At 31.3% G+C, this 136,674-nt stretch overlaps 7 protein-coding genes across 8 annotated transcripts; 1 reads left to right on the top strand and 6 right to left on the bottom strand.

Moving 5' to 3' along the window:
- Positions 1-7,661: 7,661 nt before the first annotated feature.
- olf186-M (Ki-ras-induced actin-interacting protein-IP3R-interacting domain olf186-M) lies at positions 7,662-46,073 on the bottom strand. Of its 2 annotated transcripts, XM_065510514.1 has the most exons (3): positions 45,957-46,073; positions 35,617-35,812; positions 7,662-8,709 (listed from the first exon to the last, which is right to left on the bottom strand). In XM_065510514.1, the coding sequence occupies exon 3, from the start codon at positions 8,672-8,674 to the stop codon at positions 7,688-7,690; it is 987 nt and encodes a 328-aa protein (XP_065366586.1). In that variant the 5' UTR covers positions 8,675-8,709; positions 35,617-35,812; positions 45,957-46,073; the 3' UTR covers positions 7,662-7,687. The 2 variants fall into 2 exon arrangements, with proteins under 2 accessions (XP_065366586.1, XP_065366585.1); XM_065510513.1 differs by lacking the exons at positions 35,617-35,812; positions 45,957-46,073 and adding an exon at positions 19,658-20,054.
- An 18,383-nt stretch (positions 46,074-64,456) lies between these two features.
- Positions 64,457-66,805, bottom strand: LOC135960568 (membrane-bound alkaline phosphatase-like). Its single transcript, XM_065511887.1, has 3 exons — positions 66,368-66,805; positions 64,763-65,774; positions 64,457-64,698 (listed from the first exon to the last, which is right to left on the bottom strand). The coding sequence occupies exons 1-3, from the start codon at positions 66,767-66,769 to the stop codon at positions 64,514-64,516; spliced, it is 1,599 nt and encodes a 532-aa protein (XP_065367959.1). The 5' UTR covers positions 66,770-66,805; the 3' UTR covers positions 64,457-64,513.
- Positions 66,806-71,364: 4,559 nt separating this feature from the next.
- Positions 71,365-73,210, bottom strand: LOC135962250 (membrane-bound alkaline phosphatase-like). Its single transcript, XM_065514072.1, has 3 exons — positions 72,748-73,210; positions 71,657-72,668; positions 71,365-71,582 (listed from the first exon to the last, which is right to left on the bottom strand). Exons 1-3 carry the CDS (start codon positions 73,138-73,140, stop codon positions 71,398-71,400), a joined length of 1,590 nt encoding a protein of 529 aa, XP_065370144.1. The 5' UTR covers positions 73,141-73,210; the 3' UTR covers positions 71,365-71,397.
- An 18,471-nt stretch (positions 73,211-91,681) lies between these two features.
- On the bottom strand, positions 91,682-93,457 carry LOC135961013 (membrane-bound alkaline phosphatase-like). Its single transcript, XM_065512457.1, has 2 exons — positions 93,041-93,457; positions 91,682-92,954 (listed from the first exon to the last, which is right to left on the bottom strand). The coding sequence occupies exons 1-2, from the start codon at positions 93,440-93,442 to the stop codon at positions 91,746-91,748; spliced, it is 1,611 nt and encodes a 536-aa protein (XP_065368529.1). The 5' UTR covers positions 93,443-93,457; the 3' UTR covers positions 91,682-91,745.
- An 8,015-nt stretch (positions 93,458-101,472) lies between these two features.
- Positions 101,473-103,494, top strand: LOC135961831 (membrane-bound alkaline phosphatase-like). The gene is made up of 3 exons (XM_065513451.1): positions 101,473-101,941; positions 102,147-103,164; positions 103,230-103,494. The coding sequence occupies exons 1-3, from the start codon at positions 101,546-101,548 to the stop codon at positions 103,415-103,417; spliced, it is 1,602 nt and encodes a 533-aa protein (XP_065369523.1). The 5' UTR covers positions 101,473-101,545; the 3' UTR covers positions 103,418-103,494.
- A 3,550-nt stretch (positions 103,495-107,044) lies between these two features.
- LOC135960714 (alkaline phosphatase-like) lies at positions 107,045-108,740 on the bottom strand. Its single transcript, XM_065512074.1, has 3 exons — positions 108,367-108,740; positions 107,295-108,309; positions 107,045-107,228 (listed from the first exon to the last, which is right to left on the bottom strand). Exons 1-3 carry the CDS (start codon positions 108,736-108,738, stop codon positions 107,068-107,070), a joined length of 1,548 nt encoding a protein of 515 aa, XP_065368146.1. The 5' UTR covers positions 108,739-108,740; the 3' UTR covers positions 107,045-107,067.
- A 3,504-nt stretch (positions 108,741-112,244) lies between these two features.
- On the bottom strand, positions 112,245-114,065 carry LOC135960382 (membrane-bound alkaline phosphatase-like). Its single transcript, XM_065511660.1, has 3 exons — positions 113,692-114,065; positions 112,580-113,594; positions 112,245-112,506 (listed from the first exon to the last, which is right to left on the bottom strand). Exons 1-3 carry the CDS (start codon positions 114,061-114,063, stop codon positions 112,325-112,327), a joined length of 1,569 nt encoding a protein of 522 aa, XP_065367732.1. The 5' UTR covers positions 114,064-114,065; the 3' UTR covers positions 112,245-112,324.
- Between the last annotated feature and the right edge of the window lie 22,609 nt (positions 114,066-136,674).

Below are 136,674 nucleotides of genomic sequence, written 5' to 3' on the forward strand. Positions count from 1 at the left end.
CACCAGCAGGCTATTTTGCAAGCGCTACAGTAGAAAGAAGTTCCACATGAATTGATTTGTCTAATTTGTGCCTTATACTGGGATTCAACATGTATGGTATTACATAAACGCAATCTGGGAAGACCCTTTAAAGTTCTCAGCATATTTATCCTGTTGTATGGCTGTGAATCCTGGAACACCACATCTAGCGACTTGCAATCGTTGCTGTTATTCATTAATCGTTCGTTACGAAAACTGCTCAAGATATTTTGGCCGAATGTTATCTTAAAGAGCTGGTGAAACACCAATACGTATCCACATCAAAATGCCAATTGAATGCAACCGCCAAGACAGTAGAAAAAGAGGCAGACCCTCTAACACCTGAGGGAGACAAGTCGAGACTGAAACCAACTAGGTTTAGGATAGGATAGATCACAATGGAAAACTTTGTTGTGGCCCTTTTCTTCCACCTTGGAACCATATGAATCATTATACATTAACGGCCAGCTATTTAGGAACAAATATTTGATTTTTTTATCGACTGAATTTTAAGTGCGTGAATTTTAGTATTAATCGCCCCTATCGGCAATAACATGTGAAATTTATATTCCCATGAAATATCCATTTCCCTCGAAGGGAAATTGCTATCGTCATATTCCCATGAACTTTCATTCACAATAGTTTAGATTTTGTTCGTAACAGCGTTTCTTGTTTACAAAATTCCATCTATAAATTTCACAACATGGCGAATTTTTTCAAGTGAACAAAGATGATGAACGAAAAATGGGAAAAGGGAACATATTTCATGTGAAATATTGATCGCGATAGGGGTGAATATTTTTAGTTGCTCAAAAATCGGAACAACATATGGAGCCGCAGGAGCCGCAGAACAAAAGGTACTTTTTCTATTTTTTTTTACAAATTGATTTTTTGGTGTTTTTATAATATTTGGATTGAAATTTTGTAGAAAAAATCAATTTCCCAAAATTTTTAAATTTTCAAAAAGTTTTTGTTTTGTTCTGCGGCTCCTCATATATAGAAAAAGATATGTATGAGGAAATATATGTATATGTAAATACATCCGCTGTTAATAATATGATATGACCGAAAGAAATGGAACTAAAAATACGAAATTTGGTCTGAATATTTTTTTATTAATAAACATACATATAATTATATAAAAAAAAATGTTTGTCAAAATTCTGTTATACATACTCAGAATTTTCAATAGAAAACTCTGTCATACATAAAATTTTCTATAGAAAATACTGTTATACGCAGAATTTCCTATAGAAAATACAGTTAAAAACGGAATTTTCAATGGAAATCTCTGTTATACATAGAATTTCCTATAGAAAATACTGTAATACACAACATTTTCTATAGAAAATATAGTTATATATAGAATTTCCTATAGAAAATACTGATATACACAAAATTATAGATTAGACTAGTCGATAGTGTGCTGGACTATTAATCTGAGGGTTGCGGGTTCAATTCCCGCCAGAGACTCTGGGTGTATCCGCAGACAAACAAAACGCTACGCAGTTTGTGTTTGTATTTACAAAAAAATATTTTGGGGCAAATATGCAACTCATTCCATAGAATGGAAATAGAATCACATGAAGTAATGTAAACAAGTGATATGTATATATTCATATGATTCTAATTCTCAAAATTTAAAATCATTTTATATTTATCATATAAAAATATACCAGTAAAGATGTAGACAATATTATACAGATGATGTTTAAAATGAATCATGTTTCTTTTGTTATCAATTGCAATTGTGATTCTAAAAGCTGAGGACTCATCCATAAATACATTTATTAAACAAAATTATATGGTCTGTGGTTTTAATTCAAACAAACAAATAGGTTTTTTTTTAGAAATTCTCTATCTCTATTTAAAATGAAAGATTCGTGTGTCTATTTAGATAGATTACTTAACAGTGTTGTTTAGATTACATTAATAATGTTATTGTAAAATATAAAATTTTACCCATATCTTTAACAATAACAGATTTTTTTGTCACATACTTTGTTTGTGCATTCAAAACAATTAAAATCAATTAAAAATAATCAATTTGCGACATTTATGTAGCAGGCAATTGTGATAAAGTCTTTAAGATTTGCGTGCATGAATATATACTCGTATAATCAGCCCTATTGGGGAAAATGAGCGAACGCATTGCTTGAGACGATAAAAAATATTTTTACCACAGAGCGGAAACTAGAAAAAAATCCAAATATATCACACATACGACTGTTGTTTTTGTTTTCACATAGTCTTTTTTTACCAATCCATTCTCACCACTTAGGTTTTTGACAACTGAGTTAAGTCTTTGACAGGAGAGTTGCAATTACACCACCCAAAATTTGATAAAATTGTGAAAGTGAGAACAGGAATAGCCCTTAATGTATTAAAAATTAACAGATTTGTTTCATGTAATTGCGATGTTTTAATTTAGTTTGTAGTCAATTAATTTAACTTACTAACGATATTCAGAATATGTAAGTGTTTAAAACTATAACTATATCAAATATTTTAAAAATGAACCCAAGAAGCTCCCAATAATGTAATTACTTTTTATACCCATCATCAAATAGATGGGGGGTATATTGATTTTGTCCTAAATCTTAGTACCAACTTTTATGAGGATCGGTTCATAATTGATCCTAACCCCCATATAACCCCTATATCAGACAAATATTTCATTGTCTCATATTGATGGTGGGTATTAGGGTATTCATTCGACTAATGATCGTTCGATTAATCGAATAATTTCTTACGAATAATTATTCGAACAATTTACAATATGGCCATTTTCGAATAACGAATAATTCGAACAATTTTATGTAGAATAATCGAATAAAACGAATAAATGTTCATATATATTAAAATTTTTCATAAATTCAAATTTAAATAAGTAATAATGACTCACAAAAATTATATTGTTTCTGAAATTCGACAAATAACTAAAGACAAAGGGATTTTCGATCATTGTAGATGATATATAAAAATTATCTATAAATATATAAAAATTACTGCAAGAAGTTACAGTTAAAAAAAGGTACGGAATAAAATAGTTGTTATTTAGCTGGCGAAATATTAGAAGAATCGCAATTAATAATCAAAATTTTAACTTAGATTAAAGTGGAGTTGAATGTGATGGAGAATGTGATTTTGAAACGGTCGTCGAAAGTGGTATGACATTTATGATGATTACGTTGAACTAGATGAAGGCCATGATCATAAAATATATTGTTACGAAATTGTACTTGAATTCAAATATAACGATTTTAAGGGCTGATTTAAAAGTAGAATAATGCTTTCAAATAACAGTGCTGTAATAGCAAACTGTAACATATCTGTGGGCATTATTAAATAAAAGCTTTCAGTTGACCATTGATCGTAAGTTGGCAACGCTGTATTCGAATTCGAATATTCAGTTAAAGAACATTGTAGAAATAGATCTTTCTAGATGGTTATGCAGTGTTATAAATAGTGGCAGAGGTTGCAGTCGTGAGTGAGTTTTATCAGAGACGCTTTTCGAATAAACATCAACTGAGTGCCTTAAAGTGTGTTGTGTTTTTCAAGTAAATTGTGTCTGTATTTCTGAGAATTTATAAACGTGTATAAAAAACATTGAGTGGCTATTTAATTCTGTGGTTGTTGTACATTTTGAATAACTAAAGAGTTGTTACAATTTTTAAACTACTAAACGGCTTTTATTTGCAATCAAAAGTATCCGGTTTATTTAAATGAAATAAACTAACGTTTTGAAAAGGTTAAAACGTAACAATATGTATATAAGTGATGTTATTAACCGCGTACGTAAGTGTTGGAAAATATTTAATTAATGTAATGATAAACACAAAATATTACAAACTTATGTTCTGTTGCAAGAAAAACATAGAGCTCGTCTTATATATGATGTTAAACATCGATGGACATCTTTGTCTAACATGGTAATAAACCTTTTTCGTATTTATAAGTACGTCAATCATGGACTGTCTGACTTCAAATTAGCCACGTTCACTGACAATGATATCAAAATTTGGACAATTTGTTATAAATTTATAAATTTAGAAATAGTGAATAATTAATTTACTAAAGAATTAGTTACTCAATTTAAAACCCGAATTAATGAACGACATAAAAAAGTTCTTAATACGTTTATATTGTATTTGAATTCAGGATCATGTCCAACTAGCTCAAATTTTTTAAAGCATAGCTCAAAAAAGGAAACTAAAGGGTTTGCTAGTCAATTGTTTCATTTAAAAATTTCAAGTTTTTTAACTATATTATGGTCACTGTAATTATTTATATGATTGCGATAACCATAATATGTTTATGATGAATGCTTCTATCATAATATATTGTTCTCATAATCTGAGCACAACACAATATGGTGAAATATTACATCACAAACATATACGTAATTACACAAGCATATGTATGATTTCTACAACCATGTGATTGGTAATTAAAACATATTATGGTTACCGCATTCATATAATAATATAGTTAAAAAACTTGTTGAAATTTTGAAATGGTTATGGTAAAGATGTACAACATGTATGATCGGTCCATAATTAGTCATAGCTCCCATATAGACCCGCTTCCGAAAATCACTTTAAGGTGCATAAATCTCTTAAAAATGTTGGTATACACACAAAATTCAACATAATTAACTTCCATATAGACATAAATCACACGACCTAATTTCATGGTGATCGGTCCATAACTGATCATAGCTTCCATAAAACGCTCGGGCTTGACCGACCATACTTTCTTACTTGTTTTAAAATTTCAATGACCTACTTGAGCTTTTTACCCAAAACCAAACATTTAATTACTTTTTAAAGCCACCATAAAAAAATATGGGGGAATATTGATAAATATTTGTACCAACTAGTGTGAGGATCGGTCTATAATTGACCCTAACCCCCTGTATCAGACAAATATTTTATTGTCCTATATTGCTGGTGGTTATACAAGATTCAAAACAGCCTATTTGGTAAGAATTATGAGTGATTTCCGATTATGATCACTTTCTTCTTGGTCCCATATTTACATAATTTTTGATTAAAAAAAACCTTTTGAATTTCTTCAATTAAACCCACATTTACAAAGTAATCATATTTTTGAATTCCTAATAAAAATTAGGCGTCATTTTTTTATAATGACGCGATATAAATTTTCAATGCAGTAAACATTTATTTTTATCTAAATGGGAGCGGAAAAGTTTCCATTAAGTAGATCGACCGACAAACAAATAAATGTTCAACTAAAAATACGTTTTATTAAATATAGTTAATTGAAATATTTTTGTTTTTTGTACACGTTCCTTAACCTATGTAATAGTTACATCCAATAGTAGCACATACCGACATATTACAATAATATCTTTATATATTTATTACAATATATGATCAATTTTCTTTGTAACCTTGCATATCGATTTCAAGACTTTGATTTAAATTTCTTTACATTCAATTATTCAATCAGCAACGATACACGGCTACACTTTGATACAGTGGTACTCGTATATCTTATATTTTTATTTACATAGTGCCTTGAAAAGTAAAAAATTAAAAATTGAAATAAAATAAACAAATAAATGAATGAGTGAGTGGAAAAAAGGTTTGGCTAATATTTTTATAACTTGTTTTTTATCTAGATTTTATATGGCAGACATCAATTGCGTGGCATAGTCTAGTGATAAAAGAAACAATTAAATTAAGTACATAAATCAAAACCAAAACGTATTACTGGCAATATAACATGGGACTAAATAATTGCAAAAAAAAATAGACAATTGTGCTAAATTTTCTAAAAAATTATTGGTGTATGATTTAAAAATACGGAATTTTTTAAAATTTTTAGGTTTTATTTTGAAACATTTACATATATAAAATATATTTATTCAAAGTATAGGCCATTATCACCTATGACCTTTTCCCATATTTCTGGCAACATATGGATTCCGAGTCAGAAGAACTGCTCAACTTTTGAGACCAAGAACGAATCAATCCAATTTTGGATACTCTGTTCTGAAGTGAAGTGTATCCCAGAGAGAGAGTTCTGCATCGATCGAAACAAATAGCATTTTTCATCGCAAGTAACGATTCGGCATTAAATATTCAACAGAAATATTCTGATCAGATTAACTCCCGAACAATCTACAAAACAATTGACTAGCAAACCCTTTAGTTTCCGTATAGGAGCTATACTTTAAAAAATTTGAGCTAGTTGGACATGATCCTGAATTCAAATATACAATATAAACGTATTAAGAACTTTTTTATGTCATTCATTAATTCGGGTTTTAAATTGAGTAACTAATTCTTTAGTAAATTAATTATTCACTATTTCAAAATTATTTATAACAAATTGTATTACACATCAAGCTCTATCAACGTTGCCGAATCTTTGCTTAATAAAGTGGTCTTGGGGAATTACACAATAAAGGGAATCTGTCCAAAGTTTGATCGCAAAAAGTTTATTACCATGTTAGACAAAGATGTTCAACGATATTCAAAATCATGTATAAGCTTTTCTTGCAACAAAACGTTAGTTTCCAATATTTGTGTTTATCATTCGATTCAATATCACTTTCGACGACCGTTTCAAAATCACATTCAACTCCACTTTAATCTAAGTTACAATTTTGATTATTTATTTCGATTCTTCTAATATTTCTCCAGCTAAATAACAAATATTTTATTCCGTACCTTTTATTTTCATTGGTTCAAGTCCTACGTTAAAAATTTTGAAAGATTTGTTTTTAGAATTGTAACTTCTTTCAGTAATATTTATATATTTATAGAAGGAGCTATCGGAACACTCATTTACAGTGATCGAAAGTCCCTTTGTCTTTAGTTATTTGTCGAATTTCAGAAACAATACAATTGGTCAATTCACAAGGTCTCTTATCAGTCATATTGTCATAATGTCTTAATATATCTCGACACGGCAGCTCGGCTTAACCGACACTTAGGCATTCGGCGAAGGTCACTACTGGTTGGTTACGATAACACAATAAACATAGCATACAGAGTACTATTATTTTAGGACATTTTTTACTTGAAAAACAATAAAAACCATTGTGAAATATTAGGACATTATGACAATATGACATGATAAGAGACCTTGTGAATTGACCAAATATATATGAACATTTATTCGTTTTATTCGATTATTCTACATCCAATTGTTCGAATTATTCGTTATTCGAAAATGGCCATTTTTAAATTGTTCGAATAATTATTCGTAAGAAATTATTCGATTAATCGAACGATCATTAGTCGAATGAATACCCTAATATATATTCAACTGAAATTAATATCACCATAAAATATGTATTTTTTAAGTATTTTATGTTTTATTTATTAAATATAATCATCGACTCATTTTTCACATAAAATTAAGTAACAATTTGACTTAATAACAAATAAACTGGCAAATAATAAAATTAAAAAAATAAGTACATACATATATTAAACATTTTTGTTTTTTTTTGGGAAAGGGAGTTAACAATTTTTGACTACAATATTATAAATTTATATTAATTAAGTAAAGATCACACAAGAATATCTTGTAAATAATAAAAGTAAAAATAAAAATAAAATAATATTAAAATGGCATTCGTATTGACTGTAAAACTTAAAGGACTAAACTAAAACAGCTTAACTATGAATGGTCATCGTAATTTCAGTTCCATAGAGGTTATTGACTTTTTGCGCTCATTAACCTCAAAACGTTCCATTATTTTGGCCACTATATGGGAAGGTGGAATATCTGGATTGCCGGTGAGGCCACGATAGCCCAAAACACTATGATCGGCCAAATTATTGGCCAGCTGCAGACGTTTTATAAAGGCTTCAGTGTCTATGCCACGCACTTGAGAGGGTTTAAGAAAACGCTTTGGTATGCGTGAGAGTATGTCTTCTGAGCCCACTGGACCAAAACCAAGATTTATTAGTATGGCCTCTGGATCAGGTTTGCGAGCCTCTAGTAAGCTATCCACACTGGAATAACGGCTGGAATCGGAATGTACTGAATTATCACGATTTAAAATACACTTTTGTCTCTGTAGTAGACCACTGCAATGCGGCAATTCTGGTATCGAATCAAACGAACCATCGGACTTTAAGCGACGTTCATGACTGCTCGCCGAACCAGTGGTACATGTTGAATTTAATGAAGATGTCAAGGATGAAGAGGAGAAAGTCTTTTCGATGGGTGAAAGTTGACTCATCAGTTTCAATGAACTCTCACTTTGTTGTTTATTGCGAAAACGTACTTGTTTCTTTTTCTGACTGGTTAAATTGGAGACGACCGGTAATGTTAAATTGGATTCTCTTTCATTGGGACCATAACCCTCATCGATTTCATCATCATCATCCTCCTCTTCGAGATCGGCGGCATATTCTGTCTCATCACCACTATACACCGTTGACTTTTGTCTTTGTAATCGTTTCTTACGTTGACCTGTACTTGAGGTGGTTTGTGGTAAATTTTGAATAGTCTTTAGGGTTACTGTGCTGGATCTTTGAGTTTCTGTGTTCTCAGCCACGTGTTTGTAGGTTTTTGTTTTACTTTGATGTTCGACTATTTTTAAGACATTTTCACAGCTAGAATTTAATGAATTCTCTTTAAAATTGGAACGCTGGGATGTACGTTCCATTTTGTTGGTATGTTTGTTTTCACTTAGGTTGAACTCTAAAAGAATAGGAATTAAAGAATATTGGAATAATGAGTTGGGAGTTTAATTGTTTAAATAGTTGAAACAATTATGCAAACACCTTTGAGTTATGGTTTTGTTTTTGTAGATTTTATTTTTTTAATAATTAATTTTTATTTATTTGATTTTGCTTCTTTAACGAGTAGCAACAGACTGAATTAATTTGTTTAATATAGTAGAATATTGGATTATATCTAAACTAATAGATGATTTGATGGACCCTTTGTTACATTTTGGACTCATGATCGCACCAATACTAGCAAAGCAATTACACACTTATATGGTTAGTATTTTGTATTGTTTGAGTGACAATTTGTATCTCTATACTAATGGATTTATAGATAGAGTCTATTACATTTTGATAAACCCTTTGCTACACCTTGAACTCATGATCACACCAATATTCAGAAACCAATTACAGACATTAGTATTTAGTACTTAGTATTTTTTTAGTGGAGATTTGACTTTGAACACAACTGAGAGATCACGCTTAAAGTGATGGTATCAGAGTTTTTCTATAGTACTATTAACACTAGAATTGAAATGAAATGATACATTTAAATATAATAAACAATTTGGTAGGAAGACCTCGTAAAACTACTACAAGGCAAGAAATTCGTAGAAACGACTTCTCGGGAGGTTATTAATTATCTAAAAAGAGAAATTATTTTTCGAACTGTTAGTCGCAGGGCAAATGAGGCTGGTACTGGTTGCAGTCACCTTGCGAAATAACCTCTTATTTCTAAAACACTCGTACTTCTCATATACAATTTGCCAAAGAACATTTAAACTGGTCTAGACAGAAATGGAATACTGTTTTCTTTTCGGATGAATCCAAATACAATTTAAGGGACAGTGATGAGAGAATATTTTTAAGACGGCCAAATTTAAAGAGACTGGACTTCAAGTACGCAAACCTATGAGAAATTCCTCGAATGAAGCATAATAAGATGTAGTTGTTAATAACGAATGATAAAATAGTTCAAATAGCCAATTGTGGCTATAAAAATTGGTTATCATGGTTTGGTAGCGACATGACAAATGATTTATAATCAAATTACTTTTCATTGATCACAATTGCAACGCTCCCAACATAGAATAAACGCATAGAACGGAAGGAGAGAGAAATATCAATGGAAAATTTACTCTCTTTTCACACATACGGCTGATACAATAACAAAATACATGCAATACATTCACATGAATTAGGTTTTTGACAACAGACATAAGTTTTTGGATCTCAGTTACCTATCTAGTTGTCATCTATGGCTCCCAAGTTTGTACTAAATAAATGTCAAAGGATGAAAGCTGAATTCTTGACATGTCATCATTTGAGAGCCAATTTACTTAAAAACCTCAAATTTGTTAATATTTTTAGCTTTTATTTTGCCATTGTTAACTATGACCCTTTACCTATCTTTCTGGCAACATATGGATTCCGATTCCGAAAATAGCTGCTCATCTTTTGAGGCCAAGAACGAATCAAGACAATATCGGATACTCTGTTCCAGGGATGGGATAAAGCGCATTCCATATAGAGCGTTCTGCATCGATCGAAACGAAAAGTAGTCGGACGGGACACGGTCTAGAGTCTAAAGCGTGTGAGGTAAAACTTCCCAATCACTTCTTTCTAAATTGTTTTAACATGGATCCATTTCGCAAGTAATGATTCGAAGCAAAAAAAGAGAGCTATATTCGGATGTGCCGAATCTTATATACCCTTCACCAAATTATACTTTAAAATACAAATTTTAAATATTTTAAAATAATTTTTTTTATTTTTTCCAATTTTTTTTTTATTAATTTTTTTAAAAATTTGTTTAAAATTTATTAGTAAAAAAAAATATTTGGAAAAATTTTTTTTTAATTTTTTTCCCATTTTTTTTTTAAATTTTTTAAAATTTTATTAGTGAAAAAAAATGTTTGACAATTTTTTTGGTGAAAAAAAAATACGGGTTAAAAAAGATTTTTCCCGATTTTGACTCATTGTAGGTGCATCTTACTATATATAGCCTTATATACATTGTGCAATGGACTTTGAAACATCTATCATTAGATATCCATATTGTCTATATTAATGACTTAGTAATTCAGATATAAATAAAAATCAAGGTTGTCCCGGTTTTTCTCTTACATCTCAGACATTGGTGGCCGATTTTCTCTATTTTAATTACCAATCGAGCCGGCAGAATAGATTGATGTATCAATCATGTTTGTAGGTTATTTGAGGGCTACGGAAAGTTATCTCTAACGATCCAGAATATATATACTTTATGGGGTCGCAATTGAAAAATGTAGAAATTACAAACGGAATGACAAATGTCTATGTAATCTTACCACCCATGGTGAAGGGTATAATGATTTTCTTTTATAGCGTTCAGCCATCATTTCAGATATGCAAAATCGTCGTTCGAGATCTCTCGGTTTCAAATCGTATGGTACCCAATTTCCCTGCTGAATTCAGCTGCTTGCAAATGTTTTGAAATTGCAGCTTGAGTAGCTCCCAATGATTTTACAAGCTCTTGTTGAGTTTGACAACAGATAAGTTATTTATTAAAATGAAATATCAATTATTGAAAACAAAAACGTTCAAATCCCGTATTTTTTAGTCATACACCCAATACTATTCATCAATCTCTAGTGCAACGTTCCCTAGTTTGTACTAAATATGTAAAATGTCAAAGGATGACAGCTCAATTCATGACATTTCATGGTTTCACAGCCAATTTGTTTATCTTTTATCTCATCCCAGGTCTGATGATTGTTGTTCGTCTTACAATTAATTTTATTGTTTATTTATAATTATTTTAAATCTTATGAAAACAATTTCTTGTTAACTGATCACAAAAAAATCATGCCGCTAACGCCATCATTGTAATTAGGTGTATTTATAAATAAACAAATCTCACATTCTCTCATAAACATTTCCATTAAATCACAAATATGATCTTGAACTCAAATGCTAAAGCTGTTGTTGCTGCGGTTATTGTATGCTAATCGAACTCTATTGACTTCTAACTAATTATCGAATGTGGCTTAAATTGTTTTTACAATTTTTTGCAATATCTAAGTGTTTCTTAGAAAAATCGCGCCAAACAACATTATTATTTGTACACTTCCTTCTTCTAACAATAGAATCAGGTAAAAATTGTTTACAAGTAGAGTTGTTTTTCTCCTCTCATTAATCAGTTCCCAGTATTTATTTGAAAAAAATAAAAAGAATTATAAGAAATAAAAATAATAAAAAACATTAAAATGTTTTTTTTTTTTAAAAAAAAAACCTTTTTATTATTATTGAATAATCAAAACAAAAACAATACAAATAATTAGTTTGTTTTCGAAAATATTTAGGTTTGTTGCTGAAAACCCAGACAGACGACGACTTTAACTTATTGCGTATTCATGTTTTAGACTGAGAGAATTGGAAGAAAAATTACTAAAACCGCAGCGTCAATTTTTTTAGGCATTTATTATACCCTTCAGCATCAAGGGTATATATAAGTTTGTCATTCCGTTTGTAATTTCTACAATTTTCATTTGCGGCCCCACAAAGTATATACATTCTGGATCGTTATAAATAGCGAAGTCGATATAGCCATGTTCATCTGTATGTTGAAATCATCTTTCCATAGCCCCCAAATAACTTAACGGTTGCTATTTAAAATAAACGAAGTCGGGCCACAAATGGCTGAGATATAAGGAAAAATCCGGTATAACCTCGATTTTTGATCTATATCTGGATAACTAAGTCATTTATATAGACAATATGGATGTCCAATGATAGATATTTCAAAGTCCATTGCAACGATGTATATAAGCTATAGAAAGTTGGACATACAATGGGTAAAAATCGGGAAAAATATTTTCTGATCCGAATTTTTTTTTTACCAAAAACTATTTTTGTCATAAATTTTTTTCAATAAAATAAAAAAAAAATTTTGAAAAAATTGGTAAAAACTTTTTTAAAATAAATTAAAAAACAATTTCGAGAGAAAAATATTTTTTAAAATTTTGAAAAAAAAATATTCAAAAAATTTATTTTGAAGTACAATTTGGTGAAGGGTATATAAGATTCGGCACAGCCGAATATAGCTCTCTTAGTTGTTTTTATATTGTTTTTACTTAGACCACATTTTTCTCATATAAATATTTATTTATTTTATTTTGTTTTAAATTTTATTAAACACTGATAATTTGTAATTATGGTTTAGAAGCTATTTTTGTTTTTCTATATTTTGCATTCTTTGTGTTTTTGCAATTTTTTAAAAACGTGCTTAAAATTTATTGCGTCTTTAATCAGGTGGTCAGAAGAAATAGTTTGTTATTGTTTTGAAACTAGAGTTTCTAGAGTTGATTTGTATTTTGTATTATTGACTTTTACATTTGAGAGATTAAGATAATCTTAGAGAATCCAGAGTTTAGTGACTGATTTTTCTGGAAATTTAATAATGTGTTTATGCGAACATTATTTTTGTAAATTTAATTATTTAAGTACGACATGTTTAAAGTCCAATTTTGAGTTTTATTTCATTTTGTACATCAATTGCTGATAACTAAACAGATTTTGTTCTAGAGTTTCGCAGCACAAAATTTTATGTTTATTAATCATAACAATTCCAAATTGTCTAGAGCAGTGATCGGCATTCATAGTCATGATCGGTTATTTAAATGTAAACAACACCAATGCCAAGGAAGTTCATAGAAATAATCGAATAAGAAATTGTTTCGATTGCAACAGAAAAGGAAAGTACTTGTTACTATCCATGTTCTCTGTATATGCCGACCACTGGTCTAGAGTTGTAAAATTCAATACATTTTTGTGGCTACTCATTACTACATCGTACTTTTCAAAGCTGTATTTAAGCCCGTAATTTTAAAAAATCAATCTCTATTATGTAAAATATTTAGTACCCAGCAGTTTTACAACTGGTCAATGAATCCCTAATAGACAGTAATTTCACTAATGTATGATCTGACTCAACCCATCCAGATACCAGCTAAAAAAAGAGACAGTATTTTCTTAATCACCCCTACCGGCAATAACATGTGAAATTTATATTCTCATGAAATATCCATTTCCCTCAAAGGGAAAATTGCTATCGTGATATTTCCATGAACTATTCATTCACAATAGTTGATTTTGTTCGTAACAGCTGCTTATTGTTTACAAAAATTTCACAACAAGGGGAATTTTTTCACGTGAACAAAGTTGATGAATGAGAAATGAGAAAAGGGAACATATTTCATGTGAACTATTGATTCGCGATAGGGGTGAATAATTGACTCATTCTCAGGGAAAAATAAAAGTATAAAGTGACTTCACCCTTGATTACTTGGAGACACCAAAGTGACAATTGACTTCACGCTAGATTACCTGGGATGTATAAAGTAAACAATTAAGGTAATTTAAATGTCTCCAAGTAATCTAGGTTGAATTTACTTTATTATTTTTCTCTTAGAATGAATCATTTACTAAGAAAATATTGTCCCTTTTAGCTGGTATCTGATTGGGTTGAGTACTAGGAGGAGGTATATTTTAGACTGACTATTTGGGGTCAATTAGATTCCGCCTAGGACACATAGTTGTTAAAATAACTAGCTAATCAAGTCACCAGTAAGTGATTCGCTTAGAAAATATATAAATTTTTTCACGTAATCACAGTACAAGTTCAAGTACATTCATTTGACCTTAGAAACGTTCGGGCAAACAATTTATTCAGTTAATTTTACTGTGATTTAGAGTCATTATTATGTGCATGACTTTACAACAATTTTTTTTTGTTAGTATTTTGCAAAATCATGGGGGATTTTTGTTTTGTTTGTTTTCAAATTTCGTCATAACTATTGGAATTTTATTTAAAGAACAATATTTATTATTTGTTTATTTGCTTTAAAAAAAAACTAAGTTTTTTTTTAAGTTTGTTACTCTATGCTTAAATCCGCTTTAAAAAAGAACTTATTTTTATTGGAAACTTTCTGTTTGAACACCTTTTTCTATAAGTTTGTAGAGGTGGTTGCTGTTACTGTTGCTATGTTTATTATTTCGTGTGTAAACAATACCATTTACGTCAATTTCATTATTGTTATTATTTTATTTTAATTATCTAACGTTCATTTTCACAGTTGTTTGTTGTGTTTCTTTAATTTTAATTATAGACAATTTTAACATGTCAGTGTATAAAAATACAACATCTTTTTGCAACTAAGTACTTTCTTCGAATTTGAAATAATTATTATGTTTTTATTATTTATTTAAATTTTGCCTTAATTAGTGTCACGTGGCGGTGGTTTTTTTTAAATTAGCATTTTTTGTGAACTATGACAAATGAATTTAAAAGAAATTTGCATGTTAAAAGTGTGCTATCAGCATTATAGAGAAAATCTTTTTTGATTGGAAACAAGTTAATAGTAAATAAATATGAGTATTGAAAAATCAAAATCGGTTTTTTTTTATATGAAAATCCGATGGTTTTCGAAAATTTTTTAGGCCAGTTTTTTGTTTCCGTAAACCGGTTTTCAAAATATTAAAGAGAGAGAAAAAGTACTAATTTACCTTTTTCCTCTTGAACATGTACAAGTTTGAAATATGAAAATTCTATATTTTGGCGAATTTTTTGTGACACTTATATGTTTCAAACGATTCTGTAATAATTTTCTCAAGAAAAACATATGTTTTATAAAAGTACCAAATTTACATTTAAAGTACCGGATTTACACCTTCGCAATCGAGTTCTACAATAAATAACAACCTATTAGTTAATTGTTGTATGACTGGAGGAACCAATGTTTAAAATTGTATCAAAATTAACCTAATAATTTCAAATAAAATGTATTTTTCTGTTTTACCCCTTTTTGGTACTTTTTTGTCCACATTGAGATACGAATTTTATTCAAATAAATTTTACTATTAAACTGGGAGTTCATAATAATTTTCTCAAGAAAAACCTATGTAAGTTTAATAAAAGTACCAAACTGTTTCTACGGCTTTGGCCCAATATACACCTTCGCAATCGAATTCTACAATAATATTAGGTAATATCAAAATTTACCTAATAATTTCAAATAAAATGTATTTTCATGTTTTTACCCTTTTTTGGCACTTTTTTGTCCACATTGAGAAGATACGAATTTTATTCAAATAAATTTTACTATTAAACTGGGAGTTCATAATAAGAAATTCATATGTCACTATCAATTTATAGAAAAACATATTTTATGAAAAAAGTACCAACACTAAAAATCAATTTTATCCCCTTAAAGTCCAGAATTTCCAAAAAGCACCAAATTAATATTTGGTATTTTTTGAAATGCAAAAAAATATTTAACTACACTGTCCAACAAATTGAGACTTTTTGATTGGAAAGAATAACGACCCTATAATTCTGGTCGGAATTTTGTTTACAGTGGGTCAAAGTTTATCTTTATTTACAACTTTGGTATCTTTGGTGACCCCCACTGAAATTTTACGGCAAAAATTTTCGTCGAATATTTTAATCCTTAAATGTCCTTTTTGAAAGGACTTTTTTTCATTTTCTCGAAAAAAGGGTCAAATTGACCCCTAAGGAGAGGAGCTAGAGGGTTAAGATCTTCCACAAAAATTATCCTCATAAAATTCCATAATATAACTCTGACCATAAGAATTCTCTCAGATATTAACTTACAACATTTTTTTCAGTTAGTATACTGCTCCCTTCGATCAAAAAATGAAAACTTTGACCCACTGTAAAAAAAAATTCAGACCAGCTGGACTATAAGTTTATTCTACAAAAATGCTCTACTCAACATGCCCTTTCAGAATTATAGGGTCGCTATTCTGTTCCAAAAATGCTGTTGGACAGTGCTATTAAAATTAATTTCTATGTTTATTTAAAAAAGAAACATATGATTCCAAAAAAGTTCCAAAATAAAACTGTTCGAATTTTAGAAAAGTACCAAACTCCGGTCCACTTATATTTTATGTAGATCAAGATACACATCAATTTTTATCTATATTAGTTTAAAAGATATAAGGTTACCGAATTTATCCCCTAAACCTTTGAATTTCTCATAGTCCCTTCTTATGGGATCTACATAGGGAACGTATAGTCCAAATTTCATGGCTCTAACTTTTGGCGTTTGGTCAGGGCAATGTTGAACCAATCAGTCACTCAGTAACGTTACTCTTTTATATATAGGTATGTATGTATATTAATTTTGCTCCATTTTGAAAAAAAATATAAAAAACGGTTTTGATTTTGCAAAAAAAAATTCAAACATTTTTTATTATATCTTTCACATGAGTGCCAAGTTTGTCATTCCGCTTGGAATTTCTACATCTTTCATTTGTGTCCCCACAAAGTATATGTATTCTGGATCGTTATAGATAGCGTCGTCGATATAAGTAACCATGTCCGTCAGTATGTTTAGATCACCTTTCCGAAGCCAACAAATAATTTAAAAACATGATTCATACATCAATATACCGAAACAACCTCGATTTTTGGGCTATTTTTGATCTATATGTCGATTACTAAGTCATTATTAATATAGACAATATGAATATCTAATGATAGATACATATTTGGAAGTCCATGGCAACGATGTATGTATATAAGGCTATAGTAAGTTGGACCTACAATGGGTCAAAATCGGGTGAAATATCTTTTAATCCAAATTTTTTTTTCACCAAAAAAAAAAATTTTTCATAAATTTTATCACTAATAAATGAAAAAATGGAAATAAAATTAAAAAAAAGTTTTTTCCAAAAATTTTTTTATTTTTTAAATTTAGAAAAATTTTCCATTTTTTTTTTTAAATTTATTAGTGAAAAAATTTTTTTGGGGTGAAATAAAAATTTGGTTTAATAAATATTTCTACTGATTTTTTATTTTATTTTAAAGTATAATTTGGTGAAGGGTATATAAGATTCGGCCCAGCCGAATATAGCTCTCTTACTCGTTTTTTTCGAAAGATTGAAGAAATAGCTATCTAAAGTAGTTGGGAAAAATTTTGCTAAGAACAATAGGTAATAAGTTACATGGATGACTCCCTTTAACTGAGAGAGTTCTTGACCGATCTTGTTGAACAATTTTGTCAATACGACTAATTTCATCCCGATCGAAAGACATCGGTTTCAATAGTTGTGTCACTTGAGATGAAATTTTGTTTAACGTTTTCTGTTTTGTTTAAATTTTTCTCTGCATACGTTAAGTCTTACATTAGAGAAGCTAATTAGAAAATTTAATAAACAAAATAATTAAATCCATGTAACTTCATCACCGAAAGTGGCAATAAACACCGGCATTGTCAGTTTTATAACATCAAAACCCTGGATTTAGTATTGTAAAAACCAGATTCGCTTGGCTGGTCATTAGACTGTACCTCAAATATAAAGTTTTGTTGCAAGGGTGGTGTAGTTTTTTTTGCTTATAAGGTGGTACGCTATAGTAATCATTGCAACATTTTATACCTAATAAGATATTGTGAATTTCCCTAAAAACATAAAGATCAACTTTAAATAAGCCAACCTAGTTTTCATTGCAATCTTAGAAGTTCTATTAAAATTTATTATATCCCAATAAGCATTTTTACTATAATTCAAGTTGAAAGCAAGTATTATTCAAGTCTTGAATTATAGTCAAGCAAATGAATTACAATTGTATTACACTTTATTTCAATAGCATTATCCAGGAAAAAGGAAACAAGTATTAAACATAAATACATTTAAATCCAAGTCGAATTCCAACATAATGTTCAAGTGCTTGAATTTTTGGAACTTTGGTGCTTATTGGGATGTTTTGTATTTCTATTAGTTTGAAAAACATCCAGTTTTAAACAATGGCGATAGAGTGATTATGGTCACATTAAATAGGTATGATTTGATTTTGTTATATGTATTTAGGTCTTAAGTTGTTATTATCTTTAATAAAATTCCGATCTTCACTTTAAAATTTAGTACTATTATTTTGCCCAATACTAAACAATCACTGTAAAATACGTAGGTTTCAAATTACCCATTTTCTTTTAACTAAATATTTTCACAATTTCCTACAGCATTTTTAACAACTAAATAAATTTTGAAAAAAATATATTATAATAATTAGGTACTGACTTTAAGCGAATTTTTTTGTCATTTGATCATAGTGTATTTAACACAATTTGTGTTTTTTTTTATACATTTTTTTATAATGAACAAATAAAATTGTAACACAATCATGACAATTTAAATCTAAACAAAGGCTAGTAAAATTAATTGAGAAAAAAATGCGAGATTTTTAATACCAGAACTGAAATAAAACACTGCACTAATTACGTAAAAATAACAACAGCAACAACAACAACAATATTTAACGAGAGAAGCAACAACACCGCCAACAGTAACTGTAAAAGGGAATAATTGAAAAGTAAAATTACAACTCTGTTTCGATTTTTTGCTAAAAAAAAAAACTAAACAAAACAAATCAGAAAACCAAAGCGATTAAATAATTAAACTTTTTTTTTACATTCAAAACATAAAATAATTTTACAATTTCCAATTATATTTTTTTATTTATTTTTGTTTGTTTTTTTTTTATAACAAATACAATTTGTGTTGTTGTTGGTAATAATAATTTCACCGTTGCTTGACATTGACTTCCATATTTGTATTTAACAACAACAGCAACAAAAACATGTTTTAAACACGTTGTTGGGGTTTTTTTTCATACGATTACAACAAAAATTTGTATTTTAGCAAAAAAAAATTCCATTTCTCTTTGTTTTTTTTTGTATAATTGTTTAAATGAAACTTATTTATTAAAGATATGTATTTTATTTTGTCTACTCGTTTGATGTTTGCATAATTTATTTCTGGTTTATTAATTTAATTTAATCATATTTGATTTAGATGTTTGTTTTTCTTCTTTCTAATTTAAAAATTAGTTTATTTTTATATTAATTAATATTAACCTTTATTTTTGTTGTTTGTAATTTGTTTTTTAGTTTTCTTAAAGTTATTTAATTTTCCTTTTAAATAAATTGTTAAAAATCATCTAATTTTATTAACACTTATTTTCTGTAGGTATTTCCCGTTTCTTTTTTTTATATTTTTCTGAATTGTTGTTCTCACATTTAATAACAAATTTCAACTGAGCCAGTTTTTAAAAGTCTTGCAATTTTTTAGCTTTTTTTCATTCTGTCGGCTGTTTTGTTGTTGCTGCTATTTTGTTTTAAATCCAATTTTAAAAGCTTAGCTCACCGTTTTTCCCCATTTGTTTACTTTTTATGTTTATTCGTATCTGTGCTGAATCGCTAGTGTTAGTAAAACACACAGTTGTATTTTATGGGCACTTTATCATTTGTTTTGATTTTTTATACGTTCGCTCTCTCTCTCTCTCGCTTTGTGATTCTCTTTCATTTATGGCTTTAAGTGTTGCCATTGCAATAATGAACAGTTATTAAATTTGGGATTTATAAACCAATTTCACAATTTTTTAAATTATAGTGAGTTACGAATTAAATTTGAGATTTATAAACCAATTTCAGAAAACTTTAAAAATCGCACTGTACGAATTGTTATAGATGGGTTCTCATCAAACGAGTTCAAGATAAATTCAAGGGTACCGCAAAGCTCCGATTTTTCTTCTAATCTATTCCTTATTTTTCTAAACGACCTTCCCAATCTATTCTTTAGCAGATGATAGCAACATTTTTCATTCATATTCATTCAGTTCTAGACCAAGACTGTTGGAGATAATGAGGCAAAACATTATTGATTCCCTTAATCGGGACTTTGTGACAATCTCTGAATAGGGGCATGCGAATGGGTCGCTTTCAACGCTAGCAAGACTCAGTGTTGTATGTTGACACTAAAACGAACTACAGACCATGTCGCTTCATCTGTATTTATGGGGTGGTGTAAATATTGTGGAATCAGACGCTTTTGATGTTCTGGACATAAGAACATAATGTAATGTCCGCTTGTCTAAACAAATTTTTTCAGGTGTCGAAAAAATATTCAAGTGTCTTGGTCTTCTGAAACGGTGCAGGAAATGCAATACTTTTCTCCTTTCGGATGATGGAAGAAAATTTTTAAGATGGCCGAAGGGTAAGAGACTGCACAGAAGTACACAAATATGACAGTCAATATTATGATCCTAGTTTGGAGATTCCAGTACGACAATGAGCCCATACACTCCTCTAAGGTTGTAACCGAGTGCTTACAGGTAAGTGTTTTGAAGTGTCCTGTCCAATCGCCAGACCTCAATCCCATAGAAAACCCATAGGAAATTGTAGATCGTAAAATACGAGCGTATTTTTTTAAATTTGGTGTTTGTTAGCTATGAACTTTTCCCATCCTTCTGACTCTTTTGAGGCCAAGATCGAATCAAGCCAATTTTGGATACTCTGTTCCAAAGTGAAGCGTATCCCAGAGAGAGCGTTCTGCATCGATCGGAAAAAAATAGTAGTCGGACGGGGCACGGTCTGGACTATAAAGCGGGTGAAGCAAAACTTCACAACCACTTCATTCTTAAAACTTTTTAACCGGTATTGCAACATGTGGGCGATCGTTGTCATGATTCAATATTACGGTTTCATGTCTGGCCGCATTCTGTGCATTTTTCGGTCAATGATCGCTTCAAACGAATCAGTTCAATACAGATCCCGTGTTATGGTCTGGTCAGATTTCCGCAGCTCATAATAGATAGGAGCCTTTTGGTCCAACAAATACGGAGAATTACCTTAGCTCCATGGATATTTGGCTTTGGTTTCGATTCGGCTAGTTGGCCGGATTTCATATACGATCTCTTACGCTTCGGGTTATCGTAATGAATCCATTTTTCATCGCAAGTAATGATTGATGTAAAACTTATTGTCTTTTGCAACGTTCAAGCTGCATTTCAGACATACAAAATCGTCTTTCAAGGTCTCTCGGCTTCAATTCGTATGGTACCCAATTTCCCTACTTTTGCATGAATCCTGCTGCTTGCAAACTTTTTGAAATTGCTGATTGAGTAGCTCCCAACGATTTTGCAAGCTCTTGTTGAGTTTGACAACAATTTTCATGGGCTAATGGCTCCAATGCTTGGTCTTCAAACTTTTTTGGCTGGCCTGGGCGAGCGTTGTCTTCCGTTTTTCAAATCACCACTTCTGAACCGCACAAACCACCTCTCGCGTGATGAAACCGATGAAACACATTCACCATAAGCATCTGCAGCATTTCAAACACACAAAATCGTCATTCAAAGTCTCTCGGCTTCAATTTGTATAGTACCCAATTTCCCTGCTGCTTTGGCTGATTGAGTAGCTCCCAATGATTTTGCTAGCTCTTGTTGAGTTTGACAACAATCTTCGTGGAACAATGCCTCCAATTCTTGGTCTTCAAACTTTTTGGCTGGTCTGGGCGATCGTTGTCTTCCGTTTTTTAAATCACATCTTCTGAACGGCACAAACCATCTATCGCGTCGTGAAACCGATGCTTTGATTGCTTCCCGAAATTTTCGAAGCAAAAAAAAAAAAATGTTGTTTACACGATAATGTTCAATAACTAAGTGAGAATAAATGACAGCTATGTATGTACCCTTCAAAATGACATATAAGTTATTAAAAACAATAATCGCGTTCAAAAGATACACCATCTATTGTAAATCCCGCATTTTTAAGTTATACGCCCAATATAATAGAAATACAAGCGATCTGAATTAAGTTTCAAAGATTCTCCAAAATCTCGTTGCCTGTAGGCAACACTGACTACATTACTCAAGTATCTTTTCTCTCTCTCTCTTAAAGTTTGCAAATCGTTTAATTTACATTTGTTTATATTCCATGTTATTGAAGTGTATCTTATTTAACGGTTTATTAGCTTCATATCTAGAATTGTGGTAATTTACACATTTACAAACATACCTATAAATATTTAGCAGTAACAGATTTATTTCTGTTTATAACTGTCGCACTTTATAAATATGTAGATCAGTAGTGAACATTTAGCGTGTTTTTTGTTTCTTAATGTAAGCTATCGGAAATGAATACATGTATTAATTTCAATATTAGCAATGTTAATTTTGAAATATACAAAGTGTAAGTATGTTAATTGACTTGACAAGAAATGGGAGTTACAGTTTTGAAACCTACAAAGTGTATGAATGTTAATAAACTAGACAAAGTAAGGGAATTGCGTTAAAGAAAAAATAAAGTTTTGGCATTTAATTTTTGGTTTTTATTAAATCTTAAAATACTAGGTACCTATGTAGTGTATTACATATGGTTAGGAATAAACCCATTTTTACTACTACAAAAAGCATTTAAACCATAAATGACCATATATAGTGTGTTTGTTGCACAGTTTTTATAAAATTGACTCATTACTTCTACATTTGCCCTTCACTTTTATTATTATTTTCTTTTTTTGCCTAACAGGGAAAACATGTAAAAATTTCATATCTCTTGATCTATGACCAAAAATAACAATGTACGAATACATTGTCGTTCCTATGTACTTTAAACAGCTGTCATTTATGAGCATAATAAAAAGTTATTTCAACTCGAAATGCAAATTAATTAATATTTTTCTTTTTTTCTACACATTTTTCATTTGACTGATCGCGATGGAACACAAAAGAAAGCTAAAAGCTTAAATGCACACAAATTCTCACTTACTCATACATACAATTAAACTTCAAAAGTTTGTTGCCTTTTAATTGAGTGTTGCCCCTGCCTCTCATTAACAACAAAAGTAAACAAGTAATCAGTGTTGCCATTTCAGCGCTTTTGAAGAAACTATATTTATACGTAAATTTCAGTTAGTACTTTTCTTTATGGAAAAAAAAACTCTCAAGATCGTTGGTCTCATGCACAGTGGTTTAAAAACTTTTTTTTTGGAAATAATTCGGTATCTGTAAACTCAATATTTGAAAAAATGTAAAAATTTTTCAAAGGGGGCAAGGTGTATGGAACTTCTGAGGAGTAAATAAAGAGTTTTTATATAAGTATTTAATATTGTTGGAATCATTAGGGCTTGAAGATTGATATTTTAGTAAAATTAGATAATTTTATGAATTTTTCGGACGCCAGTACCTTAAAAACTAAACAAATTGTAATATGGTTATTTTCCACGAAGAAAAATATGAAATTTGAATTAATGTAAAGTTTTAACGGTTAAAGATATCATAACAAAATTTATAAATAATGTAGATCCAAGTGTCCTTAAATCAATGGTATTTTAACGTTTGACATTTTTTAATTTTAAATACCGAAAATCCTAAAACGGGGAAAATATGATTCAAAAAAGTGAATTTTTTTAGAAAAGTACCTACTTGTGATAGTAAAAAAACTTTGGAGGTATTTAAGAAATATATGGGGTTATACAAATATGGAGCTTTTTCGAGGATCGGTGCTTTGCCTTTTTAGAATTTTTTACTCAAACCTAAAACTTTTTTTAAAAATTGGCGAAGTTTGGATAGGCCTGGTGGGGGATAGGTCCCCTTAAGGGAGCCAAATTTTACTTAACACTTTGTTCATAGTCCCGAAAAAAATACGGCCCCTTTTACATGTTCGAACTTTGGATACGTGTAACTTTTTATAGGGACCAGATAACTATTAGCAAGTTGTATTTATTATATATAGAATTTTATCACAAATATAACTGATATTTTAAAAATAAATTTGGACCCTCCGTATCTGCCATATCTAAAAAACCAAAAAAAGATCGAGCACAATTAAAAAAAAAAATCAATAAACCTAAATATCTCTTCAACTAATAGAGATAACCTACACCTGTAAGCGTATTTTTTGTAGATCTTCTCGAGGACTATTTATATTTTAAGATCAGTTTCAGCTCATTCAGTTAATAAATGGATTTCTGGCGATTTTTTTAAAAAATTTGAGACCCGAGGTGACCAACTTTGAGGGGCCACGCACTGGCCCCCATTAGCGCTAGAAAGCTGAACGAACGTAGATCAACTCGAAAACACTTCAGCTCCAACCATTTGAAATCGAGTTTTTTAGTGATTCCAATACATGATTTGTCAAAATAAATGAATTTAATAGAAATAATAATCTGTAGTTTTGAGCTTTTATTAGCGCCATTCATGGAAATATATAAAAAGTGCTGCTACATTTGTTTACATTCATTGAAATTCATGGAAATATTCTCTCTTATTGACAAATAAAATTATTCTCTTAACATTACCAAGAAAGCTCTACACAAATCACCAACATTTAAAATCGTATTATAGTTACTGATAAGCAAATTGGCATAATTGTTTATTTTAACAATAACACTGAAATTAACGATATGGTAAAACGAGCGATTTTCAATAAGTGCTAAAAACATAAAAACTCTGAAATCAAAAATACAAAAATAACTAACATTATTGAATAAAATAAATTAAGATTGTTCACTGCATCTGGATAATTTGGGTCTCCCACCATATGCAGGGCAATGTCAGGACATCGCCGCTATATGGGCTGTATTCACCTGTTCTATCGATACTATAACACAGTGCAACACGAAAAAATATAACCATATACGGACTCCATTAACGGCCATTTTCACAATGTACGATTATTTCATTTTAACCGGAAAATTAACTAACTGTCGGTTTGTTTAACGGGGTCCATTTAACCAACGGTTACCGATTTACGTTTCACCATCATTTGATTACTTAACCAAAGCATTCAGTAGAAAGTATGGCAATAATGCATACATTTGTTTACGAAAAATAGTGTAATGAAAGATTGAAATATAAAAAAATTGTCTAAAAGACGGCATAAAAAATAATAATTTGTGTTTTCTTAGTGGTATAATAAAAAACGTATAAAACTCAAAAATATTAAGGTACCTAACTGTAAAATTTACAGAACAAAAATAAAAACAATTACTGAAATCCAGCAAGGAAAATTGCACATTTGTTGTTTGGTTTGTAAGTGCAATATCCGGGTGGTATATGGATCACCCCGTGCAAAATTTACTTTTCTTCGCTTTACACTTTTAAAAATTATAAATATTACAAAAATATAAATGTTTTTCCATGTTCTTTTATTATATTTCTTACAATTAAGATGCTAACCGGCGAAATTTGTTCGGTTATATTTAACAGCAACTTTGTTGTTAAATAGTGTCAATTAAGAATTAATCGTACATTGTGAAATTCAAATTAGCCTAACTTGCGGTTAAAGTTCACGTTAACTTTTAATCGTACATTGTGAGAATGGCCGTAAGTGATAAAAGACCAAATAAAAGACCCGTTTTGCCCAAAGTCATTTTTGTATGGGCCCAAAGATTTCATTTTTGTAAAAAGGTGATAATTTTCTCTTGCAAACCAATTGGAACTTTTGTCATCTGAGGCAAAGTTGTAACTGTTGTCATAAAGAACAAAAATTGTGAACATATAAAATCAAAAAAACTTCATCTTCATGATCAAAATCGAAAAAAACTTTAAAAAATTTTATTTTTTTCACCTTTTTTCCCTGTTCAGGTTCATTGGTAGCAAGCACACCGTTCGAAAAACTCAAGGATATAAATACTATTAAAATGTACCTAAGATCTCAATAAACAACATATGAACTTCCTAGAAATGATTCTTAACTCCGTTTATGTAGCGCTTAGGTAGCCACAAAACCAAAAAAATGTCGGGAAATTTTTTTAATTTAATTTGTTTTTTCTTTACTTCAACATTGAGTTACTAGCTATCTATTACAAAAATAATAAAAACAAGTAAGAGAGCTAATTCGGCTGTGCCGAACCTTATATACCCTTCACCAAATTAAACTTCAAAATAAAAATTTTAATATTTTTAGGTAAACAAAATTAATTTATTTTTCGAAGTTTTTTTTTTTAATTTTTTCGAATTGTTATTTCAAATTTTTTTAAAATTTAAAAATTTTTTTTTTTTTTTAATTTTTTTTTTGGTGAAAAAAAAAATTCGGGTTAAAAAAATATTTTTTCCGATTTTGACCCATTGTAGGTCCAACTCACTTTGGTCTTATATACGTCGTTGCAAAGGTTTTTGAAATATCTATTAGATATCCATATTGTCTATATTAATGACTTAGTATTCCAGATATAGGTCAAAAATCGAGGTTGTCCTGGTTTATTCTCATATCTCAGCCATTTGTGACTGATTTTGAATAGCAAACTTCTCGAAAGCATGTCTGACAGAATTATTGAAGATTTGTATCTCGAAAATTTCTGGGGTCTTTAAAAAATTGATTTCAACAAGGACAGACAGACGGACATGGTTTAATCGACTCTATAAGGATCCAGAATATACATACATATATACTTTATAGGGTCGGAAAATTATATTGTGGAAATTGCAAACGGAATGACAAACTTATACATATATACCTTCCTCAGGAAGGTGAAGGGTATAAAAACAAGTAAGAAAGTATGCTCGGTCAAGCCTGACCATTTAATACCATACACTAAGTAAATGACCAAAAATATTTTTCTTTTAAAATTTCAATAATTTATTCCGAAAGGAAGAGGATCTTATATGACTAATTATGAACTCCATATTTTTGAAGCTACATCTGACTGTCATTTAATCAGTTTGTTTTGCCAAATCACCATGGACGGATATAGCGTTCAACAACAAGTGCAAATGATTAAATGGTTTTATCAAAGTAGGTCTTCTGTTCGGGCAACGTTCGGCGTTCTTCGCTCATATTACGAGATGAGGCTCATTTCAGGATGAATGGGTAACTATTTTTTGTCGAATTTGGGACGATACCAATTCACATAAGATAAAAGAGCATCCCGAAAAAGCCATTGTTTGGTGGAGATTTTGGGTTGGCGGCGTCATCGGTCAGAAGTGGTGATTTTGACACGTAATACAAAGATCCCCCAGGCCAGCCAAAAAAGCTTGATGATCAAGAATTGGAGGCATTACTAAATCAAGATTGTAGTCAAACTCAACAAGAGCTTGCAATCATTGGGAGCTACTAAAGCAGCAACATGAAAACTTTTGCAAGCCGAGGATTCATCAAAAAGCATCGAAAATATGTATCATACGAATTGAAGCCGAGAGATCTTGAAAGACGAAAGACCGAATCATTACTTGCGATGTAAAATGGATCCATTACAATAAGTTAGGCCAACCAGCCGAATCGACACCACAGCCAAATATACATGGCGCTAAGATAATTTTCTGTATACGGTGGGAGAAAAAGGGTCCTATCTATTATGAGCTTCTGAAATCTGACCAGAATATCACAGGGAACCCAACTGATTCTAACCCCGTTCGACAACTATTTCTGTCGATCGTGCAGAACGTTCTCTCTGGGATATGCTTCACTTTGGAACAGAGTATTTGAAATTAGCTTGATACGTTATTAGCCTTAAAAGATGAGCAGTTATTTTGCTGCGACAATGGCCATTATTTTGAATAAATTTATATTGTACAAATGCTAAAAATTTAGAAATTCATTAAACCCGGCATTTACTGTAGTTTTAAAACTGTAAAAAATTAATAATTACTATGATTTTTCATAATTTATAACTTTTAATATTTATTTTTTATTTATCATACAGCAATTACAGTTTAATGATCCAAAGGGGAAGTATACCTTACAAAATAAAACCGTTTTAGCCAGCCAAAATTTTAAATTTTCTAAAAAATTTAAAAGTATAAAAGTTTAGAACTCAAGATATTAAAATCACTTCCATAAATATATAAACAACAGCTAACATTATATTAGTTAACTGGGTAAACCTTCCCCTTTTGTTTATTTTTTTTGGCGGGGAATTTCCCCAAGTGCCTGTTGTAATATTTGTAGTCGTACACCAGTCATTGCAACTCAAACATTTTATGTAAATGATGATAAAGTTAGTTGTTTTTTTTTTTTTGTTTGTAAATATTTAAATTTACTTAAAGATCATACCTATACAGCCTCTTGAACATTGTTGTTTAGATACTTTCTGTTTTTTTGTTTTAAATAAACAACAAAAAAATACAAGCAAAAACCTTGAAGTCATAAGCCCTTAAATAACTCTTTTGGTATGTACAAGTATTATTTTCAGATTATTGTTCAAAAGAATGACTAGAGAGACAAGTCAACAAGTTGAATTTGTAATTGTTTGTTAAATAAATCATGATTATTTTAAAATCTGAAGTTATGATAAAAAACAAAGTTAACAATAAATACTAAAATAATGAAATCATTAGTATAATTAAGAACAATTTTAAAACGGAAACTTAATATGTTTCCAATATAAAACAAGTAACAAAGTTGGTCAAGTCCGACCCTACACCGAGAAGAGTATTATAAACAGTTTTCTTTTAAAATTTATATGGGAACTATGACTAATTATGGACCGATTGCGATTAAATTAGGTCTGAAACTTACCGATCGTCACAACAATTGATAGTGCGAGTTCGGCTTATATATTGGATTGGATATCTGTATAACTAGATATTTATGAGAGCTTAACGATTTCAGATAGGACAGTTGTGTGGGGGCTAGGAGAAATAATGGACCGATTGTAATCACATTCAATAGGCATCGTCTTTAATCGACTAAGAAAGTGATCCTAACTTGATCGATATACTTTAAGGTGGGTATTGGAACAATATTTTAGCACATTAAAATCATGTAGGGTATAAAAATTTATGTATTTCATATATTCAATCAATTAATATAAAATACTTTTATTTTTTTACTGTGGAATAATCCATGTTCCGTGCTACAATTATTTTTTGTTTAAATCTGACAAATAAACTCAACAGCTATAACAGAAAATTAATAATATCTGTTTACTTTTCCTATGTATGTTTGAGTATTTATTACGAATGTATAGTCTGTCATACATTTAATTTGTTGATTCATAAAGATGTCAGCTTAAATAAATATGTTTTCAAATAATTTGATTTATTATAACGACAATAGTACGTGTAATTTAATAAATGCTCGAATAACCCAACACGCAAAATGTTAAGATTTTAGCTATGTTCAAATACTTAATTTATAAATTAAATTAAATTATGAGCAACTTTTCAATCATTTTTCAAATATAAACAAATTACAAAAATTGAAATATTAGGTCTGTTCATTTACTTTCCCAGTAAATACTAGCAACGAGAGAATAAAATCAAAATTTACAAAATTACTCACTTAAATTCTCAAAAATAGTAAAAAATAAATGAACGCTTTTCCAGTAACAATTGTTTTATACACACAATTTTCTTATTTTATTCCTTTTAAAATGTATAAATACTCACATTTTCTTCAATTTTATTGAAAATTATTTTTTTTTTTAATTGTAAATTAATAAACAATAACACGAAACATATGAAATATAAGCTGCTAACTATTACGAGCAGTGTTGCCAGACAAAGTTTACCTTATGTCCCCAATCTGAAAGTCGATGTCCCCAAAAAATCCCCATTTCAAAATTGAAATCCCCAATTTTGTCACCATAAAAAAAATTAAATTATATTGTTAATACTAAATTTTACTATGTTGAGTTAAACAAACTAAAGTTGCAATCTGGCATAATAACATACGACAAGCATTTTTACATCTATTTACCTCATTGTCAGTTTTCAAAATGTTGATTCATCGATTTTGGAACAAATTGTTTGGAAGATGTCATTTTACTTTGAAACCTGCCAAAGAATTCTTGATGTTTATCCGATTTTTGTATGAATTAGTTTTTATAACTCCTTGAGAAATCAAGAGCTTTATAATATTCGATTTTTTATTCCAGAAAAAAGTATCGCGCACATCCCCATTAACAAGTAACAAGATGTCGAACACGACCAAATCATAATCACAAATCAACCGTGTGTGGCCAGCTTAAGTTACAGGTCGACGATAAGTTGAAGAACATCATTGAAAACTTTTTTTTTTGAATAAATTCTGAATTTGAGGATGTTTTTGAAATTTTTTGACATTTTTTCACTTTCGCACAGTGTAATTAACATTTAAATACGAAGTCAAAAATTGGCTCCTAGAGAATGATTCAGCTTTCTGTGTTTAGCAAGAATTTAAAACTATTTAATATCTGTGAACTTTTGATGAAATCCTTTTTTAATTTTTTTATTATCAAAGTAGTGTCCTGAAAACGAAAAATCTTTGTGTTTTTTATGTTTTTCATCAAATTCTGAAGAAATGAAAGAAATAAAATATGATTATTTAAACAAAATATAAAACCAAATAGATTAGAAATTGAAATGTTTTTCAATAAATAGCTCTTCTGCTTTATTACTAGGCCAAGTACTCTACATTGTGAATACCGCTAATGTCTAAAAATGTAAAATCCCCAAAAATGGATGTAAATCCCCAAATTTTGTTAAAATCCCCAAATCCCTCCCCACGAAATTCTGTCCCCAAAAAAATCTTGAAATCCCCAAATTGGGGACAAATCCCCACATCTGGCTACACTGATTACGAGTTCAAAATAGAACTTGTAATAGTTTGCAACGAGAGAACACTCTCTAAAATTTATTCGCTCTTGATTTTTTCTCTACTTGCTAGTTTTTTGAGTTAATGAACGCTTTTCCAGTAACAATTGTTACTAACTAGTAACAACTTTTAGTTATTGAACATAGCTATTATATAAGCAATAAATTAATGAGTTTTCAATAAAAATTTTAATAATTTGTTCTGTGTTCCTAGAAATTTCTTTAAACATGCGGGATTTTTTTAAAATATTTAGCTTTGATTTTGAAACATTTGTATAATATATAATTATTTAAAGTATTAGCCATTGTTAGCTATGACCTTTTCCTTTCTGGCAACATATCGATTCCGAGCAAAAAGAACTGCTCATCTTTTGAGGCCAAGAATACTCTGTTCTGAAGGGATACACCCAGAGAGAACGTTCTGCATCGACCGAAACAAATAGCAGTCGGACGGAGCAAGGGTTGGATTATAAGACGGGTGAGGAAAAACTTGCCAACCTCTTTAAAATGTATTGCAACATGTGGCCTAGCGTTGTCATGATAGAATATTATGGTTTCATATTTGGCCATATATTCTGGGCGTTTTTTGGCCAATGCTCGGTTCAAACGATTCATTTGCGTTCGGTACAGATTCCCTGTGATGGTCTGGGCAGATTTCAGCCCATAATAAATAGAACCCTTTTGGTTCCACCAAATACAGAGCATTACCACAGCGCCATGGATATTTGTCTTTGGAGTAAATTCAGATGCTTGGTCGGGCTTCACATAAGATCTCTTACGCTACGGGTTATCATAATGGATCCATTTTTCATCGCAAGTAATGATTCGGTGCAAAAATTATTTTCATTTATAGCGTTCAAGTAGCATTTCAGACATACAAAATCGTCTTTCAAGGTCTCTCAGTTTCAATTCATATAGTACTCAATTTCCCTGCTTTTGGATGAATTCTTCTGCTTGCAAACGTTTAGAAATTACTGATTGACTAGCTCCCAATGATTTTGCAAGCTCTTGTTTAGTTTGACAAAAATATTCATGGACTAATGCCTTCAATTCTTTGTCTTCCGTGTCAAAATCACCACTTCTGAATCACACAAACCATCTCTCGCATGTTGAAATGGATGAATCACATTCACCATAAGCTTTGGTGAGAAATCGATGTGATTCAGAGGCACTTTTTTCAAATTAAAGAAGTGAAGCAAAACTTCCCACATATGACGCTTTGTTGGCACAAAATTCAACATTTTCGGAGCAAAAAAATAATTTGTTGTCTACACAAAATCAATAACAAAGTGAGAATAAATGAACACAGAAAGAATTTAATTTCTGATTCAATCAAGAAATTTGCTCAATCAGACAAAATATTGTTTGAATTAGGACCTATCACAAAATTTGTAAATTCAAACAAGAAATTTTCAAAAATTTAATTGAAAAAAAATCAATATTTTTTCAATTAAAAAAAGTATCATATTTAATAAAAAAGTTGTTTGAATTTACAACACAATTTCAAACAAAAATTTGTTTAAAACAGTAAAATTTTTGTCTGGTCCAAAAAATAATTTTTAAGCTAAATTGGTATAGAACCAATAAAATTTTTAAAAAATAATAATATCAGAAAAAAAAAATAATAAAAATAGGAAAATAGAGAAAAAAAAATACAAATAAGAAAATTAAGAAAGAAAAAGCTAAAACAGTATTTAATGTTTTTAGATGTTTATCATACATCATACAATTTTTGTAAAGTCTTTGACAAAAACAAAACTACTTATTTAAAAAATATTCTTAACCAAGTGAGAATTATATCAAATCATGTTAAAAACACGCATGCAAACGAAATTACCAAATGTGAGTAAGATGCACATGATAACAACAAACACACCTATTTACTTGCTTGTGTTGTTGTCTTATCCCAAGTGTTGTATTAATATAAAAATCAAACAAAAACATTAATAGAATCTATAAAAATATTTATAGAAAATAAAATTAGTTTCAGACAGGCGATTGTTAGAAAATATTTTAGCAATAATTCTTTCTGTGAAAGTATATGTACCCTTCAAAATTCAATATAATTTGTTAAAACCAAAGACTGCTTTCAGTTGAAAATCCCGAATTTTTAAGTCATACACTGAATATGAAGACTTTGCTTTTGATGTCATCACAACTACACGGCTGCCCAACCACCGTTGTTGCTGTAGCCAACTAAAGCTAAAACGTCAAACTTCAATGTCAGCTGATTACGATGTTGCTGTCGTTTTCATTATAATTTAGTAGTTGACAACTGGGCGACGATTGCTGCTAACGGCATTTATAGTCGTGTATGTTTGATGTCTGCTGTAGTCTATTTCGTGTAGCCGTGCTGTTGTGATTAAGACTATTATGTTGACGCCATCACAGCTACACGACCACCGTTGCCGCTGTATCCAACTTAAGCTAAAACTTTAAAATTCAAAGTCAGCTAACTACAGGCGACGAATGCTACCAACGACATTTATAGTCATGTAGTCCTGTAGCCTGGTGTAGTCTATCTGATTAAAGTGTAAGTTATAATTCCTCTGCGCAGATAAAGTAGATTCGTTGCGATGACCAACGAATGATTGAATTCTAGCAACAGAAAGCCAGTTGACAAAGAAGAATAACTCACTTAGCTAATAAGTGGTCTAAATACGAATTGAAATTTTAAGTTTTTAAAAGAACTTTTGAGGTACCTAACGTTATAAGAATATCCTACAGACCTTGTTTTGTGAAAGTTTTATAAAAGGAATTTTGTACGGACATATTTTTGTTTTATAAACATTTTATAAATTTAAAAGTTGAATATGAATATGGGGGTACATATTTAGTCAAAATATTGTACTATCAATCTGAATTTATAAACATTTCCAGGTTTAAACAATTCTAGTTTTGACCGTAAGATAGACATTTCATGAAACTACTAGAAGATAAATAGTAACAGTAGCTTGCAGAGAGTCAGTGTATTGTAGGTGCTGTTAGACTTTACATCAACTGTATTCTTGTACATTATAACGTGTGTTTTTAAAGTGTGTATATTAAAAGAGGGTGACAATTTAAATTGTTGTATAAATTTTAAGAAATAAAGAGTCGTTACAATTTTAAAATACTAAACTGCCTTTATTTGCAATTAAAATAATACGGTTTATTTAAAGGAAATAAACCACCATTTTTAAAAGGTAAAAAAACGTAACAATATTTAGTAAAAGAATAATGGCAATAATAGCTGTTTTAAAATTATCTATATTGTTTACTGGGTGGTGGATATTCAATTTTTTACAACTAGGAATTAAACATTTTTGTGTTTTTCAAACCTATTACTATTACGTGAACTTTTTTTTAATTTATTACAATCAAATTTGATAATTATAAACACATTACAAACATGATGATGGTACTTGGAATTGTAGCGGAAAAAATGTTGCGTGTAATATATAGATCAGGTGTAACATGCAATTAGAAATTGTAAATATGTAGATTTAAATGGAAGAACATTTGTGTATTACACTGCAAACTAAACAAACTAATATTAATGCAGTTATAATTTTAAAATAATAATATAAATATGAACTCTAACTTTAGTTAAATAGTAGCCTAAATATTACAATATTAAAATTCTAATTTGCTACAGTTCCTTAACAAGCGGGCTATTCTCTACCCAAAATCACTCTAGACAATAAATGGCTGTTCCTTAAATAGTTTTCTAAATGTAAAAACGGCGATAGTCACAGATCACTTGTATTCAATTCAAAATCTTAAAATGCCTGTAGTCTAAATGGAAAAAGAGCGGTAATCTGTGATCACTCCATCCGAAATCGATTTTTTTTTTAAATTACCAGAAAATTCTTGTATGTACTTCGTTTAATAGTGGTTTACATAAAAAGATCGTTATTCTGTGATCACTTGTATTCTCTACCCAAAATCGTATTGCAGTATGACCTTGCTTTAATAGTTATCTAAATGGAAAAACATAATCTGTAATCACTAGCAGATGAATTTGTCAGTATTATAACGAATATCCTTGATCTTTATTGTCTAGAGTCTAGACTATATAAATTGGTATAATTTATAAATATTAAAACAAGAGGAAGTAGAAATATTTTTTTTATTTACTTTAAATATGTGAACATCAGCATGACTCATTAACTCTTGGGTTATTGGTACAAATGAAGTAACAAAATAAAAAATAGTAGGTAAATCTTAAAAAATTAATAATTACGTTTTGGATTTTTCTCTATATATGCAAAAATATTGTATACATACCTCTTCTTCAATCTTATCCAACACTATTTATTAATGAATAAGTAAAATATTGTCTACATAAATGTAGAACTATTAATTTATATAGTTTACGAGTAAATTTTTTTTTATTTACCCAAGTAACTTGTTTAAACTTGTTTTTTGGGTACAAGTAAATATGCAGAGTTATCTAGCTGGCTGTGTGTCGATGTGCCGTTTGTAAGCCAAGTTAATAAACGCTGTGAAATGTATAAATTTTACAACTAACTCACTCACCTGGTTATTGAGGACTGTAACTTGTCAGGAATGTGGGCGTAAATATTTTTACGATAGAATATTTTTCTTAAAAAAAATTTCTTTTTATTAAATACAAATGTTTTTGCGGCTTGTGTAGCTTTGTTTGCAACTTATTTCATAGCTGTTTGGAGAAATCTTAAAACTCACGTTTATTTATGACGAACACTATAATTTGCTGTAAATAGTAAAAAAAGAATAAATCAATTAAATGATTATGTAGTCGTTATATAACAGCAATTATAATTAACTTAAATATTATTTAAATAAACAAATACTTTGCTAATGAACAGGATGAGAAGCAGTTGTAAAAATTTAAAGTTTTATAATAAGACAAAGAAATTTTTAAATAATATGAATTATTAGGTAATAAACTTTGAATTAATATTTTTAATATTAATGCATTTTTCGTTTGAAGTTAATTTTATTAAGTATCGGTTTTTAAGTTCCTTGATGAGATCAAAAAACGAATAAAAGAAAATCAGGATAAAATGTTTTTTTTTTTTTATTTTCAAACAATTCAGAACATTGATCATAGATCTGCAGTGCTCGTGTAATCATTTAATCTGCCGTCTTAGGGATATCAATTGTCTGCTGTAGAGCTACGATTTGAACCCGTTAGATCTTTTTGTGATGTGTCTTTGAATATCTATGTTATGTTAATAATCCATAAACGATTCAGAGCCATTAGGAATTTTTCGCCCCAATTATTCGTAAGAGAGAGTTAGAGATCGTCAACTTCCTAGTAAATCGTGAATCTATATTAATTTATTTAAAACTAAATAGTGGTTCTTTTTTACATCCAATTTCCCAGCCAATCATGGTCCTTTTATAGCTCTAATTTCCTAGTCATTCGTTGTCCTCTTATATCTTCAAATCAGTCAATCGTTGTTCTTTTTTATTTCCAATTTCCTAGTCAATCGTGGTTCTTTTATACATCCAATTTCCTTGTCAATCTCAATTATTTTATACATCCAATTTCCTTGTCAATTGTGGTTCTTTAATACATCCAATTTCCTAGTCAATCGTGGTTCTCTCATATTTCCAATTTCCAAGTCAATCGTGGTTATTTTATACATCCAATTTCCTAGTCAATCATAGTTAATTTCCAAGTCAATCGTGGTTATTTTATACATCAAATTTCACAGCCAATCGTTGTGCTCTTATACATTCAACTCCCTAGTCAATCGTGGTTCTTTTTTCCATCCAATATCCTAGTCAATTATGGTTCCAAGTCATTCGTGGTTCTTTAATACACCCAATTTCCTAGTCAAACGTGGTTCCTAGTCAATCATGGTTCCTAGTCAATCGTGGTTCCTAGTCAATCATGGTTCCTAGTCAATCGTGGTTCCTAGTCAATCATGGTTCCTAGTCAATCATGGTTCCTAGTCAATCGTGGTTCCTAGTCAATCATGGTTCCTAGGCAGTCGTGGATCCTAGGCAGTCGTGGTTCCTAGTCAACCATGGTTCTTAGTCAATCCTGGTTCCTAGTCAATCATGGTTCCTAGTCAATCGTTGTTCCTAGTCAACCATGGTTCTTAATCAATCGTGGTTCCTAGTCAGTCATGGTTCCTAGTCAATCGTGGTTCCTAGTCAACCATGGTTCCTAGTCAACCATGGTTCCTAGTCAATCGTGGTTCGTAGTCAATTGTGGTTCCTAGTCATTCGCTGTTCTTTAATACACCCTAGTCAATCGTGGTTCCTAGTCAATAGTGGTTCCTAGTCAACCATGGTTCTTAGTCAATCGTGGTTCCTAGTCAATCATGGTTCCTAGTCAATCATGGTTCCTAGTCAATCGTGGTTCCTAGTCAATCATGGTTCCTAGGCAGTCGTGGATCCTAGGCAGTCGTGGTTCCTAGTCAACCATGGTTCTTAGTCAATCCTGGTTCCTAGTCAATCATGGTTCCTAGTCAATCGTTGTTCCTAGTCAACCATGGTTCTTAATCAATCGTGGTTCCTAGTCAGTCATGGTTCCTAGTCAATCGTGGTTCCTAGTCAACCATGGTTCCTAGTCAACCATGGTTCCTAGTTAATCGTGGATCCTAGTCAATCATGGTTCCTAGTCATTCGCTGTTCTTTAATACACCCTAGTCAATCGTGGTTCCTAGTCAATAGTGGTTCCTAGTCAACCATGGTTCTTAGTCAATCGTGGTTCCTAGTCAATCATGGTTCCTAGTCAATCGTGGTTCCTAGTCAACCATGGTTCCTAGTCAATCGTGGTTCCTAGTCAATCATGGATACTAGTTAATCGTGGTTCCTAGTCAATCATGGTTCCTAGTCATTCGCAGTTCTTTAATACACCCTAGTCAATCGTGGTTCCTAGTCAATAGAAGTTCCTAGTCAACCATGGTTCTTAGTCAATCGTGGTTCCTAGTCAATCATGGTTTCTAGTCAATCGTGGTTCCTAGTCAATCATGGTTCCTAGTTAATCGTGGTTCCTAGTCAATCATGGTTCCTAGTTAATCGTGGTTCCTAGTCAATCATGGTTTTTAGTCATTCGCTGTTTTTTAATACACCCTAGTCAATCGTGGTTCCTAGTCAATAGTGGTTCCTAGTCAACCATGGTTCTTAGTCAATCGTGGTTCCTAGTCAACCATGGATTCTAGTCAATCGTGGTTCCTAGTCAATCATGGTTCCTAGTCATTCGCTGTTCTTTAATACACCCTAGTCAATCGTGGTTCCTAGTCAATCGTGGTTCCTAGTCAATCATGGTTTCTAGTCAATCGTGGTTCCTAGTCAATCATGGTTCCTAGTTAATCGTGGTTCCTATTCAATCATGGTTCCTAGTCATTCGCTGTTCTTTAATACACCCTAGTCAATCGTGGTTCCTAGTCAATAGTGGTTCCTAGTCAACCATGGTTCTTAGTCAATCGTGGTTCCTAGTCAATCATGGTTCCTAGTCAATCGTGGTTCCTAGTCAACCATGGTTCCTAGTCAATCGTAGTTCCTAGTCAATCATGGTTCCTAGTCAACCGTGGTTCCTAGTCAACCATGGTTTCTAGTCAATCGTGGTTCCTAGTCAATCATGGTTAATAGTCAATCGTGGTTCCTAGTCAATCATGGTTCCTAGTCAATCGTGGTTCCTAGTCAATAATGGTTCCTAGTCAATCGTGGTTCCTAGTCAACTATGGTTCCTAGTCAATCGTGGTTCCTAGTCAATCATGGTTCCTAGTCAATCGAAGTTCCTAGTCAATCATGGTTCCTAGTCAACCAGGGTTCCTAGTCAATCGTGGTTTCTAGTCAATCATGGTTCCTCGTCAATCGTGGTTCCTAGTCAACCATGGTTCCTAGTCAATCGTGGTTCCTAGTCAATCATGGTTCCTAGTCAATCGTGGTTCTTTTATACATTCAATTTCCTAATCAATCGTGGTCTTTTTATACATCCAATTTTCTAAGAAATTGTGGTTCTCTAATAGATCCAATTTCCTTGTTAATTGCGGTTCTTTTAAACATCCAATTTCCTAGTCAATCGTGGTTATTTCCTAATTAATGTCAACGTCAATTGATGTTCTTTTTCTAATTTTCTAGTCAATCATTATTCTTCCTTAAACAATTTCAAAGTAAATCGTGATTCTTACAAAGTCATTAATTTTCTTTTCAGTCGTGCTTCTTTATACCTCCTTTAGTTCTTCATTTTTAATTAATATTAAATTCAATCATATTTAGATTTCCCGCTAAAACGGTCATACCTAATATGCTAAAAATATTGACCAACTAGTATGCCCAGTCATTAATCGTGATTGGAGATAATCCATCCGTAGAGTATAGTAATCCAACCAATACTTCTGATGATTCATTTATGACTCTGGCCATTGAAAAAAAAATTGCTCTGTTTTGTTTCATCACTTAACTCCGTTAACAGAAAAAAAAACAGGTACACATGAAATTTAATCTTGCATTTTTCACAATTTAATGTAACAAATGTATGGTAATTGTCAGATATTGTTACATTTTGTTATTGTTGTTTAATTTTCTTTTAGCAGTTCACAAAGCGAACTAAATGTTTATTGTTACAAATAAACAACTGTTATGTATAAACATATGAAAATTAGGATGGAACCATTTACTTGAAGCCTAGAAAAGTTATAGATTTCTTATATATATTACAATATAAGAAATCTATAACTTTTCCCTTTTATAGAGCTGGATCGAAGAACAATTAGGTCCTTTTTCATTAACATTGTTCAGATTGGTTATTTTAAATCTGTTTATACAAAACTAATTAAACTTTAATTTCAGTTGGCAATAGCAACAGTTTTTCTGACCCCTTATAAAAGGGGCCATTCTAATGTAAATAAGTGAATAAAACAGAATAAATTTATATGTGCAAAAGGGAAAAAAAGCATTTAATGAAACAAAAGGTGAGTTAAAACAGACAACAATTCTATACACTCACGCACGCATGCATAGTTGTCCAGCAAACATTGAGATTTGCTGTCAAGTTCCAAATTATTTTACATAAATCAAATGTCAAACGTTTGAGAATGATTTGATATAATTTCGCAAAAACAGTACTCTGTTCTTATTGTGGAAAATATATGAAATACATCTGGCAAACTTTTTTTTTCACACGAAATAACATAAGCAGCACTTCTTTCGCACGAAATTAAAATCAACAGCTGATCATTTGAAAAAACCATAATTTTTTCGCAAATATGAACAGAGTACTATTCTTTAGGGGGTAAAAATGGGAGAATTCGTTAGCCTTCTATCTTCTAAACTAATACAGCTACAAAAATCATTTATTTACTTAAAAAATTTGCAGACAAGGGTCTGGTAATTTTTGGAAATTTTGAAATTTTAAAGGACAAAAGGGTAAAAATTATGATTTATTACATTTTTGGCACCCCATGTATCTTTTAAACCAATAAAAATATATGTAAATTAATTTTAAATCTTGTCAAACATACTTAATATAAATTTGGTACTTTTTTGATATTTAGCGTAAAAACGGGAAAAACTATTTTATAAAAAATTATTGACTTAAGTTTCATAAAACTTTAAGCATTTGTTCCTATAGTCATACAAAAATTACCTAATATGATTTTGTATGGAACTCGAGTGAGAAGGTGTAGATTGGGCAAATCCGGGTACAGTTTGGTACTTTTTTAAAACATATTTTTTTTGTGGACATAAACACAAATGAGTCGTTTGAGACTAGGGTTTTTAATTTCCTGGACTTTTTTGATTCCCGGGAATCGGGAATTTTTTTTCTACATTCCCGGGTACCCGGCTATTCCCGAAATATATTATGATACTGTAAATTAGGAATATTATAGCCAAATTTCATATAAAAAATTAGTGTAATAATTATTAAATATCAAAGCTTCGAATTAATTAATCAAATTTGAGCTTAATTCACTAAAATCTTAATCCGTAATTAAAAAATGTCAGCCTTTCATTCCATAAATCCATTCCTAATATTTAATTTTTTAGATTCATTCCAAAGCCTTTGTTTAAACTGAATTTTAATGTTAATTAATAACGGAACTTATTCAAACTCTGAATGATTAAATTTTTGTTAAATCGAATCACTTACAAAATTTTTGAAGATATTTTGTTATGGAATTGAAGAAAAAATTTAAAGAAAATATAATGATTCAATAAGAAATAAATTCTATAAATAATGAATTCTCTTTTTAAATTTTACGAAAAACCAAAGTAAATAATAATAATAAGCGGTCTATTATTGCCAAGATATAAGCAAAAAACTGTAAACAACTTTTCAATGTTTTTTGGTGAAAAAAACAGAGTTCTAACTTGTTTTCTATGTATTTTCGTCAGTTTTTAATTCCCGGGATTCCCGACTAAAAATCCCGGGAATCGGGTAGTGAAAAATTGGCAAAATTCCCGGGAAATTAGTACCGGGAATTCCCGGGATAAAAACCCCATTTGAGGCATATCTTTGTTACAAAAAAATTGCCAAAATGGAGTACTTTGTAATTAAAAATTTGATGGGAAAAGGAAAATTGGTACTTTGCTTTACGGTGATTTAGGAAATATTTATGGTATTAACTTTAAATTCAACCTCCGCTAATCTTAATTGACTTCACAATTATTGAGTGTATGACTTAAAAATGCGTTTTTAATAATTAATAATTTTTTATAGAAAAAATTTCTCTGAATTAGACAACTTTTTTATAGAAAAAATTGCTCTGTTTGAGACAACCTTTTTATAGAAAAAGTTGCTCTGTTTGAGACAACCTTTTTATAGAAAAAGTTGCTCTGTTTGAGACAACCTTTTTATAGAAAAAGTTGCTCTGTTTGAGACAACCTTTTTATAGAAAAAGTTGCTCTGTTTGAGACAACCTTTTTATAGAAAAAGTTGCTCTGTTTGAGACAACCTTTTTATAGAAAAAGTTGCTCTGTATCAGACAAGTTTTTTATAGAAAAAATTGCTCTGAATTAGACAACTTTTTTTATAGAAAAAATTGCTCTGAATCAGACAACTTTTTATAGAAGAAGTTGCTCTGATTCTGACAACTTTTTTTGGATGAAACAAATACATTCAAGAATTTTTAATTTATGATGAATTCTGTTAGACCCCTTTCTTACACAATGGGATGTCTTAAGGTTCGTAGTGGTATGAAAACATATGTAATTATAGCGTTACCGATGTCTACATAGAGAAAACAGATTCGTAGTAGCAACCGAATTTGTAGCCAATCGAACGATTCTGCCTTAGTGACCGAATTTAACAGTTGCAGTAACAAAAGTTTAATTGCTGCAACCGAAATTCTTCTTTATCAACTAATTTTCTGTTGCTAGAACCGAAATATTCTATTTGTGCAACCGAATCATTCAATTGGTCCCCATCCATACAATGAAACATTTGCTGCAAAACTTCAAATCTTTAAGAACGATTTTATTTTCAAATCATTTTTGATTTAAGATCAATCTGTCATGTTTGCTGGGCACTCACTCAACAACAGAGCAACAGCAACAGAGCAGCATCTTTTTGACAAAGTGTCATTGTAAAACAATTATGTAAAGTGACACTAGAGATTAAACAAAAACAAAAAAAAAAAAAAACATTTAAAAAATAGCTTGTTGCAAGTATTTGCTGTTGTTGGAGATAAAACGAAAACAAAAAAGTCGTTGCACTTATAAAAAAAATACACAAATACAAAAAAACTATTAAAAGAAATGCTATAAAAAAACAAATAAGAGTGTTATATTCGACTAAGCCGAATCATGTATACCCAGCATCAATATTATGTTTTGGCCTTCGATGGGGACTTGAAGAAGTAATGAACCGATCCTTACTAACCTAAAAAAGATTTAAGTTCATACTTATGTATATGATATTTATTATTATAACGCAATTATGAAAGTTCAAGACATTTTCTGCGGGCGACCTTGTATGGGGACTGGGGACAAATGTTGCCCGATTTAAGCCATAATTGTTGACAGTATAATTTCTGAGTACTTATAACATAATTGTGCAAAATTTTATCAGTATTGCCGAATAATCAACATATTTATGACTGCGAAACAGTATTCCAGGGGGACATTTCAATGGGGGCTAGGTGAAATCATGGACAGATATTGTTCATTTTCAATACCAAACAAACCTTATCAACAGAGAGTATTTGTGGAATATTTCCGCTTGGGTCCCATCATGTTTTCAGACAGACGGACATAGCTAGACCGTCTTAGAATCTCATGAGGACCCAGAACATACAAATATACTAATGTGTGGGTCGGCAACAAAACTTTGAATGAGTTACAAACGGAATGACAAACTCAACATAGTTCCCATCTTGTTTGATGGTAGGTATAATAAATATGTACGAAAAAGCAACATGTTTATGCAAATAATGTTTTTGTTTATATAGTATTATTTCTTTTTTATTTTTTTTAGCTTCTTCTGTTATTTTTTTGTGATTTGTTTGGGTGGAAAATTGTACAAAGAGTTGAGAATATCAACAGCAACAAGAGCATACACTCATTATTTCCTCATTTAAATGCAAAAGGCGTTAAAAGGTAAGTGTTTATAATTATTATACATTTAATTTGAGATTTAAAAGTTGCGATTAACGTTTTCTTTTATGAGTTCCTGAAGGCGCTGCCAGGTATGTATTTAAAAATAGGAAGGAGCTGAAATTTGATTACTTCTTGTTAGATAATTTTAATTCAAAGATAGTTGTGATTTATTTTCATTTCTACATTAGAGTTCTGAAACATTTTATGGACGTGTTATTTCCAGGGATAATTGTATAGGGTTCTTTAAAAGGCAAATATCAACATTTCCACACAGAGAAAACAGATTCGTGATAGCAACCGAATTTGTTGTCAATCGAATGATTCTACCTTAGTGAACGAATTTTACAGTTGTGACTACAAAATTTTGGAAAGGGTAACAAAAGTTTGGTTGCTTCAGCCGAAATTCTTCTTTGTTAACTGACTTTCTGTTGAAAGAACTGAAAACTCGGTTGGTATCACGAATCGGTTTTCTCTCAGCATGTATTGCATTTCGAATGTTTTTTTGAAGACTCATTTAATCTTAATTATTCCAAGCTCATGTCCCCAATCTGATAATAGATGTCCCCAAAAAATCCCCAATTTTGTCCCAGAAAACCAGAAATGAAAACAATACTGTATTCTGTAAAATACTGTTTTCGTTGCTATAAATAGGTGAAGTTGCGGAAAATTACATGATAATTTTAACAGAAGTCATTGCAAAACTAAGGAAAAGTAACACAGTTCCAGTCCCATCTTTTTGTACTTTCGACTGATCGTACTGTCCTTTATTTTTGTCCTAATAACTTCCAAATGTCGAAATAATTTCAAAGGGATACGTTTAAAATTAAACCAGTAACGAAAACCAATTTAATATTGGGTGAATGACTTAAAAATGCGGGATTTTTTAAAATGATTAGTTTTTATTTTTAAACATTTGAACAATATAAACTTATTGGTCATTGTTAGCTATGACCTTTTCCTATCATTCTGGCAACATATGGACTCCGATCCTAAAAAACTGCTCCTCTAAGAACGATTCAAGCCAATATCGGATACTTTGTTCCAAAGTGAAGCGTAACCCACAGAGTGCATTCTGCATCGATGGAAAGAAAAAGTAGTCGGATGGGGTACGGACTGGACCATAAACCGGGTGAGGTAACATTTTCCAACCATTTCTTTATAAATCATTTGCAACATGTGACTAAGTGCTTGATGCCTGGTCGCATATGTAGGGCGTTTTTCGTCTTATGCTCGCTTGAAACAAATCAGTTGCGTTCGGTACAGGCTCATAATAGATAGAACACTCTTGCTCCCACCAAATACAGACAATTACGTTAGCGCCATGGATATTTGACTTTGAAGTCGAGTCGACTTCACATAAGATCTCCTAAGCTTCGAGATATTGTAACGTATCCAATTTTCATTGCAAGTAATGAATGGTTTTTCGTTTGTAGCATTCTAGCATCATTTCGGACCTGAAAAATCGCCTTTCAAGATCTCTAGGCTTCAATTCGTATGGTACCCAATTTCCCTGTTTTTGGATGAATTCTACTGCTTGCAAAAGTTTTGAATATGCTGCTGGAGTAGCTCCCAATGATTTCGTAAGCTCTTGTTGAGTTTTACATAAATTTTCATGGAGTAATGCCTCGGTCTGCAAACTTTTTTTGGCTATCCTGGGCAAAATCACCACTTCTGAAACGCACAAACCATCTCTCGCACTTTGAAACCGATGGAACACATTCACCATAAGCTTTGGTGAGCAATCAGTGTGCTTCAGTGTCATACGCTTTGTTGGCAGAAAATTCGACATTTTCGAATCAAGAAAAAACATTGCTGTTTACACAATAATGTTCAATAACTAAGTGAGAATAAATGACAGTTATTAAAAACTAAAACCTCGTTCAAAAGATACGCCATCTATTGTAAATCCCGCATTTTTAAGTCATACACACAATATTTGTTAACTTTAATGAAGCCCTTTGTTTCTATATTTAATTTTTATTAATTTTTTTAAATTAAATAGAAACTATCCTAGAAACAAAAAAACCCTAAATGCATGTCAAACATTTAATAATTTTTTTTTTAAATAAAATTTGTTTACATGAAATTTTAGTAAAAAGTCAAAACACAACAGTTTAAAACTTAGAAATCTCCAAAAATTTGATAAATTCGAATTTTGTTAAAATCCCCAAACCCCACACCACGAAATTTTGTCCCCAAATTATTCATAAAGTGTTATAAAGTCCATAGATATCCAATATAATGATATCCATTCATTCAAATTATTGGCATGTTTACGGGGGGCAAATTTAAATTTTTGTTCTCAATCTATAGTGACAAGCTGTTAAAAAACTTACCGCTTTTGTTTAGCTTTAAATTTTTTTGTTGTTTTGTTTTAATTTTTCTTTCTTTATTTTTTTTTATTGTTATTGTGCAAGTTGCAAGTAGTTCAGCCGACACCCACGAGTTTCGAGTTTTACTTTATAACTGATTTTATAAGACAAAATTTTTCCATTTAGATTTGTGTTTTATTTTTCATGTGTTTATTTTTTCTGACTGAGACTAGTAATCAAGATGTTATTATTTGTAGTAGTGTAGTGATATTTGACTCGATTTAAAGAGGTATACTTAAAATGGAGATACTATTGTACTAAGAAAATCTGTTTAGACCGAAGTGTAATATTTATACTTAGATACGTGTGAGTAAAATAAATAACTTAATCTTATTAACATTTTTATTTTTATTAACAAAATCTTTGTTATTATGTTTGCCATTTAACTCTAATTAGATTAGACAGCAAATATTTACAGAAATTATCTTGTTTTAAAATTTGCAAACATTTCATTTAGTGTTTTAAGGAAGACGAATAAATAAATTATTCGTATGATTTTTGTAATAAGGGGTTTAGCATTTATGATATTTCGAAAATCAATCATATATGTAACAAGTTGTATACCCACTATCAATATGCAGATTTGGCCTTCTATGGGGACTTGAATGGTCCGAACTGTACAGAATTTGATAGAGTGATTAATTTCATAAAACTTTAAATGACTTATGTATGTTGAAATTTATGTCAATATCATTATTTTAGGTGTATGACTTAAAAATTGGGGATTTACAATAGATGGTGTATCTTTTGAACGCGGTTTTTGTTTTTAATAACTTATATGTATGTCATTTTGAAGGATACATATCTGTCATTTATTCTCACTTAGTTATTGAACATTATAGTGTAAAAAACAATATTTTTTTTCTTTCGGAAATTTCGAATTTTGTGCCAACAAAGCGTCATATGCGGGAAGTTTTGCTTTACTTCTTTTATTTGAAAACAAGTACCGCTGAAGCACACAGATTGCTCAAAAAAGCTTGTGGTGAATGTGTTCCATCGGTTTCAACGTGTGAGAGATGGTTTGTACGGTGCAGAAGTGGTGATTTTGACACGGAAGACAAAGATCGCCCATGCCAGCCAAATAAGTTGGAAGACCAAGAATTGGGGGCATGAAGATTGCCAAACTCAACAATATCTTGCAAAATCATGGAGCCTCGATGTCGGAAGATGAAATAGACTTCCTATGTGGAATTCCGCTGTCGACTTGTAAGCAGCGGTTAAATAATGCATATTAAGAACTTGCCCAAACAAAGTGGGGTACTGAATCCATCTGTGCCATTACGAGGATGATATGGCCTGGGTTGGACTGTAAACGCACGTTGTATCTACTTCGCTTACAACGAATACGATTTAGCAATATGGTGGCGATGATCACAGGTTATGCAATTTCGGTACCCATGCTCCAAGACTTGGGCTGCCTTACCACGACTTTTGCAGGAGATGTCACAAAAATGAGGAGGAAGATACCATCTTACACTTCTTTTGTAATTGTCCGACACTGGGTGATCTGCGTGCCAGGCTTTTAGGAATCTATCCGGGTTGTCTGAGAAGGAATTAAGGTGCATATACGGCCTTATTAGGGAAAGCAGGTGGTTGATAAGACCGAGCATGCGTATTGCACCTCATAGGGACCCAGCTATTGTCGCATGATCGTCTGCGCTATTTGAATTCTTCTCTCCTCTAACTCCTATCTATATCTTCTCTTGCTAACTTTACTCTCACACAACCTACATATTTTCTTCCTCTTTTACTTCTCTTTCCTTTATCTTCTATTTCCTCAGGTACCACAAAAGGGAACAATCAATGGACCCTGAATATTAGGAGCTACACAATCAGCAAGCAGAAGAATACATCCAAAAGCAGGGAAATATGAATTGAAGCTGAGAGACCTTGAAAGACGATTTTGTATGTCTAAAATGCTGTTTGAACGCTATAAAAGAAAATAATTTTTGCACCGAATCATTACTTGTGCTGAAAAATGGATCCATTACGATAGCCCGAAGCGTAGGAGATCGTATATGAATCCCGGCCAACCAGCCGAATCGACACCATAGCCAAATATCCATGGCGCTCTGTATTTGGTGGGACCGAAAGGATCCCATATAATATGAGCTGCTGAAATCTGGTGGGACTATCACAGGGAACCTGTACCGAATGCAACTGATTCGAGCATTGTGTGAAAACGCCCAGAATATGTGGCCAGATATAAATCCGTGATAATCCATCATGACAACGCTCAGCCACATGTTGCAGTACCTGTTAAAAACTATTTAGAAAGAAGTGGTTTTGAAGTTTTGCCTCACCCGCCTTATAGTCCAGACCTTGCCCTGTCCGGCTACTATGTCTTTCGATCGAATCAGAACGCTCTCTCTGCTACGCTTCACAGAGTATCCGAAATTGGCTTGATTTGTTCTTGTCCTCAAAAGATGAGCATTTTTTTTTGGCTCGGAATCCATATATTGCCGGAAAGATGGGAAAATGTCAAAGCTAACAAGGGCCAATACTTTGAATAAATTTATATTGTACAAATGTTGATGAGAAAAGCTCGCATTTTTAAGTCATACACCCAATAATGACTTAGTAATCCAGATATACATAAAAAACATATCAAAAATCGAGGTGGTCTTGGTTTTTATACCCTTCACCTTCGTGAGAAGGGTATATATAAGTTTGTCATTCCGTTTGTAATTTCTACATTTTTCATTTGCGACCCTATAAAGTATATATATTCTGGATCCTTATAGATAGCGGAGTCGATTAAGCCATGTCCGTCTGTCTGTCTGTCTGTCTGTCTGTCTGTCTGTCTGTCTGTCTGTCTGTCTGTCTGTCTGTCTGTCTGTCTGTCTGTCTGTCTGTCTGTCTGTCTGTCTGTCTGTCTGTCTGTCTGTCCGTCTGTCTGTCTGTCTGTTGAAATCAGTTTTCTGAAGACCCCAGATATCTTTGGGATCCAAATCTTCAATAATTCTGTCAGACATGCTTTCGAGAATTTTGCTATTTAAAATCAGCAAAATCGGTCCACAAATGGCTGAGATATGAGGAAAAAACCAAGACAACCTCGATTTTTGACCTATTTTTTTTACCTATATCTGGATTACTAAGACATTAATATAGACAATATGGATATCTAATGATAGATATTTCAAAGACATTTGCAACGACGTATATAAGACCATAGTAAGTTGGACCTACAATGGGTCAAAATCGGGAAAAAAATTTTGAACCTGATTTTTTTTTTTTTAAAAAATTAAAAAAACAAAAAAAAATTTTTTAAAATTTTAAAATTTAAAAAAAAAAAAATTTAAATTTAAAAAAAAAAAAAATTAATAACAATCGAAAAATTTTTTTTCCAAAAAATTCAAAAAACAACTGGAAAAAAAAATAAATTTTGTTTACCTAAAAATATTTAAAATTTTGAAGTATAATTTGGTGAAGGGTATATAAGATTCGGCACAGCCGAATATAGCACTCTTACTTGTTTAATTACAGAAACAAAAATTTGATAATAAAAAAATGTGTTTTGGTGAAAAAGAAAAAAACTCGGTTTAAAAAATATTTTTCCCGATTTTGACACATTGTACATATGTATTTACTATAGATAGATAGCGTATTTGATATAGTCATGTCCATGTGAATGTTGAAATCAACTTTCCGAAGCCCCCGAATAACTTACATACACGATTCATACATCAATATTTCCAATGTAGTCGCTGTTCGGTTGCTATATAAAATCGACCTACAAATGGCTGAGATATAAGCAAATAACCACGACTATCTCTAAGTCATTAATATAAACAATATGGATATCTAATGATAGATATTTCGAAGACCTTTCCAACGACGTATATACAACCATAGTAATTCGGACCTAGTATGGGTCAAAATTGGGAAACATATTTTTTAACTCGAGTTTTTTTCAACCATATATTTTTCACTAATAAATTATATCCGTAAGTGTATTTAACGTTATTCATCATTACATCGGTAACGGTATTTTAGCGGTAACGGCAATTGTAGTTATTTAAGTAACGGCAGTTGAGCTAAACTGGTATTTTAAGGTACCCGTCGCTTAGCGATAACGTTAGCCAACCTAGATATTAATAAAATGCTTAAAGAATAGAAATATCACAAGAATTTTTGTGTATTTTGACCTATTAGTTAAATAATTCGAAAAGTTTCCATTGTATTGTCAACCACTGTATTTGTTTACAAACATTTAAGAATAATTTTATACAATACATATTTATATTAGATTTAAGTTAATTTTACCTGTTTATTCTGAGCAGTAACTTTCCGTAATTCCAAATATTCTCAACATTTTAAATTATCTAGTGTCAACACTTTCATTGATCTTGGCTTTAGTAACCCATTCCAATAGTTAATGGTTACTCAGCTCATCGTAACCGGCTAAATATGTAAATTTGTAAACACTATTTTAGCACCCAGTACAAAACACACACTCAGACAATTTGGCAAATTATAAAAATTTCAACCAAAAAATTTGTCAACACTTCCTCCTATGAACTGTTTTTTTGTTTACGGTTTATTTTATTAATCACAACAAAGATACACGTTATTTAATTTGTTATTAAATATTTATTTAATTATTTATATCTAAATACCAGCAAAAAAATATGTTTTTTTATTCACTTAAACTTGTACCTATTAATATTTATCCATATAAACATGTCTGCACTCGTATTTATAATTTTTTTTTTGGTTTTTCAATATTCTAGGTACTAATTTATTTAGCAAATTAAATAATAATTGAATAATATTTTTAACATTCTCTAATATTTATTTATACTTTTGTTATTTTACATTTTGCTTTTTTGTTATTTATTTATTGCACACACATTTTATTTTCATTTTTCTAAACATTTACCAACAATTTTGTTGTTTTTTGTTTTTCAATCGCACGTTGTTGTTTCCTGCACGTTCACTATTGAAATGAATTGATCTCTGCTGGTGTTTGTTTTGATGCTGCTGCTTTTGCTGCTTGCATACAGATGTTTTTAGTTAATGTTGTTATGTTGTTGTTATTTTTATTACTATATTGTTATTGTTGTTTAGTAGTAGTGTGTTTTTTTTTTAAATTAAGCTTCAGTTCTGTTAATAACAGCTTTTGGTATTTGCAGATCATACATAAAATGTTATTAACTTTGTTGTTATGTTGATAACAGTGTAATTTATTTAACAGTTTATATTTAAGCTTTTATTTTCTTTAATCGACAGAGACGGTAAATGGTAATTGAAAATTGTTTCAACCCTCTACTTAACATGTAAAATTTTCTTGTTTTGGACCTTATATTCATAACTTTTCAGCCCTGCAGCTAAATACAGTATTATGTGAAAAGGTAGTATGTACCAAATTAATTAAAAACCAGACCTGTCGCGAAAACAGAATTGTCGCGATAACAAAACCCAACATTTTATTAAAAAATTGTGCGTTATTATTCGCGAGAAGGGTATATATTGTTACGTTTTAACCTTTCCAAAACGTTAGTTTATTTCCTTTAAATAAACCGGATACTTTTGATTGCAAATAAAAGCCGTTTAGTAGTTTGAAAATTGTAACAACTCTTTATTTATTTATTTAAAATGTACAACAACAGAATTAAATAGTCACTCAGTGTTTTTTATACACGTTTATAAATTCGCAGAAATAAAGACACACTTTATAATGTACACGAATTTACTTGAAAAACACAACACACTTTAAGGCACTCAGTTGATGTTTTTTCGAATAGCGTCTCTGATAAACTGACTCACGACTGCAACCTCTGCCACTATTTATAACACTGCCATCTGCACTCTATATTGTTCTTTAACTGTCAAAATTCGAATATTCTAGATCTTACTAATACATAAGCCATCTGTGGTGTACTTTCTACAATGTTCTTTAACTGAATATTCGAATTCGAATACAGCGTTGCCAACTTACGATCAAATCAACTGAAAGCTTTTATTTAATAATGCCCACAGATATGTTACAGTTTGCTATTACAGCACTGTTATTTGAAAGCATTATGCTACTTTTAAATCAGCCCTTAAAATCGCTATATTTGAATTCAAGCTAATTTCGTAACAATATAATAAGTTTGTCATTCCGTTTGTAATTTCCACAATATAATTTTCCGACCTTATAAAGTATATATATTCTGGATCTTTATAGATAGCGGAGTCGATTAAGCCATATCCGTCCGTCTGTCTGTCTGTTGAAATCACTTTTTTGAAGACCCCAGATATCTTCAGGATCCAAATCTTCAATAATTCTGTCAGGCATGCTTTCGAGAATTTTGCTATTTAAAATCAGCAAAATCTATCCACAAATGGCTGAGATATGAGGAAAAAACCAAGTCAACCTCGATTTTTTACCTATTTTTGACCAATATCTGGATTACTAAGACATTAATATAGACAATATGGATATCTAATGATAGATATTTCAAAGACATTTGCAACGGCGTATATAAGACCATAGTAAGTTGGACCTACAATGGGTCAAAATCGGAAAAAAATTTTAACCCGAATTTTTTTTAAAAAAAAAAAAAAAATTAAAAAAACAACAAAAAAAAATTTTAAAATTTAAAAAAAAAATTTAAATTTAAAAAAAAAAATTTAAAATTTAAAAAAAAAAATTTGAAATTTAAAAAAAAAATTTTAAATAACAATCGAAAAATTTTTTTTTCCAAAAAATGAAATAAACAAACAAATTTTTTTGTTTACCTAAAAATATTTAAAATTTTGAAGTATAATTTGGTGAAGGGTATATAAGATTTGGCACAGCCTAATATAGCACTCTTACTTGTTTTTTTTTTTAAAATGAGTTTAAATTTTTATTTTTAGAGTATTTTCAAAATTTGGCAGTAGTTTTAGTAAATATTTCGACTAAAATAATTTTTTATCGCTCAAAAAATTTTTTTTTTTTTATATTCAAAAATTACAAAAGTTTAATGGAATTTAAAAAAAAAATCTTATAAAATCAGATATTTTTTTATTTTATTTTTTCTTAGTATATAGTGCTGTTGAAAGGGCCGTGAAAAGATTAGTGCCAAATTTTTGCCACAACTTAAAAGAAAATGCATTTTAAAATAGGTATAAATTCACAATTTTTACTTAAATTTGATGTATTATAGGTTAATAATGTTAAATATAAGAAATAATATTAATATCTTAAATTCGATTAAAGAAATAGTGAAAAGTTATTATATGGAAGTCAAATTGTGCACCAAATATTAATGAAATGTACAGACAATGTACATAATCTTGCTATTTTGTAATATATTTTTGTGCACTGCATTACCGAATACTGCATTATCAAAAATCGGAAAACACTTCAAGATGAAGTTAATTACTTTGAGTTATGTAATTTGAAGCCATTAATGAGACTCCTGGAAAATATAAGATATACATATTATATATCAACGTGTAGGAAATTATGTTTTCTTTTTTTTTAAGAATTAAAAAAATTATAGAAGACTTTTTGCAAAAATATGGAATTAAAAAATGTTATCTGATTTTTTTTTTTTGGAAAATTTTAATTTATAAAATGCATTAAAAGTTTTATTTATAAATAGCTTTTAATGAAATTTTACTCTTATATAGAAATCATTAATAAAAATTCAAAAGCGAAGAAGAAATTTGTGATTGAAAATCCCACAATTTTCAAAAATCCCAAAAATGGTATATTATAGATTTTTGACTCTGTTGATGGTACCGAGGTCAAAAACAGCTAGTCAGATTTTGTTAAACTAAATTTACAGATAATTATCTGACAATGTTTTGAAAAAGACAACGAAATGTGTTACCGCGATTGTCGGATATCTGAAAATATTGTCAACTAGCAGTCACACAATGATCTAACAGTGCCAATTTTATCAGACAATAATTGAATCATTTATTTGAAAAACCAGTTAAGTAACAAAAAAATCCAAAATTTAGTTATTAGGCGATTACTGTTTTGTAAAGGTTTAATCGTTTAATGCATCAAGTGAATGAACAAAAACATTTTTCTAGGTTAGGTGAAATAATGGACCGATTTCATCCAGTTTCAATAGACTTAGTCCTTGGGTTATAATGGGTTAATATACTAGATCAGGTTTTATATTATTTTAAAGCTTTTGTTAAACTCATTCAAATGTTATATAATTAAGTAGTTGAAATCGGATTAATTGCAGATGAGATATTTATGATAACATTTTAATTTAATAAATGCCTATAACTCCTAAACCAAATGGGAGCAGAACTTAATTTCTACAACAAAAATTTTAGAATTATATAAACTACACGTATATGTGGTTAAGAAATTATTAATATCTGATCTATTCAGAGTCATATCGTTTGAAGAATGATGTAAAGCTGCGATCTCAATAATAGTGTTATACAAAGCTAGATTTCTTGAATATAAATCAACAGTATTTTAAATCGGTAAATATAATTTCGTAATAAGTATTTAAGTTTTAAATATAAATTTTTGGAATAATTTCTTAAAAATTAAATGATTTTATAAAACAATTTATGTTTTTAAGCTGTCTTTAAATAAATTTTATTTTTAAATTCCTTGATTTGTTTGCAATATTTATTAAAAGCTTAAAAAACTAATAATAACATATGGCATCCCTTGGAAAATAAATCATATAAAAGCTGCTATTTTTAACAGACTCTGATCATTAACAGTTAAAGCTTTAGCATTAACATTAAAAAGCTTTCGTTAATGCAGTTGCATTTAATTTAAACAGTTGTTACACTTAAACAAAATTTAAACACACTTGTACTAATTAATTTGTAACAAATGTATTAATTTGATTGTTTACTTATCCATTCGAATATAATATTAGATTAAACTTGTAGCTAAATGCTTATTTACACAAATTTAATCATGATTTGCTACATATGTATTTAAGTTTTCTTATAGGAAAATGTTATAGCAGAAGTTTGTAACAAAATCGTTTACGTTTGCTAAACGAATTAAGTTTATTTAGTGAAATAGGTAAACTTTCTGTTTACAAACAAACACGACTACTTACTTGGTTTGTATCCAATTACCTTGAACTTTATATTATAAAAAAAAAGATTAACAAACAAGAAATATATGTATTTACAAGAAGCACTTTAAGTAAGAGGCACTTTTACATTCATAAGTATGTATGTAGTACAGGAATGAATCTAAATGAATATTTACTTACATTGTATTTAGTATATAAGAAGATAAAACCATCATCACATCATAGGAGCACAACATTGAATATATATTCTAATGTAATCTAATTTCAAAAATCGTCACCATGAGTGGCATGGATATATATTCCGGATCGCTGTAGATAGAGGTATCGATGTAGTATGTTGAAATCTACTTTACGAAGCCCCCAAATAACTTTCATACATGATTGATACATCAATATATCCGCTATAGTCCGGCATAGATTGCTATTTGAAATCAGCACACAAATATCTCAGCTTATATTTGAGTTTTTTAAGAAAAAAACTCAATTTTTTCACTTTTTTTAATAAAAATTTTGGTTTTTGTCATAGATTGTTTTGATTATTTTAAAAATATAATTCGGTGAAGGATACCGAATATAGCACTCTGACTTGTTTTATTATTCGAATTTTAAAAATTTCCTCGATTATTCGATTATTGGCGTAACATTATAAATTATTGGTGGTGTTTCTTTGAGATACATATTTTTCTCCAAATTATTGTTTATATAAACTAATTTCTGTTTTAATTTTAACTTGAAAATACATTAATTCGATTATTCGATTAAACGACAATTATTGATGGCTTAATATTTTTATTCTAAATTGAAAAATTTTATTCATTCAAACAATAAATATATTTTTTCCTCGATTATTCGAATAATTTTTATTCGAATGTCAACCCTAATATGCACATTTGAAGAATGGATGTGAATAAGGGCGTAAAAACCTTTTCCACCTACTTCGGCAGTATAGCATTGAAATAAATAATGGCTGTAAATTAGCTTGAATATTGCGCCTAATGTGAAAAAGCTTTTCTGCTTCTTTTACCACCTTAACCTCTTTCTAAAGAAAGTAACGTATAAAATTAATATTGGCTGTATGATTTAAAAAATATGGGATTTTTTCAAATTTGTAGCTTTTATTTTGAAACACCTGTACAATAAAATGTATTCAAAATATTAGCCATTGTTAGCTATGACCTTTTCCAATATTTTCGGCAACATATGGATTTCGAGCCAAAAGAACTGTACATCTTTTGAGGCCAAGAACAAATCAAGCAAATATCTGTTCCAAAGTGAATCGTATACCAGAGAGAGCGTTCTGCATTGATCGAAACAAATAGTAGTCGGACGGGTCACGGTCTGGACTATAAAGCGGGTAAGGCAATACTTCCCTACCACTTCATTCTAAGTACTTTTTAACAGGTATTGCAAGATGTGGCCGAGCGTTGTTATGATGGAATATTACGGTTTCATGTCTGGCCGCATATTCTGGGTGTTTTTCGGCCAATGATCGCTTCAAACGAATCAGTTGCGTTCGGTACAGGTTCCTTGTGATGGTCTCACCAGATTTCAGCTGTTCATAATAGATTGGACTCTTTTGGTCCCACCAAATACAGATCATTAACTTAGCACAATGGATATTTGGCTTTTGTGTCGATTCGTCTAATGGGCCAGGCTTCACATACTCTTCGGGTTATCTTAATGGATCCATTTTTCATTGCAAGTAATGATTCAATTCGTATGGTAACCAATTTCCAAGTTTTTAAATGGCTGCTTGAATAGCTCCCAATAATTTTACAGGCTCTTATTAAGTGTTACAACAAGAATTTGGCTTTTCTGCGTAGTCAGTTGGCAAAGAAGTATTACAGTTGAAATAACCGAATTCTTCATTCAACTCAAGCCACGGCGGAAAAATTCGGTCATGAAGAATGAATCAAATGGAAATTTTATGTTCTTAAAGGAATAATTAAGTTACCAAACATTACTGATGTTAACGATATTCATATTTAGAGAAAATAATAAGAATAATAGTGGCTCTACGGTAGACTTGCTAGTTTTCGATCGGAAAAGAGTTGTTATAGATGGAATTTCATCAAACGAGTTCAAGATCTATTCAGGGGAACCGCAAGGCCCCATCAATTTTCCTACTCTATTTTTTATCTTTCTAACAGACCTTCTACGTGAAACTTTCAACCCTATCTATTTTATGCACCCAGCCTGTCGGAGATTGGGGCAATGAAGCAAAACATGAATGTTACGCTTAACCGAAATCTTGTGATAATCACTGAATAGGGTTATGCAAATAGAGTCGATTTTAATGCACCCAAGATTCAATGTTGTAGGTTAACACACAAACGCTCAACAGATCATGTTGCTCCATCTGTTTTTATGGGTGATGTAAATATTAAAGAATCAGAAGCTCTTGATGTTCTAGGCATGAGTATTCAGGCACCTTGGTTTTCTAAAACGGTGTAGGAAATACTTCACTCCATCTGAAGGTGGTGCTTCGAAGTCTATTTTGGACTTACTCGATCGAGTAGGGTATCCAGCTCTATTGATTCACTTGAACATCGTCGCAATGTGGGTTGTGTTTCAATGTTCTACCGATACTACAATTGTTTGTGCTCTGCTGAAATTAGGGTACTTGTTCCTAAAACCCGTAGTTTATTATGCAACACACGTTCTTCGGCTAGGGCTCATCAATTTGTTGTCGACTGGACAGTGGATCGCACAACAGATTACAGGGAAAATTCCTTCTTTAGATGTACTATCCGTATGTGGAATAAACTTCCTCTTGAAATCTTTGTTGTCACATCCAATATAGGAATATTCAAATCAAATGTCCTCCCATAACCTAGTTTCCTATTTCCAACACATTGCAATCCCCTGAGTGCTGGTCCAAGAAGAAAAAAATGCTGGTAAAAGCCTAAGACAATTTATTCGAAAAAAACTTACGGTATTTTTTTGTTTAATATCCGGAAATGAAACGATTTTTTAATTTCCTCCCGGGAAGGAATAAAGTCAGGGAAATTAGGAACCCCGATTTGGGGACCGATTCGCAATTGTTCGATTTCGAGGCAATTTGGTTTTAGGTCACAAATTAGTTTGCACTTTAGAAAATCTCAAAAGTACAAAATAAGGTCCACCCTAATACACTACACTGCACTATTTCCAATTGTATTTCAGAAATTTCTTATTATATTTTAGAAAATTCCAAATTGAATTTCAGAAATTACCAATTATATTTCAGAATTTTCTATTTATATATCAGAAAACAATAGGAAAATTCTGAATTACAATTGGAAATTCTGAAATGTATATGAAATATTCTAAAATTCAATTAGAAGCTTATATAATCGGAAAATTCTGAAATATAAATGGAAATTGCTCAAAAACAATTGGAAAATTCTGAAATACAATTAGAATTTTCTGAAATACAATTGGAAATTTCTGAAATTCAATTGGAATTTTCTGAAATACAATTGGAAATTTCTGAAATATAATTGGAAATGGTGTAGTATTTGGCGAATTGCCCAATTATATGTATTAACATGCTCAATCGTTGGTGGCCACTTACATACATACATACCTCTAAGAGCATTCATTGAACACGAAACATAATGAGAAGGAAGGGTGGCAAAAGAAGGACATACATATCTGTCTTGCTGGCAAACAGTTTTATATGTTTGCCATTCTGTCTACAAGTCAATGAATTGCTACTGTTCATTTTACAATTACCGCAAATATGTATGCGGTAGTTAGTTGAGGGGGCCTATGAAAGTGATTGCACCCACACAGTGCAAGAACAACAAATTAATTAAAATTAGCTTTTTTGGCGGTTCACTTTACTTAAGCTACTACATACAAAAAACAAAACAAGCAAAAGTGGTGACTTTGAATGACTTTTTAACATTAAGCGGTTTTTGGAAATGCCACAAAAACAAAATGTTAATTATCTCTCAAAATATCAAGTGCAGTATTTATTACATGTTTATCCACAGATACCCCCTAAAATGCCATTGCATTGTATAGAAGAATAGTTCTAGCAGTTCCTAGTAAATCCTACACTTTCTAAACGCCCTCCCCCTTCAACAAACAAATACTTAGATCATGGCAATTAGCCGGAAGTGTCTGTTGTAATGACATTTTTATGAGACAGACAATGGGAGAGGAGCGAGAAAATTTGTAAGTAAAAAATGTGCATTGATTGGCATCAAGCCAATTGGTAGCCAATGGCCAGGTGATGTCTGTCTGTCTGTCTCTGCATGTTTTTATTCTGTCTGTGACCACTTTTGTGTGTTCATTTTTTTTTTTTTTTTGGGTAAAATATTTGGAAAGTGTAAAGTGATTTCTTACAGATTTGAAATTTATTGCAGTCAATAATAATTTGTGTTTACACTGACAATTTTGTAATTCAGTATACAAAAATTTGTTTTATGTTGGAGTTGAAAGCTCATAAGAAATGCACCTTACGGAGAGTGTGCACCAAGTTCGAAACAATTTTGTTTCCTCCCCACTAAAAAATATACATATAAGTATTTTACTAGGTGTATTTTCATTTTACAGTTCCTTATTACAACAGTATGTAGGCTATTTAATGACTATCTACTTTACTCACCACTCTGGCCATCTAATTTCCATAGTACTGTGATTTTGATAATATTGTTGGGATTTTTATCTAGTTGGGTTGAATACAATTAGTTTAAGTATCCCATAAACTACTTTGGACTATCTATCATTCTGTTTGTAATCTATATAGCGTCAACTGACTTTCAATCAATAAAATATGTAAGTAAAATTTCTGGTTTAGGACATACTCTTGGCATATGAAAAATATGTATGTCTGTGACTGCACAGTTTAGGTTTCATTGTTGGTTTAGCTTTTTAAAATGTAAACACCTAGAATAAGTAGTCGCATGTTTTTCTATACCTATCACTATGTCAGTATATGCAATCTTTTTTTACATTTATTTTTCTTAAATCTTCTCTATAAGAATCTATTAAATAAGAAATTATATGCAAAAATCTCTTCACTTTTTTATACAACGTCTGGTTTCATTTTATTGTTACGACAAACATTATTATTTTTTTTTGCTTATTTTCTCTCCAACAACTAAATGCCATTCAAAATTATTCAACTAAATACAGATTTTTATACTATAAGATTATTTTCTTTTTACATTTTTATGTGTGTGTTCGATTGAGCATTTAATCGTTGATCTGCTTAAAGTAGCTTTAGTTGGCCAGAATATTTATTTATTTTTTGTTGGTTAGAGGATTGTGTTGAAAAAAAATCCATAAATTTGACGAAGTGTAAAAGAATTATTGAGATTTTATTAACTAGAAAAATCTTAATGATTGTTCATTGTATAGTCAAATTAGAGGTTAATGTGAGTGAGACGCGAAGGAAATGAAACGATTCAAGTATTTACTTAAATACAATAGAATTCATTTATTTGCTTACTTTGGCTTGAATTGCAATTGGGTCAAGAGTGTGTAAATAATAGTGGCCATAAATTCTAAAATATGTGTAATTATGTGGTAAAGATAATTTAATTTTAAATTTGGTTAGAGGAAATTCTTGGAGTATTTTAAAGAAAGGTGATTTTTTTAATCTGGTATCTGTTATATTAATACTATTGTAATTTAGTAAATATCAATTATGAGGCATATTTTACGGAGAAATTAAAATATAATATTAAGCGTATGATTTGGTTTTGTTTAAAACATATAAAGTATACGCCTTAGTTCAGATTACTCTAAATAACATTTATTTGTAGCATACTTTAAGGATAATATGAAATATAGAGTTTAAGATGTACAGTAAACCCCACTAAAAGAAGACGATTGAAATAAAATTTTAATATAGAGTAAGTGACAATACAATAAACTGTTTTGAAAACTATATTCCTACCTTTTCACCAAAAATGTATACTTCTAACACCAATTCAAATTTTTTTAATTTTTAACTAGCTGACCCGACAGACGTTGTCCTGTCCAAGTTAAAAAAATTCTTGTGTTCGATTTGTGAATTTGTGAGAAGCGATTAGAAAATAGTTAAAAAGAAAAAAAAAGTATTATTGAATGATAATTTTTATTCATATAGGACATAGAATAAAATATACATAGAAGCGCTACTGAGAGACAAAGAAGATAAGTTGTAAAAAACCTAAGTCTTGCAACAACAGAATACTTGTAAATCAATGTACATATTTTGAGTTTTTATAAAAGTAATTGAATTTTGGTCTGAAAAATGAGTGATCACAGATCGAGCTCCATTTCTTGATTAATTGCTTATTTGCCAAGTTATTAGCGATTTTAGATATTGTGAGTTTTTATATAAAAAAATCGATTTTTTGTCAGAAATATGTGTGATCACAGATCGAGCTGCTTTTCTTGATTAAACGCTTATTGGCCAAGTTATTAGCTAATTTAGATATTTTGGGTTTTTATATAAAAAATCGATTTTTGTTCAGAAATATGAGTGATCACAGACCGATGTATTTAATAAGTGGGCGTATTAGTGGACGTGGACAATTTTTATTTATGTAAAAACTTTTGCGGACTATGTATTGCGAACATTAAAAAAAAATTAGTTAAATCGTGGTGAATTTTTCTTTCAGTAAAAACTTAAATTAAATAGCCGTTTTCCGATTTTAGATAAATCGAAAAAAGTGGGCGTGGTCAACTTTTCATTCCGTAAAAACCTAAGTTGGGCTATGACCAACATTTAAAAAAAAAAATTTGTCTAAACCTGTCCGGCCGTTGATTCTAGGACCAAGCACTCAGGGGTTGGGTAAGGGTCTCAATGAAAGCATTGTGTCGGAACTAAGAAAATAGGTTATGGAAGAGAGGATAGAGGGAGTAGTGTTTGTGGATATTTGATTTGAATTTTCTTATATTGAAAATGACAGGAAATACTTCAGGAGGAAGCTTATTCCACATACGGACAGTACGGCTGAAAAACGAATTTTAACTAAAATATGTTGTACGATCCACTGTACAGTCGACCACGAATTGATGAGCCCTTGCTGCAGAACGTGTATTGCGTTTTGGGTAGTTTCCTAATTTCAACAGAGCTCATTCCATTGTAGTATCGGTAGAACAGTGAAACACAACCCACATTGCGACGATGTTCCAGTGAGTCAATAGAGCTGGATACCCTACTGTCACCGATAAGCACCTTCGCCGTCTCCTGTTCGCGGTCGAGTAACTCCAAAATATGTAGATTTCGAAGCACTGGCCCACAAGTGGTGTAAATAGTAAGGAGATCAGATGGAATGAAGTATTTCTTACACCGTTTTAGAAAACCAAGGCACTTGAAAGCTTCTTTCGACACTTCAAAAATCTGTTTTGTCCAGCGGACATCGCACTGAGTACACATGCCTTAAACATCAAGAGCAAAATGTTGATCTGTTCTGCGTTTGTGTGTCGACAGGCTTGAAAGAATATGAGTGACAAATGTAGCTGTCATCTGCAAAATAGTAGATAGGGTTGGAAGCCATTTTAAAAAATAATTGATGAATTGACCTTGAACTTGTTTGATCTCTGAGTAAGTTATTACCGACACCAAAAGCAATAAGTTTTGCTAAAAATGCACCACACCATACTCTATCAAACGCTTTCGAAAAATCTAGAGCCACCCCTTTACGCCATACGGGCGGTCGCTGAGTAAGTGTATATGCTAACCATACTATCCATAACTTTGAGAAGTGCAGAACAAATTGCTATTGGGCGATAATTTTCAGGGTTGTTAGCCTCTATCTTTTTTGGAATTAGCGTTACATTAGCAACCTTCCAACATACAGGAAATTAGCCGGCACGGTATAAAGTGCTGAAAAGGTTAGCTAATGGACGAGCTATCGTCGAAGAACACTGCTTCCAGACCAGTGCTGGTATACCATCAGGCCTAGGAGACTTGTTTATTTTGAGATCCTTATCCAATATATAGTATTGGCCATTGTTAGCCATGACCTTTTCCCTTCTTTCTGGCAACATATGGATTCCGAGCCAAAAAACAGCTCATGAACGAATCAAGCCAATATCGGATACTTTATTCCAAAGTGAAACGTATCCCAGATAGCGTAGAAACAAATAGTAGTCGGGTGGGGCACGGTTTGGTGAGGCACAATTTCCCAACAACTTCATTCATCTGGCCGAGTGTTGTCATGATGGAATATTATAGTATGTATCATGTCAGGCCGCATATTCTGGGCGTTCTTCGGTCAATGCTCGCTTCAAACGAATCAGTTGCTTTCGGTACAGGTCAGAATTTTTATTTGCTACGACCAAAGAGAATTACTTTAGCGCCATGGATATTTGGCTTTGGTGTCGATTCAGCGGGCTTCACATACGATATCTTACGCTTCTGGATATTGTAATGGATAGATTTTTCATCGCAAGTAATGATTCGATGCATAACTATTTTCTTTTATAGAGTTCAAGCATCATTTCAAGGTTTCTCGGCTCCTATTCGTGTGGTACCCAATTTCCTTGCATTAGGATGATTTCTACTGCTCGCAAACGTTTTTAAATTGCAGATTGAGTAGCTCCCAATGATTTTTCAAGCTTTTGTTGAGTTTTACAACATTCTTCAGGGAGTAATGTCTCCAATTCTTGGTCTTCAAACTTTTTTGGCTAGCCTGGGCGATCCTTGTCTTCCGTTTCAAAATTACCACTTCTATACCGCAGAAACCATCTCTCGCACATTGACACCGATGAAACTCATTCACCATAAGCTTTGGTGAGCAATCGGTGTGCTTTAGCGGCTATTTTTTTCAAATTAAAGAAGTAAAGCAAAATATCCGGCATATGACGCCTTGTTGGCACAAAATTCGAAATTTCCGAAGCATAAAAAAACTTAGTTATTTACACTATATTGTTCAACAACTAATTGAGAATAAATGACAGATATGTACACTTCAAAATGACATATAAGTTATTAAAAACAAAAACCGCGTTCAAAAGATACGCCATCTATTGTAAATCCGAATAAAGTCGAAAAGCTTACATTTTATTTATTTCCCTATAATATAAAATAACTACTTTACAACAATTATAAATTTGCACAATTCAGGCAGATTAAAATATTTTATTACAAGTCTGACAGTAATAAAAATAATTTTAAATGAGCACAAGCATCGAGTGTTTATTGTAGTGCGCCTGTTGTTATTGCCCTGAACTTCATTTGAAAATCATTATCATTTATATTAGACCTGCCCTGTTTTTAGATTGATATCTACAATTCATGTTTTAAATTTTCTAAAATTGGGAAAAAAGCAGATATTAAAGGGGCAGGTATATATATATATGAAATGATAAAGTTATTTCATATAAAGATAAAAAGCCATGAACTTGAAGAAATACCATTAAAAATTTTGTTGTTTTTAATTTCGAAAATTTAAGACCGCCTTTATTGCTATTTTATGATATCAACAACACTATAACAAATAATTTTTTTTTAAAAAATAATCGAATCACAGTCGTATACGAGTATTTACAACTTTGTCACTTGTCTGGACATCATTAATTTTCATTCTACTCTTCATCACACATAGTAGGACCCTCGCCAATACAAGCAGCATAAGCCATTAAATGCGGTATAGTGCTCTGTTGCAGGACTCCGCTAAACAAATGATCAAAAGGTCCAGAAGCAAAAATGCCCACATCATCACCAGAATGCTGGCCATCATTGGACTTGATATAGCTAGGGTACTGGAAGTCTAAAAATTAAAATGGCCTAAACTTAATTTCAACTAAATTATTAACGTTCATTTTAATACTCACCATTTCCTCTTTCAATTTCCTCCAAATCCAAACGATTGCCCTTATCATCCATATATTGTTTTATACCAATGGGATAGTTTAAAGTCAAATATTTCAAACCATTGGAGTCGGCATCATGTTGATTGAGACCCAAGATATCTGTACCTCTGCCCGGATAGCCCGATATGGTTAAGGGATGAGCATGATCAGATGATACCACTATAAGAGTATCCTCGGGATCGGTCATTTCTCTAGCCAATTGTATGGCCTTTTCAAATTCCAAGGTCTCATCCAGAGATATCGCAGATTTAGTCTCATGATGAGCAATATCAATCAAACCGCCCTCAATGAATATGAAATAACCCTGATCATTACGCTGCAGTAGTTTTAAAGCCACTTCAGTCATTTCGGCCAAAGTTGGTTGATCGACAGGATCGGCCATCAAATGATAATCCATAAGCTCAGACTGAAATATACCCATGATATTGGAAACTTTAGAGGTGTTCAAACTCAACAATTCTTCACGATTGGTGGCAATAATGCCTTTGGGATGCATACCCTGCCAAGTGGAGAGTAAATTTTTGCCATCTTCTCGTATACCCAAATTGCCATGAGTATCGTGTATGGTGTTGGGTAAAAATTTGGACATGCCACCTCCCATTATTATATCAAAGTTGCGTCCTGGCTCTTGGGTTACCAATTGTGTGGCAATGTCCATGCATTCCGAAGGGTCTATGCCGAATGATTTAATATCGGTATCACTCTCATACAAACGATTGGCCACATGAGCGTACGATCCACTGGGACTAGCATGTGTTAGGGTGGTGGTTGTTATAAAGCCCGTAGATTTACCAGCCTTTTGAGCCCATTGGGCTATGGAAGAGACATGATTTTTGGGATCCATACTGGCTGTACAATTGTTAAATTGAACATTAGCATTAACGCCAATTGTCACTATGTTACCCTTAACACCACACAAATAAGCTGTTGCAGTGCAGGCAGAGTCGGCAACTTGAGCATTGGTACAGTAGGTCTGAAGTAATAGAATAAACAGAGTAGTTACTATTTAAGAAATCTGGAGTTCCGATTCTACGCTCCACATTATATAGCGCATATACAAATCCCACCTCGTATAGCCCTTTAAAGTTGGACATCTCGGGTAGTTTTGTGAAAATTTAGCAATGTTCAGGATTGAATAACTTTGGAACGCATCCAAAAAATCAGAAATATAGATCCGTTTTTGAGATATGCAAGGAAAAAGTTAATTTTCCGATTTCCTTTTGCTAAGAAGATATGCAATTTTTGGAAAGATAAAACTGAAGCCGTTCAAAAGACACCATGATTGTTAAAATCCAATGACGCATTGCAAAGTTATTAAATCCTGAACATAGAAATTTTCGAGATGCTAAACTTTAAAGGGCTATAAATTATGAACCAAATTGGGTATGAGCTTGGTAGAGAAGAAAACATGATTTGTATTTTAACAATATCAAACCCGAGTTAAATTTAAAACTCTTTTTTAGGATCAAAATAAGAAATATTTTGAAATTACCCACTATAGTCGTTTAGGTTTAAAAAAGATTTCTTTCAGAAATTAACATTCTTTCCTTTAAACCCTTGTCTTACCTTACTCAATCCAGTGAAAGGAAACTTTTCAAAACTCAACACCTCTTCTTCACCCGTATGGCCCTTTTTCTGACCCTTATGCATCCTGGCCGCTGCTACGGTACTCAAAGACATGCCATCACCCAAAAAGAAAATCACATTTTTGGCCTTGTTCATATTTAAGCGCTGCTTTTTTAAATTCTGCTCCAACTCTTTGCGCGCCAAACTTCTCCAGAATTCTGGATCCTTTTCCTCTTCGGGTGTATGTTTTCCCATACCAACATCTTCGATGTAAGCACGACCAACATGTTGTCCTGTTAACTTTCTGACATCGTGAAATCCATCGTCTGAAATAGTATGTCCTTGGGATCTCTGTACAAGCACAGTGGCTGTAAGTGTCACCAACAAAATTTTAACAAACATAATTTAATTAAAAATTAATTTGTGCTCAGCGCTTTTTGCACTGAACTGAAGTCATTACACTCGATCGTCATGATTTTATATTTGAAGAATGTTAATTTCTTTTTGAATATTTTTGTTGGTTGATCTTGTTAGTCAATGTGTATGTTTATGATGGTGATAGCAAAATGTGATTACTTCTCGTATCTTTATAATGTTTAGCATTTTAGATTTAGAAATGAAATTTATGTATGTATAAACGTGTTTAAAACATAGAGAGCGAAGCTGTTTATGATTGATATCTTAATCAACATTTTTTTTAATGTAAATGCTTCGTTATCGTTGATGATTATAGATATTTTAAATATATCATAATATAAATGCATCACATGCATATTTCTTTATTATTGTTGAAGGTACCCAGCAGTTAAGGAAGTAGTCAATGTATTCCTTATAGTCAGTAATTGTCATTAATGTCTGATCACTTGGCTGTCTCCAATTTATATGTTTTGGGTCATTTGACACGTATGTGCTCTTTAAAGTGCAAATAGAAATCAATTGGTTACTTTATACATCCCAGGTAATCTATCGTGAAGTCATTTGTCACTTTAGTGCAGGGAAAGGCAAAACATGGGCGCCGCGTTTTTCATTTACTCTTCTCTTACGTACGTGTGCACACGCATTGTAGAGAAATAAACAAATTTTAATCAGTCTAGCTTGAGAACTCAAACAAGCAGGTTGTGTATCGTTTTTTATCGCACAATTTAAGAATCAGCGTTGCCAGTGAAAAAAAATATGTCCCAACATTTAAAGATGTATGATGAACAATATGAGATTTTACATTTTTAATTGGGGAAAGCGACGAAAGTTTACTGGCAACACCGATTCGTGGTGAGAGCGGAGAGAGTGTATAACTAATACAATCGTAAAATGCAATAGTATAGGTTGCCTTTCCCTGCTTTAGTGTCTCTAAGTAACCTAGAGTGTAGGGTAGTGTTCGAAAGTAGTTATTTTACCCACCAGTAGAAATCTTTGGAGAGTGGTTGGAGGAAGGTTTGTTTACAAGGAATTGGTTATTGGACTGTCTATAAAATGTCATTTTAACTGACTATTTGAGGTCAATTAGCAGCTGAATATGTTAAAAAAATAGTTATATAGCTAACCAAGTAAACAGTTACGAGGGTCAATAAAACCCTGACTTTTTTAATGAAATACATGTTTTTGGATAAAAAGTCATTGTATTTGTCAACATAGTCTCCTTAGAGCTCTATACACTTTCTGGGTTCGATTCCCGCCAGAGACTTTAGGTGTATCTGCAGACAAGCAACACGCATCGCGGTTTGTGTTTTTTGCCTGCTGTTTGGTCTCTGTTGTGTTGTAGTGGATCCACGTTTCGTCCACGGTTACGAAACGGTGAAAAAACATGCGGTTGAACAATTAATGAACACACAAAATTCACTTTTTGTTATTGTCTCCTCAAGTCACGCTGTAGTCAGTAGGATTCAACTGACAGATGCCTGTTGACAGGAGCAGTATTGCCTTTACAGTTAAGAGGTGAGAAATTCAAAAGTTCACGAACTTAATGGAACCGATATGTGAATCCAATTCATTGACTACTTTGGACCAGATACCAGACAGTCTAATTATAATCCTAAAGGGCAAATCACCACCTGCCTAGGACTGGTATGTGTTGAAATAAGTAGTAACGTAGCTAGTTATGTAACTAGTTGTCACCCTAAATGATAGGTAAAATCACTAGTTGGGGATAGCCTCCTAAAACTGCTAGGTATTATACCATACTCCATCTGAAAGGTTTTTACCACATCTAGCCATGTGAAATTTTATTACAATCCAACAATCCGTTTAAAAATTACGATGTATTTCCATTTTTTTTCTCATATTTCACCACTAAGCATTGCAGAGCTAATTATGAGCGAATAGGCTTGACTCAAACTATTTTTCTCACATTAATAAAAAAATTGCATTTTTATTGCCTGTTAAAATCAACAGGCAAACTTAATTATATGTGTATTTCCTTATTGATTGTTTCACCATAAAGTCTGTAACAAAATTATATTGTTGCTGACAAATAAACGTATAACTCTTTCATTTAGTTATAAATAATTAAAACAAATTATAAAATACATAAAGGAAATGAATGTAAATGGATCCAATAGTGAAAGTTGATGGGTAAAAGATATGATAGGGATAGACAAGAATTATAAAGCAATTTCAATCAGTTTGTGAGTTGAGTTAGTACTTGAAACAAACAGCACTTTTTGGATTTCTCATCTCAGATTTTAATACAATTTACCACAACTTAAAGTAATTTTTTTATGGTTACCAATTTTAATGCTATGTTACTCATTTGAAAGTAAATACCAGTGAACGTCGGGAATCAAAAAATTACAACTCTACTTCAACTATATCACAGCGAACAGGGTGATCCAAAATGGAATATCTCAGTATTTTGCTAAAATTAAAACTTTTCATAGTAAATTTTAATTTTTAAAAGATTTTGAAACAGAATAAATTTTGTAAAATTATGTAGTGCTAAAAATAAAGGTATACATTGCTTGAAAATCTCCTTTTTAATAAAGCATAACTCCTTCCCATCAAACATCAAAAGAAATCTTACACTATCTTGTAGCCTAAACCCGCCCCTATACTCATATGCCAAATGTGTATATCCGGCAGTTGCCGCCCCATAGTGAACAGTGGAAAATTTTGGTCATTTTCGGATCAAAAATCTGTAACTTTTGAATGGATGAGGATTTTTGTAGAATTTTTTGTTTGTTGAAAAGGTGGGACTTTAAGCTTTAATATGTATTTTTAATCATAAAAATCGAATTATTAAAAAAAACAATTATGAACGGTTAATAATACATCTTTTTATATTTTTTTATTCATATGCGCTGAGGGAGAAAATACTATAAAAGGTGTTAATGAAAAGTTTAATAACTTCTACAATATTCATCCGGTTAAAAAAATTAAAACACTATTTTGTTAAGATCTAAATTTACTTTATATATAATTAAAAATGTTTATAAGCTATCATAGCAAAATAAGCAATGAAAAGCCACTAAAATCAAAAAAAAAGTTGATAATTTTTTTTTAAATTTCTTGGTTGCTCAACATTTTTGCATGCCATTTGTGTATAGACACCAAAAGGCAGCTAATTTTGATATATCTCTCAGATAATAAGTTAAACTTTAATTCTATGTTAAAACTAGATCGGAGGCAAACGGCACCAATAGTTAAAATCCTAGTCAAAGTTCCGCAGGTAAGCCAAAAAACATTATATAATTTAAGTGAATAAATTTCAAATCTTCAACAATTTATACAAAACTCAATACAAAGATAGAATCTGGAAAAGATACCCTTTCCAGCAAGGTATAACAATCCTAAAAAAAAATAATTACAAATATTAAAAATATGCCATTGAATATGGTATAATTTTAACTCCCCAAATCATTAAATTCGAAAGTAGTGTGTTCTGACGCCATTTTCAAATACTTATGTTGACATAATAACAACAATTTCTGCAAATAATTATTGCTTGACATCTAAACTTTACGATACAACTTGTTTTATGGTTAATATCAATCATTTGCAAAAATCAATTATGAGATGCATTCACCTTATATAATCCACTGTGTAGATCGGCTGGTCCGATCGGTATAAAGTTTGACGTGGGCTTAGCCAAGGGGTATTCGTAAGACCGAAACATTACCTTATCTAAACAAACAAAATTAGATTGGAATAAATGTGTAAAATAACTTTCAAAAGATCAAATAGAATCCAGCAATTCCTAAAAATTGGAGCGAAAATCCCAAAAATGGTATTTTTTACAATTTTGCTCATAGGGTCCACATTTCCTTCGGGGCTGGAAAAATACTTTGAAGATAAATAGTAAACATATTAAGGTTTCCAAAATCAGAGTTCCGTTTTCTTCGGATTTTAGAACATTGAAATTTTGATAAAAAATACGTAAAATTCCGAAGGTTGAAGGGGCGACATATTTGAAAAATAGGATATACCGAAATGTTATCCGTAAAGATACCTTAGAGAAAAACATTAAATTGTTATATGTTCTTAAAGAAAGTTTTTTTTTTAATAAAAAAAGAGTTCAGTCACTTTTTCGCACAAAAAAAACTGAAAAAATCTACTATTTTTTAAGAGAAAAAAGAAATAAAGACGACACATTCTTTCGCGAGCACAATACAAGAATAATTTCCAGATATTGTACTAATGAAGATCTTATCACTATTTTGTTGTACACTTCAGAACAGGCGCGGATCCAGAGGGGGTGAAATAGGAAATTTACCCCCCTAAAACCAAAAAGTTTTCATATAAAAAAGGAATAAAAAGAAAAATGTAGAACAAATTTTAATTTCAACCCCGCCCCCCAAATGGTTGACCTGGATCCGCGCCTGCTTCAAAACCATATATGGAAAACAAGATCTATTGAATTAGACGAAGAAGCTCAACAGCTTCTAGAAAATGAAAATCAAAGCTATTTGTATGAAATATTTACTAAAATTGTTTGATTTATAGTATACTAAGTTATACTCGTTTATATATAGATAACAATATGTTCCTGATTTAAAAATTTAATTCTAAAAGTCCATGTTTAAATCTTTAAAATGCATTTAATTAGCATCACACATTGTAGGACCATCACCAATGCAAGCAGCATACGCCATCAAATGGGGTATAGTACTCTGCTCTATAACGCCAGTAAACAAATGATCAAAAGGTCCAGAGGCAAAGATACCCACATCATCACCAGAATGACGGCCATCATCGGTGTTGATATAACCGGGATACTCAAAGTCTAAATTAAAAGAAAACATAAACCACTCATTAATTCAAGTTTCTTTAAACCATACAAATTTCTCAAATACTCACTGGAATCTCTGTTTATTTTTTCCAAATCCAAACGATTACCCTTATCATCTAAATACTGTTTGGGCCCAATAGGATAATTTAAAGTTAAATACTTCAAACCATTAGAGTCCGAATCATGTTGATTGAGACCCAAGATATCTGTACCTCTGCCCGGATAACCCGAAATGGTTAAGGGATGAGCATGATCAGATGATACCACTATAAGAGTATCCTCGGGATCGGTCATTTTTCTGGCCAATTCTATGGCCTTATCAAATTCCAAAGTTTCGTCAAGAGAAATGGCAGCTTTAGTAGCATGATGAGCTACATCGATTAAACCACCCTCAATGAAGATGAAATAACCTTCATCATTACGCTGCATTAACTTTAGGGCTACTTCAGTCATTTCGGCCAAAGTGGGCTGCTTAACGGGATCAGACAGCAAACGATAATCCATGTATTTCGATTGGAATATACCCATGATATTGGATACCTTAGAGGTGTTCAAACTCAGCAACTCTTCACGATTGGTGGCAATAATGCCTTCAGGATGCATTCCCTGCCAAGTGGATAGTAAATTTTTACCATCTTCTCGTATACCCAAATTGCCATGACAGTCACGTATGGTGTTGGGTAAAAATTTGGACATGCCACCACCCATTAATATGTCGAAATTACGGCCGGGCTCTTGGGTTACCAGCTGAGTAGCAATGTCCATGCATTCTTCAGGATCTCTGCCGAAGGAACGTACATCAGTATCACTCTCGTACATACGATTGGCTACATGAGCAAATGTACCACTGGGACTAGCATGTGTTAGGGTGGTGGTTGTTATAAAGCCCGTCGATTTGCCCGCCTTTTGGGCCCATTGAGCAATAGAGGAGACATGATTTTTGGGATCCATACTGGCAGAACAATTGTTAAATAGAACATTAGCACTGACACCAATTGTCACAATGTTAGCCTTAACACCGCACAAATAAGCAGTTGCAGTGCAAGCAGAATCGGCCACTTGAGAGTCAGTGCAGTAGGTCTGTAATTGTAGATCAACAAAATATTATTTTCATTGTCTGTTAAAACTGTAAAAGTGCAGAATTTCCACAGTTACTTACCTTACTTAAGCCGGTATAAGGGAACTTTTCAAAACTCAAGACCTCTTCTTCACCCGTATTGCCTTTCTGCTGACCCTTGAGCATCCTGGCCGCTGCTACGGTACTCAAGGACATGCCATCACCCAAAAAGAAAATCACATTCTTGGCCTTGTTCATATTTAAGCGCTGCTTTTTTAAATTCTGCTGCAACTCCTGGCGCGCCAAATTTCTCCAGAATTCTGGATCCTTTTCCTCTTCAGGTGTATATTTTCCCATGCCAATATCTTCAATGAAAGCACGATTGCTATTCTGACCGGTTAACTTGTAAACATTATGAAAATCATCATCCGCAATGACATGTCCTTCCACTAACGCTATGGCAGCAATTGCAACCAAAAGTATTTGAATTAACATAATTGTCTAGATCCCTTGTTGCACTGACTTGTGTTCATTTAAAAATATCTCGATCAACTGAAGTTGTTTGAGCATTAGCTTATGAATTTATAATTTAGGAAATGTTTTTTTGGGTTTCTTTGGTTTTGCTAATTTTTACTACTGTAGTATAAAAACTGTGTTTTTTATCTTTATTATCTTTAAATTTTGGTGTTTTTTGAAAGAATACAGATATGAATATTCTAGGTCGGGGGTTTTCATGATGTTGGGTTGTTGGGTATTTTAGATATAGAGTTTATTATAGATGGATCATATTTAATGCTTTTTTTATAATGTTGTACACAGAAGCACAACATTGCTGTAAATCATATACATATGTACTTACTCAGGCAGTACCCAGTTGGCCACATCTTCAAGATATCCGAAATGTAGCGAAAATCGTGGACAACTAAATGAAGAACAATGTCGCTCCGTTTGATCACAGATTGAAATAGATTTTTGTTATAAAATATCAGTGATCACAGATTGAGATATTAACAATTTAAGATACTTGAGTTTTTCTAATAAAAATCGATTTTTGGTATAAAATATGAGTGATCACAGATTGAGCTTAGTTTCCTTAAAATCGCAGTATTTACGAAGATATTAACGATTTTAGATTTTTAGAGTTTTTTTAGAGTTTTTTTATACTAAAAATCGATTTTTGGTATAAAATATGAGTGATCACAGATTAAGGTTATTTTCCTTAAAATCGCAGTATTTACGAAGATATTGACGATTTAAGATATTTGAGTTTTTTATGCTAAAAATCCATTTTTGGTATAAAATATGATTGATCACAGATTGAGCTTAGTTTCCTTAAAATCGCAGTATTTACGAAGATATTAACGATTTTAGAGTTTTGAGTTTTTTTATAATAAAAATCGATTTTTGTTACAAAATATGAGTGATCACAGATTGAGCTTAGTTTGCTCAAAATCGCAGTATTTACGAAGATATTAACGATTTTACATTTTTGAGTTTTTTCTTAAAATCGCAGTATTTACAAAGATATTAGCGATTTTTGCGATTTAAGATTTTTGAGTTTTTTATACTAAAAATCGATTTTTGGTATAAAATATGAGTGATCACAGATTGAGCTTAGTTTGCTTAAAATCGCACTATTTACGAAGATATTAACGATTTTAGATTTTTAAGTTTTTTATACTAAAAATCGATTTTTGGTATAAAATATGAGTGATCACAGATTGAGCTTAGTTTCCTTAAAATCGCAGTATTTATGAAGATATTAACGATTTTAGATTTTTGAGTTTTTTTATACTAAAAATCGATTTTTGGTATGAAATATGGGTGATCACAGATTGAGTTTGTTTTCCTTAAAATCGCAGTATTTACGAAGATATTAACGATTTTAGATTTTTGAGTTTTTAAAAATCGATTTTTTCGAAGATATTTGCGATTTTAGTTTTTTATACTAAAAATCGATTTTTGGTATAAAATATGAGTGATCACAGATTGAGCTTAGTTTCCTCAAAATCGCAGTACTTACGAAGATATTTGCGATTTTAGATTTTTGAGTTTTTTATACTAAAAATCGATTTTTGGTATAAAATATGAGTGATCACAGATTGAGCTTAGTTTCCTTAAAATCGCAGTATTTACGAAGATATTTGCGATTTTAGATTTTTCAGTTTTTTTTTATAATAAAAATCGATTTTTGGTATAAAATATGAGTGATCACAGATTGAGCTTAGTTTGCTTAAAATCGCAGTATTTACGAAGATATTAATGATTTTAGATTTTTGAGTTTTTTATACTAAAAATCGATTTTTGGTATAAAATATGAGTGATCACAGATTGAGCTTAGTTTGCTTAAAATCGCAGTATTTACGAAGATATTAATGATTTAAGATATTTGAGTTTTTTGTAATAAAAATCGATTTTTGATATAAAATATGAGTGATCACAGATTGAGCTTACTTTCCTTAAAATCGCTGTATTTACGAAGATATTAACGGTTTAAGATATTTGAGTTTTTTTATACTAAAAATCAATTTTTGGTATAGAATATGAGTGATCACAGATTGCGGTTATTTTCCTTAAAATCGCTGTATTTAAGAAGATATTGACAATTTAAGATATTTGAGTTTTTTATACTAAAAATCGATTTTTGGTACAAAATATGAGTGATCACAGATTGAGCTTAGTTTCCTTAAAATCGCAGTATTTACGAAGATATTAACGATTTTAGATTTTTGAGTTTTTTTATACTAAAACTCGGTTTTTGGTATAAAATATGAGTGATCACAGATTGAGCTTAGTTTCCTTAAAATCGCTGTATTTAAGAAGATATTAACGATTTAAGATATTTGAGTTTTTTATACTAAAAAACGATTTTTGGTATAAAATATGAGTGATCACAGATTGAGGTTATTTTCCTTAAAATAGCAGCATTTAAGAAGATATTAACGATTTAGGATACAGGCAAATCCGTTTATAACGAACGATATGTTGTCAGGCCCATTCGTTAAATTGAAAAATTCGTAATATCGAGATGATTTTTTTTTTAATTTTGAACAACTTTTTCTGTATTGGAATTTAACTGAACGTATGGCGTTTTGATCCCTAGGTTGGATGAGCTGTTTGACATTAGGAGGAATGAATATCGTCCAAATCGAGGAATGAATATCGTATTAATCGTGGATAATGCACCAAGCCAATAAAGCCTTCATTGTAAGGGATTTCGATTCTGAAAATGATTCAATCTGTTGAAAATTAAACTGAGGGATATAAAAAAAAACAAATTTTGAAGATTCGACTTAATTTGTGTGAAGATAATTTACAGGAAACACTTAGTCACGTTAAAATTTTTGTTTTATTTTCTTCAAAATGTTGAGAACTATGTTACTCCATATTTCATTCTTACCTTCATGTTTATGTGAACGAATCTGTTTTCTTTCGCTTAGAATGCGAACAAAATCTTTCATTCGATATTGTGAAACAAGCAATTAAAACCATTAAAAACGGTACTGTAACGACTTATTTTCTTATTTTTACATTCTTTATACTTTTGTTTTTTATACTTTCTGTTCGTTATATTGAGCGTACAATATTCGAAATGTTTGCTATATAAGGTTATCAATGTTAAAAATTTGGTTGTTTGTTTGATTTTGTTTGTTTTTTTATCACCATTCGTTATATCGAGCATACAATTTTTGAAACGTTCGTTATATAAGGTAGTCAATGTTACGAATTTGACCGTGCGTTAAATCGGATTTTCGTTAAAGTGAGATTCGTTATAGCGGGATTTGCCTGTATTTGAGTTTTTTTATACTAAAAATCGATTTTTGGTATAAAATATGAGTGATCACAGATTGAGCTTAGTTTCCTTAAAATCGCCGTATTTACGAAGATATTAACGATTTAGGATATTTGAGTTTTTTATACTAAAACTCGGTTTTTGGTATAAAATATGAGTGATCACAGATTGAGCTTAGTTTCCTTAAAATAGCAGTATTCACGAAGATATTAACGATTTTAGATTTTTGAGTTTTTTATACTAAAAATCGATTTTTGCTATAAAATATGAGTGATCACTAGGGGGCGGATTTTCATGCATTTATTATTGGAAAATATGCGCCTAAAATATGCTTCAAAAAAATCAAAATATGACCTAAAAATTTAAAAAATATGCACTTATATTTTTATGCAGAAACATATAATAATTAAATATGGATTTCGAAATGTCCAAAAAATGCATAACACTGTTGCCAGCAGTTAGAAATCTTTAAATTATACCAGGAATTAAACAATTAAAGTTCTAAAACTATTTTTAAAATAATTTTTCTACTGAAAAAACGATGGATATATTAATTGTAATATCTTGGTATGAATACTTGTTTAAAGCCATAATCTTTAAAGCTTCTATATTGTGACTTTCCTTTTAAAATCATCAATATTTTGATCGTGCTGTAAAGTAGCATCCAACCTTAATTTTCATCTCGTAATAACCCAGCAATTAAGCAATTAGTAAATGTATCCCTTATAGACGGAAAATGTTAATAATATCTGATCACTTGGCTGTCTCCAATTTATATATTTTGGGTCATTTGACGTGCTAATTGTAATGCAGAGAGAAGTCAATTGGTTACTGTATACATCTCATGTAATCTAGCATAAAGACGATTGCCACTTAAGTGTCTCTATGTAATCTATAGTTAGGGACTTTAACCTTCGCTTTACCAAAGGTTTTTTTATGTACATGGTTTACCAATACCCACCCGGGTGGTCCTGCACTTCTATACATATATGCGACGAACAAAATTTTTAAAAATTAAAAAAACCTTATAAAAAGTTTAAAATGTTTCTATAATATTCTATAGAACTCTAAAATTTGTTCAGTGAGTATAAATTTCATTTAAATCGAAACAAAATTAAAAAAATATTAAACCAATAAACACGAAGGGTCACCCGGGTGGGTATTGGTAAAGCGAAGGTTAAACGTTAATTGTGTAGTGCATTTGTCTCTAAGTTATCCAAAATCACTTGTTTACGACAGTCTCGTAGAACTGCTTGGAAATGACTGTCAGGAGCGGTAACTGTGTATGTGAAGTTACAAAATCTTTCGAAAACGAAATCTATAATAAATCGAATTTGCAATGAAAACAAATATGTATGTTTTTCGATACATTTAATGAATTTTTGATACTTAAAAAAACTAAACTTTTTTGAAGAATAATGTTTTGAAATGATAATTTTCAATTACTGATAGAGAAATGAAGAACTTAATGCCAGTTTTTCGATGTCGAAATAAGTTAGTCGATAACATTTACTGCTATTTCTATAACAAATTCGACAAAAAATTTTTGGTCGAAACACTGTATTTCCCATTAACGACAAAAAATTATATTTTTATTAAAAATTGGCATAATATGCCTATAAATATGCATTTTGAAGTAAAATATAACAAAATATGCATTATCAATAAAATATGCAAAAATATGCACTAACAAATCGATGCCATTTTGCAGCAAAATGTGCGATTCGGATAGATAATTAGTCTACATTGTATTTGGACGTTCGAGAAAATACATGCATTTGCATATAAATCCGCCCCCTAGTGATCACAGATTGAGGTTATTTTGCTTAAAATCGCAGTATTTACGAAGATATTAACGATTTTAGATTTTTGAGTTTTTTATACTAAAAATCGATTTTAGGTATAAAATATGAGTGATCACAGATTGAGCTTAGTTTCCTTAAAATCGCAGTATTTACGAAGATATTAACGATTTAGGATATTTGAGTTTTTTTATACTAAAAATCGATTTTTGCTATAAAATATGAGTGATCACAGATTGAGGTTATTTTGCTTAAAATCGCAGTATTTACGAAGATATTAACGATTTAAGATATTTGATTTTTTTATACTAAAAATCGATTTTTGGTATAAAATATGAGTGATCACAGATTGAGCTTAGTTTCCTTAAAATCGCAGTATTTACGAAGATATTAACGATTTTAGATTTTTGAGTTTTTTATACTAAAACTCGGTTTTTGGTATAAAATATGAGTGATCACAGATTGAGCTTAGTTTCCTTAAAATAGCAGTATTTACGAAGATATTAACGATTTAGGATATTTGAGTTTTTTTATACTAAAAATCGATTTTTGGTATAAAATATGAGTGATCACAGATTGAGCTTAGTTTCCCTAAAATCGCAGTATTTACGAAGATATTAACGATTTTAGATTTTTGAGTTTTTAATTCTAAAAATCGATTTTTGGTATAAAATATGAGTGATCACAGATTGAGGTTATTTTGCTTAAATTCGCAGTATTTACGAAGATATTAACGATTTTAGATTTTTGAGTTTTTTGTACTAAAAATCGATTTTAGGTATAAAATATGAGTGATCACAGATTGAGCTTAGTTTCCTTAAAATCGCAGTATTTACGAAGATATTAACGATTTAGGATATTTGAGTTTTTAATACTAAAAATCGATTGGTGGTATAAAATATGAGTGATCACAGATTGAGGTTATTTTGCTTAAAATCGCAGTATTTAAGAAGATATTAACGATTTAAGATATTTTAGTTTTTTATAATAAAAATCGATTTTTGGTATAAAATATGAGTGATCACAGATTGAGCTTAGTTTCCTTAAAATCGCTGTATTTACGAAGATATTAAAGATTTAAGATTTTTGAGTTCTTTTATAATAAACATCGATTTTTGGTATAAAATATGAGTGATCACAGATTGAGCTTAGTTTCCTTAAAATCGCAGTATTTACAAAGATATTAACGATTTTAGATTTTTGAGTTTTTTATACTAAAAATCGATTTTTTGTATAAAACATGAGTGATCACAGATTGAGCTTAGTTTCCTTAAAATCGCAGTATTTTCGAAGATATTTGCGATTTTAGATTTTTGAGTTTTTTTATAATAAAAATCGATTATTGGTATAAAATATGAGTGATCACAGATTGAGCTTAGTTTCCTTAAAATCACTGTATTTAAGAAGATATTAACGATTTAAGATATTTTAGTTTTTTATAATAAAAATCGATTTTTGGTATAAAATATGAGTGATCACAGATTGAGCTTAGTTTCCTTAAAATCGCAGTATTTACAAAGATATGAACGATTTTACATTTTTGAGTTTTTTATAATAAAAATCGATTTTTGGTATAAAATATGAGTGATCACAGATTGAGCTTAGTTTCCTTAAAATCGCAGTATTTACGAAGATATTAACGATTTTAGATTTTTGAGTTTTTTATACTAAAAATCGATTTTTGGTATAAAATATGAGTGATCACAGATTGAGCTTAGTTTCCTTAAAATCGCAGTATTTACGAAGATATTAACGATTTTAGATTTATCAGTTTTTTTATACTAAAAATCGATTTTTGGTATAAAATATGAGTGATCACAGATTGAGCTTAGTTTCCTTAAAATCGTAGTATTTACGAAGATATTAACGATTATAGATTTTTGAGTTTTTTATACTAAACATCGATTTTTAGTATAAAATATGAGTGATCACAGATTGAGCTTAGTTTCCTTAAAATCGCAGTATTTACGAAGATATTTGCGATTTAAGATTTTTGAATTTTTTATACTAAAAACCGATTTTTGGTATAAAATATGAGTGATCACAGATTGAGCTTAGTTTCCTTAAAATCGCAGTATTTACGAAGATATTAACGATTTTAGATTTTTCAGTTTTTTTATAATAAAAATCGATTTTTGGTATAAAATATGAGTGATCACAGATTGAGCTTAGTTTCCTTAAAATCACTGTATTTAAGAAGATATTAACGATTTTAGATTTTTCAGTTTTTTTATACTAAAAATCGATTTTTGGTATAAAATATGAGTGATCACAGATTGAGCTTAGTTTCCTTAAAATCGCAGTATTTACGAAGATATTAACGATTTTAGATTTTTGAGTTTTTTATACTAAAAACCGATTTTTGGTATAAAATATGAGTGATCACAGATTGAGCTTAGTTTCCTTAAAATCACTGTATTTAAGAAGATATTAACGATTTTAGATTTTTCAGTTTTTTTATACTAAAAATCGATTTTTGGTATAAAATATGAGTGATCACAGATTGAGCTTAGTTTTCTTAAAATCGCAGTATTTACGAAGATATTAACGATTTTAGATTTTTGAGTTTTTTATACTAAAAACCGATTTTTGGTATAAAATATGAGTGATCACAGATTGAGCTTAGTTTCCTTAAAATCGCAGTATTTACGAAGATATTAACGATTTAAGATTTTTGTGTTTTTTATACTAAAAACCGATTTTTGGTATAAAATATGAGTGATCACAGATTGAGCTTAGTTTCCTTAAAATCGCAGTATTTACGAAGACTAGTATATCCCGGTGCACTTCGCTACCCCTATCCTAGTAAAATTAAACTATGTACAATGGTATGATAATAACACATGCAAAATATTGAGAATCTCTCAATTACTGTTTATTTGATATTCAAACATTAACTAATTTGGTATGGGAGACACTACTTCACTGTTCTGATCCCACCCATTTTTATGTATTTTATGTAAAAAAATAACTCATATTCACTTTAACTTTACTTTATATGGGAGGCGTCATTCCAACTAAGCCGATCATGTTTAGCTAAACTTTGTAAAATGATCAAGAATAAATTCGTTTTTAATATGGTAATAAATTGATTGATATACATTTTAAATACTTTTAGAATTATAGTTCTCCAGATATTCGAAATTAATTATTTACTTTGAATGAGAGGTCCACCACTAATGCAATCCCGACCACTTTCAGCCAATCTCTGTAAAATGGTAATAGAGCTATGCGGACAAAGTTTGAAGAATCATGTAATTATAACTTTGTATGGGAGGTGACTCACATCCTTTTCCGACCCTCCCATTTTGGTTCCCCAGACATTCGAAATTAATATTTACTTTGTATGGGAGGTGCTACGTCCTCTAATCTAATTTCGCCTATTTTCAGCTAACTCCGCACAGTAATAACAAATTAATTCGTAAAAAGCTTAAACACTTTTATAATTGTTCTCCAGGTATTCGAAATTAAATATTTACTTTGTATAGGGTGTGCCACCCCCACTATTCCAATCCCGAAAATTTTCAGCGAAACTATGCAAAATGATAAAAGAGCTATATAGACAAAGTTTGAAAAATCTTGAAATTATAGTTCACAAAATATTTAAAAATAACTATTTACTTTGTATGGGAGGTGACTCGCCACCTGTTCCGATCCATCTCATTTTTGGTTAAACTTCATGCAGTGATAATAAATTGATTCGTATAAAGTTTAAAGCCATTCGCTATTATAGTTCTGCAGATATCATAAAATAACTATTTACTCTCAATTACATATTGAGAAAATAAAAAAAACCTTCAAAATATTTCTTTCAAGCGACTTTAAATTACATAATAAAATCTTCTTCTTCGTTGTTTTCTTTAACAACTCTCACTTAAAACAGAGCGAAATCAATACTGTTTAATTGTTTCTCTTATTTATTTACAACAACAACACGCATTGCTTTGTTTACTTTTTAGCTTAAGGTTCACATGTACACGTTTTTGCATATGTGTTAGTAACATCTTTAAACGCTTATAACTCCTAAAAAACTGAACCGATTACAATAAAATATATATTCTGCACTTCTGTGAATAAATCCCTTTAAAATGGTATATTTCTTTCCTAAATTGAATGTATAATGTGAGCGTAAAAGGGGTCTAAAGAAATCGACTTGCCTATTAATATTATGATATTAACGATTTTAGATTTTTGAGTAGTGTTTACGAAGATATTAACAATTTAAGATTTTTGAGTTTTTTATACTAAAAATCGATTTTTGGTATAAAATATGAGTGATCATAGATTGAGCTTAGTTTCCTTAAAATCGCAGTATTTACGAAGATATTTACAATTTAAGATTTTTGAGTTTTTTATACTAAAAATCGATTTTTGGTATAAAATATGAGTGATCATAGATTGAGCTTAGTTTCCTTAAAATCACAGTATTTACGAAGATATTTACAATTTAAGATTTTTGAGTTTTTTATACTAAAAATCGATTTTTGGTATAAAATATGAGTGATCATAGATTGAGCTTAGTTTCCTTAAAATCGCAGTATTTACGAAGATATTTACAATTTAAGATTTTTGAGTTTTTTATACTAAAAATCGATTTTTGGTATAAAATATGAGTGATCATAGATTGAGCTTAGTTTCCTTAAAATCGCAGTATTTACGAAGATATTTGCGATTTAAGATTTTTGAGTTTTTTATACTAAAAATCGATTTTTGGTATAAAATATGAGTGATCACAGATTGAGCTTAGTTTCCTTAAAATCGCAGTAGTTACGAAGATATTAACGATTTTAGATTTTTGAGTTTTTTATACTAAAAACCGATTTTTGGTATAAAATATGAGTGATCACAGATTGAGCTTAGTTTCCTTAAAATCGCAGTATTTACGAAGATATTTGCGATTTTAGATTTTTGAGTTTTTTTATAATAAAAATCGATTTTTGGTATAAAATATGAGTGATCACAGATTGAGCTTAGTTTCCTTAAAATCGCAGTATTTACGAAGATATTAACAATTTTAGATTTTTGAGTTTTTTATATTAAAAATCGATTTTTGGTATAAAATATGAGTGATCACAGATTGAGCTTAGTTACCTTAAAATCGCTGTATTTATGAAGATATTAACGATTTAAGATATTGAGATTTAGTTTCCTTATTGAGCTTAGTTTCCTTAAAATCGCAGTATTTACGAAGATATTAACGATTTTAGATTTTTGAGTTTTTTATACTAAAAATCGATTTTTGGTATAAAATATGAGTGATCACAGATTGAGCTTAGTTTGCTTAAAATCGCAGTATTTACGAAGATATTAACGATTTTAGATTTATGAGTTTTTTATACTAAAAATCGATTTTTGGTATAAAATATGAGTGATCACAGATTGAGCTTAGTTTCCTTAAAATCGCAGTATTTACGAAGATATTAACGATTTTAGATTTATGAGTTTTTTATACTAAAAATCGATTTTTGGTATAAAATATGAGTGATCACAGATTGAGCTTAGTTACCTTAAAATCGCTGTATTTATGAAGATATTAACGATTTAAGATATTGAGATTTAGTTTCCTTATTGAGCTTAGTTTCCTTAAAATCGCAGTATTTACGAAGATATTAACGATTTTAGATTTTTGAGTTTTTTATACTAAAAATCGATTTTTGGTATAAAATATGAGTGATCACAGATTGAGCTTAGTTTGCTTAAAATCGCAGTATTTACGAAGATATTAACGATTTTAGATTTATGAGTTTTTTATACTAAAAATCGATTTTTGGTATAAAATATGAGTGATCACAGATTGAGCTTAGTTTCCTTAAAATCGCAGTATTTACGAAGATATTAACGATTTTAGATTTATGAGTTTTTTATACTAAAAATCGATTTTTGGTATAAAATATGAGTGATCACAGATTGAGCTTAGTTTGCTTAAAATCGCAGTATTTACGAAGATATTAACGATTTTAGATTTATGAGTTTTTTATACTAAAAATCGATTTTTGGTATAAAATATGAGTGATCACAGATTGAGCTTAGTTTCCTTAAAATCGCAGTATTTACGAAGATATTTGCGATTTAAGATTTTTGAGTTTTTTATAATAAAAATCGATTTTTGGTATAAAATATAGGTGATCACAGATTGAGCTTAGTTTCCTTAAAATCGCAGTATTTACGAAGATATTAACGATTTTAGTTTTTTGAGTTTTTTATACTAAAAATCGATTTTTGGTATAAAATATGAGTGATCACAGATTGAGCTTAGTTTCCTTAAAATCGCAGTATTTACGAAGATATTAACGATTTTAGATTATTGAGTTTTTTATACTAAAAAACGATATTTGGTATAAAATATGAGTGATCACAGATTGAGCTTAGTTTCCTTAAAATCGCAGTATTTACGAAGATATTTGCGATTTTAGATTTTTGAGTTTTTTATACTAAAAATCGATTTTTGGTATAAAATATGAGTGATCACAGATTGAGCTTAGTTTCCTTAAAATCGCAGTATTTACGAAGATATTAACGATTTTAGTTTTTTGAGTTTTTTATACTAAAAATCGATTTTTGGTATAAAATATGAGTGATCACAGATTGAGCTTAGTTTCCTTAAAATCGCAGTATTTACGAAGATATTAACGATTTTAGATTATTGAGTTTTTTATACTAAAAATCGATTTTTGGTATAAAATATGAGTGATCAGAGATTGAGCTTAGTTTCCTTAAAATCGCAGTATTTACGAAGATATTTGCGATTTTAGATTTTTGAGTTTTTTATACTAAAAATCGATTTTTGGTATAAAATATGAGTGATCACAGATTGAGCTTAGTTTCCTTAAAATCGCAGTATTTACGAAGATATTAACGATTTTAGATTTTTGAGTTTTTTATACTAAAAATAGATTTTTGGTATAAAATTTGAGTGATCACAGATTGAGCTTAGTTTCCTTAAAATCGCAGTATTTACGAAGATATTTGCGATTTTAGATTTTTGAGTTTTTTATACTAAAAATCGATTTTTGGTATAAAATATGAGTGATCACAGATTGAGCTTAGTTTCCTTAAAATCGCAGTATTTACGAAGATATTTGCGATTTAAGATTTTTGAGTTTTTTATACTAAAAATCGATTTTTGGTATAAAATATGAGTGATCAAGATTGAGCTTAGTTTGCTTAAAATCGCAGTATTTACGAAGATATTTGCGATTTTAGATTTTTGAGTTTTTTATAAATAGATTTTTGGTATAAAATATGAGTGATCACAGATTGAGCTTAGTTTCCTTAAAATCGCAGTATTTACGAAGATATTTGCGATTTAAGATTTTTGAGTTTTTTATACTAAAAATCGATTTTTGGTATAAAATATGAGTGATCAAGATTGAGCTTAGTTTGCTTAAAATCGCAGTATTTACGAAGATATTTGCGATTTTAGTTTTTTGAGTTTTTTATACTAAAAATAGATTTTTGGTATAAAATATGAGTGATCACAGATTGAGCTTAGTTTGCTTAAAATTGCAGTATTTACGAAGATATTTGCGATTTTAGATTTTTCAGTTTTTTATACTAAAAATCGATTTTTGGTATAAAATATGAGTGATCACAGATTGAGCTTAGTTTCCTTAAAATCGCAGTATTTACGAAGATATTAACGATTTAAGATTTTTGAGTTCTTTTATAATAAACATCGATTTTTGGTATAAAATATGAGTGATCACAGATTGAGCTTAGTTTCCTTAAAATCGCAGTATTTACAAAGATATTAACGATTTTAGATTCTTGAGTTTTTTATACTAAAAATCGATTTTTGGTATAAAATATGAGTGATCACAGATTGAGCTTAGTTTGCTTAAAATCGCAGTATTTACGAAGATATTAACGATTTTAGATTTTTGAGTTTTTTTATAGTAAAAATCGATTTTTGGTATAAAATATAGTGATCACAGATTGAGCTTAGTTTCCTTAAATTCGCAGTATTTACGAAGATAATAACGATTTTAGATTTTTGAGTTTTTTATACTAAAAATCGATTTTTGTATAAAATATGAGTGATCACAGATTGAGCTTAATTGTCTTAAAATCGCAGTATTTAGGAAGATATTATCGATTTAAGATATTTGAGTGGAGTAAACATAAAATTAATTTATATCAGCTTTTCCTAGGGCGCCACAATCAGAATTATTTACTATATAGCGAGAGAAATTTGGTCGCACAGTGTAATTAGATAAGCTAGTTGAAATAAAATAGACACGAGCAGCTAAATCACTTCTAAGCCCTAACATACATATAAGTTCATATATAATAAGTATGTATTTTAATATATTTATTATTATTGTTACTTAATTTGTTTTCCATTAAAGTTCTGTTAAAAAATACCGAAAATTTAAACAACATGTGTGCCCAACTATTAACTAACATAAACATGTGTTGGCAAACAATTGTTTATGGTGTTAAGTCGGTTGAGATAATGTTAGGCAAATATTTTTGATAATCACTAAAAACAAAAGTAATTTATTTAATGATATATTGGACGGTTTGTACTAGGAATTTGCCTCAGAATTCTGATCGACAAATCTCAAATACTGGCATTTATTTCTTAATTCCATTGCTAGCTGTCCCATCTTTCTGCCAACATATGGATTCCGAGCCAAAAGAACTGATCATCTTTTGAAACCAGATTTTAGATAATGGATAGAAACAACAGACATAGATACCTGACTTTTGTGTCGATTCGACTGGTTGGCCGGGCTTCACATACGATCTCTTACTCTTCGGGTTAGTGTAATGGATCCATTTTTCGTCTCAAGTAATGATTCGGTGCAAAAATGATTTTCTTTTATAGCGTTCAAGCTGAATTTCTGACCATAGGCATCGGTGTGCTTCAGAGGTACATTTTTAAATTAAAGTAGTAAAGCAAAACTTCCCGCATATGACGCTTTGTTGGGAGCAAGCGGTAATATAAATTATTATGATGATTAATATTTTGTTTGCTTAAACAAAATCCAATTCATAAAAGACATGCATACATGTATAAGCTCCAAGATAACCATTTTAATCCATTTAAGACGGTACCATAATTTTGAATTATTAAATGTTTTATGAGATCAAAGTCATAGAAAAGACCCAAATATTAAATGTACCCAACTGTTAACTACTTAATTCAAACATGTGTTGGCAAACAAATGTTTATATGTTGGGCTAGTAAAATAATTAACTTTTTTGAATTAGTTAAAAGAAGTATTCTGTACCAAGTGCAATGTTTAGTTAGTACTAATAATTTTTTTTCGGAATGACGTATGATTAAAGGAAAATCACCTATATATATTATGTTAAATTATCTAAATTAAAAATGTTCTGTATCTAAATAATATATTGATGTAATTTATTATTCGATCCAAAAATTATCCTGATAAAAAATCTAATTCCCTTTAATTTCTTAACGACGACATCTTCGCTCGCATTCTCCCCTGCTGCACCAACGATTACTGTTGCCACCACAGCCTCTATACCACATTTGTCGACAATATCTTAGATTACGATCATACCACCACATGACACGAGCTGCACAGCCCGGACCTTGTCGACCCCAATGTGGAGCTTGGTTACAAGAAGCTATCCCTAAATAGAGAAAAAGAGTTTTAGGAGTTTTTTTCAATTATTTTAATAATAAAAACTTACATGGCCTTCCAACACATCGTTGCCACTGAGCCATTGCTTGAGCCATAAATATGACAAGCAAAAGAGCTAGTTCGCTTAAATATTTCATTGTTAACTGAGTAATTGATTAGTTTTTAAATTTAAACACTTTTTATTTAACTTTAGCTGATTGCAAGGTATTTATAGAGAAATTTTCAAAACATTTTCATTGTTTTAATGTTGGTACAGGTGTGGCCTATAAATAATTTATTGTTTTCGGGATTAATATTTAATACATTTTATTATTACACATGCTGATTTATATACAATGGCAAATATTCATTTAATTTAAGACGTAACTAATAAATAAAAAATATTTGAATTTATTTCAAAAATTTATTTTACAAAACATTTGTAAGAGTAATCAACGCGATATAAATTTGTGTTAAAAATATTGGTTACTCTCTTTCGAGTAAATATTTGTCATGTCTTTATCAGCCTTATTTTTATACAAAAACTCAAACTTAATATTCATATTTAATAACTTAAGCTAATTTTTTTTAATATTATTAATTGAAATACCTAAAATTCCGTTTCATTATTGCTCGTTTTTAAAGCGATCTACAGGTTTTGCGTTTAGATCAATCGGTTAATTTGTTTACATGGTTGTAAAATACTTTGCATATTTTTAGGCAGAATTTATTTACTATATAGCAGGGTTGGGCACTTGACTAGTTAGTTCAATTTGCAAAAATAAATATATCAGGGGCTCTATCAGTGTGCTCCTACTTCAATATCAAAATATATGTTTAAAATTTCAGACAAATTGGAGATCATATTGTGTGTATGACTTTAAAATGCAGATTTTTTTTTAAATTTTTCGCATTTATTTTGAAATATTGTTAGCTATGACATTTTCCAGCTTCACATACGATCTCTAACGCTTCGGGTTATCGTAATGGATCCATTTTTCATCGCAAGTAAAATTCGGACATGCAAAATTTTCTTTCAAGGTCTCTCTGCTTTAGGCTATTCAATCGATTAACCGTTAATCGGTTAACCGATTAATTTTGGAAATAACAAATAAACCGATTAATTTGTGACGATTAACCGAAATTCCTTTTTTTTTTTGCTCTTTAACATATTTTTTTTTAATTTATTTTTTCATTTCAATTCAAATTAAAATAACAACTGACATATTTAATTTACATGTATTTGAAACTTTGTTTGCATTTACATGTACACAACATAATGAAACTAAACGAAACTATCAAAAGTATTCAATATCTGAAACAATCCAAAAAGGACACCAATGGTATAACGAAAGATTTGATATGCTTAGAAAAAAATAAAAAAAAAGAGATATTGGATATTCTTTATCATGCTTTTGATTTCTCCAATCGAAAAAAAAAAATTTGACTTTTGACCTTCACGATTTAAAGGTTAACGTTTTCCGATTTTAGTAAAACTTTGAGAGTATATTTAGAATTATCTTGCCTATAATATTCTGTATAGGTTTTATTTAAAACTAACTGACCCGACAGACGTTGTCCTGTCCAAGCAACAACAGCATACATGTAAATCAATGTAAATATTTTGAGTTTTTATATAAGTAATCGAATTTTGGTCTGAAATATGAGTGATCACAGATCTAGCCCTTTTTCTTGATTAAACGCTTATTCGCGATTTTTGGCCAGAAATATAAGTGATCACAGATCGAGCTCCTTTTCTTGATTAAACGCTTATTGGCCAGTTATTAGCGATTTTAGATATTTTGAGTTTTTATATAAAAAAATCGATTTTTGGCCAGGAATATAAGTGATCACAGATCGAGTTGCTTTCCTTGATTAAAAGCTTATTGGCCAAGTTATTAGCGAATTTAGATATTTTGAGTTTTTATATAAAAAATCGATTTTAATTTTTTCTTACGAATATTACTACGAACCATAGAGAAACATAGAGCGGAAACTAGAAAAAAATTACTGAAAATAATCACACATACGAGGGTTGTTTTTGTTTTCACATAGTTTTGTCTACTAATACATTCTCATCACTTAGGTTTCGGACAACTGAGTTAGGTCTTTGACAGGAGAGTTTCCGCTCTATGTATATTCTCTATGCTACGAACATTTAAAAACAAATTAGCCAAATAGACGTTTTCCGATTTTTGATAATTCGAAAAAGTGGGCGTGGTCAATTTTTACTTCAGTAAAAACTTAAAGTGATAACTACGAACATTTAAGCAAAAAATTAGCCAAATCGGTATAGCCGTTTTCCGATTTTAGATAAATCGAAAAAGAAGGCGTAAAAGTGTGCGTGGTAAATTTTTTATTCCGTAGAAACCTAATTTGGACTATGGCCAACATTTTAAAAAAAAAAATTGTCTAAATCGTTCCCGCCGTTCTCAACTGATGCAAATACCAACGAACGACATTTGATTTTTATTTATATAGAAGATAGAAGATTTATAAAAGTAAGGAAATTGGCATCATTAGCCAAAATATGGCCAAAAAATTAGTTTTTCTCGAAAATCGCAAAATTTAAATCGCAGGTATGGAAAAACTATAGGAGGTATTGTCATACTTTTTTCATATTTTTATTCCCTATTATATTCTGAATAAATCCCTGTGTGATGATCAAAAAATTCTGAAATTTGTTTAACAAAATTTTTAAGAATTTGAAAATGGGGTTTTGAAACTGCCGTTAAAAAAATTAAATTTATTTGGTCATACCTCCGAATAGGTTAACGTTATCCTACGAAGACAAAAACTCATATACGAGCAACTTTGGATATGTTTTAACTAAAAATTAGCTTTTATTTTAATATTTCTCAAAATATGTTATTTTTGTTTCTACATTTCTTGTTCAACACCATTTCCAATTGTATTTCAGAAGTTTCTAATTCTATTTCAGAAATTTCCAATTGAATTTCAGAAATACAAATGGAAATTTCTGAAATACAATTGGAAAATTCTGAAATACAATTGGAAAATTCGGAATTACAATTAGAAACTGTTTAAGTGTAAATTAAAAATTCTGAAATGCAAATGGAAAATTCTGAAATACAATTAGAAAATTCTGAAATGTAATTGGAAAATTTTGAAATATATTTGGAAAATTCTGAAAAATAAATGGAAAAATCTGAAATATAATTAGAAATTTCTGAAATACAATTGGAAATGGTGTAGTGATCTGAGACACGTTAATGGCCTGGGACATTTTTAATAACTTTAAAATTTGTTAACCAATTTTTGTAATTTATATCTCATTACAACGACAATTACGTACACATTTCAATTCTTTTATATTAAATTGCAAAAGTAATTATTTAATTGCAACATATTTACAAAAACTGAAAAAACAGCATTTTTTCCCTTGTAAATGATCTCACGAACATTAACCCTCGTGCTGCACCACAATTTTTAACCGATCGAGCTCAAACTTTTGTCAATTTTTTTATCATAACCTCACAGAAAATTGCCCTTCGTTTTTGAAAAATCGAAAATAAAAAATTAAGGTCCACGGTTACGCTTGTTCTTTTTTTTTGTTACAAAAACATTTTTTCATTAAAAATGGCTTTATTTATCTTGGTGAAGGTTGTATAAGATTCAGGAAGATTTTTGCGATATAGGAATTTTAACTTTTTATCTCAAGATATGAATTTTAACCTATTAAAAGTTCAAGCATGAAAAAATATTCCTTTATTTTTGGATATCCTGAAAAAGTACATTTTTTTTTTACAAAAAATGGACTACTGAATTAGAATTGTTGTGTGAATAAATTGTTTCAGGAACCTTAAATTCAATAAAATTTCCACTTCTTACATACAAAATATTAAAGTCACATTTTATTTTATTTACAAAATTTTTAAAAATAAATTTTTAAGCTTTATTATCACACATGGTGGGTCCTTCACCAATACAAGCGGCATAAGCCATCATATGAGGTATAGCATGTTGTTCCATTACACCACGGAACAAATGCTCATGGGGACCCGAAGCGAAAATGCCCACATCTTCACCAGCATGTACACCCTGATCCGTATGAATATAACTGGGATATTGAGCCAATAGATCCTCACCAAAAGTACTTTCAATGTCCAAACGTTCACCATGTTCATCCAAATACTGCTGGGTACCAGCAGCGTAATTTAATGTGGTATATTTCTTGCCATTAATATCGGTGTCATGTTGATTAACACCCAAAATGTTGGTACCTCTGCCTGGATAACCGGCAATACTTAGCGGATGTGCATGATCTGCGGTGACCACAATTAATGTTTCATTGGGATCAGTCATGTCACGAGCTTTTTGTACTGCCTTTTCCATTTCCAAAGTTTCGTCCAAACTAATGCCCGCCAAATTGGCATGATTGGCCGTATCGATTTGAGCACCCTCTATGAACACGAAATAGCCATTGTCATTTTTACTCAAGAATTTAATGGCCACTTCGGTCATTTCAGCTAAAGTAGGTTGTTTTTGCTTGTTGGAGACGGCATGATAGTCCATATAGCCGGATTGGAAAAGACCCATGATATGGGAGACTTTGTCAACATCTAAACTTAAGAGACTATTGCGATTATGCACAACCACTCCACCAGGATGCATACCCTGCCAGGTGGCCAACAAATTTCTGCCATCCAAACGTTCTCCCATGTTGCCATGCAGATCTTTTAAGTGTTTGGGTAAAAATTTACCCATACCACCACCCATCATCAGATCAAAATTACGTCCTGGCTCTTGGGTTATCAGTTGTTGGGCTATATCGGTACATTGGGCAGGATCGTTGTGATCTCCCCAGGGCAGTATGTCAGCATCACATTCCCAGAAACGATTAGCGGTGTTGGCGTAAGCACCAGCGGGACTGGCATGGGACAAAGTGGTGGTGGTTATGATGCCAGTCGATTTGCCAGCTTTTTGGGCCCAGGCGGCTATGGAGGAGACATGATTGGTCGGATCTTCACTCTCTGAACAATTGTTGTAGTTCACCTTGGCATTGACACCAATGGTGACAATATTGGTCTTAACACCGCACAAGTAAGCGGTAGCAGTACAGGCTGAATCGGGTACTTGAGCATTGGCACAGTAGGTCTGTAAATTAATGGAAATTGAATGGGTATTTTGAATAACTATACATAGTCCCAAATCTGCAATTGTAGAATCACATCTCCACTCACCTTACTCAATCCCGAATAGGGAAACTTTTCAAAACTCAGGGCATCCTCTTCACCCGTATTGCCCTTCAGTTGACCCTTGCGTATGCGGGCCGCCGTCACTGTTGACAAAGACATACCATCACCCAAAAAGAATATGATATTCTTGGCCTTATTCAAATTCATGGGCTTCTGATTGACTCTTTGGGCCAACTCTTCACGGGCTAAATTTAGCCAAAACTCAGCATTAGCTTCATGGGGTAAAGTGTATTTATTGGCACCCATGCCAGCCAATAAATTGCCCCTGGCAGCATTAGATTGCTGCAAAAAACTAGGTACAGGATGATAGTGGCGATCTGAAGGCGCCACAGCAGCCAAAGCCACTGTCATCAGTGACAGCAGCAATAGCACAGCAACGGATTTCATCTTGACTGATCCTAGCACAAAACCTGCTCACTCACTGATTAGTTGATCACCAATTGAAGGCTGCAAAGATCGTGTGACAACTGATGCCAATTTTCTATTACATACATCATTTTATACTAGTCTAGTGAATTAATGTTTTTTTTTTTGGCAACATGTGAATGACACGTGTGTGTGTATGTTAGACTTTATCTTGAAAATCTACGACTCATTTTATACTTCTTAACTTGTTGCTCGTTTTCTCATAATCATAAAGATACGCATTTAAGTACTTGAACTTCTACATACTTGTAATCTTAATTTAATTATTTAGTTAAAAATAAGTTTTCTTTTGTTACTGTAGTTAAATGGTGCGGGTGTGCGATTGTGATTTTTGGTGTATAAATAATTAAACATAAAACTTTCGTCTGCTAGTTTCTCGCAGTTTATCAAACATTTAAAGTTTGTCATAAAATATTAAAAAAATTACTATGTAATTTAATTGCAATATTTAGCAGATATTTGGCATAAACAGATTTGAACGTTAAGAGTTTAATATATAAGTTTGTTGTTCCATTTGTAATTTCCACAATATTGCAAATTTGAATTAAATGACTTACTAAACTCCCATTAACAATAAAAAATTAACTTAAACAAGTAAGAGTGCAATAATAGCCTATGCCGAATCTTATATACCCATCATCAATATGTGACACATAAATATTTTTCTGATATAGGTTATATGGGGGGTAGGTTCCTCACAAAAAATTGTAAAGAAATTTAGGCTCATATAAAACTTGTTTATATCCAATTTCGTTGGTAATTCAATGGCTGGACCGATTAAAATTTTTTTTAAATGTTCGTCATACTCCAACTTAGGTTTTTACTGAAAGAAAAATTGACCAAGCCTACTTTTCTCCCAATTTTTTTCGACATATCTAAAATCGCAGACAGCCTGGACCGATTTGGGTAATTTTTCGAAATGGTCCACAAAAGTTTTTTACAGAAAGAAAAATTTTCCACGTCCACTAAACCGCTCACTTATCAAATGACAAAAGGCAGTGACATGGCTATAATTGAAGTTAGTGCAGAAAATTCCAACGATTCAATTTCAAATGGGCAATTTGGCGAACCTGTTGTTCATATATCTGGAAAATGGTCAAAGAGTGTTCTTTACTGAGGAAAATGTATTACAACGAGTTGATCGACCGCCATCTACAACATTGACCAGATTTTTTAAAATCTGCCGGAATTATGAATTTACCCGAACGCTTCTATACTCCGAAATGCCAAGGTATTGGAATCAATCGTGGTCCAACATCATTCCAAGATTTGCAAATTGTTAGAGAATGACACTCAATGGGTATACACCATCGGAGATCAAATACGAACATTATTTTTGATAATTATCTCAACATGCTTCCCATCCAAACCGACTGATTTGTGGAACAAACGTTCCACTGTTGAACGTTTGTGAAAGATGGAATTTTTTTGAACTCTACCGGTCTAACTTGAAAAACTTTTTATGATCGTGTTGATTTTGGCAACGATAAGCTCACAGAATGATACTGCACCTGCTTCATCAGGAATTGCAGCTACAGCGGTCGAACTGCTCATTCAGCACTCAAGTTGCCATTGAATAAGCAAATCAATAAAAATCCAACATACAACATTTCAAAGAACAATGCGATGGCTAAAATTTTGCAGCAAAACAAACTGATCGTTTGGGATGAGTGTACAATGGCGCATAAAAAGTATTTGGAAGCACTAGACATCTTCGAAACAATCAACGTAGGTTTGGTGGTGCGATGATTCTGCTGGCATGTGATTTCCGCAAACATTGCCAGTGATTCTACGGTCAACGCCAGCCGATGAACTTATTTTTTGAAGGCTTTGTGAAACACGCCAAATTGACTGTGAACATGCGTGTCGAGTTGCAGAACGATCAATCTGGAGAAGTATTTTTCAAACAATTGCTGGAAATTGGCAATGGCTAAATCCCGGTTGACATTTCGACCGGTTGCATTCAATTTTCGTAGCTTTCTGGCAGTTCACCGAATCAATATTCGAACAGAAAGGTGTTTTCAAACAACCAATTGAATTTAAAGGGTCAATGTAAAATTGCTGTCGAATTGATGGCGTACAAATTGGTGGATTCCGTTACATCTTAAGATGATGTCGTTAACTATCCAACTGAGATTTTAAAATTTCCCGGATTACCGCCTCACAATCTCCAACTGAAAGTCGGATCGGTAATCGTAATGTTCCGGAACATAAACAAACCACGTCTTTGTAATGGCACCCGACTTACTATAAAAAACCTGATGAATAACGTCTTCAAAGCAACAATACTTAAAGGAAAGTACAAGGGAGAAGTCGTTTTGATACTACGGATCTCAATGTTTTTCAAAGTATTTCTTTACTTGAATATCGATCTTTTCAAATTAAATGTAAATCAAACCTAACCATACGATTTTTTTTATCTTTTTAACTATTTTTACACATTTTAAACAGCTTCTCACAAATCGAATACAAAAATTTGTTATAATTTGGGCAGGACCAACATCTGTCGTTTATAAGATAATAATGAATGTTGAAGTCATTTTCTGAAAGGGACCTTGTATGGGGATTAGGGACAAATGTTGCCTGATTTACGCCATACTTTGAACAGAATTTTATCAGGATTGTCGCACAATCAACATCCCATTCTTATGGCTGCTCAAGGAGTATTTAGCGAGGCATTTATATAGGGTTTTTGCCCGTTTCCAATACCAAATAAACCTTATCAATAGAGAGTATTCTAACGATTGGGCTCTATCGTGTTTTCAACTGTTAGATCATCATAGAATCATAGCTGGACGCAGAATATATATACATTTTGGTTTTACGACCAATAAGTTTAATATAAATTTATTAAAATTTAAGAAAAATCCAACAGTTTGGATGAAATATTGAATTTTGAAAATCTGACTTTCTATGCTTATTCTCGGAATAGTATATCGATTATGACATTCAGATGTCAGGAATAAAGTAAAATTATGAACATTCATTAAAGTGTATAAAATATTAAAGAAAAGCACTTACCATTTACAGATATCTTGCAAATTTATTGGTTGTTCCATTGGCAGCAATGTTGATTATATTTATTCCTTGGCTCCTATTAAAATTTAGATTTGAAGAAGTATTTAACTGCAGAGCAGTGGATGGCTTTGAGAGAACATAATATGAAATGTTATGCACTTGGATTCGAATGTAATTTTTTGTTTCTTATTTGAACATTTTTGTGAACTTCGGTGTCATTCGTTTTCTTTACAGGTAAAAAAACGATCATGTTCGCCTCTGGTTGTTAGGAGTGCAGATCACTGCTGTATAGAGATCATTGCTTATGCCGGGGGTAGTGATTGTTGAGACTTTTTATACATTCTTTACAACCATTCTATTGATTCATAAAATTCTATTAACATATTCCAGCATTAAAGCTATTTGAAGTATTAATTGTTAAATTAAGTATAAGTTTAAAGACAATTTAGAGAACTTTCGAAGATGTTGAAAATATAATAAAATATGTACTTGAGAAAATAGTTTTGTAATCGAAGCTTAATTAATTCTACAAAATGAACTGAATGAAATCAAATCAAGACTCAGTTATTAAGTGAGTTTCAGAACCTTAAATATACAAACGAGTATATTCCTCAGTTCTTTTTTCTTTAACAACAAATTTATTAAATTATGATTATAAACTTTATTTACTTTTTTTTAACTTAAATTAATTGAATTAAGCAAATTTGGTCCTTAACCCAATGTACGAACACATCTTTGATGACAAGTCTCTCTCGAGCACCAACGATTAGCATTGCCACCACATCCTAAATGCTGCATTTCTCTGCAGGTGCGACTATTTATATCATAATACCACATTCTACGAGGAGGAGCTATGCCACAGCGAATGCCCACATTGCGATCGCCATCACATCGAGCAGGACCTAAAAATTACAGAAAATTTAATGTTTTAATTTGATTTAATAAGAATAAGTACAATTATTTAAGGTAGGTTCACACATGGCAAATATTTGCTCAAAAAAGCGTAACCACTTTTTTTATCACAAATTTATTTGACGTGTTTACTCTTACAAGTGTTTTGTAAGATCAAACAGCATCAAATAAAATAAAACTAAATGTTTTGAATCATCCTAAGTAAAATAAGTTTTTGAAATAAATAATAGAATTCAAATGTATTCAAATAAAAGACGTAACCTCTAATATTTCGTTAAATATTTGTCATGTGTGACCCTACCTTTAGTTAATACTTACATATTCCTTGAATACAACTGGGACAGTTGGGATGATGCCGTTGGGCATTAATAACGGCCACCAAAACCAGAGTGAATATTAATACTATTTGGAATTTCATTGTTTTTTTTTTAATTATAATTGATTTTTATTTTGTTTTGAGGATTTTAAGTAGACGCTTGTTACTAGACTGTGTACAATATTTTAAATAACTGACTATTTATATGAATTGAATTTGTTTTCAAAACATCTGTTCGAAATTAATCGATTTAAGGTGGTTTTTACATTTGTTTAAACATGTCTTTCATATTTTTTTTGACAATTTCCTGTTTTTATACTCACCCTCAAAAAAGATGGGAGGTATATTGATTTTGTCATTCCGTTAGCAACACATCGAAATATTTATACTCAAAAGTATATATATTCTGGGTCCTTTAGAAATTCTAAGGCGATCTAGCTGTCCGTCCGTCTGTCTGTTGAAAACACGATAAGGCCCAAACTACTGAAGCTATTTAGTTAGCTGAAATTTTATACAAATGCTCTATGTTGATAAGTTTTATTTGGTATTGAAAATGGGCGATAGCGTCCCATGATTTCACCTAGTCCACATACAAAAATTCCCCTGGAATACTGTTTAAGCAGTCATAAATATGATTAAATATTGCATTATTATGATGAAATTGACTTGAACATTCATAATTGTCTTATAATAACACTGTGCAAATTGACACTTTTTTTCTGTCAAGAGGGGCACCCATCTTGACAGGTTCGCTGAATTCAGTGGTGCTTTTTAGGTTAGGTCATATTTTCGAGATATACGGTTTTTTCGAAAATGAAGAAGGTTGCATAATATATATTCGTGTAACTCAAAAACGGTTTAGTTTATGGAATAAACTGAAAAATTGCGCAATAAATTATCTTTAAGCAAGGCTTAACATGTTTTTAATCTTCGCAATCGTTTTAGAAATATAATTTTTTTTTGCTGCATTTTCCAATTTTTGTTTGCCAAAAAAAAATTTATACTTCTAAAACAACTGCGCAGATTAAAAAAAAGATTTACACTTGCTTAAAGGTAATTCCATTGCGGAATTTATTCATTTATTGTCATTTATTCTCAATTAGTTATTGAACATTATAGTTTAAACCATAGAGAACATAGAGCGGAAACTCGAAAAAAACTCAAACAAAAAAATTACTCAAAAAAGTTACACATACGAGTGTTGTTTTTGTTTTCACATAGTTTTTTTTTACTAATACATTCTCACCGCTTAGGTTTTTGACAACTGAGTTAGGTCTTTGACAGGAGAGTTTCCGCTCTATGTGTTTTCTCTATGGTTTAAACAACAAAGTTTTTTTTTGTTTTAAATATGTCGAATTTTGTACCAAGGAATCGCTATATGCGGGAAGTTTTGCTTTACTTCTTTAATTTGAAAAAAGTCGCACTGAAGCACACCGATTGCTCACCGGAGCTTACGCTGAACGTGTTTCATGGGTCTCAATGTGCGAGAGATGGTTTGTGCGGTTCAGAAGTGGGGATTTTGACCAGCCAGAAAAAGTTTGAAGACCAAGAATTAAAGATAATGCATTACTCTATGAAGACTGTTGTAAAACTCAACAAGAGCTTTTAAAATCAGTGAGAGCTACTCAAGCAGCAATTTCAAAATGTTTGCGAGCAGTAGGATTCATTCAAAAGCCTGGAAATTGGGTACCATACGAATTGAAGCCGAGAGACTTTGAAAGACGATTTTGCATGTCCGAAATGATGTTAGAAAATCATTTTTACACCGAATCATTACTTGCAATGAAAAATGGATCCGAATATCCATATCTCTACATTAATGCTCTGTATTTGGTGGGACCTGAGGTGATGAAATCTGGCCAGACCATTACAGGGAACCTGTGTCGAAAAATGCCCAGAGAATACTGCCAGCCATGAAACCGTAATATTCCACCATGACAACGCTCGCCCACATTATGCAATACCTGTTAAAAACTATTTAGAATGAAGTGCTTGGAGAGTTTTGCCTCACCCGCTTTATAGTCCAGACTTTGTCCCACCCGACTACTATTTGTTTAGATCGAAGCAGAACACTCTCTCTGGGATACTCTTCACCTTGGAACAGAGTATCCGAAATTGGCTCAGCAGTTCTTTTGGATCGGAATCCATATGTTGCCAGAAATATGGAATATAAATTTCTTTACCAACTTTTGTCAGGTTCGGTCTATAATTGACTCTAACCCCCATATCAGAAAAATATTTTATTTGCACATATTGATGGTGGGTATACAAGATTCGTTACAGCCGAATAGAATAATCTTTCTTGTTCTTTTAATATTTTTTGTTTTAAATAATAGATTATTGAATAATATTAAAAGTTTATTTAATTTTATTATATAAATGAAAGGTGGATAAAAAAAAGTATGATTCAGTCCCCCTTTCCTGTGAAACAGATATGACCCAAGCTGTTCAAATCTACGTTGCTTAAGAAGTTTCAGAATGTTGGGAGAAAGTCAATTATTGTCAATAATTTAGTAATTTTTTGCTTTTTTAATCTTAATGAAAACAATTTCTGAATATTATAATACAGATCAATGAAAATATATACTGAAACATTCATCATAATGATATAAAAAAACTAATGGCGTTTTCTTTCCATGCATAATTTTCCTTTCCTTTGTTTTCTTTTCTGAAAAAAATGTAGTTTGGTAAGCGTATAAAGTGTTCTTTTCAAATAATGTTGCCCTAAAACCCCGAAAATATGCTACATGTTTTAAGGGTTAAAAAGGCACCACTTTTTAAACAGCTTTTCTTGTTATTCCTTTGTGGTAATGAAATAGTTGTTGGTATTTTTTTATTAAAAGTACTAAAATGGAAGCAAAAATTATTGGTTTAGAATATTTAGAAGCTACACAAAAGATGGTTTTCGTTTTATTGTGATCGTTAAATCTGTAATACATTATAAGGGTAGTAACCTTTAATAAATGGTACAAAATATGTTGGCAACATTTTGCGTCAGAACAGAAAACTCTATAAATCCATTCATATGGAGGGTCAAAGGTCAAATTTTCGAATATTTGGAGATTCTCATAGAAAGGTTACAAAATACAATTTATTTATTGGTGGATTTTGAAGAAACTTTGAAAAAATATTCTCTTAGGTTTTTGTGTCAGAACAGAAAACTCCATAAATCCATTAATATGGAGGGTCAAAGGTCAAATTTTCGAATATTTGGAGTTTCTCATGGAAAGGTTACAAAATACAATTTATTTATTGGCGAATTTTGAAGAATGTTTGAGAAAATACTGTCTGAGGTTTTTATATTAAACTTAAGGTGAAATTAATTCCATTTACCCTTACATTTTTAACAAATTTGTTTCAAATACATTAGGAACGTGCTATAGCTTTCGTTTTTTTTCTTTTGGCAGTCGTTATAAACATTAAAACCGATTAAATATAAATGTTGCTAAGTTTCACCATAAACCATAATAAAAAGATAAAACTGATCTTTCAATTGTACAACAATTGGCCAACAACATTCACATACACTTACATTTATATCAACAATGATTTTTCATTTGAGACATATGCTTTTTTTTGGTTTAGATAAAACATAAAATTTAATTTAAATCTCAGAGATAAAACACAATAAAGAAAGTGTGAAATTCACATGTTAGCAATATAAATAAGTAAATAATTGTTAGACATACAGATTTTCAAGACTTTTCTCTATAAATTCTTATGAAATTCTTTAGAACTCCAACAGTTTCATTAACAGTTCACTAACGTTCACACAGACTTTCGCTGAACAGGTCTTTTGATCTTCTAACCTTTTTGTCATGAAGACTTTCATTATTGTACTGACTCTGGCGGCAATGGCCATGGGTGTGGCCATTAACGAAGCCGACTATCATTCCATTGAACATTTAATGGGTCAGAGGAGGCCAGCGGCAGCAAATGATCGTTTCTTTGAGGAGTTGGGCGGTGGCAAACATGCTCCCGAAGAAGAAAAGAATCCAGAGTTTTGGAATTCTTTGGCCCGTGAAGAATTGGCCAAACGTTTGGATGAACAGTATAATTTTAATAAGGCCAAGAATGTTATATTCTTTTTGGGTGATGGCATGTCATTGACAACGGTGACAGCTTCTCGCATACGCAAGGGTCAGTTGAAGGGCAAGACGGGTGAAGAGGAGAAGCTGAGTTTTGAGAGATTTCCACATACCGGTTTGAGTAGGGTAAGTAGTGTAAATAATACAAGTAATTTTCTTATAATAAACTTATGTGAGGATCGGTCTATAATTGACCCAACTCCCCATATACCCCCTATATCAGACAAATATTTTATTGTCACATATTGATGGTGGGTATACAAGATTCGGCACAGCCGAATATAACACTCTTAGATCCTTATTAAATTTTTTATTTTTTTTTATATTGCAGACCTACTGTGCCAATGCCCAAGTGGCCGATTCTGCCTGTACTGCCACCGCTTACTTGTGTGGTGTAAAGTCCAACATCGTTACCATTGGTGTATCACCTAATGTTGAATACAACAACTGTTCCATGAGTATGGATCCCGAAAATCATGTCAGTTCGATAGCTTCCTGGGCTCAAAAGGCCGGTAAATCTACCGGTTTCATTACAACTACCACTCTTACCCATGCCAGTCCATCGGGTTCGTATGCCCATACAGCAAATCGTTTCTGGGAATGTGATGCTGACATCCAAGCATGGGGTGATCACAATGAAGCCTCATCTTGCATGGACATAGCCCAGCAATTAATTAAACAAGCACCCGGACGTGATTTAGACTTGATGATGGGCGGTGGTATGGGTAAATTTCTACCCAACACCATGAACGATGCCCATGGCAAGAAGGGTGAACGTGAGGATGGCCGCAACTTATTGTCCTTGTGGAGTGAAATGCATCCTACCGGGAAACTGGTTACCAATCGTGATGAATTATTGAATTTAAATGTGGACAAGGCGGGTAAAATAATGGGCATTTTTGGTTCGGGCGTAATGAATTATCATGCTTTGGCCGACAATAACAAACAGCCCACATTAGCCGAGATGACCGAAGTGGCATTGAAGTTTTTGAGTAAAAACGACAAGGGATATTTCATTTTCATTGAAGGTGGTCTAATCGATTATGGCAATCATGCCAATAAACCCGGTTTGAGTTTAGATGAGACCTTGGAAATGGAAAAGGCCATAGAGTTGGCTGTTAATATGACTGATCCCAATGAAACTCTTATTGTTGTATCAGCCGATCATGCTCATCCTTTGACTATTGCTGGTTATCCAGCTCGTGGTACACCCATATTGGGTCTGAACGAAAATGATTTGGATGAGAATGGCATACGTTATGCCACTTTGAATTATGCTGTTGGTACCGAACAATTCTTAGACGAGCAGGGTCAACGTTATGAATTGGAGGGTAAAATTGAGGGAATTGGTAAGTAGTTATGGTAAATAATGTAAATAGAGATCTCAATTACATGTTTTTGATTTCTGTTTTAGACGATACCCATCCAAGTCAGATTCCCGGTGCCATTGGTGTCCACTCTGGCGATGATGTGGGTGTTTTTGCTTTAGGTCCTCATTCTCATTTATTTAGAGGTGTCTTGCAACAGCACACCTTACCCCATATGATGGCCTATGCTGCCTGTATTGGTGATGGTCCGACATTGTGTAAAGATCAAGCTTAAATAATTGGTTTGTACATAACCGTGATTGATATTTAGTGATACTTTGAAAGCTAATTTTGTAATTCGTGTAGTTTTAATTAAAAATTTCATATTTTGGAAAATGTATTATTTAATTTAGAAATTAAGTTCAAAAGTTACCATCAAATATTTATGAATCCAGACAACATTCCCAAAACTGCTATTATTATAACATTCGGTTAGTAGGAATTCCTGAAAATCCCACTTGACTTGCGAAACGCAGCACAAAATTTCCAAAGACTAATGGATGAAATAGACCGAAATTTAGATTTCATCTTCGTGTGTTCTAGGACCAACCCTGTACTTATTATACACCTCAGACCTGTCCGAGTCCGAAGAATTAATATTTTCCACTTTTGCAGATGACACAGCAATTCTTAGTTCTCATGTGGATTTAAATGTAGCATTTAGAAACCTTGATAGTTATCTCAGGCACGTGAAGACGTGGTTAAAAAATTGGAGAATACAAGTGAACGAAATCAAAAGCAAGCACATAATGTTTTCACTTAGGAAAGGAAATTGTCCACCAGTGACACTAGACACTGTGAACATCCCACAATCTGACCACGTTACATACCTTGGCATTCATTTAGATAGACGTCTTACTTGGCGTCGGCACATAGAAGCCATGCGGCTCCACATGAAACTAAAAGCTTCTAATTTACACTGGCTAATCCATCACCAATCGAAATTAAGCCTTAACTGCAAAGTCATCCTGTATAAGGCAGTCTTAAAACCAATTTGGACATACGGAATCCAATTATGGGGAACATCAAGCAATACCAGTATAGATCTTATACAGAGGGCACAATCCAAAATTTTTAGAACCATGACGGGAGCTCCATGGTGCATAAGGAACGAGAACATCCACAGAAACTTAGTAGATGTACACTTGGTCAAAGATGAATTCAGAAAAACTCGTGAAGCTTATTTATCAAAATTACATCATCATCCGAACCCGTTCGCAATTCTACTTACGTAACTCAAGACAGCTCAAGGCTGCGTAGAGATGATTTACCACTCATCTAAATATGATTCTCCACTGAGAGAACAATAATTGTTTAGTTTTAGGATTAAATACATATTGTAAGGCCTAGAAATTAAAGGCAGGAATAATATTATAATAAACGTAAAAAAAAAATCTTCGTGTATTTCATCGTATAATGAAGAACAACATGTGGAACTTCTTCGAATTCTCTTTAAATGTTTTAAAGATTACGGTATTGTAATGAATCCAGCAAAGTGGGAGTTTGTCTCAAATAAAGTGGATTGTCCTCGATTCCATATTACTCCTGAAGGAAGTGAATCTATGATAACCAAATGCAACTCAATACTTAATAAACCAACACCAAAAACAATTCAAGACCTTCGACTTATGCTTAACTCATGCTTAACGAGTATCTCAAAGGTTCCATTAAAACGATAATGGGTTGGTGATCTGGAATACAGAATCTGAAGAAATATTTGAGGATTGTAAAACGTAGATAGCTAATTCAACAATGTTAGCCCACCCAGTTAGAGATGCTCCACTTTCTTTGAAGGTCGATGCTTCAGACTTTGCTATTGGAGATGTACTGGAACAAGAAGTATATGGTAATTCCCAACCCCTTGCATTATTTTCTAAGAAGTTGAATCCTGTTGATCATAAATTGCTTGCGGCATACAAAGCCATAAAACATTTCTGGTATTTATTAGAAGCAAAAGAATTCACTTTATTTACTGATCATAAACCTCTAACATTTGCTTTTGTTCAAAATCCTTTAAAAGACACAACCAGACAGCATAGACATTTGGATTTTATAGGACAATTTAAAACAAATATTGTCCATATATCCGGATCATCCAACAATGTTACTGATGCTTTTTATCTCGTATAAAAGAGAGGATCATCAATAAACAATACAAAACTTTCTGAATAACGAAATGATCAAAAGTTAAAAGATCTTTTGAATTCGCCAACTATTCTTCAACTTCAGTTGTATCAACTACCAGGTAGTAATGTAGAGATATATTGTGAGATATGTTGTGATCAAGGCATAGTATTCGACCATATTTATCTTAACAGTTCAGTAAATTCGTTTAAGGCTACACGCAAATAGATTTCTCAACGCTTTGTTTGGCCAAAAATGAACAAAGATTGCAAAATGTGGAATAACAAAAATTACGAAGCACAATTAAAGTAAACCAGTTGCCTGGTTACCCAATAACGTCAAAAAGATTTATGGTCATACATATGGATTTAGTTGGTACATTGTCACAATCTGAAGGATTTACATACATATTGACGATCATTGATCGTGCCATTCCCGTGCATGACTGTACACCAGAATCAGTAACGTCTGAATTTGTAAATAATTGGGTATCAAGACTTGGCTCTCCTAATACAATCATTTGTGGTCGAGGTAGACAATTTACTTTGAAAACTTTTAATGATGTATTTTTTTCTTTTTGGACCCCTATTCATGCAAAGCATTGTGTTGGAACTAGGAAAATAGGTTATGGGGGGGAGGAAAGAGGGAGTAGTGTTTGGGGACATTCGATTTGAACTTTCCCACATTGGAAATGACTGGAAACACTTCAGCGTGAAGTTAGTTCCACATACGTACAGTACGGCTATAGATCGAATTTTCCCTGTAGTGTGTTGTGCGGTCCACTGAATAATCGACCACAAAGGGATGTGTTCTTGATGAAAAACGTGTATTACGTGAAAATCTGTGGGTATCAGGAACAAGTTCCCTAATTTTATCAGAACACATTCCATTGTAGTACCGATAGACGGTGCTCCAGCGAATCAATAGAGTTGGATACCCTACTGTCACCAATAATCAGTTTCGCCCGTCGAGCAGCTCCACAATAGACTTTGAAGCACCGGCCCATACATGGGAGTTGTATTCCATTTTCGGTCGGATATAGGTGGTCTAATTAGTGAGGAGGTCAAATGGAGTGAAGTAATTCTTACACCGTTTAAAAAAACCGAGACACTTGAATGTTTCTTTCGATACTTGAAAAATGTGTTTAGACCAGCGTGTGTTTATTTTCATGTTCAGAACATCAAGAGCGTTTGATTCCACAATATTTACACCATCCATAAATACAGATGAAGCAACATTGTTTGTCGTTCGTTTTTGTGTCAACATGCAACACTGAGTGTTGAAAGCGACCCTATTCGCATGACTCCATTCAGAGATTGTCACAAGGTCCCGAATAAGGGAATAAATGAAGGACAAATGTTGCTCTCATCTGCAACAGAATAGATAGGCTTCGAAGTTTGACGTAGAAGGTCATTTAGAAAAATAGTAGGAAAAAGAACGGAGCCTTGCGGTACCCCTGAATTTATCTTGAAATCGTTTGGTGAGATCCCATCTATAACAACTCGTATAGTGCGATCTCTGAAAAAGCTCGATATAAATCCAGAGAAGTTATTACCGACACCAAAAATAATAAATCATGTCATGATAACCAACAGTGGTAGATTGTGATCGTGGTCCAAGATTTAAATAATTATATTTGTTAAATAAGTTTAGAGTCATTAATGCAATAGATTTATCCAAATCCAAACTAATTTTATTTTTTATTTAAAAACTAAAATCACACCTTTAAATAATAAATATACATTAATAAAATCACATTTGTTAGACACCAATGCCAGCAGCAAAAGCCATTAAATGTGGTATGGAATTTTGTTGCAAAACCCCACTAAATAAATGAGAAAAAGGACCTAAGGCAAAAATACCCACATCATCGCCACCATGAACACCTATACTGCCAGGTATTTGGCTAGGATGAGTAGAATCTAAAGATAAATGAAATCAGTTATAAAAATATATTTTTAATACAAAATAGAAATATATATACGTACCTATACCCTCAATTAAGCCCTCCAAATCCAAAGATTTACCCTCTCCATCCAAATATTGCTCCGGTCCCACAGCATAATTTAAGGTGGCATATTTCCTGCCATTACTATCAACATCATGCTGATTGACTCCCAAAATAGGGGTACCTCGACCCGGATACCCAGCAATACTCAAAGGATGAGCATGATCGGATGTTACCACAATTAAAGTTTCATTGGGATCGGTTATATTAACAGCCAATTCTATGGCCTTTTCAAATTCCAAAGTTTCATCAGTACTCAGACCAGGTTTATTGAAATGATTGCCATAATCTATTAAGCCGCCTTCGATGAAAATCACATAGCCATTATTATTCTTTTGTTTTAGGAACTTGAGAGCCACCTCTGTCATTTCCACCAATCGGGGTTGTTTGGTATTATCGGCATGGGCATGAAAATCCATTACTGTTGAGCCAAATGTTCCTATGATTTTATCCACTTTGTTTACATTCAAATTTAATAATTGTTTACGATTGGTTACTAAAGCTCCTTTGGGATTTAGTTTTTTCCATAGGGTCAATAAATTCTGACCATCTTTACGTTCTCCCTTTTTACCATGAGCATCCTTAATTTTATTTGGTATAAATTTGCCCATACCACCACCCATCATGACATCTAAATTACGTCCAGGGGATTGTGTTATTAGCTGTTGAGCCATGTCCATGCAGGTAGCGGGATCCTGTTGGGCTGCCAAAACATCAGCATCACTTTCCCAGTAGCGATTAGCGGTGTGGGCATACATACCCGAGGGACTGGCATGGGTTAAAGTGGTGGTGGTTACAAATCCTGTGGATTTACCAGCTTTCTGGGCCCAATCCGCCAGAGAACTGACATGATTTTTAGGGTCCATGCTCATCGAACAATTATTGTACTCTACATTGGCTGACACACCAATTGTCATGATGTTGGCCTTGACACCGCACAAGTAGGCGGTTGAAGTACAGGCAGAATCAGCCACTTGAGAGTTAGAACAGTAGGTCTGAAATTAACAGCAATAATTTCCATTCTATACTGAGCAGAGAGATAAAATACTCACCTTACTTAAACCAGTCCAAGGAAACTTTTCAAAACTCAGAGCATCCTCTTCTCCGGTCTTGCCCTTCAACTGGCCTTTCCTTATGCGTGATGCTGTCACTGTTGATATGGACATGCCATCACCCAAAAAGAATATAATATTTTTAGCCCTGTTATAATTCGGCACACTACCCAAACGCTTGGCTAGCTCTCTTTGAGCCAAAGAACGCCAAAATTCTGGATCTTTTTCTTCGGCTGGAGTGTATTTACCAGTTGCTATATTTCCCATCATACGATTGTTTCCATCACTATAACTCCTTAAATGTATGTCCTGATCCGTTATGGCCAACACAAAGGCAAAACTTATAGCCAGTAATAAAAAATTTAAAAACATTTTGTTAATTTTGTTACGAAAGTTACAACTGCTTGAGATGATTCTAGTTGTTGTGCTTAACAGTTTGTAAGACTATTTATATTTCTCAAATTAGTTTGTTGTTGATTTTATACCAAATACATTTTAGCAAAGTTACATTTGTTAATCTTTTTTAAAATTTATAAATTCCTTATCTGACTAAACGAAACGTGAGATGTGTGTTGCCGATTTTTGTCGAGTTGAGGTATTAAATAAATTCGTTTTTATAATATTCAGTGTAATAAATTAAACAAGTTTTTATCTTCTAATTGTCATGTAACAAATATTTTATATGAAGACATTGTTTAATAATTCCAGCGGCATTCATGTGTTAACCATAAAAATGTAAAAAAGTAAAATTTTATATTCCAGAACTTTGAATGATTCAGGGGTTTTGCTTAAAAGAAATGCTTAGTTAAATATTTACAACACAAAATTTAGCACGAGTTTACATCGCAATATTGATATTGAAAAACTTGTTTCATTATCAGCTGAGTTTATTTTTAGAAAGATTAAGGAATGTGTGCAAACTGAGAGTGCATACTTTTAGGCTTACAGTTTTATTTGCATGCAAAGTTAAGTGATATCTAGACAATTTCAACAGTAAATAAGTACTTGATGCAATTGAAATAAATTAATCAGTTGTTAGGACCATCAAGGAAACATCAAGCGCTACTAACTTCAAGGTAAGTTACCATATGATAGGAGTTTGTGCCGGTGTAAAATATTTCGTCTCCTTTAAAAAAAATACCATTAGTCCCCCTTTCAAAATCATTCAGAATCCAATATGTCTAATTCATTGTTTTCTGAGTTCATTATAGTGCCATATTATCTCCCTTTTCGGTATCATTAGTAGGGGAAAAAAAGGAGAATTAAGCTTCCTATCTTTGATTCTTAATTAACTCAGAAGCATATTAGATATTACATCCTTCACCGTGAGTGGCAATTAGTTTGAAATTCGTTTACAAATTCTACATTTTTCCTTTTCGACCCCACAAAGTTTATATATTTTTTATCGTTATAGATAGCGGAATTGATATAGTCATGTCCTTATGTCCATCTGTATGCTGAAATCAACTTTATGTAGCTTCCAAATAGCTATTGAAGGACATAACCAACATAATACTCTTGGCCTTTTTCTCACCTCACACCCTGAAAAGTATGAAGTGAATGTTCTTGCACCTCTCTGTAATTCGTATACTTGTACCATTTCCGCCTCCTTCTCGCTCTCAGAACTTCGCAAACAGCTACGAAACGTTAAATTATTATCTACGAAAAGGCTCTTTGGGCTGAGCTCAACGATTTCTTTCGACACTTCAATTGGAACCTTTGTTTTATAGACAATAACATCAATGCCATGGCGAAAATGGTTGAGAAAGTAATTATGTTGGGAATTAAGATTTTTGTTCCATCAAAAAAATCTTCAAATACGTCTAGACAAAAATCATGGTTTAATCAGACGTGCAAAACAGCAATCAGATCCACAGAAAAAGCATTCAAAACATGGCAGAATAACCAAGAGGCTAGAACCTCGTGTACACAGAGAAAACAGATTCGTGATAGCAACCGAATTTGTTTTCAATCGAATGGTTCTGTATTAGTGGCCGAATTTTACAGTTGTGGATACAGTATTTTGGAAAGGGTAACTAAAGTTTGGTTGCCTCAACTGAAATTCTTCTTTATCAACTGACTTTCTGTTGTTAGAACTGAAAAATTGTATGTGTGCAACCGAATCATTCAATTGGCAACAAATTCGGTTGCTATAACGAATCTGTTTTCTCTGTGTATCAAAGTACTAAGCAACGAGCAATGCCTTCGTACTAAAGTTCTTACTGCTCTCCGGGGTAGTAAAAGCTTTGGTTATTCGTTAAAAGAGTTTTTGCTAGTTCCTCAATTCCGACTCTTTTAAAGGATGACCAAACATTTACTGACCTGGTCGATAAAGCTAACCTTTTAGCTGAATTATTCTCAAGTAATTATCACTTGCCGGAAAGTGATCAACCACTGCCCGAAGTCGAAAGAGTATTAGTGACAATGCCAAATATACACAGACAAAACAGATTCGTAATAGCAACCGAATTTGTTGCCAATCGAATGATTTTGCCTTAGTGACCGAATTTTACAGTTGTAGCTACAAAATTTTAGAAGTGGTAACAAAAGTTTGGTTGCTTCAATCGAATTTCTTCTTTATCCATTGATATTCTGTTGCTAAAATCGAAAAATTATATGTCTGCAACCGAATCATTCGATTGACAACAAATTCGGTTGCTATTACGAATCTGTTTTCTCTGTGTATTCTTTCGAGCTCGTGCTGTAAAAAGTGTTTTATCGGATCTCAAAACCCAAGTTTTGAAAAGTGCTGCCAGTATGGCTTGTACGTAAGACGCTGTACAGGAGACTTGCTAGCCTCCCTATCCTATAAATGGTGTTGTTCCATTCACCGTTTTGGCGAAAGTAAAGTTGTGGCTCTAGATATTTCCAAGGCGTTCGCACTTTTATCAAAACTTATTGCTTTTGGTGTCGGCAATAACTTCTCTCGATTTATATCTAGCTTTCTCAGAGATCGCACTATACGAGTTGTTATAGATGGGATCTCATCAAACGAGTTCAAGATCAATTCCTTTCTCCTACTTTATTCCTTATTTTTCTAAATGATCTTCTACGTCAAACTTCCAATCCTATATATTCTTTTGCAGATGACAGCAACATTTACCATTCATATTCATTCAGTTATTCAGTTACGGACCAAGTTTGTCGGAGATTCTCTTAATCAGGACCTTCTGAAAATCTCTGAAAGTCTCAGTGTTGCATGTTGACACAAAAACGAACGACAGACAATGTTGCTTCATCTGTATTTATGGATGGTGTAAATATTGTGGAATCAAACGCTCTTGATGTTCTGGGCATGAGAATAGACTGTGATTTCCGCTGGTCTGAACACATTTTTCAAGTGTCGAAAAAAGCATTCAAGTGTCTCGGATTTCTGAAACGGTGTGGGAATTACTTCACTCCATCTGATATCCTCACTATTTACACCACCAATATCCGACCGAAAATGGAATACAACTCCCATGTATGGGCCGGTGCTTCAAAGTATATTTTGGAGCTTCTCGACCGCGTAAAGGAGAAGGCGAAGCTAGAACTTTTTTCTGATACCCGCAGATTTTTTTTATCAAGAACACATCTCTTGTGGAACGCATTACACACTACAGGGAAAATTTGTTCTTTAGCCGTACTGTACGTATGTGGAACAAACTTCCTGCTAAAGTGTTTCCTGTCATTTTCAATGTTAGAAAATTCAAATCGAATGTCTACTCCATCTTTTTGAACATGCATTTTTTTCATTAAAAAACCTTTTATCAAATGTCAGCAGAAATTCTACAGGTTGAAAAAGTTACCAAGAGTTCAGTTCACCAATATTGTCATTTCATAAAATGTTCAAGAAATTCAAGACACGCAGATGTTGTACCCAGAAATTCTCAGCTTGATTGGTTAAGAATATTTTATATTGGTTAGATTACATAATAAATCAAACGACAAATTTCATTACAACAAAAATCAATGATTCCTACTTTTTCCACTCGAAAGCTCGCTCTCCAATGCCAGCAGCATAGGCCATGAAATGTGGTATGGAATTTTGCTGAATCACAGCACCAAATAAATGAGCAAAAGGACCCGAGGCATAAATACCCACATCATCGCCAGCATGAACACCTATAATGCTGGGTATTTGGCTGGGATGAGTAGAATCTATTTAAAACAATTACAAAAGAAAATCAATAAAATGTTTAACAAACTCAAGAAACATAAATACACCACCCACCTATATCACCTATTAAACCCTCCAAATCCAAAGATTTACCGTGCTCATCCAAATACTGCTCGGGTCCCACAGCATAATTTAAGGTGGCATATTTCCTGCCATTACTATCAACATCATGTTGATTGACTCCCAAAATAGGGGTACCTCGACCCGGATAACCGGCTATACTCAAGGGATGAGCATGATCGGATGTTACCACAATTAGAGTTTCTTCGGGATCGGTTATATTGAGAGCCAATTCTATGGCCTTTTCAAATTCCAAAGTTTCATCAGTACTCAGACCAGGTTTATTGAAATGATTGCCGTAATCTATTAAGCCGCCTTCGATGAAAATCACATAACCCTTATTATTCTTTTGTTTTAAGAACTTGAGAGCCACCTCTGTCATTTCCACCAATCGGGGTTGTTTGGTATTATCGGCATGGGCATGAAAATCCATTGCCTTTGAGGCAAATATACCCATAATTTTATCTGTCTCATTTACATTTAAATTTAATAATTCACTAAGATTGGTGACTAAAGCTCCTTTTGGATGCATATCTTTCCACAGAGACAATAAGTTTCGGCCATCTTTGCGTTCTCCTTTATTTCCATGGGCATCGTTCATAGTGTTGGGTAAAAATTTTCCCATACCACCACCCATCATTACATCTAGATTACGACCTGGTGTTTGTTTAATAAGCTGTTGAGCCATGTCCATACAGATGGATGGATCTTGTTGGGCAGCCAAAACATCAGCATCACATTCCCAGAAACGATTAGCCGTATGGGCATACATACCCGAGGGACTGGCATGGGTTAGAGTGGTGGTGGTTATAAAGCCTGTGGACTTACCAGCTTTCTGGGCCCAATCGGCTAGAGAACTAACATGGTTTTTGGGATCCATGCTCATGGAACAATTATTGTACTCTACATTGGCTGACACACCAATTGTCATGATGTTGGCCTTTACACCGCACAAGTAAGCGGTGGCAGTGCAGGCGGAATCGGGTACCTGAGCATTAGAACAGTAGGTCTGTAAATAGAAGCAATTGCTTTTAATCAATTCTGCATGGAGTTGGGCCTTTTGTTCAAACTTGTATTAAGTACTTTGTTTTTTCTTTAATATTCACCTTACTCAAACCAATCCAAGGAAACTTTTCAAAACTCAAAGCATCCTCTTCTCCCGTATTACCCTTCAATTGGCCCTTTCGTATTCGTGCAGCCATCACTGTTGTTAACGACATGCCATCACCCAAAAAGAATATAATATTTTTAGCCAGATTGTAATTCGGCACCCTACTCAAACGCATAGCTAACTCTCTTTGAGCCAAGTTACGCCAAAATTCAGGATCTTTTTCTGCAGGCGGAGTGTGTTTGCCAGTTGCTATATTTTCCAAAATAAAACTGTTGACATCAACATGATTCCTTAAATGTATATCTTGATCCGTTAAGGACAATACAATATTGATATTTATAGCCAGTAAAATAATCTTTAAAAACATTTTGTTAACCACATGCCCTTTATAAGATTCGCGTTGCTGAACTGTGCAGTTTTTAATATAATTTAAATTTCTTATATTCTTTTTTGTTGCTTATGTATAGCAAATAGATTTTTGGCAATGTTTTATCACTTAATCTTTTTATTAAGTATTAAAATTTATAAATTCTTTATCTTGATAAAGTAAGAAATGTGTGCGACCGATATTTGTTGGATTCCAGATGAGGCATTTAACAATGTGGCAGTAAACTTTAATTCATTTTTATAATTTTGAGTGAAATAAATTTTGGCGAGTTTTTATCTTTTAATTGTAGTGCAATTAGCAATGTTTGTGGGGGTTTATTTGATGAATTAAATACTGAACCGTAAGAATGCGTCTTAAGATTGAAAGTACATATATATTGAATATACAGTAGTTTAGGGATAGCATTTAATCGAAATTTTTAATAATCGCGACTTAGCAGCTCCGTTAATCGCGATTATCGATTAATAGCAGTTTCAGTTTTTCACATTTTTATTACAAAATATAAAGAAATATATTTTATTACAGAAACAAAAATAATACTATTCAAAATTATACATTAATTAAGAGTTTTGAGTAATAAAGCTGACAAAAAACTTTTAATGATTGATAACTAGAGATGCTAATCGGGTCTGATTTTTAAAAATCCCGGGGTTCGGGAAATCTAAAATCCCGAAAATTATAAGAAAGAAACGTACATAATTATGTCTTTACAATTGAAAGTAAATTTTTTATTTAGCAATTCATTTTTATTAGCCACTAAAATCATAAAATACTTGCATGAGTACATTATATAAGAAGAAATAACAATAAAGTATGTACATTAGGTCGGGTCGATTTGTATGGACGATCAAAACGTAAAAAATCGTATAGCAGAAACGCAATCTACGCAAAATTCTATGAAATTATCCCCAAGAAACCATAGGTCTAAAATCAAATCCTATCTTGCGCATTTCGTCTTTTATCCAATAAAAAAACTATTAAAAAAATATATATACTGAAATATCATTGGATAAAAGACGAATTGCGATAGGATTTGATTTTAGACCTCTGGTTTCTTCTTAGAATTTTCCGTAGAATGCGTTTCTGCTATACGATTTTTCGTGAAAAAATCGACATACTGGTGAAAAACCGTACTTTAGTATAAAAAAGTGTTTATTTTAAATAGCTTCTTAAGAATACTATTGCATCTATGGTTTCATCTGCCATTCTGGAACGAATTTTGTTTTCGATATATGCTGCTGCCGAAAAACATCTTTCACATTGGTAAAGCCGTTTGCAAATACTTATAACAAATCTGCAAGTATTTTCCTCTTGTTCCTTCAGAAATAAAATGATCTATTTCTTTTGCAAGTTGAAAATCTACATTATAATTTGGTTTCGTTACTGTTATTTGGGGTTTTTACATTTATTAATAATATCTTTTAGCCTTTTAGCAATCGAAATATTTTCATTTTGTTCGAGCTCCTCATCTGAGATAAAATCAATTTCATTTGAAGAGGGTTTAAATTGAGTTTTGTTAGATAACTTACAAAAAAATGTGAAGAATTGATTTTCCAGAGCCCCACTCTAGGAAAACCAAAAATACCGCTTTCCTTTATTAACTATGTTGTAGCAGGAGTTGAGCTTAACAACTTTGCTGAACATCACTTTGCGATATTCGGGCATGTAGAATGTCTAAATGAATGAAAAAGTCATACAAAAATGACAATTTCCCCTATTTATTTATGAGATTCCCCGTTTAGCATCTCTATTGATAACCTACAAATCCGTGAAATTTTTTAATACTAAATTAAGATAAAAAACAGTTAAGTTTTTTTATTAAGAAAAGAAATGTACAACCTGGCCATGAGCGCCACGCTGGTAATGAACGAGCTGATTCTCTGGCTAATAGATGTGCCGGACGCTCGTTATTATGTTCTGAAACTTTCTTTGGCATCCCTCGTGGATACACTATGGCCAGATTTTGGGGTAATTTACCAGGACTTAGACAGTCCAAAAAGTTCTTTACGCTGTCCAAACCTAAATCTCAAGTGTTGGTATCGCTCGGATAGTGTGACTTGAAAATAAGTACTGGATTATTGATATTGTTAAGAAATTGCACTAACAATTTGAATTTAACGATTTTATCGCTGCTAACATGAACATTAAAGCTGTCGAAAGCTCTGGAAGTGGAACCTTCTAATTTTGTCCGTTAGATAATTCATGTAGCTTCTAGAATGTGGCACTGTGACTATAAATAGGTACAGCAAGTTGCAATTAGTTTAGTTTATCATAGGCGCTGTTAGAGCAAATATCAACTGCATTAACAATGTATTCTTGTACATTATAAAGTGTCTAACATAAGTGTGTGTATACAAATATTGACTATTAAAATTGTTGGACTTTCATCATAAAACTTTACGTTTATTGCTACTATGTCTTTCCAAAATTTAATTTCAAAATATTCTAAGTAAATCTCAAATTTGATGGGTATTTTAATGAAATCATAAGACTCTTTGAACAAAGTTAAAAAAACTGACCGTTTGTTTTGTGTATACATTAATTGAAATATCTTCATCAAAGAACACTAATTTATTCGTTTTATGTAATAAAACAAGTTTCCCGTTTATTATAAAAATTAATTTAAAATGTAATAGAACATAATCATATTTAATATTTATTAAATACTAGTTGACCGCCCCGGCTTCGCCCGGTAGCCTGTTCCAACCCACATAAACCTGCCTGTTCTTATTTATTTGCAAATGAAATATATAAATTTGTACTGCATACTTTAGGGAGCTTTTTTATTACAGTTGAATGGAATAAAAAAAATGTCCATTTCATTTTTATAAGTCAAATATATAATTAAAACTGAGTTCTTAAAATGTTTTTTTAATCGTAAACGCTATATTACCATTAATTGTTGCTATTAATCGCGAATATGATTAAAAACGATTTACAATCCCTACAATGGAAGTTTTCCAAACATTCATATAAAAGGTGACAATTCAAAAAAATTATTATGAAATTTTGTATATGTATTACTTATTATTAACAGTAGAAACAAGAATATAATTAATTAATTAATTAAAAATTAAAATATTGTCTTGCTCTTTTAGTGACTTAGTATTTTGTTTGATATCAAAGAGAACAGTATTCCATTTCTGTCTCGATCAGTTTAAATGTTTTTTTTTTGTTTGGAAAATTGCATCTTTTGCTCTGCCGCTAATAGTTCGAGAACTAATTTCCAATTTTAGATTATTGATAACCTCCCGTTCTGATAGAACCTGTCTCACGAAATTTTGTATAATTTTTGAAACTGCTGATATAATAATTAAATATTTATAAAAGGTAGTTTTTTTGCTTCAATCCAGTATTATAATTTGTTTATTATTTTGGTTTAACATGATTTTTGAAATAACATGATTTTTATATAATTTTCTTAAATATTCTGTTTGTTTTATTCTTCTTTCTTGCAGAAGTTTAAAAGTTTCCATTGTTTTGTAAATGCTAAGAATTATAAACACATTCTTTAAATGTATTTTTGTTAACTTAAATGCTTACAAACGCTGAAATTGCCTATATTTTAATAGAAAATATTACATTTGAATTTATTTAGAAATGTATTGGGTTAAATGTTATGTTTTTGAAAACTGAAATTAAGGAATATATTTTAATACATATATATAGAAGTTCTTGATTTTTATTAACTTTGTTAGCCAAATAATAATATGTTTAATAAAAAGTTAGGTACCTATGTTAAGTTAAGATTTAAAATATTTGGCGCATATTCATAAACGATCACCAAGTGTTAACTTTTTTAAGTACCTATTTAAGTTATTGACAATTGGTTACTTTTAGCAAAATCGATCAAAATATTAGCGATATTTTATTTTCTCTATATGTCAAAGCAGTAACTTTGCTAGTTATGAATTATGAATAAGATCTACAACTATCTATGAACTATTTTTTAGTTTCTCTTTTACTAGTTCCGACTTTAGTTATGATTTCTGAATATGCGCCTTTGTGCATACAAAAACTAAAGTTAACAAATTAAAATCTGGAGAAAATCAATTCAGTAAATAATCTATAAATGCATAAAAATTATTTTTTAAATAATAAACTCACCTAAAATAGAATTTACTTTACATACTTTACATATGTAAGTATGTATTCATTATATTATTAATTTAAAATTAAATACCCGAACCGATTACCGTTTTATTTAGAGAATTGGCAACTCTATTATTGCTTCATTATTCAATTGAAAACAACGATTTTGTTTGTGTAAAGAAAACATAAACACTTCATCAAGGCGAATTTATACAAGGTGGAGTCAGTCAAACAGCTGATAATTTTTTTTTTCGCTTTTTGGTTTTAACAGTTGTCAAAGCTTGTTTTTATATTTAAATATCTACATATTCTAATCGTATTAACAAAATATTTATTTTTTACATAAATAAGTAAAGCCCTCACTATACAATTATCTACACTACATTAAGTTTTAATACATATTTGTTTATTTTTTCATTTTTGTTTTTTGACATTTGTTAAGACCAATTGTTGTATTTGTAGAACTGATAGCACCTTGTATAAATTCGCCTTGCACTTCATTTACTAAATGAAGTTCATTTCTTTTATTGCTCTGCTTTTACTATTTTATTTACTTTTTACTCATTTTCTCTTTCCTGCTTTTTCATTGCGCAAAAACAATAACAAACAACAACAGCAACACATTTTCAATGCACAGAATCACGCGACTCAACACACACAAACTCATGTGTAAAGGGCTTTTTTTTGGAACAACAACAACTAAATATAACAACAACAAAATTATTGCATACACAATTTAGCAAAGGATGATTATTTTGTTTTTAACTGATTTTGTTTAATAAAAACATGATTTTAACACTGATTATTTATAATTTTTAATAACTATTTTATTAAATTATATTAAGACATTTAATACTTTACGAATTTTGTCAAATATTTTCTGTACATTTAATCACAAATGACAAGACAAACTACAACGACGAATTTAACACGAACGATTTTAGAAAAGACCGTGAATGAACTAAAATGTTTGACAAATAGAGTAGAGTTGCCAGGGAATGAACATGATATTAATTTGAGGGCAAAGAGCCTTAAGGTAGGGGGACATATATGAATGAGCTAATCAAATAGAGGATACAATTTATTATCCATATTCAAAATGAATATTTAAATGGATAAAATATTTATAAAACAAAATTTGTTTAATAGACCTTTGATAAATTAAAACAAGTAAGAAAGTATTGTTAGTCAAGCCCGACCATATAATACCATACACTGAGTATGATACTCTTTTAAAATTTCAATAATTTTTTTTTGAGTGATTTTCGGAAGTGATAGTTATATGGTAGCTATGATTTATTTCTATATGAAACATCTTTCTGTTAAATGTTATAAAGATGCCAACATTTTTATGAGTTTTAAGAGTATTCAAGTGATTTTCGGGAGTGGGCCTTATATGGGAGATTATAAAGGTATTATGTATTACTGAAATGCTATTATTACAAACATCGATGCTCCCAAGGTCTAAAATTGTTCTCTTGAAGATTCTTGGTACAAGTAGCAATATTTAATTTCAAGAAAATTATAGACAACATTTTTAAAAAAATTTCAATTGAAAATTGTTTTTGTATATGATTTAAATATAAAAATTTTTTGATAACCATGACAAGTTTAAATATGCACAAAAAAATAAAAATAAGCACATTTTCATCACTTAAATATTTAATTATAACTTGTTAGTTCTGCCATGATGAAGAATAATAAACTGTATTGATTATTTATTACCTTTATATGTTACAAAAAAACGTCAAAAAATAAAAGTTGGTTACAAACATGATTCTTTACTTTTACTCCCTGTCTATACCTGATAAATTTTTATCGTGATAAACATCAAAATCGTTGTCAAAATAAAAAATCATCAGGTATAGTCTCCATTTATTGGTATTATTGCTTCGTTATGACAAAATTGTTAATGCTTTTGCTCAGACAACTTTGTCTTGACAACAAACGTCATTAATTGTTATGCTAAATATTTGTCAAGTATAGACAGGGGGTTAAGAAAGACAAACTCAAAGATAGACAAAGACTTAAAACATACCTATATGTATACACAAAAATATATACAGACTCAAAAGTGTGTAAACGCCACAAATTATTTGATTTTGTTTTCAGATAATAAAAATCTAAAATCGATATTTATATCGAAAAATGTATTAACATGGGTTAAAGATGTTCAAGTAAAAAAGTATATTATTTTTGTTAAAGTTACGGTACAGTAGAGCACAAACATTTCTAGCAACAAACAAATTTAATCTCTTTGTATTTTTTAAAAAAAATTTGTATAGAGGTCTATTTTTTATGTATTGGTGACATTTGACCCCAGATATGAAAGGGATAAAAATGTCCTAGAAACCAAAAGCACGAAATCCACCACGTAAAACTGTTAAAAATTTGGATTTTAATCCTCATTAAGTGGTTATTAGAATTGAAAACCAGATTTTTAATTTTCTGAAATATTGTTTAACAAAAATTTAAAAATGTAGAATTTGGTATTTGAAATATGCATGCAAATTTATTATTTTTTTTTTTGGTATCAAACTGTAATAGGTTATCGATGTCAGAAAATGTTTCTACTTAAACATCTATTAAAAACTATATTTAATTGATTTTTTTTAAGTTGCTGCTAGGCTCAAAATTTGAATCTAAAAATTTTGCGACCTCTTAACGTTATCCGGTTCTGCCAAAATTTTCAACATTTGGTGTTTAGATGTCGGTTAACAGTTTTATATCTGGAAAGCATCAAAACCTAAAAAAGCAAAAAAGAGATCTATCCTTTTGCACACATTAGCTTCCAAATAAGGTCAATCCAAATAAACTTTTAAATTATTAGTATCAAGATAAACAAATTCAGTACAAATACCATATTTAATTTATAACAAATAATAGCAATAAGCTCAATATATGATTTATCATCTAGTTCACTGTGATATAAAATAACAAGATAATAAAATTAATGCAAATACATAATTATCAAATCTTTCTTAACTTCGTCCTCATTAAATTACCACTAAAGAAATAACTTGATTAATACAATTATTTGGCTAATAAATTACTTATAAAGTATGTAATAACATAATTAATAAAATCCTTTTTTCTAATAACATCCCACTGTAATGGCAACTCTGCTCTCTTGGCCAAATACATTTTAGTTTTAACGCGGTCACTACTCAAATCGGTCGTTCTAAATTGTCATCCGTCTGTAAGTGTTTATTAATTATAGTTAAAGTGTTGTAAATCATACAAAATGTCAAAAACTTAAACTTCTTAATGTAATTTAATAAAATAACTATTAAAAATTATAAACAATCACTGTTAAAATCAAGTTTTTATTAAAGTAAATCAGTAAAAAAAAAGTATTCTTCCTCAACAAGTTGTGTATGCAATAATTTCACTGTTGTAGTATTTAGCGGTGTTTAGTTGTTGTTGTTGTTCTAAACAAAAACCCTGTACACATGAGTTTGTGTGTGTTTGAGTCGCGTGATGCAGTGTATTTGAAAGTTTAGTTGTTATTGTTTTTGCACAAAGCAAAAGCATCAATGAGGAAGGAAATAAGAGCAAAATGTAAATAGTAAAAGCAGAGCAAGAAGAAAAGAGTGAAGTTAATGTAGGAAATGAAATTTGTGTGCTTTTGATTTTGTTTACATAAAGAAAATCTTTGTTTTTAGTTGATTGTTAAAGAGTAGTAGAGTTGCCATTTGTTTAACAAGTGTAAATGAAACGGTAATCGGTGCGGTCGTTTAATAAACATAATTAAGATAATTATCAAAATATGAAAAAATATAGCGTTTATTTAATAGGTGAGTTTCAGAGATAACAAATTTTATATTATTTAATTAATTTCTTAATAATCCTTAGATAAGTCAATACATATTTTATTTATATCGTACGCTTAGTGTGTAAATTTGCTAAATCCACTTAATTATGAAAATTGAGATTTGAATACAAAACTGTTGAATTTAATTCTAAATACAAATTTAAAATAAATTCTAAAATTTTTAGAATTGGTTAACCAAATATTTAGGGTTTTTAAAATGTTATGCCAAAATTTACGTGTTTGGCTACAGGTGGGAATGGGTATAATGTTTTCCCTAGTTAGATAAATTCAGTAATTTTAGTTTTCAAAAACTTGACCTTTTACCATTGGTATTTCGCCTTATTAATTGCATATAAAGAAAAGTCTTCATTGTAATGTCAAGCACTGTTTGTCGCGTCAATCAATAGAAACCCACATTATTGTTCTTTAGGTTAAAAAAAAACATTTTAAAAAATTATGTTCCAATTCGAATATGAATTCAAAATTTTTTGTCGCATTCTTGATCCCATTTTTTATTAAAATTATATTGGAAATAGGTAAATAAAACCTTTTGCACTAAGGGTATCGAAAACTGGAAATGAGAAAATAATTTTTTTTCAAATTTCTTTATTTTTTGAATGTACGAATGTCGCGTTCTTTTCCATGGTAATGCCCATATATTTAGGTAATATTTTATTCAGAGTTCTTTAAAGCGATCTGTTGTATCTTTTGTAATAAGAAAATCAATAAAATTCATATAAAATTTATTCCATTCTTAGACTTTCAATTAAGTATTTATGTAACATCACCAGATGCATTGATACTTTTAGTAGAGTGTGTGTAATAGATACATGTATTTAAAAAGGAATTAAACTGTGCTACAGCGAAACAATTTATCGATAAGCTACTTGGACTACATCAACTTATTTTTTTGAAAATTTAAAATAATAACCGCAGAATATATGAATAATTTTTATGGATAATTGTAGATTTTTTTCTACACTTTTAAATTTTGAAGCCTATTTAGTTCATAATTATGTTTGAAATTACCATGATTTGTATAAATATTTATAATTAATGAAATCTGTCACCTGATTCGATTCTAAAATACTAAAATTGTGGTAGGACCTTTTCAGAAATATTTTGTACCTCCCAAATTTTGAAGTCTGGTGGGTGTCTATATAAGTTTCATCTCAACCAAATTGTATAACATTCTTACTTATTATTTTATAGCACATTGTAATTAAGCAAAAAAAAAATTCCAGCAAAACTAAATCTCTTGGTAGAAAGTTGTTTCGCTATTTTATCTAACAAAAACAATAACACCAACAACAATGTAAATGTTAGTTTATTGTTACAACAAGTTACTAGAAAAAAATAAAAAAACCAAGAATGAATGAAAACAAACCAAACAAGAAAAGTACTTTTGAACAAAGTTTTCTTTTCGATTCGGTTGTGAATGCGCAACCAACAAAACGATAAATATAAAATATTTAAGTTTTTTTGTTTTTTTTCTTAAAGACACAAGACAAGAAACCGATGCACTTGTGGTAAAAGAAATTGTTTAAACGATTTTAACACTATAAGGATAACTACAAATGAATCAAGGAGAACAATAAATATTTCAGGCAATTGCCAATGCATATATGTACATAAATTTATAATGTGTTTTTATAAAACTGCATTGCTACAGATTTTTAATTTAATATTAATTCCAGTAAAAAACAAGTATGAGAGCTATATTCGTTTGTGCCGAATCTTATATACCCTTCACCAAATTATACTTTAAAATAATAATTTAAAATACTTTTAGGTTAAAAAAATTTAAAAAAAAAAAATTAAAAAAAATTTTTTTGGTAACAAAAAAATTCGGGTTAAAAAATATTTTTTTTTATAATTTTAGGGAAAAAAAATTTATGACAAAATATTTTTTTGGTAAAAAAAAATTCGGGTTAAAAAATATTCTTCCCGATTTTGACTAATTGCAGGTCCAAATTACTATAGCCTTATATACATCGTTGCAATGGACTTTGAAATATCTATCATTAGATATCCATATTGCCTATATCAAAACAAGTAAGAAAATATGGTCGGTCAAGCCCGACCGTATAATACCCTACACTAAGTAAAAGAGCAAAAACATTTTTCTTTTAAAATTCCAATCATTTATATTTTAGACTGATTTTCGGAAGTGGGCCTTATATCGGGGCTATGACCAATTATGGACCGATCACCATGAAATTAGGTCGTGTGATTTATGTCTATATGAAAGTTTACTATGTTGAATTTTGTGAGTATACCAACAGTGATTTTCGAAAGCGGGTCTATATGGGAGCTATGACTAATTATAGACCGATCGTAACAAAATTTGGTGACATGAATTTTGTATATATAAAACTAATTTGGAGCGGAATTTATATTGAATACATATATAAATTAAACATTTATGACCGATAAAGTCCAACTTCGGAAGGATATTTGTATGGGGGCTAGGTGAAATAATGGACCGATTTCAGCCAGTTTCGATAGGCTTGGTCCCTGAGCCGAACAAATAATATGTATCAAATTTCATCGAAATATCTTCAAAATTGCGACCTGTACTCTGCGCACAATGTTTACATGGGCAGCCAGACAGACAGCCAGCCAACCAGGCGGACGGACATCGTTTAATCGACTCAGAAAGCGATTCTAAGTCGATTGGTATACTTTAAGGTGGATGTTAGACTAATATTTTAGGGCGTTACAAACATCTGCACAAACGCAAAATACCCTCCCCACTATGGTGGTGTAGGGTATAAATATGACAAAAATCGAGGTTGTCCTAGTTTTTCTTTATATCTCAGCCATTTATTGGATTTTCTCGATTTTAAATAGCAACCGAGCCGGAAGAATTGTGCAATTCAAAGAGCCCAGGTCAGCCAAAAAAATTTGAAGACCAAGAATTGGAGGCATTACTCCATGAAGATTCTTGTCAAACTCAACAAGAGCTTACAAAATCATTGGGAGCTACTCAAGCAGCAATTCCAAAACGTTTGCAAGCAGCAGGATTCATCCAAAGGCAGGAAAATTGGGTACCATACAAATTGAAGCTGAGAAACCTTGATTCTGAGCTGAGAGATTTTGTTTGTCTGAAATGCTGCTTGAACGCTGTAAAAGAAAATAATTTTTGCACCGAATTGTTACTTGCGATGAAAAATGGATCCATTACGATAACCCGAAGCGTAAGAGATCGTATGTGAAGGTGAATCGAGAGCAAAGCCAAATATCAATGGCGCTAAGGTAATGCTCTGTATTTGGTAGCACCAAAAGGGTTCTATCTATTAGGAGCTGCTGAAATATGACCAGACCATCACAGGGAACCTACCGAACGCAACTGATTTGTTCGAAGCCAGCATTGGAGCAAAAACGCCCATAATATGCGGCCAGACATGAAACCATGAAATATTCCGTCATGACAACGATCGGCCACATGTTGCAATACCTGTTGAAATCTGTTTAGAATGAAGTGGTTGGGCCGTTTTTACTCACATGCCTAATAGTCCATACCTAGCATCAAAACAATTACATTCTTACTTTAATTAAGGTTAGTTTATTATGAAAAATAAGAAAAAATAAATCATAATATAAAATAACCACTCCAAACCGCGTTTGGATTTAAAAATCATTATGATATCAATTTTCGTAGTGTATGAATTGGTTTGAAAGCTAATAATTTTGACTAAATTTTCAAACCAAAACAAACGAAATAAATAAACACTCTGTGCTTTTTTTGTTGAATGGTTTTACAATATTTTCTAACCACAGCACCTGACTTCCAACAATTTTATTGTTTAGCAAAATGCCAAAACTATATTTTAAAGATTATAGAAAAGGTGGTTAGAAAACTAACCACTCAACCGCAAAGAGTTAAAAGATAAGCAGTTATTTTGCCTAGGAATCCATATGTTGTCAGAAAGGTAGCTAACAATGGCCAATACTTTGAATAAATTTATATTGTGCAAATGTTTCAAAATAAAAGCTAAAAATTTAAAAAAAAATTCAGCATTTTTAAGTCATAACAAATTATGTAAAACATTATTCTCTCTGCATTTAAGGGTTAAATTTAACCACAATATTATAAATGACTCAAAATTATAGACAATTTTAAACACTCACTCTTTAACAAATAACCAATCGCACAATTGCACATGCATATGTGAGCAAGGAACGTGTCCTAGTAGTTCTGGGTGACTGACCCCCGAACAGATCAATTTAACCTATAATTAAGGCTCCGCACTATGATGTCTCTTATTTTACAGTTTTTTGGATTTTCGATGCTACCAAGGTCTTAAATTATTTCCATCATCTAAAGATTGAATAATGAACATTTGAGTAAAATCTGATAATGTTTAGAGGTTGCACAGAGGTTTCAAGCTTTGCGATCAAAGTAGCAGTATTTCTAAATAATTTTAAAAATTAAAAGTTTAAAAAAATCACATAAAATATATCTTTCTAAAATTAAATTTAACTTGACTACTTCTTGATTACATAGAGATACTAAAGTGGCAATTAACTTCATGCTAGATTACCTGGGGCATAAAAAGTAAACACTTGCGATGACCCCAAAATACATATAGAGCAGTCTGCTGCCAATTATGCGTAGAAGCTATTGACTACTTGTAAAACTACTGGGACATATTCATGAGAATAACATTTATACCAAGTCACTTCACTAATACCCTGCGGATTAAATATGAAAAATGGCCGTGGCTGAGGCTGCGGTAGAGACAAACTAAAAAAACCAACCAAAACATCTTTAAGTAAGCCAAAAAAGTTTGTTTTATTTCATACGATTTTTGTAAAATAATAGGTTTTTTTTGGTGTAAAATGCACACATGTCTTCACTCTTGGCAATCGATTTTCACCAAGACCACACAAATACAGTTAGTTGGCATTTACTGAGTTTTGCACAATTTTGTACGTAAGTATGTGCAAGTGATTTGTTTTTTTTTTGCTTCACATTTTTTAAATGAGAAAACATTTATATTCATAAATACACACAAACGACAAGAATTATTCACACTTTTCCACAAAATCATGATGGTGGTGGTGAAACATAGTCTAGAGCTATGCAGGCAAGGGATACGGGGTAAATCATAGAAGATCTTTTAAAATTTAAAGTTCATTAAGTATGATAAGTAGAAAAACGGTACCAGAAGCGCTCCTTGGTCCTATTTTTATCTCACCAGATATTCAAAGGGGGGAATTTCGAAAAAAATATAAATAAAACTTAATAAAACTTTCCATGGCTATAGAAGAGGTACAAAAGAGTTTAAGTTTTGAACTTGGACTTTATAGAATATCATGGGACGATCCAACTTTCTATGGATTCTAATACTTAGGGCCTTTGTTTAAAATATTAGTAAGTATTTAAATGATTTCTAAGAATGGCATCGTTTAGGAAAAATCTTTTTTTAACCACTAACATCATGTGTAGTCGTACTTGTACAATAAGGGGACTTGTGAGAGCTCGCAACAAGAAAAACTGTTGAAAAAAAATCCTTGAAATCTTTGATATTTCATTTAATAGTTTTAAAAGCACACAATCACTAGACTCATACTTTTATACTAGAATATAAATATACATGTAATGGGTGATTTATTTAGAGATTTTATTTTTATATAGATCATGCATGATCTGGTGTCATACTATCATCTTATTATAACCCTTATTATTATCCGTCTGTATGTTGAAATCAACATTCCGTAGCCCCAAAATAACTTACATACATGATTCATACATCAATATATCGGCTGTAATTCTGGTTAGGTTGCTATTTAAAAACGAAGAAAATTGGCCAACAATTGGCTGAGATATAAGGAAAAAAACTTGGACAACCTCGATTTTTGAGCTATTTTGATCTATATCTGGATTACTAAGACATTAATATAGAAAATATGGATATGTTATGATCAGGGAAACCGGAAATATGCTCTAAAAAAGCGTTTTAAGCGCTTTAAATATGCAGTAAAAATTTTAAAATATGCTCTTAAAATTTAAAAATTATGCTCTTAAAAAAACAAACTTTTACATAATTTTTAACCAAAACATATAATTTTATTTAAAAAAATCAATACAATTCATTTCTAAAAAAAAGTCAAAATATGCTTTTAAACAGTAAAATATGCTCTAAAACGCAAAAATATGACATAAATATGCTCTTAAAATAAATGTATGCAAAAATATGCATTTAAGGGTAAAATATGCACTAACAAATCGATGTCAAAATTCTTAAATAGTTCTGAAAGGTGTAAATATCTTATCCATTAGACTCACCAGAAAAAACATGCATTTGCATATTTTGGTTTCCCTGGTTATGATATATATTTCAAAGACCTATACAACCGCATATATAACTCCAAAGTAATTCGGATATACAAGGGCTCAAAATCGGGAAAAACATTTTTTAATCCGAATTTTTTTTTTTCACCAACAAAATTTTTTTTCATAATCACCCCTATCGGGAATCAATATTTCAAATGAAATATGTGCCCTTTTCTCGTTCATCAGCTTTGTTCGCGTGAATAAAATTCCCCATGTTGTGAAATTTTTAGATGGAATTTTGTAAACAATAAGCAGCTGTTAACAGTTTATAATCAAAACAATTGCATTTTTACTTTAATTAGGGTTCATATATTATGAACAAGTAAGAGAGCTATATTCGGCTGTACCGAATCTTATATACCCTTCACCAAATTATACTTCAAAATACAAATTTTAATTATTTTTAGGTAAACAAAATTTATTTTTTTTAATTTTTTGGAAAAAAAAAATTTCCAATTGTTATTTTAAATTTTAAACAAATTTTTTGGATTTTAAAATTTTTTTTGTGAAAAAAAAAAATTTGGGTTAAAAAATATTTTTTTCGATTTTGACCCATTGTAATTCCTATTTACTATGGTCTTATAAACGTCATTGCAAAGGTCTTTGAAATATCTGTCCATATTGTCTATATTAATGAATTAGTAATCCAGATATAGGTCAAAAATCGAGGTTGTCCTGGTTTTTTCCTCATATCTCAGCCATTTGTGGACCGATTTTGCTGATTTTAAATGTCTGATAGAATTATTGAAGATTTGGATCACGAAGATATCTGGGGTCTTCAGAAAATTGATTTCAACAGACAGACAGACGGACATGGCTTAATCGACTCCGCTATCTATATATATAGGGCCATAACAAGGTGGTTCCAATAATCTCGATCGTCTGCTCGATGTTTGACTTCGTTCCACTTCATCCGCAATCTCGAAAGCTCTGTTGTTAGTTGTCGCTTCCAGGTATGAGCTGGTCTCCCAACTCGTCTGCTTCCCTGAGGGTTCCAGTCTATGCATTTCCTGGCAATGTCGTCGTCTGGTTTTCGGAGGGTATGACCTATCCAACTCCATTTCCGCTTTATTATTTCCGTTCGAATAGGTTGCTGGTTTGCCTCCACCCAAAGTTGCTTGTTGGGTCTTAAGATCTTGCGGAGGCAATTGTTAAGAAACACTTGAAGACATTGTGTATCACGTGGTGCCATGTTTCAGGTCTCACATCCGTACAAGAGAGTAGCTTTTATGTTGGAGTTAAATAACTTGATTTTGATTCGTTTTGAAATATTAGTTGATTTCCAAACCGGAGTTAACTGGGCAAATGCACTCCGTGCCTTATTAATGCGACTGGATATAGCTGCTGCTGAGCCACCAGTTGTATCAATTGTGCAAGAAACGTCGATCTGTATTACAATTGATCCGGAGCGATTTTGTTTTGGGTATATTTATTTTCAGATCTCACTGATGGTGGTAATTTTGGACTGCATCTCTGAGAATGAGTGGCTGCCAGTACGCTATCGATAAGGTCATAGAAAGATTCCTTAGTGTAGTCCTCAGAGGTTTGCCTGGGGGCGTAACATTAAATATTAAAAAATCATTCTCGCAAACAACTTTACAAACCTCTGTCTCAGTGCACTGAATGTCAGAGAGCGCTACTCAAAAAACGCAAATACAAAATGAAGTGGTGTTAGTGTGCAAAGGCAATTTTACGCTCTGCCGATGTCTGATATAAAACCTATTTCAGTCACGGTGGTTAGTAATCTAACCACTCTATTACTTACGTTATTTTTCAGAGATAACAAAGTATGAAATATAACTTTGTTATTACAAGACAACCAAACAACCACTAAATAACAAATTAACATTGAATTTGATGAACAATAAACACTCTGACCTTTTTTTATTGAATGCGGGAAAACAGCGCTTTACAATATTTTCAAATTAATATATTAATCTAAGCAGAGCAACCTGACGGCAAAGTTTTGCCAAAAAACTTAAACGATGACTCTAACAGATTTAATTGTTTAGAAAAATGCCAATAGATGTCACTAAAATTTTTTTAAAGACACTAGAAAAGGTGGTTAGTTTAGTGACCACTAAACCGGAAAGAGTTAAGTCGTGTGTCCACTAGCATGTCACTTGCGGAAGAACTTCTGCAAATATTTGCTAAAGTGTTTTCACTCAAACCGAAACTTGCGGAAGTCTGTTTTCAGAAGTAGTTTGTAGAAGTTATTACGACGAACTTACTGTAAGAAATTGTAGACGTGTTGTCACACAATGTGAGTACAGCTTGCAGTAGAGTTTGCTTTCTTTGTGGACTTCTTGACCAAACTGTGTTCGGAGGTTGTGCAATTTCCTTTTGACCTCTTCTTCGGGCGCGTCTATATCATTGGCTATATTGCTTTCAAAGCGTTTTGTTTTTATACCATACACCACCATAGTGGGGAGGGTATAATGCGTTTGTGCAGATGTTTGTAACGCCCAAAAATATTAGTCTAACACCCACCTTAAAGTATACCGATCGACTTAGAATCACTTTCTGAGTCGATTAAACGATGTCCGTCCGTCTGCTGGCTGTCCTTGTGCGCAGAGTACAAGTCGCAATTTTGAAGATATTTCGATAAAATTTGGTACATATAATTTTTTCGGCCCAAGGACTGGCTGAAATCGGTCCATTATTTCACCTAGCCCCCATACAAATGTCCTCTCGAAATTGGACTTTATCGGTCATAAATGTTTAATTTATAAATGTATCTACACAAATTTCGCTCCAAATAAGTTGTATATATACAAAATTCATGTCATCAAATTTTGTTACGATCGGTCCATAATTAGTCATAGCTCCCATATAGACCGGCTTCCGAAAATCACTTTAACATGCTTAAATCACTTAAAAATGTTGGTATAATCACAAAATTCAACATAAATAACTTTCATATAGACATAAATAATTTCATGGTGATCGGTCCATAATTGGTCATAGCTCCCATATAAGGCCCACTTCCGAAAATCACTCACGAATATAAATTATTGATATTTTAAAAGAAAAATATTTTTACTCATTTATTTGGTGTAGGGTATTATATGGTCGGGCTTGACCGACCATACTTTCTTAATTGTTTAATTTTATTCTTATTGACGTTTTTTGAGGACGTTTCCCATACTTGTTTTTGAATTACCAAATGTGTTTGTTCAATTTTTATAAATTTGGAAAAGAACTCAAGAAAAACCACAAAACAAAACTGAAAGCAGAAGAGAGTACCACAAAATGTTTACGCGATGTATACCCAACTTCTTCTGCAAGTCTTCAAAACACTTGCATTTCGCAGCAAGTCCTTCAAGTTACTTCCAGCAAGCAGCAAACACGTGTTTCCACATAATAGCTGCAAGTAACATCTGCAAGCCGTGACTTCTGGAAGAAAACTTGTGAATGAACAGTTCATGGGAATATCACGATAGCAATTTTCCCTTCGAGAGAATTGGATATTTCATGGGAAAAAATTCACATTTTATTGCCGATAGGAGCAGGCGCGGATCCAGAGGGGGCGAAATAGGAAATTAGCCCCCTTTCCCCAAAAACCGAAAAGTTTTCGTATAAAAAAGGAATAAAAAGAAAAATGTAGAACAAATTTTAATTTCCCCCCCAAATGGTTGATCTGGATCCGCGCCTGGATAGAAGTGAATACTTTTTTATGAGCGAGTAATGGAAATTATCTTTGAAAAGCCCAATTCTCTGTTAAGTATTTTATTTAAATCTAAAAAAAAACCTCTAAATGAATCACCCTATCTAAATATAGACACATGCCGACACATGCACATAAACACCTTCATTCACATTCATCTTTAAACTCGCATACTGAATGAATGAGACTGACTGACTGACACACAAAATACAATGAATAGAGCTGTTACATTCATAAGTAAACTATTGTCGAGATACTACATATTACGACAGTTTGTAAAACCAAATACCAGTTGATATTCCAACCATTAAATATGCAACATTTAAGGGATTTTGCACTATTATGCTCTCCTTCTGCTAACGCTCTATCAGCTGACAACTGACAGTGACAAGTAATTCAGTCAGTTTTGGCTTGTAAAGTATAGTTTTTTGCATAAGACTAGTCAATAAATTTGATTGTAATATGCTGCAGTTAGAAGGCATATAGTTAGTTAGAATGTGTAGATAGGTAACTGTTATTACAGATTGTTCAAGAAATAAAAAAAAAGTTGTGTTTTGTTTGAAATTTTCATAGTTTCTCAGAGTTTTGATTTCTTTGGGGGAAATTCATTATTCTGTCATGAAAATAGTAAACTTTTTGAGCATATCGCATATTTTATGCTGTATCGTATAACCTGAAATAGATTTAATAATTAGGATTGCTAAATCAGCAATTATAGGTTCAATATTACCGTATACAGCAGCCCAAATACCATTTAACAATTCAATCTATTGAGCAAATACTCTTAAACATTTTCTTATACCCTAAACGCCCAAAATATTAGTCTAACACCGATCGACTTAGAACCACTTTCTGAGTCGATTAAACGATGTCCGTCCGTCCGTCTGACTGGTCGGCTGGATTGCTGTCCATGTAAACCTTGTGAGCAGAGTACAGGTCGCAATATTGAAGATATATCGATTAAATTTAGTACATATTATTTTTTCGGCCCAAGGACCAAACCTATTGAAACTGGCTGAAATCGGTCCATGATTTCACCTAGCCCCCATACAAATGTCCTTCCGAAATTGTACTTTATCGGTCATAAATGTTTAATTTATAAATGTATCTCCACAAGTTGCGCTCCAAATAAGTTTTATATACACAAAATTCATTTCACCAAATTTTGTTACGATCGGTCCATAATTAGTCATAGCTCCCACATAGACCCGCTTCCGAAAATCACTTTAACGTGCATAAATTGTGATCGGTGCATAATAAGTGATCGGTCCATAATTGGTCATAGCCCCCATATAAGGCCCACTTCCGAAAATCACTCAAAAATATAAATTATTGAAATTTTAAAAGAAAAATGTTTTTGCTCTTTTACTTAGTGTAGGGTATTATATGGTCGGGCTTGACCCATCATACTTTCTTACTTGTTTTTATTTAAAGGGTGTTTTTTATAAAGCGGGAGAACTTTAAATTTCTGGTTTATCTGCACGTACTTTACATTTCCCTAGAATATATAATCTAATGACGTCAAATCGCATGAACGAGGTGGCCAGTTAACAAGACCATTGATGCCTACCATCAATCGCTTGATCTGTGAGAACTATAAGGCATCTTTCGACGTGCTATTATAGTCAAAAGTAAACGTATAGTTCCTCAAATTCATCTCTCTGATGGACGATTATGAGCACTATTCATGATAAATTGCCAAACCAAACTTACCTCAAACTAAGCAAGAACTGTCAAATAAGCTGTCACAGATAACAATGCTGTCACTTGAAAGTTATCTGTCTCTAAAAAATATATTTTAAATCAAAAAAGGCAAAATGTACCTATACATTTGTATTTTGAAGAGTTTAGAGAAAATAGACAATTAAAAATTGAGTTGATTTGAGAAAGGGTAACATATATTCATACATACATTTGTATACAGTAAACTCAAATTCATTTTATTGTCGTATCTCTTCTGCACATTAGACTGCTTTAAAAAAAAGAAATTGTGAAATTTTTTTTAAAAAAAAATCCCCTAGAATTGTTTTATTTAGTTTAAAAGGATGCTATGGTAAAAATAGTTTTGTATTTCTCATAGCATTTTTTTAGGAAATTTTAATACTTTTGTAGTTAACCAGAAAAAAACTTTTTGTTTTGATCAACTTTCTTAAAGAGAGACGTTATACATTCACTTTTGCTATCTAAAATCTGTTTGAGGGTACAAAGAGTCAAAAAAGAATGAATAACATACTATGCGATTGCAAATAACTGTAAGTTTTTGCCTTGTATTATCAGATAGATTTTGATGTGGCGTGCGACATTGGAAAACAACATTTGTTATCAGTGCGTGGAAATTTCATGAAATATTAAGTACTGAAATAACATAAATATCATGAAGGAAAAAATGCCTCTTGAGACAGTGATTCAGATGAAATTAAAACCAGTAAAGCTACGTTTCCGCATATACCGAAAACGAAATTCCATAATTTGCACTGAAAAAAAGTTCGTTTCAGAAATCTGCAACGAAAATTGAGAACGAAACGGCACTGATCAGTAACGAAAAACCTGTCATTTGGGGCCTGAACGAAAACAACTTCAAGTAGGTTGTTTTCGGTGCTGTACACGCATAGAAAAAATATAATTGGGCATGGTTACTGTAAGCATTTAAATAGTGTTACAAGATTTTTAACAATATTATAGTCACAGTAACTATTTACATGATTGTGGTAACCATAATATGGTTAATTTACGATTCACATGATTGTATCAACCATATATATGGTTACAGTAAATAAATATATGTTTGTGGCAACCCTATTTATGATGAATAATTTTATCATAATATGTTGTTCTCAGATTATGGTAAGCCTTAAGCCGAGAGCAACATAATATGATAAGTCCTTCATCATATGAATGGTTGTCACAAACATATATTTGTTTACTGTAACCATATATATGTTTGATACAATCATGTGAATCGTAAATTAACCATATTATGGTTACCACAATCATGTAAATGGTTACTGTGACTATAATATAGTTAAAAAACTTGTAACAATATTGAAATGGTTACAGTAACCATGCCCAACTATATTTTTTCTCTGTGTGTAGGAACGAAATTATTTTAATTATTTTTTTATTTTAAATTTAAAGAAAATCAAAATGAATAAAAAAAATAAATTTTCTTTATTGGAAGAGGAAAAAAATAATAGATTTTGTCAAAAATAATGAAATTCTATTTAATTTTTTATTCAAAATTAAAAAATAATTTCGTTTCTCTTTTATGCCGCAACGCACTGAAACGAAAACAATTCAGAAACGAGACGTTGACGAACACCAATGTTTTTCAGTTTCAGTTTTCGTTATCGGCACCGATTACGGTGTATGCGGAAATCCAGCTTAAGAGGGCTATATTCGGCTGTGCCGAATCTTATAAAGCCTTAACCAAATTGTACTTAAAAAAAATTAAATATTTTTAGGTTAAAAAATTAAAAAAAAATATTTTTCTTTAATTTTCATTTAAAATTTTTTTTTTTAAATTTAAATTTTTTTTGTTTTTTAATTTATTAGTGAAAAAAATGTTATGCCAAAAACAAATTTTAGACAAAGAAATTTTTTTTTAGTGAAAAAGTATTAAAAAATTTTTTTTCCCGATTTTGACCCATTTTAGGTCCGACTTATTATGGCATTATATACGTCGTTGCAAATGTCTTAGAAATATCTATCATTATTATACCCATATTCTCTATATCAATGACTTAGTAACCCAGATATTGATAAAAAATCGGGGTTGTTCTGGTTGTTTCCTTATATCTCAGCCATTTGTGGGACGATTTTCGCGATTTTAAATTGCAACCGAACCGGGTCTATAGCGGATATATTGCTATATGAATCATATTTGTAAGTTATTTGGGGGCTACTGAAAGTTGATTTCAACAAACAGACGTACAGACGGATATAGATATATCGTCAACGCTATCTATAACGATCCAGAATATATATACATTGTGGGGTCGCAAATGAAAACTTCGAATTATTCGATTTTTCTCTTGTTCGAATAAAACGAATAATTCGAATAAGAGATTTTCACTTGTTCGACTAATTCGATCACATGTTTAAAATTAATCGAATTATTCAAATAATTTAAATTTTTTAAGAAAAAAATAAAGAATGAAGTTTTGATTTCGGGTTTTTAATATTTTATTGTTAAAGAAAAACAAAAAAAAATAACGTTAAAGTTAACAATTCAAGTATGGATAATGTTAAAAAACATTCGAAAACAAAGTCCATCATTAAATTTTCAACAGAAATATTCTGATCAGATTAACTCCCGAACAATCTACAAAACAATTGACTAGCAAACCCTTTAGTTTCCGTTTTGGAGCAATGCTTTAGTTGGACATGATCCTGAATTCAAATACAATATAAACGTATTAAGAACTTTTTTATGTCATTCATTAATTCGGTTTTTAAATTGGGTAACTAATTCTTTAGTAAATTAATTATTCACTATTTCTAAATTATTTATAACAAATTGTATTATACATCAATCTCTCTCAATGTTGCCGAATCTTTGCTTAATAAAGTGGTCTTGGGGAATTACACAATAAAGAGAATCTGTCCAAAGTTTGATATCATTGTCAGTGAACATGGCTAATTTGAAGTCAGGCAGTTCATGATTGACGCATTTAT

Source organism: Calliphora vicina, chromosome 5 (genome assembly GCF_958450345.1).
Source record: "Calliphora vicina chromosome 5, idCalVici1.1, whole genome shotgun sequence".
NCBI classification, from domain to species: Eukaryota; Metazoa; Arthropoda; class Insecta; order Diptera; family Calliphoridae; genus Calliphora; species Calliphora vicina.

What these genes read in the sequence shown, in the direction of transcription:
- olf186-M (XM_065510514.1), bottom strand. Translation starts at nt 8,674, where the DNA reads ATGGAACGTACATCCCAGCGTTCCAATTTTAAAGAGAATTCATTAAAT.
- LOC135960568 (XM_065511887.1), bottom strand. Translation starts at nt 66,769, where the DNA reads ATGTTTGTTAAAATTTTGTTGGTGACACTTACAGCCACTGTGCTTGTA. An exon ending in CTTTCACTGGATTGAGTAAG is followed by an intron (nt 65,775 to 66,367) that starts GTAAGACAAGGG and finishes CTATTACTTCAG; the next exon opens with ACCTACTGTACCAATGCTCA. An exon ending in GGAAATTGAAAGAGGAAATG is followed by an intron (nt 64,699 to 64,762) that starts GTGAGTATTAAA and finishes TTTAATTTTTAG; the next exon opens with ACTTCCAGTACCCTAGCTAT.
- LOC135962250 (XM_065514072.1), bottom strand. Translation starts at nt 73,140, where the DNA reads ATGTTAATTCAAATACTTTTGGTTGCAATTGCTGCCATAGCGTTAGTG. An exon ending in CTTATACCGGCTTAAGTAAG is followed by an intron (nt 72,669 to 72,747) that starts GTAAGTAACTGT and finishes CTACAATTACAG; the next exon opens with ACCTACTGCACTGACTCTCA. An exon ending in AAAAATAAACAGAGATTCCA is followed by an intron (nt 71,583 to 71,656) that starts GTGAGTATTTGA and finishes CTTTTAATTTAG; the next exon opens with ACTTTGAGTATCCCGGTTAT.
- LOC135961013 (XM_065512457.1), bottom strand. Translation starts at nt 93,442, where the DNA reads ATGAAATCCGTTGCTGTGCTATTGCTGCTGTCACTGATGACAGTGGCT. An exon ending in CCTATTCGGGATTGAGTAAG is followed by an intron (nt 92,955 to 93,040) that starts GTGAGTGGAGAT and finishes ATTAATTTACAG; the next exon opens with ACCTACTGTGCCAATGCTCA.
- LOC135961831 (XM_065513451.1), top strand. Translation starts at nt 101,546, where the DNA reads ATGAAGACTTTCATTATTGTACTGACTCTGGCGGCAATGGCCATGGGT. An exon ending in CACATACCGGTTTGAGTAGG is followed by an intron (nt 101,942 to 102,146) that starts GTAAGTAGTGTA and finishes TTTATATTGCAG; the next exon opens with ACCTACTGTGCCAATGCCCA. An exon ending in GGGTAAAATTGAGGGAATTG is followed by an intron (nt 103,165 to 103,229) that starts GTAAGTAGTTAT and finishes TTTCTGTTTTAG; the next exon opens with ACGATACCCATCCAAGTCAG.
- LOC135960714 (XM_065512074.1), bottom strand. Translation starts at nt 108,738, where the DNA reads ATGTTTTTAAATTTTTTATTACTGGCTATAAGTTTTGCCTTTGTGTTG. An exon ending in CTTGGACTGGTTTAAGTAAG is followed by an intron (nt 108,310 to 108,366) that starts GTGAGTATTTTA and finishes TGTTAATTTCAG; the next exon opens with ACCTACTGTTCTAACTCTCA. An exon ending in GGGCTTAATTGAGGGTATAG is followed by an intron (nt 107,229 to 107,294) that starts GTACGTATATAT and finishes ATTTATCTTTAG; the next exon opens with ATTCTACTCATCCTAGCCAA.
- LOC135960382 (XM_065511660.1), bottom strand. Translation starts at nt 114,063, where the DNA reads ATGTTTTTAAAGATTATTTTACTGGCTATAAATATCAATATTGTATTG. An exon ending in CTTGGATTGGTTTGAGTAAG is followed by an intron (nt 113,595 to 113,691) that starts GTGAATATTAAA and finishes TTCTATTTACAG; the next exon opens with ACCTACTGTTCTAATGCTCA. An exon ending in GGGTTTAATAGGTGATATAG is followed by an intron (nt 112,507 to 112,579) that starts GTGGGTGGTGTA and finishes TGTTTTAAATAG; the next exon opens with ATTCTACTCATCCCAGCCAA.